The following is a 144,179-nucleotide window of genomic DNA, read 5'->3' on the forward strand; positions in this document are numbered from 1 at the left end:
ACTTCTGCTCATTATTACTATGGCAGCGTGTCTGTGTGTGTGTGTGTGAGTGTGTGTTATTTTTGCGATACACGGCTCATCATTGTTATAGTAATTCACCCAAGGGAGGATCTATGTGTTCTGTCTGGTTAATGAGGCAGTTTCCAGTGACCTCTTCATGGGGATGGATGGCTCACCTCTATCCACATACAGTATGCCTACGTTTTGTTTTTTGTTCCCCTCCCTGCTGTTCTGCCCTTCTTTTTGCTGATTTTTTTTTTTTACAGTTCTTCAAGACATCATTAAGTCACCATTTTTCCATCATGTCATTCTCTTCTCTTCCCCTCTCTCTGCTCTTCTCCTCTATCCATTAATTTGCAGCAGTCTCCATCCTCTCTACATTTTACCCTCTGAGCCAAAGGAACCAGTACAGAGAAATCAGCATTAATAAGGTATGAGGTGGTGTACCATTACCACACAGATAAACACACACACACCACTGACATCCCCGGACTCTTCCATGAGAAGGAGGGTGTAGGGTACAGTGTTCATGTTATCATTGAAATGAGAATGCACCTGCAAAGAAGCCCCGAAAGCCAGTTCAGAGGGTTGGAAGTGAATTCAGCCTGGTTGGAGGTTTTAGGTGAGCTACAGCGACTCTTTAAATAGAGCATACTCTTGGCTTATAATTCATCTTTAAAATCTGGCTTACCTGTGAAATAATTATACAAAAATGAGTCCCACTGAGTGCTGAAAAGCTCAAACCAATATAGGTAATGGACTTTTAAACATGTTTCATAAGGGTGCCATAAAGATTTCCCTTTACTGTAAGTACCTCTGGGTGAGCGTTTCCTCTTCTGTTTCAATATTTTATACTATAGAAGACAACACACTGGGTGTTAATCATAAAATTGTTGCTTTTCAAACAGATAATTTCAGATAATTACACCACTGAATGCCTAGATTCTGATTACCACAAAGCATTCAGTGCATAATGAGGTCGACCACAAAGCAACCAACTCAACTCAATTTGCACTCAGGAAGTGTGATGGCACTGCCATGATAACTTTGCCGGCAGCAAATTATGTTCTCAGAGTTCACAAAGACACACTGTTTGCATCTATTCTCTAACAGTGTAGCACTGAACCAGTGTAGCACTGAACCAGTGTAGCACTGAACCAGTGTAGCACTGAACCAGTGTAGCATGGGGTTTATACCGTACCTGATTCTACTTTGCTTAACTGGCTGTCACACTACTCATAAGGTGCTGGTTGCTGGCAAATAGTGCCAAATCTCTCACATCGGGCTGCCGTGCTGGGTTGTTTGAATTCTTTTTTTTTTTTAAGATGTTGCACCGTCTAATTTACATTTAGGGTTTAGAATAAAATGCATTAACAACTTTCTGTTATAGTGCTGGGTATAAACCTTCATTGTGTATGAAATATATTTATGGCAATTATGCCCAAAAAGTGATGTATCACACAGCATCACACAGTTTCTGCAGATTTGTTGGATGCACATGCATTGTGCAAATCTGTCATTCCATCACATACAGTGTACAGAGTACAGCGAAGTCATTGGTGTGTTTGAGAAGCCAGTTTAAGCCAGCCATCAGAAGATGTGGTTACAATAAAACATGTACACCTTATAAAGTAGCCACTGCGATAGGAACAAATGAACAGATACAGTGCTAGAGGAACTTGATGCCTGGAAAATTTAGCAGTTCCAAAAGTAAGACTGGAGTAATAACTAGTGCATTGGCAGTGTTTGTTGAGAAACTGAAAGCATCGGCTAACAGGCTGCCATGCTTGAGACACAGGATCAGTGCAGGAGTCAGGAGCATCAGTGGTGCCAGCCTTGTTGGCAGCTTGTCAAGCAACAATAGCCAGGAATCTGAGCCCAAGGCAGACAAGCCAAGGGTGATGCCATGTCACTCAGTAGCTTCATTTGCACAGACACAAGGTCTTATTTTCATTGCTCAGGCTACACAAAAGAGTGTGATCGCTCTTCCTTAAAGTACCTCATGGTTAACGACCCATTAACCGGTTCCTTTATTATCTGTGGAGATTTTGACAGATGCACTGTATCTCTGTAAATGATACCTAAATATAAGATGGCAGTTTGTTTTTCACTGACAGCAGAAAATCCGTTTTAAAACCAGGAATCAATTTCCCTCAAAAATGTATTTCTCACTGATTTGGATTAAAATGTACCTGCTGTGATTTATGTGATCAAAACACTGTAGCAACATGTGGAGGGACAGGTTCCATGCTGGTCGTACTTTGACTGATTTTTACAAGGAACAAAGTCATTTCTAGTATTATATGGAAAAAGGACACCAGGTCAACCTAATTTCTATTATTTACATTGTTCTATTTTTGTTTGCACGTGTTCAGATCAGGCTGCAGACTGTACATAAAAGATGAATGCAATCACTGTGACATCACCCGCTGATATTTGAGCCACATGTGACCATATTTAGCCCGGAGGCCAGAGTACTAAGCTATCAGCTATTGTTAGTTGGACATTTTAACATGGAGCCAGCCTCAAGTGGCCACTAGAGGAACTGCAGTTTTTGCCCTTTTCTGCACTGTCTTAATTTTTCAGACGCAGATACTGGTTGCTTGGTTGAGATTCTGTCATGGTCCGGGTGAGCACGGGGTTTTTCCACTCCGCTGGGTTTTTCCACTCCGCTGGGTTCTACCTTCAGGCAGAGACTCCAATCAGCTTCCACACCTGGTTCCAATCAAGTCACCTGCATATAAGACCAGCATTCACAACAGACCTCTGCCAGATCTTCTGCTAACCCATGTCAGTGCTAGGCTGCGAACCCCTTGTGAGAACCCTCAACTACTGCTTTTCCCTCACCGTGTTTTTCTTTGTCATAGGACCCACCTGGCAGTCACGTTTCCCGAACTACTCTCATCTCCGCCTGGACGCTGGTTCTGTCATCTGGTTTCTTCCTCTCCACCATCGGACTACACCTGCCTGCCTCCCTGCCAAGTCCCTCACTCCACGCATATTCTGGATCCTCTCTGGACACTCCTCACCCGGAACCCCCTGGACACCCCTTCCTCGCATGACACTTTAAACCTGCAACGCGTAAGCCCTAACCTCCATAGCCTAATCCTGCAGCTGTGATTCACTGGACTGTCACTGACTACTTGTCTCTTCTCATTATAGTGACTGCGTACCTCCATCCAAGCCGCTGCCCCTTTTTTCCATCCGTGAAATCCAGCACCTAGCCATAGCACTCAGTTTCATGTTCACAGTTTGGCCTCACAGTTCACAGTTCATAGCATTTCATAATTCATAGCATTCATAGTCTCCTGTTGTGTAATTTCACTAGACACTTGTAAATAAAGCACTGTGTTCACGCCCGTTTGCCTCCCTCTGTGTCTGCATTTGAGTCCACACCCACAGCCGGGCCCTCTCGGCCGTAACAGATTCAACACATTGATCCTGGGTTTGACTCCTGTCCACTTCGCACTGCACCTGGTATCACGGTATAATTTGGACAGGGTCGGCAGCAGACCATATTAACTCAAGCTGGAGGCTGGATTTGCATGTGCCTTATAGAGTAAGGAGTTCAGTCTGGTGGGAGCTTGGAGTAGAGTGATTGCTCCTTTGCATCATAAGGAGTCAGGTGAGGTGGTTCAGGCATCGGATTAGGATGCATCCTGGGCTGCTATCTGTGCAGGTTTTCCCATCACGTCCCACTAGGAGGTTACGCCATAGAGAATATATGTCATCCAGTCTTGAAATATTTGAGGATCCCACAGGCGGAGCTTAAAAATGTTGCATTGGAGACAAACTTCTGGCTTAGCCTGCTTCCAGTAAGACCCAACAAAGGATAAGTGTGAAATGGCCAGATGGACTGACACTTCCATCAATGAATTTTTGATTAAAATCCGTATTAATCTCAACACTCCATTTTACAACTCTGTTACAGCTATAAATTATATAATGCCATTAATAACATTTTAAAAGATTTTGTGGGAGATATGACAGGCCAGTAAAATGAAACTTCCATGAAAAATGGAGAGCAAACTGTCAGCCAGTCGAGGAGATTCCACAACCAAATAGACTAACTTGAAGGAATCATCCTCCGAGAGTGTAGAGTTTTACCATCATATCTTCACCACCTGTAGGCATGAAAGGTGCTTTTCAACTGTAGTTTGTTCCTTTGTGCAACTATAGTCAGCATGAAGTCACAGCATTTACAGTGGATTCCAACTGGATTTTGTAAAAAAAAAAAAACAAAACGAAAAAAACAACACAAACTTTTCAAAATACCATGACAGATAATCTATTCTCAACTCTGCTCATAGGTTTTTGGGCCTTTTTTAGGATAGAAAAGCAGGGGAAGACACACAACAAAGGCGTTGGGTCAGAGGTGAGTCCAGGCTGGAGCATTAAGCCTTGTGGCATATGGTTGCCTGCTCGCCCTTTGGGCTAAACTGGCAGCCAGAATATTCCAGACTTTTGTTGATTTGCCAAAAGACTTCTAGAATCCATCCACCATGTACAGCAGAGCTTAACACAGCTATAAAAAATGAACACTAAAGTGTGTCATGTAGTGGACAGAGCTAAATGCAAGACTTGACAAAGGAGGCAGACATACTATCTGGAGCTAATTCAAACTGGCAAATTAAATGTGAAGGCCAAAGAGATGTGGGCATCAGCGCATATGAGAAACTCTTGGGTTGCTTTTGTAGTACGCTCTGGGTCATTATCTGCTGTGACATGCTGTCCGATCAGTTTTGCATCATTTGGCTGAATCTGAGCAGAATGTAGTCCTGTACACTTCAGAATCCATCGTGCTACTTACATCAACAGTCACATTATCAGTAAATAGTACATTGCCTCCACTATATTTGACAGGCGATGTGGTATGCTTTGGATCATGAGCTGTCTCTCTCCTTCTCCATATGTTGCTCTTCCCATCATTCTGGTAAAAGTTAGTTTCATCTGTCCAAATACGTTTGTCAGAACTTAGCAACTCTTTTAGATGTTTTCTGCCTTTTTGTTCTTGAGTGTAACCAGTGGTTTGCACCTTGTTGTAAACTCTGTATTTCCATTCATGAAGGTGTCTTTGGCAATGATGCACCTCCCCATCCACATATTTCTATTCTGTCGACCTTCAGACCAGTGACAGCCTCCCTCACTTCCATCAACATTTCTTTGGAATTGGGAACACCCTCATGAAACTATGTATAAGACAATTGTTCAATTAATTGTGAGCCTCTGAAGGTTGGGGGCTGCAAAAGTGATAATTCCTTATCACTTTTGTTAAATCCATTAAAGACGAAGGGCTACACTTTATTCACAACTTGATTTGATTTAAAACGCACTGAGATATTGTATAAAGACAAAACTGTGTTATTGTCCATAAACTTATAGACCTCACTGTAAATGGTAACTGCTGGGGTGTCTGTGTAAGTTCTTAGTCATCCATGCCATAATAATCTTCACTTCAGAACTGAAGAAGCTTCTCAGATGAGAGGTGAAACATCTTCAAGAAACTTAAAGAAGTCCAGATCCTTACCTTTCCAAGCTCCTTAGACTAACTGTTGGGTTGCATCCATGAGACACGCCAGAGAGGCGACCGTTTTTCAAGTGGTCTTAAGCTTAAGCGGGACTGTTTTAGAAGTGAGGAAAACTGATGCTCAAATGTAAGTGAAGGAGACCGTAACATGGAGTTCTCTACCATATCGAGACTATCTCTCCACTCCGTTACGGAGTATAACCCCCACCCCCACCCGGTCATGGTGTGCAGATATTTCTTTAAGACACTCTGGCTAGCCCGGCCACACCCGAGAGCTTACGTATAAACAGCTGTGCAAACATGACACCGGTGGTAGCTTGATCGGAATGCGTCTCTGAGCGGCCTGAAAGTGGAGAGATAGTCTCTCACTCAGAGAACCAAGGTTACACAGTAACCATACATTTCCCCCCCCAACGACATGGATGTCAGGATTCCCGATTTTTCTTCAGTAGGAAATATGTTTGTGGTCTGATGCATGACTACGATGACCTGGATGACTGAGAACCTTCACAGACATGACGTAACCTGTTACATAGTAAAATGTTTGGATTTTATAAAATAAAAGACTATTTTGTTGTATAAAATTGTTCTGATCCCAACCAACCAACCATGTGATGTATCGTTCCGTACTGGCACAAGATGGCGCTAAACATTTCCTAAAACCTTTTAACTTTAAGCACTTATTTCTTAAATCCAGCTCCACAAAATTGGTGATATCAATAGCAGCTGCACTGAAAATTTTCTTTAAGAGGAAATTTAAATCGCACAAGGATTTTCGCTATTATACGCTTCCTATTTTTTAACTTCATGGATGAACTGCGTTAAATCAACAATGAAGTTAAAAAATGTAATATATAGAGATCAGATCAGTCTATAAAAATGTGAGACTGAACAATAAAATAGGGATACATAATTACAGTATAATACAGTCCATTAAACGGTTTCTGTCGGTCAAAGCCTGATGTCTGCCCTGCAGGCTGCCATGTGGTTAATATGTGGCAGGTAGGGGGCTAATGTGTCAGCTCCTGTCTTATCACGTCACCTGCAAAGAACGGATGGGGCCCTGCAGGGAGAGAGCAGCAGTCACCTCTGTATGCATCTTCACAGTAGCTTTGGCATATCAAAGGACCACACTGTGTGCTCACATGAATGTTATACCACATAATCGTCCCTGCACTGTTAGAGTGAGGAGTTACAACTGTGCCAAGGTAAGCTGCATTATAGGATAAAGATATATGCTTATATGAGCATGTAATATAGACTATTTAAATATATAGAGTGTTTAAATATATAGACTATAAAACCCTCTGCCATTACCAGCCTTTTAAACCTCTATTCTTCTTCTAGCTTAAGCTGCAGATATGACAATGTTGTGCACAGTTTATTCAAGGCAAGAGCTCTCGAGGCTTTGTTAATTTGGGGACAGGAAAAGCCAACAACAAGCGGTTTATCTCAACCTACAATGTGTCTGTCAACCTGGCTGCAACTCTGTTACACTTACTTAATAATTTCAGCAGCCAGAGATAATGAGTGAGTAGTGAAAGGAGTGTGGGCTGAGCGGAAGAAAAAACATTTTGTATCCCACTGTGTCTTCTTGTCCTTTGTTGAATGTTTAATGTTGTTTTTATTCTGCTCTGCGCATCAATGGTTCTCAGCCAATAATGCTCATATTATTATGTTGCTGTCACCAGGAGATTGAGCAGTTAGTCAAGAGTAACATTGTTTCAATTTGTATGGCACTTGTGTAAAAATAAATACATTAAAAAAAAATAGAATGAACACTGTTCATTCTATTTTTTTTTTTTAAATGTATGTATTTAAATGTATTTACAGTGATTCAAGATCACTGGTAACAGGATGAGCAGCTCAGTGCAGCAGTTTCAAGGATGTTTCTCCTTTGTGATTTTGCTCTGATGAAATATAAGTAGTTACAATGGATTTGTTGCATTCCTTTCTAGATCTATATTTTTATTCTTGGACATTTTGGACATCTGTATACGTCCAATTATACTAAATGAAAAGGATTTGGATGAGGTAACTGGGGCGGCCAAAGGAGACCAATGAACTCATTGTTGTGTACATGATACCAGTGTGACAAGGATCATTATCCGTATAGAAGCAGCTACTAAAATGGTACGATGCACATGATCAACAACAATCGGCATTCAAATCATGACTGCTCTGCTGCCACAAGGACAGATACAGCAAATCTTTCTCATCCCTATATTGGGTTGATGTTAGGACTGTGTGCAGGCTACTAACATTCTTCCACTTCACACATGCATGTCTTTATGGACCTTGTGCACTGGTACGCAGTCATGTTGGAAGAGGAAGGGGGGCCATCCCCAAACTGCTCCCACAAATTTAGGAACATAAAATTGCTCAAAATGTCTTTGTATCCTGAAGAATTAAGAGATCCTTTCACTGGAGCTAAGGAGCCGAGCACAACTCCTGAAAAATAACCCCACACCATAATCCCCCCCCCCCCCCCCCCCCCCCCCCCCCCCCCGCCCCAAGTTTACACTTGTCACAGTGCAAGTACAGTTCTCCTGGCAACTGCCAGACCCAGATTTTGCAGGCAGAGAAGATGGACGGCTTTTTGTCTTTTTGTCTTTGTGTTTTACTTTTTTACAACCAACAATAATATTAGTCATATAATATAACACATCATAAATAAAAGTAGTTATTTTTATCATTTATTCTTTAACTAATACTTAGATGTCAAAGTCTAAATGTCTAAACCTTGTTAGCAGTTTGCTGACTTGGATTTGTACCTAAATTCAGGCTCCAAAAGCAGGACGTAGAATGGCTAAAAAGAGTGCAGATAAGAGGAGAAAGGGAACAGAAATCTGGGTGTAAAAGAGAACAGTGGAAGCTTGAGGCGCTGACCTATCTCTGATCCACATTATCTCCTCTATAGTTAGAAGATGCTGAGCAGCTGAGCTCTCTTATTTATGGCTTGCTGTCGCTTGCTGTAAAAACATCATTATTAGCTGATAGGCAAGAGCAGAAAGTGTGTAAATATTCTTTTAATCACTAGCAATAGCAGCAGTCATCATTACAGTTTCAACTGAGAGGCATGAATGGAGCAGTAATCAGAGAGGGGGACAGGCTGACATAACCATAAACATGCTGGCTGTGGACCAGTTTTAGATTCTGCACTTTTGACAGACATGCATACTGCATTTATATTAAAAGTGAAGGAACATTTTTGATTGGTTCTGAATTTGTTCTCCAACTATGAGAGGACCAGCACACAATTTCAATGTTAAAATTTGATCTCTTTAAGGATAGATATTGATTCCACCTGAGAGCTCTTTCGTGGATGCTCTTCAAATGATCAAATTAACTTGAGACACACACTGGAGTTCTCAGTCTGCACATATCATGAAAATATTATACATAACGATACCCCATTTAAGGAATAGCAAATGGATTAAAATGACAAAAGAATGTAGGACTGAGGTGTAAGCTTAAGATGGATTTATTTTCCAGGTCAGAAGCCTTATATTTAATAAACCTGCATTTAATATGCCCAGATCATCGAGTTACAGAAACCTGGGCAGAAATATTTGATGGATCGTGGCAGCTAGCTTTGATCATCAAAGCTAGCCGTCGTTTTTTCCATTCCATCTTCGATTTTTTCAGTAATTAGACAGAACATGCAGGAATGTGTTGAGCAGTTATAAAAGGTGAGCACTGTACCTTACTGAAATAATGATCATCACAAAAACTTAAACAAGCTTTGAAGAATCTGATATTAAATGGAAAATAAAGCCAGAGCCTAGAGTTTTTTTTTTAAAAATAAAAATAACACTATGTTTAATGCGTCTACACACACACACACACACACACACACACACACACACACACACACACACACACACACACACACACACACACACACACACACACACACACACACAACTAACACGGTCCACTCTCTTACAAGGTCCATTCTTCTTCTGCTCTTTCAGCGGCTCTTGTCAGAACCACTTGTATAATTAGATTTGTATAATTTGTATAATTTGTATATATATATATATATATATATACTGAACATCTGTTCCGATATATACTGAACATCTGTTCCGATGTTCAGTCTAGCTTTGGGAAAGATAGATTATGCAGTGTATGCTCGTTGCTTGCTCACCTGTGATTGTGTAGTCATTAGCCAGTGACTGTGCACTTTTGCAGTCAGATACACCTGCCATTTGTCACAGCAGCTGCATCCATCTTTATTATTATTATTATTATTTTTTTTACTGTTTCTAGCTATTGTCAGTGGAGCCTGAACACGATGCAGACCCTGGCTGTAAACCAGTTGTTCAGAACTGGTCAAAACTATGCATGACAACCTGTGACTTTCATAGTTAAAACATTTGGATGTTTTAATTGTATTTGACCTGGACCTGACCTGGGTGAAAATACATTTCTGGTTCTGTGTCAAGAATGCACAGCGGCAATTTGATAAATGCAGTAGCTGTGTCCATTTATAAACTCTGGATAAATGGGCTCACTGTAATAGCATTGAAAATGAAGCTAATGTAAAATTTGATATCATGCTAATGAGGGAGAAAAAATATCCTCATTACCTGCACGGCCTCCTTTTTCCAAAGTGCAGTAGTCTGATTCACATCACAGCTTCAAGGCACCACATCAGGCCTGCAGCTCGCCTCAGCATCTCATAATAGCCCATTTTTTTTGCACTGCACCAGATAATGACCTTCACCATACTGCTCCATGATGATAGCTTTTTATGGATGAGTCATGGTTGACTGGTTGTTTATGTTTGCCGTCTATATCTCTCTGTCTCCTCTGCTTTCTCTGTCTTAAAAATGCATTAACACATTTGGGGTTTTTATGAGCATGTATGGGAGGCATACATTTATTTAATGGAAATCACTGCAAACAGGAACAAGGCTAATATGATTCTGCGGTACACTGCGTGCCTTACACCAGATATAATTTACATCTGAGGTGCATGATAATGACAGTAGCACTCACTTGCACTCTGGAGATCAGAGAAGTAGTCAGTGGACAATATTAGTGATGCGCGGATCGATCGTGAAATATCGATTCCTCCGATACCAATGTTCTAGAATCGATTCTCACATTAAAATATCGATATTTTAGTAATTTAGAGTAAATTTGTAGTTTATCATTAACAGGAACACAGTGGAAAGAAACTATAACATTCGGATTGTCTACATTCAAAGGAACTACTTCCTCTTCCACCTTTCATAGTTACGTGCGAAATACGGCTGCATAAATGTCTCGCAGCCGCTGGCGTGCGCACTCACAACAATGGCTGAGCGTAATTGGAGTCATGTGCGGACTTACTTTACCTCCACAAACAGCTGAGACGTGGTTTGCGATACATGTGGCAAAAAAGTGCTCCAATGCTCCAGTGCTGCAAAAAAACAAAACTGGTGTCAATCAACTATGCCGTGTTTGTGCTGGTTTGTGCTGCTAAAATTGTCATTTGTGCTGCATCTGTTTTAAAGATATTAATGAAAATGTAAAGGTCAAAAGGTCAACCAGCCCCCCCACATTACCCAAATCAAACTAATTTGATGTCAAACATTTGTGCTACGTTTGCGCTGGTTGAAAAAAAATTCATTTGTGCTGCTATCATTTAAAAAATATTAATAAAATAATGTCCTGATGCCTGCTCAATCATCCAGGTAAGTAAATTCCAAAAGGTTGATTCTGTTCATCCGGACATTTTCAGTGGGAGAAACGTTTTGTCACTCATCCAAGTGACTTCTTCATTCTCAGCTGACTGCAGGTTTCCCCAACCTTATAAACAGTACATTTGCATAGTGAAGGAAACTAGCAGCACTGAATGAACAATGGGCTGGGGGGTTAGTTCCATGATTGTTATCGTATGCAAATTCTTATGACCATTGCTCAACGACTACTAATCAAAGACACAGATTCTCGAATGGCCATGAGTACCATTCACAGAGAGTTGGGGAATGGCTGCAATCACAGCATTGTAAGATGGCGAAAGATGTACCCTTGGGCCCCCCTTCTCGATTCAGAGATGGTCAGCATCCTGACAGCTTGATGGAGCTTGATGGACAAAGCTGTCTCTCAGTCTGCGGGTTCTGGCCCGGAGGCTCTTCAATATCCTTCCTGATGGCAGCAAACTGAAGAAGCTGTTGAAGGGATGACTGGAGTCACCTGTAATGGAGAGGACCTTCCGGATGAGGCAGGCGCAGTAGATCTCCTGGGGAGGGAGACAAGAGAGGTCCCCACAATCCTCTCCGCTGCTCTCACTACCCGTTGTCATTTTTTATTTAAAGAGGGGGGTTATTTAAATCTTTTATGTGAGGTAACATTTACATCACAATGGCTAAATCTGGGCTAAAATCTAATGTCCAGTCACTGAATAAACAAAGGAAAAATTACAGTTTACAGGTTTACCAGTTTGACTCGACACCTGTTCAGGATTTGGAAAGAGTAAGTTGAAAAAAAAAACATGAATTTGTATTTCTAAGAATATGTTGCATAGTTTGAATCGAAGCCAAGGATTTGGATCCCCTGGCTGGTGCAGTTAGTTCAGTCTCAAGATGTGGCAGGACACAGGTAGGTGTAGATGCAGCCGGCAGTTTTTACCAATTGAAAAGTTTAAATGTTAATAATTTACAGTAGCTATGCTACCGTAGCAGTTTTTGGTGATCATAAATAGAACTGTGCAGTCGAGAGGAGACAGCTGAGGCTAACAGAAAGGACATTACGTGTTAAAACCACGCTCTGCTAGGAGGGAGGGAAGCAAACTAATTTCATTCAGTAAAGTTGGTAAATAGCTTTATTCACAAGATGAACAGAAATGGCACATTACACTGAGAAGGGGTCTGTGGATACTGCTAAATCAGTGGTTCTTAACCTTGTTGGAGGTACTGAACCCCACCAGTTTCATATGCGCATTCACCGAACCCTTCTTAAGTTAAAAAAATATATATATATATATATTTTTTTTTTCAAATTCAAGACATAGATATGTTTTTTACTGGTGCACAAAATGAGCCGTGCATGAACATCACCTTGTTCAAAGAACAAAACCAACACAATGCATGAACTTACACCAAATTACATACCTGCAAATCAGTGTGACTTCTGCCGTTGCCTTTGAGAGACCAGTTCAGATATGTGTGGCTTCACCTTGGCAAGTGCCAGTCTCATGTCATTTTCACAGAAAATTCTGTTCCTTTTCTTCGTTTTTATGTCCAGCATCGTCGAAAAGGATTGCTCGTGTTAAGGTTCAAAATATTGGGGATGGAGACAAGAGAAAAACCACAATAACAACACTGGTCCGGTCGGGTTGAGTCAAACGATGATTTAATGATCACACACGTGGGAGATGGACACTGATGCAGACAGCCTCAAAATCTCAAAATGGTGGAGCATTGCTCAGACTTTTATAACCTCTGGTGCCTCCACCTTATCATAAAAAGCCTAAACATTCACATGCTCTCTCTCACACAGCGCCTAAGCTACGACCTTGGCTCCCTGTTTATCTGCTCCTGCTGAAATGGGGCAGAAAACTCCAGCACACTCTGTTCTCTTCTACTCAGACAAATTAGACAATAACCTTCTGCGAACAGTATTTCTTATAACTCAGCAATATAATGCATCATAAAACAATATCATTCATTCACAACAAGTCAGCAATTTAATGTAATGCAAATCAGTTTAACTAATGCAATAGTTATCAGCTTCTTCTAATTCAGGAGAATAATGCAAACTAAAACTACATAATAATTCACAATCTTTAATTAGGGGTATAACATGGCATAAAATAATATCATAATTTTACAATTCCCCCTGATGAGGTCATTAGAATAATGACCTCACAAACACCCTGTAGCCCAGTGTGGCCGGGTTCATCTCTTCTCACTCCTGAGGTCCTTTGTCCCCCTGACGGGCGAACCGTATGTAAGATGATCTCTGTGTTTGCGCAAGTCAGGTGCAAGACAAACTATTACTACAAGGATAGCAGGTCCAGATGACACTCCCCTGTTCTCCCACAGCTTTATTTGGTGTTCCCTTATACCATTCAGACGTAGACTAGAACCTCTGTCCGAAGAGCTCTTAACCTTTATTTTATTGCTGCAGCTACCAGTGTCGTCCAGTTGGGTGATCCTCTGCTCTTAATTCTTCAACCTTAGGGGTTAGACAACCCTTCAGTCGTAACACAGATCAGGGGATTATTCTGCTCCGATTTCAAACAACGATCTGTGTATTCTCCAGAAAAAGGAACAGGAAGGTGTCCCCTTTTTGCCCAAAAGCCTCTCGAACTTCGTTGGTCTGGTGTTCCCGGATTTCCGCCAACCCCTTCATGGTTATTGCTGTGTTTATGGGATCCATCCTTTTGTGGTGACTAGCTGGAGCCCAAACGCCATGACCCTTGGACCCAGTTGATGTCTCGGCAGTCACTGTGTCTGACTCTGCTACGGAGGGTCCTCGCATCTCTGTGACCTCGTCTGGTGTCTGTTCCTTTCTCTGTAAGAGACAGAAAACCAAAACACCTCTCTTCCTAACCCTAATAATCTAATGTTCTTATCTACTGACCTTCTAGTGATTCAAAATTGGTCTAAAACATTCAGAATGTCCCAGGGACTTATTCTAATCATATCTTATGTGTGTGTAAGCAGTGTTTGCATTTAGCCCTCTGCACTCAAGGCATTTCCTACACTTTATCAGTCCGGACAGTCACGCCGAACGAAGCTTCTGACCTTCAAAAGGCCGAGTGCCAACTCGTTATAAGCACATTTGCAAGGTGTGTCTGAAAATTATTGAAACCCCTCTTTTTGACAAAAGACAAAAAATTAACAAATCTTCTAAACGCTATTCAGTTCATTTCAATGAGTAATGATTAAACATGAAAGTGATAGTTTATGCTTTTTCACTGATTCTCTAAAAGGTCCGTCTTCTCGGACCGCTATTAGCTTAAGCTTTACCATTCCTAAATTATTAAAGACACAAATGAAGTTATAAAATGTTCAAATAATCCTGGTTTGATGTTAAAGCTCAACCTTCCCCCCCTTTTTTGACACATTCCAATGTGTCAAATCAACGGAGCTAGAACATTCAAAAAAAAAGTTAGGCAGCTACAAAGTTTCCCAGACTCTTAAGGTGATCTGCGTGTAACGTTCTGACTCAGGTATTTAATATTTTAATAAATGTCGTTTAATTAACTGCCACTATTTAAACTAACCTTAAAGACATAATTGAAGAAAAGATCACAAAGAATAACATGATATCAGTGTTTTGTAAGCGCGTGCGGCCTTCTATGCTCGAAGCCTTTCCCCTCAATAGATCAGTCAGACATTCGCGCTGACTGTAGCTTTTAACCCTTATTAACTTGAGCACAACTCTACAATGAGCAACAAGTTGCAATATGTATAAAAATGATCATGGTTACACCTGCAATGAAAAATTATATCATTATCCTAACACCTGTAAATGGAAGATTCATCAGAGGTTATAACAATCACAGGAACACAGATGTTAGTATAAGGTCAAAAGCTTCAATAAATGATCATCGATGCAATGCTTGTTGCATGATTCTCATACAATAATAATGCTGACATTGAAAATAACAGTATAACACCCCCTTTTGTCCCGTTTCACTTGACACCTAAACGTTTATAAATGCCTCTTTAATTCTTGATTTTATTTCCCCCTTTTCTCCCCTTACTGACCACAGCAGGGGGATCTTAGTTTTGAATCAGCCATGAATCCAGCTCACCTGATTCATCAGTGAGCTCCACCATCACTGGCGTCTGACAGGGTGGTGCTGCATACTCTTCCTTTAATGTCACTATTTTCAACCTGTTAATTAGAGTGTTTAAACCTGAAGTCGACTACGTCCACAACAAGTCAATACAGCTGTAAATGTGGCCAATTATCAATCTATTACCAATCAATAACAACAGATAACTTCTATTTTATGCATGCTTTTAATCAACCACTCACCCAGAGGATCTCCAATCCCAGCAAGTTCCTTCTCCTCCTTTAATGAGTCTGTCCTCCTTCCATGCCCTGGTAACCGGTCCATCCAGAGCCATATGATCTCAAATATACATACGACAAGCCAAACCACACCTTGGTCACACCAACCCCTTTCCACCCCCAAGATGTCCAATGCCACCCTAGTATGGACTGTCAAATGTGGCTTTAACGCTGACTGTTCTGACAATCCATTTTATAACGTTCCTGGTCAGATTTGCCAATCTCTGCACCAGAGTTTTAAACGTTTCGCCATTTTCATTAGGTTTTATCTTTTATCTAGTTTCGACTCCAGATTTTCAATTTTTTGCCAGTTGTAATTAGTTTTTACCAATTCTTTGCTAGTTTAGTCTAGTTTTTATTTTCTGAAAATCCTTAGTTTCAATTTAGTTTTATTTGTGTTTTGCAAAAGTTAAGTGTAACAAAATCTCAGTTCCATCATATCCGTCATGCTCTTCTAATTATCCTTGGGTGTTGAGACTAATAACTATTAACTCTTGCCGCACCGAGTGGTCCTAATTTTGGTTAAAGTTAATTGATAACCTTTTGAAGGCGATTGTTTCACACCTTTATTTAGATGTCCCAGTCCTGTTATCTCGGGATACATCACGCTGCCTTATCTGGGGTTAGCTATTTTCTTGGGATGCGAGTTAAGTGGGTGAGCTCTTCAACGAGGGGGAGCGTGCTCCCCCTGATGAGGTCTTCTAGGTAAGCTAGGTTAACCTTCTTGTGTGAGCTTTTCAAGTGCACTTTTAAGGTTTGTGGGATTTTTTGTTTTATAAATGTCCCTCAAGACCCCCTGATGACCCAGTAATTCATTTTTGCGCACTGTAGTACACATTTAGTTTTTTGCTTGTAGCTCTCATACTCTACTTGCCACTCCTCTAAGTCCTGATGTTTCTTAGAGAGGACAACAGAACCTTTAAAATTATATCCCATGTGTGGGGGTGTGGCCTTGCCAATTGTTTTTCCCACCTTTTCAAAATGGCTGGCGTGCCCACAAGCACATTTTATGGAAGAAAGAAAGGTAAGCTTGATATTTACATTTAAAATGTTTTGTTAAACTCAGATTTTTATTTTATTCAAAAAATAAACATCTGGTAAATAATTTCAGGGGTCTTTAAGAATTAGGCTCATTTACTTTCACAGGGAACATGACTAATTTATTAATGTGTGCTCTACACATTGGGACTTTATATTTATATTTATTTCACTTTTTCCTAATACCCAACTTTTGACAAAGGCGGAGAGAATTCTTAACCCAATTATTAAGGGAGATTCAAACATAGATTTTTCAAAATATGAGAGGGTCAGGACCCACTAAAAGCCACAGAGAAGATTATCGAGATGCAGTGGCAGATGTAATAGAGAAAGACACAGGGCCACCTGGAATCTGTCGTCCTATCTGGTGCAAAACCAACATGTAGTAGAATCTGGAATTTTGATTTTGAGTTAAAAATAAAATATGGGTAAAATGCAGAAATGTTTTCCAGTAAAGAAAAAATAAGAGTCGCAATTATAGTTGAATCCATAACACCTAATTGTTTCTACGAGATCACGTCGTTGCTGAGAGTTATCAGTGATCTCAACGTGTGAAAGAACTCACAGTATCTGGGGTTTAAGCTCCTCTTGGCTGAGAAACCTGGGACAAACATGTGAACAAGACCTGAATAATACCAGTAATGAAGACTTCTCTCCAAAGATCAATAAAAGGAAGCCCCAATCTGATGAGAATCTAGCAAAATATGGTTCACTCCACTTGCCCGAAATGGTTAGCAGTCCAAGGCATTTCAGTTGTAGAATGATTGGGTACAACAATGAAACAGATGTGAGATGAGGGAAGTGCCAAATGTTCCTTTGTGTCTCCAAATAAAATCAGTACTTCCTCAGATATCCTAAATAAATTGACTTTTGTGAAATAGAAAGTTCAGTGCCATCACTTATTCCTAAACCAATAGTTTACAGCTAGTGAAGTGTCAGTGACTTCTGGGTTGGTCCCTGATCTTCATCTTATGAGATTGTTATTTTAATAACACTTGATTCATTTAAAAGAAAAAAGAAAAAAAAGAAAAAAGAAAAAACGAAAATATTTTCTCCCTGTTTTTTCTTATTCTCTGGGTCTCAGGAGGACATTACGTCCCTCTCCACTACAAGACTCTTGTTATGTCTACAAAAAAGTCATATTAAAATCATCCTCAATTCTATTCTGGCGCTGTCTCCCGACTTTTCCTGACCTGATTCTGCGCGTGAACGGAGCAGCAACACAGACGACTCGACTAACGTACTACCTTAATTTCACTATAGCAGGGCACGCACACATCAATGCAACCAAACACATTTTGCTATAAATCCAGTTAATTTTAGTTAGTTTTGTGAACATTCAGTACAGTTTTAGTTAGTATTCCTTTTTGTTTTGATTTTATTACCGTTAACGCAAATTCTTTCCACTTCTACTTTTCGTTATTTCATTTGTTGTCTTTAATAATAATAATAATAATCTCCTCTGCACCCTTGAATAAACACCATTAACATGATCAACCTTTTGCTGCTTGTTATTTCACCATGTTATTGAATCAAATACTACATGCTTATGTGGTTTACGACATTATAAATGTTTGAAGAATTTTTGAGGGTCAAATTTTGAGAATTTGACCATAGTGAAAGTTATGGCATTATCACCCCCTTTGGGGATTACCTTTTTCCAGTTTTGATGATATTCCTCCCCGTTCTTTATTTTTTCAAGTACCCCTCTTCGGTGGCGAGAAACTGTTGGTGTGATCAAGCGGGTGCTGTAAAAACAAAAGCTCAGGACAGAACAGTCACCAGTCATGTACTTCATTCAAAATTAACAAATATCAAGCTTCATATTGATCCTCTGAGTGTAATGGTACATTTTAATTTGCACTTCTTAAAAACAATATTTTCTTTATTTTACTCTTGTTCTTGTGCAGCACCACCCCTCAGCACATGCCCCTGTTATTTTATCTTACTTTTAAATTGTTGACTACTTCAAGAGAGCGCCCAAAAGACGGGGACCAGTGTTTATCATTACATATCTCCATTTTGAGTGTGGCTGTCTATCATTCCCCTCTTATTCATAGACCTCGGTGGAGGGTTTTTTTGTTTGTTTGTTTTTTTTCTAAAATTAATTGACTCTCTATAGTGACCCACTATGGTTAATAATAACATGCTCAGTCATGAGTGGGATCAAACCTTTTCTTCACTATAGCATTTAATATTCCCAACAATATAATGTAATACCTTAATTAAAACACAGCTACTAAAACACAATTTCCTTAATGCAAACATCAGTAGCTCAAAATTAGCAACCAAAGGGTTCAGTCTGCAGTTCACACTGCTGTGAAGCTACAGCTCTTTAGTCTCTGTCATTCTTCTGTTCTTGCAGACAAAACAAAACAAAACAAAACATCCACCCTTCTTTTACAGGCTGGGTGAATTGTCTGTGGACATTTAATAATCCTAAAGTCAGCACCGTTTTTGTCTCAGTATCAAGTCAGTTAAACTTTTAGTCGTCAGTCCATGACTTTTAGTCGTCAGTCACATGCATACATCCACACACATTCATACCAAAAGTTGCTGATAATGGAGTCTCACGCGCAGCCTATTCGAGGCTCCATCACCAGCAAGATGACGTCATCATTTTAAAGGAAACAGCTCCTTGTTTGTTTTTCCTTCTTTGGACTGGATTGACTCGCTGCAATCCTTTTAGGCTTCAGGATCAGTGTCCCATATAAGTGAATTTTCTCCCAAGCTCATTATAATCATGGAGAAAAAATACTTTGCGACTGTTTTCAATAAGAATATTTTATAGCGCTTTAAAGTTCAATCTCTCAGGCCTGGATTAAAGAGCTGATTTGTTAAATCAGGAACTCACAAAATACCAAAATATCACCACCGGTGGATCACACCTCTCAGATGTTCTTATCTCAGTGCACTGTAACAAAAGTAAAAACAAACGTAAACAATAAAACACTCATATAATAACAGATACTGGGGCCCATTGCAAACATGTCCAAAGTTCAAACCATCTTTCTCTCTCTTAGAGAAAGAGAACAATCCAAACCTCACTGATAGAATCAACCTAGTGTCAAACAAAACCCAAAGATCAACCAAAACTCCTTTTTGCACCAACAAAACATGTTGGATTTACTTGACTCAATAGTGGACACTAGTTACACACCAACTCTTTACCTTGGCAAAAACGTAAACAACTAAGTTGAATCAACACAACCTTTTCATAATCTCTTCGAAATAAAACTCACACCATTCATTCATCATTTTCGCTCTGTACCACTGCTCCTTGTTAGACTGTGTGAAGCACAGTAAACAATTCAGTGGAGGCTTTGAGCCATAAACAGACATCACGCACAGACATTGTTTTCATTATCAAAGTGCTTCAGACCATGTCCTCTAAATCTACACAAATGCCCTCTGCGTGGCATGAAATACATTTAAGCAATAAATAATCAATCAGTTCTTGCTGTTGTAACCAACTCCGTATTTGGATGTTTGTGTGCAGCATTTGTTAGTAAAGCATTCTTCATTGCATCAGCGTGTGTGTGTGTGGATCACTTCTCAGTTCATTGAATCAACATTTTAATTTGTGTGTGTGTGTGTGTCATTTCTCCCTCAATCAACGAGTGCATATGTTCATATGTATGTTTCTTTTCACTCTGAGTCGGTGCATGTAGATGTGTGTGTTTGTGTGGGTGTTTGTGTTCATCACTTTCCTGTTGTAGTGTTCTGGGTAAACCACGGCCTGAAGCGTGCCCTGGGTCCTGCCCTCCTCCTTTTCAGTCTGTTTGCATCCATTGGTGCTGCTGCTCAGAGTTCTGTCCATACTGGTTCTGGCCCCAATTGAGGCAGTCCTTTTCTCCAGTGTCCAGCATCTTCTCCTTATTTCGCTCCTCCTTTAACTTGACCCTTTTGCTTCGGTCTTCCTTCAGGGTTTTGATACGCAGCTCAATTGTCTGGATGTCCGTTTGTTGCTTGCAGAAGTGCGACTGCTGTCCGTTTGTTTGCAGGTGGAACGGCTGACATCCAGAAGGTGTATAGGAGAGTCTGCAGCTTCCACCTCCCCAGTGGAAGACCTCAATCTTTGTTCTGTTAGTTTAACACAGGCCTCAAGGCTCTCTGGGATCCCTGCTTGCACTCTCAAGCCCACGGCTCAGGTCGTAGTCGTGGTCCCATTCCAGGGGAATGGAGTCCATGGTTGTTTGGGTGTCTCGGCCCGAGCGTTCAGTCCAGAGCTGGGCAGCCCAGGACGCTGAGCGATCGGAGGACGGCAGAGGCGACAGGAAGCCATCCCCCTAACGTTCGCTCCATAGCAGACTGGACAAATCACACTGCTCATCTAGCTCCAGGATGCTCCGGCCTGATTTCAAGTCCAGTGTCTTGGACTCCAAGCCTGATGGGTTCGATTTTCAGCTAGCTCCTCCTGGGCCATGCTCAGTTTCTGCTCTGATGCCTCGAGGTCTTATTGAGGGCAGAAACCTCAGAGTCTTTTCCGTAGAAATCAGATTTAAGTCCATTGATGTTTTCCTTGCTTTGCTCCACGGCCTTTTGCGGCTCTGCTGTTCGGCTCTTCTCAGAGGTCAGCTCCTGGCCGAGCCCCGACACCTGTGCCTTCAGCTTATTTTCTCCTGGTGTTTTGTCCATTCTGAGGTGCCTCCTGACCTCAGTTACTCCTCCTGTCTCTGGCACGCCCTTTTTGCTGCCCGATGGTCATTGTTGGTCCGTCACTGTCCTGCACAGTTTTAATGCAGAGTTGTTAAGGTCAGCATGGTTTTGCTCGGCCTCACTTTTCCTCTGGGCTTAATGGGCGTCTCGTCACAGCTCTGTCAGCTGAAGCTGTCTTTTTCCATATGGCAAGAATGTAAAGAGTGTGTGAGAGGGGTGTGTCCGATCAGGCACAATGCTGGTGGCTTTGCGAGTGCCTCGTTTTCCAAATCCAGATGTTTATTTGTCACGTACACAGCAACAGAGAGAACAGTCTGTTGTTGGGATGGCTGAGCTCCTTCACGATCTTCCTGGTCTTGGTCCAGCACCGCCTGCTATAGATTGAGTGCAGGTCAGGGTGCTCGGAGCGGATGGTGCGCTCAGCTGATTGCACAACCCTCTGTAGTGCTTGTCTGTCCGGCATGGTGCTGTTCCCGAACCAGACAGTGATATAGCTGCTCAGGATGCTCTCAATAATTCCTTTATATAAGGTGGTCAGAATCGGTGGTGGGAGCCGGGCCTTTCTCAGTCTTCTCAGAAAGAAAAGACGCTGACAGAAATCTCCCCGTGTAGTGAAACGGGCCTTGGATTACCGCTCTCCGTCTCTGCTGCATGAGATCATTTTCCTGCAGCACTGTTGACATTTTCAAGTTGTTGTTGCGGGTTCAGCTGCTTTAGCATTTGGTCAGGGTCACATCAAAGATGGTAGAGGAGAGAGCAAAGATGGTAGAGGGGAGAGCAGGAGTCCAGGGTCAGCCTCGGCTTTTCCGGGCCGACAAAGCAGCCTGTAATCAAGCATAAAGAGAAAAAACAAAACAAAACAAAAACAAAAACAAACGAACAGGAAAATCATGTTGTATTGGCTGTGTTACTCAGAGAGGGGAAAAACAACGGGACCAGGCCCTGTGTCAGCCTTCTCTCCCCCTTTTTTTGTTTTTTCTCACCATATAATCCTCTCATAACCCACCAAGCTGACAGGACAACACAGGTACATGTTAAAATTCTTAAGATCATGTTTAAAGCACAAAAATGGAATTTTCTTTCATTCAGTAATCACTTGTATTAATCAATCAGAAGAAAACATGTCACAATTTGACTTTTATTAACCACTAAATTTGTCGTGTTATCACTGGTTGTGATTTTTTTTTGAAGTTAAGTTGTTGTCCTGCAACCCAGAGGGTTTATTTGTTAGTAGTGGATAAACTTTATTGTGTAACGGCGGGTGTATGTTAAGTTTCACTGCTTTAAACTTGCTGGAAAATCTTCACGTGTTCATGGGTGTAAGCTGTTTCTTCATTGCGTGTATGTGCGTTTGTACATGGGCTAATTTAACGTTTTTTCTCAAACGAGGCATTTCTCTAGCACGTGCCTCTCTCTCACATTTCTCTGCTTGTGTGTTTTTGTTTCACCTTCTTGTTGTGATGCTCCAGGCGCCTTCCCAACCTCCACAAGTCTGTTGGCCGCAATTTTATGTGTAAAACTTCTCTTAATTTCTCCTTTAATTCTCTGCTAGCTGCTGTCTTTTCCACAGCTGCTGATTCTTGCTGAGTTTGGTTTCCATTACTATAATTTTGCTTCGGCCGCCGTGCTTGTGGGGGCAGTTGGTCCAGCCCCATAGCCACCTGTATCAACACACTGAGAGATTTATTTAATATCATCTTCATCACTGTTAAATAGACTAGCAGGCAAGACGCCCACCTTTGCACTGCAGACTACATGCCAGTCTCCCAACACACTCCTCTCTGAGTTTCAGCTTTAAACTCCAACCTCATTCACACCCTAGTCATTCAAAACCTTATTTGTAGTATCATAATCAGCAAAATCAGCGTTTTAATTACAGGCATGTATCATTGTTTGCAAATCAAAATTATAAAACTCAAAAACACGCTAAACAGGAAGCAAAGTCCTCTGTGCGCGTCACAGCTCATTTGCATGTTCACACACCGTCTAAAAATAGCTCGCAGCGCTGCAGTGCGCTGTCGTCACACACAGGGTCACACAAAGCTCAGACAAAACTCTTTTATTTTATATTACAAAGACGTCTTATATTCACAATCACTGACAGGCCTGACAGATTCAGCACCTAACAAATTTCGACAAATTTAAAATAACGGGTCTCACCGAAGAAAGTCCAACTTTTTTGTAGTCAATCAAACAGTATCTGTTACTTCTGGGAACAGTTTCTGACCTAACTTCTAAATCCCTAACTCAATTTAACTTTGTCCAAACAAGCACATGACACCATTTAAAACGGTGAGGAGATTCTAACTCCTAGCTTATTTCGGGATGCCCTGTACCCCACAGTTAAAGCCAAACTGAACTACCCCTGTTCGCCGACAGGTCAAGACCGCGCGTCCACGGCCAGGAGGGGGCGTAACCCCCGGGCTATGTGCTTCTTAGCAGACTTCTGGGCTGCCGTCCTATAATAATTTTCACCTAACCGATTTTGAGAAATTTTACCATAACGGGTCTCACCGAAGAAAGATAACTTTTTTACGACCAATTAAACAGTCTCTGTTACTTCTGGGAACAGTTTCTGACCTAATTTGTAAAACTATTAACCAGTCTCTGTTACTTCTGGGAACAGTTTCTGTCCTAATTTCCCTACCAAACTACCTGAGCCTTCAGCTCAATATCCAGGGACTCAAACCCAACATTCTCTGTTACTTCTGGGAACAGTTTCATATTTCTTCAACTTCATTAAATACTCTTAAGCAACTTTAACTGCATACCACACGGTGATTCTCATCAAAATCAAAACAGACACTCTACCAGTAATTTCAGTGAGTAGACTTTAATTTAGTCATATCCAATTTGGCACACTTTGGAAATAATTCAACAGGTAGTGCCTTACCTTTAGATAAGCCGGCTTTTGTCCACTCACATCAGACCACTGGCTCGTGCCTGTCCGTTCGACAACCTCGGACCGTCCAAACTTTTAAATTCCACCCCAATACCACAGGACGAGCCCCCAAAATGTTAAGGTTCAAAATATTGGGGATGGAGACAAGAGAAAAACCACAATAACAACACTGGTCCGGTCGGGTTGAGTCAAACGATGATTTAATGATCACACACGTGGGAGATGGACACTGATGCAGACAGCCTCAAAATCTCAAAATGGTGGAGCATTGCTCAGACTTTTATAACCTCTGGTGCCTCCACCTTATCATAAAAAGCCTAAACATTCACATGCTCTCTCTCACACAGCGCCTAAGCTACGACCTTGGCTCCCTGTTTATCTGCTCCTGCTGAAATGGGGCAGAAAACTCCAGCACACTCTGTTCTCTTCTACTCAGACAAATTAGACAATAACCTTCTGCGAACAGTATTTCTTATAACTCAGCAATATAATGCATCATAAAACAATATCATTCATTCACAACAAGTCAGCAATTTAATGTAATGCAAATCAGTTTAACTAATGCAATAGTTATCAGCTTCTTCTAATTCAGGAGAATAATGCAAACTAAAACTACATAATAATTCACAATCTTTAATTAGGGGTATAACATGGCATAAAATAATATCATAATTTTACACTCGCAAAGATATGTTGTAACAAATGGTATAAAAAAATCCAGGGCTTTCTTAGCAATAATTGGATACTTGTCCATTTGTCAACACCAAAACGTTGAGAGCGTTGTTGTTCTGAAGAGTTGCTGTTGAACCTGGCTCTGCTGAATTTCAATGATTTCGTCAAGGTATTCATCATTGACATCTGCTGTCTCAACAGCAAACGTGAACGGCTGTCTCACCCATGCTGGATATGACTCTCTTGTAGGGAAATATCTGTCGAGAGACTTTGCAAGCTCATCTAAGTGCGTTGCAATTGTTTGCTTCAGTTCCGTGGATACAGAAACATCTCCGATTCCAGACACATCTTCGACCTTACTTACACAGTTGTCCAGAAGGGGGAAGTTTGCAAAGTTGTTGTTCTCTATTCGTCGTTTCCATAACGTTAGCTTTTTTTGAAAAGCCTTCAGGTGTTCTTCCGCTTCTATGATATTGACTCCACCACCCTGCATCTGCTGATTGAGATGATTGAGAGCTGCGAATATATCAGCCATGTACGCTAAAATGAGAATGAACTCGGGATTTTTGAAGCAATCTGCATGACAGTGTTGGTGCTCTTGCAAAAACAGGGCTAATTCTACACGCATGGCAAAAACACGATTCAGCACCTGTCCCCGGGATAACCACCGAACATTAGAATGGTACAGAAGTACCTCGAATTCAGAGCCCATTTCTTTACAGAGCTCACTGAAGATGCGGTGCCTCAGAGCACTATTTCGCACATAGTTCACACATTCCACCACGGTTTTTAATACTTCTGCCATTTTTGGAGGCAAGGTTTTTGTTGCCAATGCACGCCTGTGCAAAATACAATGAGCCACAATGATGTGTGGTGCATCGGCTTTTACTAGCGCACCAAAACCAGAGTTTCTTCCCAGCATGACTGGAGCTCCGTCCGTACAAACTGCAGAAACCATGTCCCATGAAAGATTGTTGTCTCTGAAGAAGTCATCCACAAGCTTCTTCACATCGGCTACCTTAGTTGTTGTTGTAAGAGGCTTACAAAATAAAAAATCTTCTTTTATCATGTCATGTTTCACATAGCGCACAAAAACAGTAAGCTGGCTTAGATTAGCAACATCTGTGCTCTCATCGAGCTGAAGGCTGAATTTTGCCGGGCTTGAAATCAGATCGGCGACTACTTGAGCCAAGATGTCTTTACTCATGTCTTCTATTCTGTCACTGACGGTGTCATTTGAAAGAGGAATTTGTGATAATTTACCTTCGGCCGCTGTTCCGAGTATCAGATTTGCCATCTTTAACGCGGCTGGTTTCACGAGTGTTTCACCAATGGTGTGTGGCTTGCCCTGCTTTGCACCCTGCTAAGCAACTTTGTACGATGCTGTGAGGACTGGTTTGTTAACGGGTAGAAATCCAAGAGCAGGCAGAGTGGGCCTTTCATCGAATCTGACTCTCTTCACCTTGAATTCAGCAAGTGTTGTGTTCTTGTGTTCCCCGTCTCCATGCAGCTTCAAGAAGTGTTCTTTTAGTTTTGCCGGTGCAAGACTAGAGTTGCTCAACTTGGCGTTGCAAATCACAAATTTACACGATAATTCGGGTGTGGCTGGACCTCTGCGACCTCCGCGGTGGAGGCTCTGCCGAACCCCTGAGACCAACTCACCGAACCCCTAGGGTTCGATCGAACCCAGGTTAAGAACCACTGTGCTAAATCAATGAATTAAAAGAGAGCACCTATACTGATGTGGAGAGCATGTGAGCATTTTTCATTCTTCACTCAGAATGATGTGATTTGCTATCTTTCTAAATGCATTTATTATATTATGGGTTTATAACCGCACTGAAATTTGAAGTGATGAAGCCCAACTTTTATCAAATATTGAGCCAGTCAATCCCATAGTTGTCAAGAATTCAGAGATGGGCCAAGAACCCACCCACTGAAGTTCTGTTTATGTTTGGTTTTTTGGCACAAAGTTTATTTTTCTAGAATGTAAGCATTTTTTTACTTACCATAATTCAGAGCTTCCCGGGCCCCACACTTTGGACACTGCAAGCACGGGGCGCCCACACAAACGCAAGCAGGAGGTGAAGCAGCTGAATATGTTTCCAAACCAACTTCATTCAAGCCAAAGACTAGAAAATATGGTGAAGCATAACTTCCCTTTGGTTTTACCTGCACAAGTGCCAGGTAGGTCTCCCCTACAGAATTGGTTTTCCCTGCGTCGGGAGCCGCGCTGGGCTCTTCAAATCACGGGCAAAAAGTATCCCACACAGTGTTGCCAACTTAGCGACTTTGTCGCTATATTTAGCGAGTTTTCAGACCCCTTAGCGACTTTTTCTCTAAAAAAAGTCGCTAAAAAAAGACGTGAAAGCGCATATCGCTTTTACTCTCAAGAAGCACCGGCACCGTTTCAAAAGTACCGGTTTGGCACCGGTATCGGATAAAACCTAAACGATACCCATCCCTAGTGATGGGTAACCCGCGCTGCCTCAGATTTCTCCAGGAAAGCCTTAAGGAGTTGGTCTTGGGTTACAGTGAAAAGTGTGAGTTTTCACGAAACGGTGTGAGCAGCATGGCGAACATTGATGTCTCGCCATGAAGAAACAAATTAGTGTAACTAAAAGAAAGCCAGTCTGATCAGTACCAGACTTTACAGATATGATGACAGACCTGCCCTGAACAGATTGATACGCTCATTGTCAGGAATACGGAGAGCGCCACCTAGTGGGAACAGAAAATGTCATGTCTTTCACTTTGATATACTGATTTTCACAGGTTCATCAGGTCCACCTCAAAAGCAGTGAATATTAACATCAGCCCCTGATGATGCTTCAGTGAGAAAATTGTGAGTTTAAACGGAATGGTGAACCCTGGTGGCATGGCGGTTCACCATGAAAGATGAAGTGGCTGTTGAGGGGCTTGGAAAGTTTAAAAACTCTTGAAATTTGGTCCACACCTCGAATGTGTTGAAGGTTTTCTTGTTATGTGATCATTTTAATGGAATATTGTAAAATGGCTCCACAGCGCCCCCAACAAAATTTCAGCCCCTGCTCTGTGTTTCATCTATGAGTCTGAAACCTGGTAAGCTTATGTAAGATATCAAGATGTACAAAAAAGTCTCTTGGAGCAATATTCCAAAACCAACCGGAAGTCATCCATTTTGAATTGAACATGTAATTTTGGCTTAATTTTTCCGTCTTTTCAGGCCTCGTACCTTGACGAACTCCTCAGAGGGATTTCATCAGAACGACGTGATCTCCAATGCATGGAATCTAAAGACCTCTGTGATGTTAAATTGCAAAGCTTTTTATGTTTAGGGAAACGGGATGGTCAGGGCGGCACGTGGAGTTTCAATCATTCGCCAAAAAGCAGTAATCTGCTGTCACTCAAAAACACAATGTCCAATCTCACCCAAACGACGCAGGCATGAGTCAAGAGTCAAGCTCAGAAATGTTTGATAAGCGATGGTTAGAGCGCCACCTAGTGGGATGACTATAATCATCACTGATTCACATGAAATTTTACCTGGTGGTTCTACACATGAATTCCATCAATGTGACATCAGATCTAACATGCTGGGTGTAGGTGTTGGGCGTGGCTCGATGCAACGGGGTGCGATGGCCCTCATAACACTGCTTGCAGCTTTAATCCTGGTATTGTAAACACTCATCTATCTGACTGTGACCACTTTCTTCATTTTGTTGCCTTTCTTTAGTCCCAGTGTTCTGGTATTTGAACTGCCGTCCTTCAGCAGTACAGTATGAAGGATTTACTATTTATGTCTGAAAGCATTAAGTATGGCATAATCCAGATGGGGCTTAATGAGCTGGACCGAACCGATGTAAAAATAGCAAAATCCAACAGCAGCCAGCACAGTTAGCGGACTGAAAAAAGAAAAAAACTGAGAAAAAAAAAGGAAAAATATTTAATGTAAAAGAGACCGAGTGGTGATGAAGAGAGGATCACACATCTGAATCATTTCTCATTACAGCCATTTATTCAGTGATGAAAGAGGGAGCCATAGAAAATGTCATTAATCTGTGAATTGAATATGCCTGGAATTTTAATTCAGAACGGGTCAAACATAAAACAGCTTCAACTGATATCATCTGTGCATCTCACAATAGCAACATACCAAAAGGGATTTTTTCTGACAGTGAAGCTTAAAATACGTGCTGCTCAAACAGAAAGACCACAGCTCGGTTCCTTCACTAATGGTATTTGATTTTTATAAAATTTTCTTTCAACTTTAGATTCACTATTTGTATTATACAATGTACAAGTTCAGCCAGTTTGCAATAGAAAAAAAATATCTAAATATATTTAGTAATTTTTTATAAATCAAAAAGCTTCCAGGATCTGCTCCAGAAGCTATTTGCTGGCAGCCAGTTTTAATCCCTCGATTAAAAGCTTATCTCACAAAAGCAGATTTCCAAATCAATCACTCGATCTGCTGCTAGCTCTCTGTAATATTAAAACAGAGTGAGGAAACGGGGGATAATTTGTCTCACATTTCCCTTCAATGAGGCGACATTTGGGGAGAAGCTACTGAGTGCAGATGGGAGGCTTCAATGAAAAGCAGTGACAGGCGCCCTGAAGAACAGACGGAGCTACAGCGGTATTGCATATTCTGCAGATGATCAAACCATTTGAGTTAGGGCTGGGCGATATATCAAGTTTTTAAAAAAAAAAAATCTATATATTTTCATACGAGATATAAGATGTGACAATACCGTTTATATCGATATAGTATATGTTACGTTATAATTATACTTGTGGAGCCGCAAGTTTGCCTCTTTCGTCCACTTTTGTCTCTACGCAACGTTACTTGGCCTCGCCTCTCCTTCACTGAACACAACTCCCCCTCACCCATAGCTTCACCTGCAGGCAACGACAAGATGAACACAGCAAATCTCCGTTAACGAGTTACCACAGATCGCTCCGTGCGTGGGGCTGGACGGCGTCAACGTGTTAGCGATCTAACCGCGCTAAAATCCTTTCATTTTCTCAAAAATCGACAGTGCGCCTTATGTATGAATTCTGGTTGTGCTTAATGACCGCGAACCGTTTTTATGTGGTACACGACGCTCAGCAATCTGTCAAAAAAATGTTTTAGTACGACTTTGGTAAGCTACGGAGCAGCACCGCTTATGGATTGTCGGAGCATTACGGCTACCGTAGTCTTTAGCCTCGTGGAGTGATACGTACTGTGCTTCAACGTAATATTACTGTATTGTGTGTGTATAAGGGCCATAAATGGCACCTGTTAAGAGACATGGTTACGAAGAGGATTTCAAACTCAAGGCTGTCAGTCACGCAGTAGTAGAACTTGGGAACAGAGCAGCTGTGAAATCTGTCTGTCTTTGTTATTATGCTCATCGTCTTTTAGTTTACATTTTGACTGCACAATTGTGAGCTTTTTGTTATCCACAAAAACAACATTGTTTTCTTTTATTTATGGAGCATTATTATTTAACACTTAAACCCCCACGGACTGCCATTTGGCTTTTTCTACCTTTAAAACCCGGGAGAGCAGCCAAATGGCTTTTAGCTAAGCTTTAGCTTCAGCCAAGTGGAAGCTAAATTGGCTAGTCATTCATATGTAAATTGGGTTGTTACCTGGGAATTCTGGAGGGAGGGGAGTGGGGGTGTGTGATTGAGGGGTTGGGGGAGCTGCTAAAAGCTGTGAACTTCCTTTTGTGTTTCATCTTGATGCATTCTCAATCATCCAGGGAAATAAATCTCCAAAAGTCACCAACTTGGAGTGTTTCAGTTTGCCATCTTAGGGAGAAATCAACACACATGGGTGTATTTCCTTTGTTGCTGAGATTTATTGATAAAAACAGTACAAAAAAACCAACCATTTGTACACATATTTACAAATAATAATAAAAAGTGAGTGAGTACATTTCAACATTATACCAGTGGTCTGATTGATGCCACAATGGAGCAAATCGAGCAAAGACTGATAAGTTTGCTGCAATTTCCAGTGTGTGGGGATCATTTGTCACCAACTGCATCACGTGCTACAACCCTGGTCTACATATCACCGTTGATGAACAGCTTTTCCCATCAAAGACTCAGTGCTGTTTCCTGCAGAATATTGCAAGTAAACCTGACAAGTTTGGGATCAAGTTTTGGGTGGCTTGCGACCTAAAATCCAAGTACATTTGCAATGTCTTCCCATATCTTGGCAAGGACCCCAATCGTCCCACTGGGGAGAGACTTTCTGAAAATGTAGTAATGAGGCTGATGGAACCATTCCTAGACAAGGGCAGAAATGTTACCACGGACAATTTTTTCACATTGCTTTCACTTGCGCAAAAACTTCTTAGACGGAAAACCACCATCCTCGGCACAGTCAACAAGATTCGCAGGAAAATTCCTCAATCCACTAGACAGACAGATCGCAATGAATTCACCACTCAGGTATGTTGCAGGTCTTTTGTGGTTCTATGTTTATGTGTTTCATTGTGTGTAAAAGGGCTATGGAAATAACAATTTATCTTATTTCTTAGGTGTTTTCAACCTCTGCTGCCACGCTGACGGCGTATGCGGCCAAACGGAAGAAGACAGTCTATATTCTTAGCAGCATGCACAGCGTGGTTCAGACTGATAACACTACCAAAAGGAAGCCAAACACTGTCACCCTTTACAACAAAACAAAGTGTGGCGTGGATGTGATGGACCAGATGGTTCGGGAGTACACTGTCCGCAGAGGAACACGGCGCTGGCAGACCTTTCCAAAGTGTGGGCCCGCCCCCTGGGGGGGGGGGCGCAGAGCCATTGCAGGGGGGGGCACAGGAGATGGAGCATAGCTGAATATAAACATTTTTCTTGTAAAACAAAGGGGGGCCTAGCAAAAAAAGTTTGGGAACCACTGATTTAATAAATGCTGATAATTTATTTTTGAGTAATTTCTTCATGTACATCTACGCTGTATGTTACTAAAAGTGCCTGTGTGACATCTGGGCCACAGCTTTGGCTAACAACTCTCTTTTTGTTCTTACATCATGGCTTTAAAAAAAAAATTATCGAGATATATATCGTATATCACCATCCAGCTAAAAAATATCGAGATATGAATTTTGGGTCATATCGCCCAGCCCTAATTTGAGTCAATCAAATTTAGGACTGCTGGCTCTTTTTTTAACGGGGTACACACAATGACACATCTTCAGGTTTAGTTTTGAATCTGTTTCCTGAATAATAACAATAAAAATGGCTAAAGCAGAGACATGACAACACACTTTATTTTGTAATGAATTAAATGGAGTGAAGCTTGTGAGCTCAGGCTGGTAAGTCATACACACTATCTCTCCTTATGTCATATACCTGCCGAAACCTTAGCGGTCTTCCTTCATTCCCGAATTTCCCATTTCTCCCTCTGACATATTAATGGCTCTGCTGTCCGGGGTCTCTACCTCCATCAACCTGTAGGCTCCAGGGAGGATGTTTAGTCATCACTCCCTAGTTTCTGTGTGAATCATATGTGGTGGGAGTGATGAGCTTGAAGCCTAGACATCAAACTTTAAGTGAAAACAGAACTGTCTTTTGTGGTAGGACTTGGTGAAATAACGCAAATTGCAATATACCTTTAGAAAGTTTCAGAGTGCTTTGTATCAACTCAATCTTACTCTAAGAGCACCACATGCTGACATTTGGTCAGTCTAGAGGGCCCTTTAGCATCTTTACAAAGTGCAGACCAGAATGCAAGAGCACAGGGGTCCATCTCTCCAGCTGACCTAAAAGCAGTTGCACCTTTTAAAAATACTGTATCTGCTGTACAGCCAATACTACAGAACACTAAGACTAACCAACGAAGAATGAAAAGCGTATTATGAAGTGAAAAAGTCAAACATGTTCATGAATTGCTGGGCTCGGGCTGCCAGACAGTGCACTTAGCTCCCAGTGTTTCAGTCCACTTTGTTGCTTTGTTGATCTGTTTGCACACATTTAAATATTTTATTCCACCATGCAAGCCCTGGATGACTCTGCACTGCAAAAACCATTCTAAATCTGTTTTCATTGTGCCTCGGGGCACTTTTCAATCTTAATGACTTTTGTGCTTTAAATTATACAATGCATTTCATTGCTGCAGGCTTCTTTTCTTCCAGAGACTCTTGCTCTCTTTGACGACAGCTAATAGATGCAGTTTGCATCTACTTTATAATCCAGGCTGGCCTGATCAGGTCAGTCACAGATCCCTCTTGAGCTGAAGCTTTTTGTCCCTGATGTGCTGCAGGAGAATTCTTCCTCTCTGCTCCACCATGTGGATGAGAGGCCCGAGACCGCTGGACCCGCCGTGGCTGTCCCAGAATTCCCTGTCTGTGTAAAGGGAGCGTAGCAGAAGACTTTCCAGACAGCCTGAGCGCAGCACAGACACAGCTTTCTCTGGAAATCTGACAAAAGACATAACATTGGTTTTGATATGTTGTAGCTTTAATGGCTGTTTCACAGACTAGAAAACTAAAATATTTGTGTGCAGACTCTAAAGATCGTCATGTTCTTTATTCGTCACAATATAGGAAAAAACAAAGAACCTGCTCATGATTTAGGTTTTAGCAGTGCCAGGGATGAAACAATGGCGACAAGCCTGATTTGTACAGAACACTTTAAAAGAAGAAAATGCTTTACCATGAAAAGTTCAAAAAATTGCCCTGAGCATGCTGCTAGAATAAAGGCTACAAGGCTACTGAAGGCTGACATCTTAGCCTGAGGGTGGCATAAGAAGAAAACTTGTGGATTATCAAAAAAAGGTTCATTCTGCTGGGATGCTCTTCTACTTCAATGTTGAGGTTACACACAAACTGTATATTTTTAATATACGAGTACACTTTTAGACTTGGTGACGGAGCTAGAGGTGGAGTCACTCTGTGCCACAAGAAGAATTCATGTTGATAGTGATTATTACACAGCAGATACTCCCTCAGCCATCATTAGTTTTTGAACCTGGCTGATTCATTAAAAGGAAGCTGACACTTTTCTTCATTACCTCTCAGGGGCGTGGCTTAACAGCCCCATTTCAGCTTCTTCTAAAAAATCAAAAAGCAACAACTACACAGCAATTAAAAAACATGTTGTCCTTCTCTTTGAGTTTGTGTAAATATAAATAAAGTTTTGAAAACTCTACCGCCCTTCATACTGTATGCATCCCACTGCATAACATACCCTTTACTCTGCAAAGGTGAAATTCAACTTAAGGATGTGTAAGAGACTGTTGTTTAATTATTACACAAGATGCATTCTATACAACACAATCTTTTAAAAACTGCATTTTTAAAAGTCACCTCAAGGTTGACTCTTATCCTCGGATGTGCGGTTATATTTTTATGGGCAAGCCATGTTTATGGACATGTGTTCACAAATAAAATCAACAGAACTCACTGTTGATTTTATATATATATATATATATATATATATATACATATATATATATACACACACACATATATATATAAAAAAAAAACACCCAGCACGCCCCTGCGGGCGGTTTATCCTTCAAGCTCGGGTCCTCTACCAGAGGCCTGGGAGCTTGAGGGTCCTGCGCAGTATCTTAGCTGTTCCCAGGACTGCGCTCTTCTGGACAGAGCCTCTCTGATGTTGTTCCCGGGATCTGCTGGAGCCACTCGCCTAGCTTGGGAGTCACCGCACCTAGTGCTCCGATTACCACGGGGACCACCGTTACCTTCACCCTCCACATCCTCTCGAGCTCTTCTCTGAGCCCTTGGTATTTCTCCAGCTTCTCGTGTTCCTTCTTCCTGATATTGCTGTCATTCGGAACCGCTACATCGATCACTACGGCCGTCTTCTTCTGTTTATCTACCACCACTATGTCCGGTTGGTTAGCCACCACCATTTTGTCCGTCTGTATCTGGAAGTCCCACAGGATCTTAGCTCGGTCATTCTCCACCACCCTTGGGGGCATCTCCCATTTTGACCTCGGGACTTCCAGGTTATACTCGGCACAGATGTTCCTGTACACTATGCCGGCCACTTGGTTATGGCGTTCCATGTATGCCTTGCCTGCTAGCATCTTGCACCCTGCTGTTATGTGCTGGATTGTCTCTGGGGCATCTTTACACAGCCTGCACCTGGGGTCTTGCCTGGTGTGATAGACCCCAGCCTCTATATATATATGTATATATATATATATATATATATATATATATATATATATATATATATATATATATATATATATAAATTAGGGGTGCAACAATACTCGTATCGGTATTGAACCGTTCGATACAGTGCTTTCGGTTCGGTACGCAAATGTATCAAACAATTTTCTTCGTCAGAAGAAAAGTTGTGTCAAACTTTTCTTCTGACGATGCTGTCTGTGTTGAGCACTCAGTGGATCTGCGTTCAAATACTCCGCCTAGGCTGCACTGTCGAGCGCAGATCCACTGAGCAAGCTAGCAAGACAGAAGCTAAGCTCGTTGCAACATGGCAACTGCCTCAACGCTAGCCAAAATTAAACCTCCCCCACCCTCATTCAGATCTGGCGTTTGGAACTATTTTGGTTTTCATGTCAAGCATGACCCTGAAGGTAAGCGCATCATGGACAAAAGTAAAACAGTATGTTAGATGTGCCACGCAGTGCGTTAGCGCAGTTAGCTCATCAACGTGTTGACGCCGTCCAGCCCCACGCACGGGGCGATCTGCGGTAACTCGTTAACGGAGATTTGCTGCGTTATGGCGTTAATGTCATTTTAACGAGATTAACGCTGACAGCACTAGTGGGAACACAATGAATATGACTGCACATTTACGCCGACATCATCCTAGTGCAAAGACAAGTGGAAGCAGACAAAAACAACAAGCATGCATGCTACAAACTTTACCCGAGTCATTAGCACATGATTCTCCTTATGGGGACCTGATATGTTTAATATGCTGCTGAGAATATAGCCCAGAAGAAGCGGATAGTATAGCTTTTATTTTGGAAAGAGACATTTCTCTGTAATAAACTCTCTTTTCCAAAGATGAGGGATTTCTCGATCAGATAGATTTTTATTTTTTTTAATTATTTTTTTGTTTCAGTAACATTACATTTAAAAACTGTACTTTTGAGGTAAAATATATATTTAGAACTTTAATAAATGACAAATTAAAAAGGCATGAACATGTTTTTGTATCGAAAGAATATGTCATTTTTTCAATAAAAACCCTGACACTGGCAGACTCACAAAAAGCACTGATTGCTGTTGTATCTTTTGAACTGAATTGAAATAATGGTGTTCTGGACTTTTCTGATTTGTTGTGTTCATGCTTTCACACAGAGTACTATACTCCTGTATAGGAGATGTCGTGCATGTGAGTGTTCATACTACATGTTCGCTTCTTTCTGCTGGAAGGATGGCGTTTAACTTATTGTTTGTAATCTGCTCTTTAATTCAGTTTTGTTGGCTCTTCGGGTTAAACAAAGCCAGATTTCCTGTTGTTGCCTTTAAATATTTGTGCCTTTTGTTCTGTCTGCAGTTTATCTGAAGTTAATTTTGTTTTGTCCATAGTTCTCTGCCTCTGAGTCTCTGCGTGATTTTTCACAAACAGATCAATAATCATACAGGGAGATTTTGTAATGAAGATTTTCACAAACAAGGAAAAGGGAGGCCATACATTATTATTATTACTTTTTTATTTTACAGTGCTGTGCCATACTAGATTTTTGTGATAATGCAGTGCAGACTTCTGTCAGGTTGGAAAGCCATTTGGTGATTCAAGCTTCCTGAATCAATAAGTCATAAGCAAAAAGCTTTAGAGACATCAATATTAGCCATTCTCTAGTGCTGCAAGAGCAGCAAAGCTCAACAAATCACCACACTAAAAAGAAAAAAAGAGAAAGAAAAACACAAAAACAACTTTTGGAACCTAAATCTTTCTAGTAGTTTAGTTTAATGTTTTTTATTCATCAGCCAAGAAATTCAATCTAATTCCAGTAGACCGACACTGCTGCAGCTGTTGTGGACAAAAAAAAAGATGATATGTGTATAAAAGAAGATGTAAGTTTTGAGCTTTGTTTGTATGACTGACCTAGAGGTCAGCTCAAATCCAGCTCTTTATGAGCAAATCTACTCTTTGCTCTTAAAGAGCACTCTGCTAAACGCTCAATCTCTGAAAGTTTTCTTCTACTCTTTGCTCATAAAGAGCAAAGTTTGAAGCCTGAGCTTTGGGCTTAATTTAACTTCAATATTTCACACTATGTTTATTATGAGCATGAACAATTTAACAGTATAGTAATGACATATTTATTGACAAAAACAATTTATTTTATAAATTCAAATTAAACCTTCAACCCAATAAAGTGTACAAAAAAGGAAGAATAACTATCATGTGAAAATGAATGTATATTAAAATGTAATTATATTAATTAAATACAGCAAGCATTAAATACAATAAATACAATAAATAAATACAATAAAATTTGTCCTGTAACACCTCTGAAAACTAACAAGTTTCTCTTTAATCTTCAGTCATGAGAAATAATATGTGACTTTAACATTCTATTTTCATTCAGCTCCAAGTCCAGGCTTAAGATATTTAAGAGAATTTTATGGAAGAGCTTAGTAATCCTAAGTGACAGACAAAGGGGAATTTCTATCAGAGCTGATTCATTCAGTATACTGAATAGCAGGCTAATTGAAAGCACGTTAATCTAATCAGACAGACATTGTAACAAAAATCTAACAAGCTTCCAGTGGACGTTTCTGTGCTGCTGATTTGAAAGCTGTTCAAATCAGAAACGTCACCAGGGAAATATGTTGTTGGATGTGTTTTATTTTTTCCTGGAACATTTCCTTACATCATTGTTTCTACCCGCTGTGAGCTAAAATGAGTTTCTCAATCGGCATGGTGTAATTTGTTGAACCTCACTGCTAGACTGAAGGACACGCACACAAAAAAAAAATCTCATTTGCCTGCTTCTTCTCTGACATAATGTTTTATACTCACTCATCAATGCCCTCAACCAGTTTGAAGTTGAGGTTGTCTGTGGACTGTTGTGGTCTCCCTGCATTATCTATAAACACCAGTGTGGAGGGATCCGTCTTCCTCACCTGAGAATACACACAAACATACACAGTCAACACAGAGCCTACTGTTTGCTCACCAAGAAGGAAGTGTGCACCGATTGGAAGTGAGTAACATTAAACGTAATACAATATTAACAGGAATAAATAAAGCTGATAAACTACAGACGTCACGATCCTGGGTTGTTTGACACAGTGTTTTTTGTTTTCTTATATTTTGATGTTTACGGTTTATATTTAAGTCTCATTTAGTTATCTTAAGCTCATTTCTATTTTGCCTAGGTTCTGTTTATTAGAGTCCCCCTAGTGTCTTCACCCCCTTGTGTTTAATGCGTTTCAGTAATGTTTTTGTCTGCCATCTCCCCCTTGCTTACACGTATTCCCCTTGTGAACCATTCCTTTTCCTCCCAGTTATCATGGTCTGTTTGTGCTTAGTTATTTCCATGTCTCATCTCCAGTTTCCTTCTTCCTCTGTGTCCGTGTGTCTTAGGTCGTGTCCAAATTAATGGGCTGTATTCTCCTGAGGACGCATTTGAAGGCCGATTACATCACAGTGACGCAACGCAGGCTGTTCAAATTCGTAGACTCCTCCGAATGCAGCCGACAAATGTGTCCTCTTTTTCCCCGAATTTGAAGGATGGGTCGGGTGTGTCCTTCGTGGCCCACCATATCCCAGAATTCATAGCGCGGCCCAGCCAGTTCCAGTTTCCAACAATGGTGGCCGCTGCTAAGTTTTTAATATTACTCTTATTACTCTTTCTGGGTCACAAAATAAACATATTTTCAGGCGAGAATGCAGCTGTGTAAACTTCAAATATCTGCTCGGTTTATCAAGATACCACATATTTGCAAAAGTGCTCCGACGTTTTCGGAAACGTCTGTTATCCACCAGCTCGATAGCTAGCTGGGAGCTCGAGGGTCACTAGAGCCGGCGAGAACGTCAAACTCCCGGCGCATCATTTTCAGATCACCGCGGTCTTTCGCTACTCAGGTTAAACGTGATATAAAAGTCACTTACATAACCTAAAAATGTTATTGTTTGGCTTTTTTCAGTGTTTTATTTGTTCGTGAGTAAATCGGTTTGGCTGAGATTAAAATTATTAGATTAGATTAGATAAAATAAAACTAGCTGTGTGGTTTTCACACATCTGAATAAACGTCAAACAGAAAACTGATTAAACAGAAGTGTGAGATGGTCGAGAATTTACACCAGTGTCCTGTTATATTTTAGATAGCAAGGAGCAGACGGCTGAGTTTACTAAACTCCACCGAGACAGCGGTGACGCAAATCTGAAGGCTAGACCGTCCAATTTCACAGCTGTTTACTTCCCGCCTACCTGACCTTCTGAGGACCCGGCCCACGTAGACCGCGAAGGACGGGTCCTCAGGAGGATGCAGCCCATGAATGTGGACACAACCTTAGTCTATCATGTGTGCCATGTCTGCCTCCCATTATGTTTCCTGTTTTATTTTGAAATGCTCTGGTGTTCTGTGCTCAGTGTGTTTAGTTTCACTTCCCCTGTGTCGTCATTATGTTAAGTAAAACCATTGCTTCCCCATGTGTTTCCACTTCACCATATCACCTCCTGTGGCCGTGGCTCAGGGGGTTGGGAATCGCATCTGTAACCGGAAGGTCGCCGGTTCGATCCCAGGGCTCTCTGTCCTGGTCGTTGTGTCCCTGGGCAAGACACTTTACCCTACTGGTCTTGGCCAGAGGGGCCGATGGCGCGATATGGCAGCCTCGCTTCTGTCAGTCTGCCCCAGGGCAGCTGTGGCTACAACCGTAGCTTGCCTCCACCAGTGTATGAATGTGAGAGTGAATGAATAGTGGCATTGTAAAGCGCTTTGGGTGCCTTGAAAAGCGCTATATCAATCCAATCCATTATTATTTAGTCTCTGAGTTTTCATTCATTCCTTGTCCAGTCTGGGGGGATTTCACGTATTCATGTCAAGCCTTCATGGTCCAGGTATTTCATGCCAGGTTTTAATGTTCATGTTCCAGGTTTGTTTTTGTTAGCGTTAGATCATACAGTTTTGGTTATAGTTTAGTTTCACCCTTTTGTTTTGTACTGTTTCAGCACTGTCAGTGTCAGCACTTGGGTCCTCACTCCACACAGTCTGCTTCACCCAGATTGTGACAACAGATTTATATAATTTTGTGCAGTTTCTTTACAAAAATACATTATGTGTGTCCCTAAATAAAAAAGATAAGTGAAACCACAGTTCACCTTTAACAGTTTCTTTAAATAGTGTGTCACCATTACACAGATTGAAAGACACACGACAGTCCACTTGGACCGTGTCAAACTGCATTCTAAGCATTTCAGTATTTCATTCTCACATTAACCCAAGTGGCTTTTTCAGACATGAACTCTTCGCTTCATAAACAAAACATTTAACGACCTCCCCTGTACCCTTAGCAAATTAGTATGGCAGTGAAACAGCCAAACAATGAGAACTGATATTTTCTATTAAGACAGACTCTACTGTTAGAAAATACTAGAAACTGGGTGGGGTCTTGGATGTTGTATCAGCAATCTGGATAAATCAATTCAGTTAAGCTGGGCATACACTGTGCAATTTTTTTCAGTCGCGTTATTCAGCCCCTGCTCGAACTGTACGATTGACTCACAGGGGTTAGAATTTCATAGGTGATGATGCAGGGTCTCACACTATACGGCCCGATACTCTGATGCGACCTGAGTGCTCACACTGTGCGTCCATAACATGAAGGTTATAACAGAAAATCTGTCGCTCGCTCTCCCTTTCTCTCCCTCTCTGTTTTTCACTCACACAGACGCGCCACCATCAACTTTGCTAAATTGCTAATGAAAAACATTGATCAGGCAGCTGTGATTGAGCAGCAATGTCCATCCAATTATTTTCACGGTTGTTGTGGTCATGAAAATTTTGTGAGGCCACATCGAAAAGGCTCAGATGAGCTTGCCAAAGTTCTACAAGTTGTGCCTCCATCGCTTGTGTCCAGATCATACGCTGCACCGCTGTGCTGCTCCGTCTTTTCACTTTCATTTCTGTGTTTGCGTGTGCGCAGTGTGAGAGTCTACGGTGACACCCTCACGACGGCCGACAGGATTTCAAACACGTTTGATTTTCTTACGACCAAGTGATTGATGATCGGGAGCTGGTCGTGAGGTGTTAACCGCTTCTTGTTACCCCACGTATACTACACGATGCATGACACACGATGAAGGCCAAACTCGGGCCGATCACCAAAACGGTCGCACGACTGAAAAATCGGCTCAAAATGAGCAAAAAAAAAAAATCACACAGTGTAATCCCAGCATTACAGAACATTATTTGATGGAATACTTTATAATAATGAAAACCTTTTCTGGATAAATCAATGTGCGACTCAATCAATGTGGTTGTGGAAAAGACAATACATTGTTAATATCCCATCCTGATCCGTCCACATGATAAGGAAATTAGCTACTGTGCCACCTGTGTGGGTTGCTTGTGATTTGCTACATGCCATATAAACTTGCCAGCATTTATCAAAGCCAATATTACACATTGTAACATTCAGATAATAAAATACACTTTAGATTTGTGTGAGTCCCATTAGTAGCTGCATTTTGGCAGATACAGTGGGATGCAAACGTTTGGGCAACCTTGTTAATAGTCATTATTTTCCTGTATAAATCGTTGGTTGTTACAATAAAAAATGTCAGTTAAATATATTTAACTGACATTTTTTATTGTAACAACCAACTCAACCAAATCACAAGCTGATGTAAAACCCCGGCTGGTTCCAGGCCTGGCATAAAAATCAATGCCAAACCAAATATGTCAACTCAATTTTTTGGTTACAAGCAAAATTTTCTGAACATGTAATTGAAGCTAGTATTGTTAACCTCACATGCACATAATTTAGTGACAAAGAAAATTAAAGTTGCCAAAGCTGTTATCTAAACATGCAAATCTTAGTAAAGCTCACAACAACAACAACAGGCAAAAGTTGAGAAAACCCAAAAAGCTACTGAATGATGTTGATTGACATATTTTTAGGTTTGTCATTTTTTCTTCTTTTTTAATAGCGCATCACTCACTGTAAAAACTCGTCTGCCTCACTGTGCTGTTTTGGGAGTCTCCTCTTCCCCCTGATGCTTCAAAGTAAATTAAGTCTGCTTTGTTTATCAAAATACCTCTATCATTAAGGACCAGAAATATGTGGGACAGGGGAACTCATTAAGGAGTTACGGGACAGAGCCAAAACATCATAGCTTTGAGCCATCCAAGGCCGTTGCTTGTCCTCACAACATCTCTGACTTTCAAATAAATGATACAGATGCTGTGGCTGATACACAGCATCTGTATCAGCCACAAGAGCTGCAGAGTAAGATGATTAGTTTGACCGTCAATTCAAATACTCTCCTCCATAAAATGCACATTCCAATAAAGCTAGCCACAGAATAACAGTGTCCATGCATTTCAGTTACAAAATAGAACGTTTGCTTTTCCGTGGCAAAAGAAGGTTTTGGAGTGGTGCAGAATGATCATAATATGGATTTAACTGTAGTCTAGCATCTTTTACTAGGTAATATTATGGTATATTTAGAGTATAGAAATAGTGCTTGAATTTGATGACAACAACACATCTGAAAAAAGCCAGGACAGGGCCACATTCACCACTGTGTAGCTTCCCTCTTCGTCCATAAACATCTGGAAACTGAAAGAGAGCAGCTGCTAAACTTTTTGGAGAAGAATGTTGTTATTTTTGTCTGATATAGGACTCTAGCTCCTCAGCAATCTTGGGTCTTAACTAACTATATTTTTCAGTTCATGATGTGCCAGAAGGTCTAAAGTACAGGCAGGCCAGGACCCAGACTCTCGTACTACAAAGCCATGCTCTTGTTATAGATGCACTGGCTGTGCCTTTCCAGATGACCAGGCTGCAGACACTAATGCACCCCCATATCAGCTTTGGAAATGAGTGCTGATTACAACCTGAATGGTAACTCTCCTTATTAGTTCAGAGGATGCAGCGTCCGTATTTTCCAAAAAGAAATTCAAATTTCAATTTGTCTAGTCACAGAGCGGTTTTTCACTTTGCCTCGGTCCATTTTAGATGAGCTTTGGTCCAGAGGAGACAGCCAGGGTTCTGGATCATGCTCACATACAGCTTCTTTTTTAACCTCCATTTGTGGATGGCACAGCAAAACGTGTTCACAGACAGTTATTTCTGAAACGTTTCTGAGCCCTGCTCTGATTTCCATGCCAGATTCATGTCTGTTTTTCATGCAGAGCCCAAAGATCTCAGGGATCCAATATTAATATTTGGTGTTGTCCTTTGCGCTGAGTCATTGCTCCAGCCTCCCAGGATATTTTGATGATGAAATATCCAAAGTCTTTTTTATGCCCATCACATTACTGACCAGCTGCCTATCTTACTGACTTATGTGCAAAATGTTCCTCCGGCTGATGTGTTCCTTTCATTAAATTCACAATGAGAAAATATTTCAAACATCTGATATATTTTGTATGTTCTATCATTGCATTCTTTCTTTACTGACATTTTATACAGTGTGCCAACTCTTTTGGCACTGGGTTTGCAGACTTCGTGAAAAACATTAATTTTATGATAAACATTCATGTCAGCAGTGTTACTTCAGTATCAGTGAGCCAAATTAAATTTCAACGTCCGCTCAGTGTTTCACAATCAACTTCCACACTCCTGGAGAACGTAGCAGAGGGTCGGACTGTTGACACCGACACTCACGGTGAGTAGCTCACAGCAGCTAACAGGATAATGACAGCATGTGGCAGGATGAGGAAAAAGTCTGGGGCACCTTTCCCAAATATGAATGTAGTGAGTCTTCCTCATCACATTAAGGAAGATCATGAGTGGTTAATATCCAGGATAGCATCACCGGGAATTAAAGAATTTCAGAACAGAGCGTCAAAGTGATTGATCGTGGTGATAGCTCTCATTTAGCTTATGTGTGTGAAATCTCTGCAGTGAACATGATCACTGTCAGGAGCACAGCGCACACCCGAGAAAGCTGAAACACAATCTGCCTTCTCCAGTCACACACATACACATCATCCCCACCTGGACATATGCATTGTGTACACTCTGCAGTCTGGAAATAAAGCCAGTGATGCGCTCACACAGTCATTAATCAGAGTCTTTATGGTTGATCATTGGTGCACGTTTATTGGGGTGGCTGTAGCTCAGGTGGCAGAGCAGGTCAGCCACTAATCAGAAGGTCGGTGGTTCGATCCCAGGCTGCATCCTGGCTGCATGCCAAATATCCTTGGGCAAGATACTAACCCCGTGTTTGCCTACTGGTGGTGGTCAGAGGGCCCGGTGGTGCCTGTGTCCGGCAGCCTCGCCTCTGTCAGTGCGCCCCAGGGCAGCTGTGGCTACAATGTAGCTTGCTATCGCCAGTGTGTGAATGTGTGTGTGAATGGGTGGATGACTGAATGTAGTGTAAAGCGCTTTGGGGTCCTATGGACTAGAAAAGCGCTATACAAATGCAGGCCATTTACATGGAACATCATTTTGGAATTAAGAATCCACTTAATTCCAAAATGATGGGGTTGGGGTGGCTGTAGCTCAGGAGGTAGAGCAGGTCACCAACTGATCGGAAGGTTGGTGGTTTGATCCCTGGCTTCTCCAGCCTGCATGTCAAGTATCCTTGGGCAAGATACTAAACCCAAGTTGCTCTCCGATGCATCCAAGAGAGTATGACTGTGTGTAAATGTCATTAGAAAGCACTCGGATTAGAGAAAGTGCTTGTGAGATTCGGTGTGATTGGGTGAATGTGGCATGTTGTATAGAGCGCTTTGAGTACTCCGGGAGAGTAGAAAAGCGCTATATAAGAATCAGTCCATTTACCATTTCAGCTTTTGTGCTCATGTTGATTTTTTTAGTATTGATCATACACAGGCAGCCTGACCATTCTCCCTCAGACTCCACAGGAAGAACAAGTGCACAATCCTGTGACCTGTAAAGAAAATGACATGCATGCTCCTGGTGTCTTGGCCCCTTTAAATGACGATTCCCTTGTTAGGTCATACCTGCAGATGTAGATTTCATCACCAGCGATTATCCCTGATAATGAAGGTCAAGTTGGCTTGACATAGAAGTTGGTGTTTGAGATGAAAGTGCAGTTGTGCACCTGTAATCTTAAAATATCAACAGTGCTGCCCAAGGGTTCATAAAAAAGGGAGACTGGCCAAATACAAACATGGTATGTTTCACTTTTTTATGTCACAGAACTGTCTGACTGCAACTTGAGAACATGCAGCCCAGAAACCCCTCCACTGTATCAGACGTACAAACAAACAGATGTTAGAAACAGACTGCTGTGTGTCACTCGGAGCGTGCAAAGATGTTCAGCTAACCCAGAGAAAGCACAAAAGCACACAACCCGACTGCTTGTACAAAAACAACACACCTGGACTAACTTGGACTGACGGGCCGTCATGGTGTTTTTATTGTCTTTATATTGTTCAAGAGTCTAAATTTCTGTGAAGTTCCAATGTACCTAACGTTGCTTCTTTTGTGCTGCTAAGATGTGTCAAGACTCTCTCTGCAGAGCTTGTTTCCTGCAGGAAATGCTGTGAGCTTTTATCTATTCTTATAAACAATATGAAGCACATGCAGCATAATCAGCTCCAGCTCGGTAACATCTGCCAGGCTCTGAACTCATTTTCTGTCTGTGAATACACATACATCAACACTCGGAGAGTTTAATATCCACTCCTGCTGTATCATTTAAATATAGAACCATTGTCTTTCCACAGAAGAATGACAGCAACAAATTGTTGTGTAACGAAAACTGGGGAGCCAAGGTGGTTTTTATTCAGTACATTCCCACTGATATAATGAATAATGATCTGGCAACAACAGAAAACCGACACTTAAATATTTTTTTGATTAAATAACAATTTAGAATGGCAAGAGAAAAGCATTGTTTGCTATCACATCCATCAAACAGTGACCAGTGAAGTGGTCTGCTGACTGAAGATAACTGATTAATGTTTGCCTTGTAGTGTCTCGGGACATAAATTACTTTGATAATGGAACAAAGAGGAAACGTAAGGGTCTACTGTCTGCAGCGACTAGACAGGATGAAAAAGCATTAGGGCAGGCTGTGATACGTACCAGGATGTGAACCAGCAGCAGGTCTTTGGTGTTGGCACACTTTCCATAAAGCCGGTTCTCCACGCAGAGTTCTGCGGGATCAGGTATGAATCCACAGCAGTACCTGTCCAGCCGGTCGTTTACCTGCAAAACAAAGAACATGCAATGATAATAATTGACCTAGAGGTTACTAACTGACCTCTGCTGCAGAGCCTTGATCTGTAAATTAGCAGAAAGTTAGCAATGCAAGAATTCTCAAACTGCTGTTATGCGGACATGCATCGGCAGAAAGTTTTCAGGGGCATTTGTTTGCCTTTCTGTTTGTCTGTCAACATGTTTGTGCAAAAGCTACCAGGCTGCACTTTGTGATACTCAGTAGAAAGGTCGAGTGTATGCAAAGGAAGCACGTCTCTAAAATAGTTGCTCCAAGAGTGCCCCTCAGACTTAGTGCTGCAATAATGAAGCTTGGCTAAGACAGAAATACAAACAGTCGCACTAATATAGTTTTTTTAGGATGAAAACTATATAGAATAATATTTAATATTTAAACATATTAAATATTGCAGTGATTCAAGACAAGTGATTTGTAATTCAGGAATTAATACAAGGGCACTGTGTAATACATGCAAATTTCCACTTTGATCTTTTAATTGTAATTTATCAAATAAAATATGATTTAAAACAAATACATATTTATTTATGACACAGTAAATCAACACTGAGTGGAGGCTTTAGCTGTAGAATTATCAATATCAGATTTAATGTAACACAATTGAATGATTATTAATTGATAGTGAATAAAACTCTGCTAACAGTTATTTACTGGTTACAAACAATTGAAATTACAATGTTTACTAATTTGTTAAGAATTATTTTTCAGTTCAATTTAGTTACAGCACCGGTATCGAACAACAGCTTTCTCAGGTCACTTTATACTGTAAGATATAGACCCTATGAGCAACATCTAGCAATGGTAGGGAGGAAGTAACCAGTAATAAAACCAAACCAGTACTAAAATCTTTATTAAAAGCCCAAAGCATTTGGTACCAGTGTTGGTCAAGTTACTTGAAAAAAGTAATCAGTAACTAATTACTGATTACTTCCCCCAAAAAGTAATCCCGTTACTTTACTGATTACTTATTTTCAAAAGTAATTAATTACTTAGTTACTTAGTTACTTTTTAAAAACACGATTTACAACCTGAATAGGTGATAAAGCAATAGATCTTTCAGCCCAATTCTGCTTTTTCTGCATAATCCATCATACAAAATGTAATCAAATGGAAAAGTCTCTTTTTAAAACTTGTTTTATTAGTTTTAATCTTTTAACTTTATGCATCAAGCAAAAATTTAATTATATGCAACATTCTCTGACTGGAAGAAATTTGTTTAATATTCAAACCTATTTTCTGCACATTCCAGCACATAAAATATTTTTTTTGTGTGTTTACACTCACTCTTTCAAATAGATGCAAGTAAAACACAGCAGAAAATAAATAAAATCAAAGACTAGCGGTCCTTTTGCTCTATTTTCACCTGTATAGCAGGAGCAGGGTAGGCGGAGGTTTACCCTGGTGCAGGTGTGCCGCAGCGGTCAGTTGAAGAATCCGCGAGTTTCTCTGTGAATTTCCCATTACGTCGTTGCGCACTCGGTGCTTGTTGGAAGTTTAGGGGGTTTTTTCGCTGTAAAAAGAAGTTTTCTTCCCACGCACCATGCTAATGGACGCTAATGTTTTTGTCACTTTTTATGGAATCAAACTCAAAGTAAGGTCAGTACTTCCACGCTTTAAACGCTGCACGGTCATACTCTCTCCCGCACTCGATATATGATCCATTGTTGATCTGCACACAGCTGTTGTCACATACGTCGCACTCGCTTACGTCACTGTCATGAGACATTCTCGCAAAATAAATCACAGTTTTAGTAACGCAGTAACGCAGCGTTCCTACGGGAAAGTAACGGTAATCTAATTACCGTTTTTGCAATAGTAATCCCTTACTTTACGCGTTACTTGAAAAAAGTAATCAGATTACAGTAACGCGTTACTGCCCATCTCTGTTTGGTACTATGATTACTATGGAGTAGATCTCTAAACAGTATGAGAGCAAAAAAAAAAAGTTCAAATAACGCATATAAAAGAAGAATCTCTGACTTCATTCTGCTCTCCTTATAGTCTGTTATTTTACATCTTACTGTTTTTGGCCAAATGATTTGGAATAAAGATCAATGCTTACAAAGGAAAAGACATGGAGCTTTGGGTTAGTCCTGCTTGCTCATCACCCCAGTCACTTATCTGCTTCTGGCTGCTGGCCTGACAGATAATCTCATGGAGTTAAAAAAAAATAGACTCACATTTAGTATCTGTGTTCAAAACAAGAGAAGTACTGATTAGGGCTAAAAGTGAAATTCATAGCTTTGGTTATGAGACATGAATATTCTACACCGCATACTCAGTGATCGCTGCCAAAAAATATGCAAACACATTTGGTGTTATGAACAACTCAGACTATGCCTGATATTTGGGAAATGTCCAACCTAATGTGACAGCTGTTTAAGTGAATTTAAATTCTACTGACATACCAGGCCAGTGTTTGGTATTATACTTCTGTTGTGTTGACTTCAGACAATGGATTTAACACAACTGAAAAAGAATAGTTGCAGATAACGTCATGTTACATGTATACAGGACAAGACTGCACTCCAAACAAGCACGTCTGTGCACAGTTGTATATAAGATATAGTCATTGAAACCATACATATTGAAAAATGAAAGCATGTACAAGTGCGACTGCAGATGAATTAATAGAACCTTTTAATGTTCTAGTGAAATGAGAGAATGTGGTTTCATATATTTTGAAGTTCATTCTATTTCTATGCAGCAAAGTATTTGAACACAGCTTTTACATTTCAGTGTGAAAAAACGGTGCAACTACTGTGAGAACTGCCTGTGACCTGATATTCTAAGTCCTATATTTAACTCAAATAGCTGAGGTAACTGGGCAATTTACTCAAGTGATCATGGAACTTTCCATGGAACAAAAGGTTCTCTTGGCTATTTTTTACCTGCTGCCAAGTCTCTTTTACTTCCTGTAATCTAAGCCTAGCAAGATCAGGGATGACATCCTTCATGAAATTTTAAATAATGTGGACTTTAACGCCTTTTAATCTTGGCCAGATAAGTGCTTTAGAGTGTGTTTCTCATTTACACATTCAAACACACCAGTGGCTGTGGAGCTCCCTTCCACAGTGGCTGCTATCAGTTGCAACCTTGGGGGATTCAGTGTCTTTACTAAGAACATCTGACCACGCAGAGAGATTAAGGACTGAACCTCCAACCCCACTACATAGTTGTGGTCAGTAGTTTACATCCACTCATCATGGGCATGAATGTTACTGCAATTTTGGGCTTTTATTTCTTTCTTTGAACTTCTCTTTTTCCAGGATGGAATGATTGTACAGTATATATTTTTATTGACTGAATTGGGAGGATAAGTTTGAATATATTATTCTCTAATCCACAGAGGGTCAAAAGTTAGTTTTAAATCTGTTTCATGGCATTAATGTGATATAAAGTACTAGATAAGAGACATATGTACCTAAGGTCTCAATCCCACGGACACAGAGATAAGTCAGGGACCTCCTGGCAACCTCTTGTTGGTAGGGAAAAATGTATTTTCTCCAGTGTGTTGGCAAGTAGCTGCTGGCTGTACACAGGTGAAATCAGTCATAAAGAGGGTGCCACATCTCCTTGTGTTTGCTTCAATTGCTAGCAGATTGCTGTGGTTGCAATTAGTATGGAAGACAATCACTAGCTAACTAAAGGGCAAAAAGTGTGATGAAAAAACCTGAAACAGATATTACTTGCCTACTTGCCTTACCGAATTTCCCAGAGGAACCCACCTGAGGGATTAATAAAGTTTTACCTTATCTTATCTTATCTTTCAGTGTGAAAGTTATGCGTTAGTGCTGAAACCAACTTCTTTCAAAAGGCGCCGCAATAACAAGCAACCACTTGCCAACTGGTAGTGGGGTGGTTACCAGTTGGCAAGTGGTTGCCAACTGGTAGCAACCACTTGCTCCAATGAGCGGTTTAGGCTCCAGGTCATTGGAGCTTAAACCAATCCATGCAGTATCCATGCAATAAATCTACATTTTTCAGATTTCAAAAATGAGAACCTGTAGTCAACTCTCCCATTCTGCAGCTGGTAAAATGATTAACAATATGAGAGAAAGCTCAGTGTAAGAGTGTAATTTACTCCCTGGTGTTGAAGGCAGAGACTGACAGAGTGAGAAACAAACAGATACAACCTTGATGAGATCTGCCTTCAGGTCAACTGCAAGGGTTTGTGTGTATATGTAGTAAGGAAGGTTTGTGTACGTGTTCAAGGGTGTATGACTCACATGACCCTATTGCCCTCAAGTCAACAGTAGGTGAGAATGTGTGAGAGGTGATTGTGTGTTTTGTTGTGTACTAAAGATGCACCTCTGCTGTTTCTTCTCACTTGTGTGCTTCTTTGAGGAGACTTCTCACCCCGTTGCCACATTTCACTCCCACACTGGAATATAGTGATTTTGAGCACAGTCCAGCAGCTTTGTGGAGACTAAGCCAATATTGACTTACACTGCCACTGAACACCAGCAAGCCTCAGAGTGAGACAGCTTTCTGCGGTCAGAGTCAACACAATATTAAAGTGGAACAAATTGTAAAGTGCATCTGGGGAGTATGATTTACTCAAATCTATTTTTCCACTGCGTGTGTCCATTTGGAACAGAGTAATACACTGCATTATCACGTGTTCAGCAACCTATTTAACATGGCAATCAGACCTTATTTTCCATTTATCCCCATTAACACTTTCCTCTGGTGCCATGTCTATCTTTCTTCTTTCAACTTTTCAGCGTTCAGTCTCAGTGTGGGCAGCGTGTATTGCTCCTTACTTTTTTCACTCTAATGAAATCAGACTTTGTGTAGGTGTTGCTCTTTCCTCTGCTTTCAATCCACTTATTATGGTTTCACAACTCCAACTACATATTAATACTAAGCAGACTTCATAATTCTGTGCATATTCTATGCTGTCTTCCTTCCCTCACCTCAGCCGGTCGCAGCAGATGGCCCCGCCCCTCCCTGAGCCTGGTTCTGCCGGAGGTTTCTTCCTGTTAAAAGGGAGTTTTTCCTTCCCACTGTTGCAAAAGTGCTTGCTCATAGGGGGTCATATGGCTGTTGGGTTTTTCTCTGTATGTATTATTGCAGGGTGTACCTTGCAATATAAAGCACCTTGAGGTGACTGTTGTTGTGATTTGGCGCTATATAAATAAAATTGAATTGAATTGGTCGAAACACTAAGAAACCGAATCTCATGGAAGTCCATCTAATAGTTTTTCAGATAGGCTGGATGGCAAAAATATGAATGCTAAATTATCAGGAGAGCGCTTAGCATTTTTTGCACACAATCAAAATGTTTCAAAGCAGAATCCCAGGGAGCAGACTGCTTTTCAAAAATAATTTCAATATATGTATTTCTTCTATGCTATTTACTATTTGGCACCCTGTGGAGATACAATGTACAAGCATAACATTAAAACCACCTTCCTAAGATTGTCTAGGTTCGCCTCATATATAATGAAAAGAGGTCTGTCCAGGAATCACAGCGGTTTTTTAGTGGTCCGTTTGCAGGGTGCAGCCATTGTGGTTGTGTCAAGGCAAGGGTGTTTTCTATTTTTTTGTTGCCATGTTTTTTTTTGGAGTTGACAACGGTGGGTTTCACCAGCTCATCTTCACCCCTGCGGTGGTCATCAGGCTTCCCTGTTAGTGGCTTCTGCTCTTAAGCTCTGTTCAGTGTTAATAGTCTCTCACTTTGTGCTAGCTTGAGTCTAACCAGCTAACCAGCTGTGAGATAAACTCCAGCTCCACAGTTCTTGTACTGCAGCTGTTGACAGCTGGAGGGCCACTCTAACTGGAACCTGCAACAGGTGGAGAACTGTTTCATGCACCATTATGCCAAGATCACAAGTGCTGCAGTCAAGAGGGACTACAGCCAACTGCTGCTCCAGATGGTGGACTTCATCCACAGGCTGAGTCTTACTAGAGAGAAATCTTGATTATATTGCTCAGTAATGTATTTGTAACAAAGTACTTTGCAAATAAAGTATATGCAGAGGAGGAAAATTAGCACTAAGATTATTTTAAAGCCAGCTTTCTGCCTATTACATGCTCAACTGCTATGAAACTTATCGAGCACATTTGCGCAGTGCATTGGGGTCATTGTAGTAAAAAATGGATGAGGAAATCTATGCGCATGAATTACCATATCATTTGTTCTTAAAATGACTGCACAGGTTTATAATTGCTAATTGAAAAAAAGGCTATGCATAATGCTGTTACATGCATCATCAGTCACTCAGAGCAGAGAACAGATTAGACACCATGAAAGTTATATTGGATTGTAAATAACAAATTCAAATGTGATAGAGTGAAGGCCAGGAAATGCATTTTGAATAACTAGTTGTATCTTAAGAATCAAAGGGGAACCTAGTGTGATAAAAGTTGCATCAAGATTTCCAGACTGGGGAATGAGTAGTCTGAAGGTTTGGATTGAAAAAGAAAATGTCTCAAGGTGGGTATTACTTTTTTCTGCATTACTCATCATGGGGTAGGAGTATAAGCAGAGCTACATCCCTCTCCTGGTAGCCCCCAGTAGACGCATAGCCTCTCCAACATGTCCTGGGTCTGTCACAGTTGGTCGACCTGATAAACTTCACCTGGAAGGCATTTGTACCCACCTGTTAAAGAGCTATTGCTGTTATGGCCTAAAAACTAAAAGAGACCATTATTCTTAAATGTGTTCATTATCTCTTGCATGGGGTTATTATGATTTCTTCGTTTACACTTATTAAATACTGTCTATTAGATTTTTGAGGGTGTTGTCAAACCCCCGTTTAGCCCATTTATATCGAATTCTGGTCTTCCCCCCTTGCTGTGATTAATATGTGCGGGTGTGAACACAGTAATTACACTTGGGTGCAGACCAAAACAAACGCACCAAGACCCCTGGGAGGAGGTGCTGCTGTAAGCTCCAAACAAACTCCAGATCGGTTCGTTTCTGTTATGAACATTATCCGACCTCAATTTGAACCAACTACCAGACACATCTGGCCATTGAGCGGACTGAACATATTTTGGTTCGCTCGGAGTTTATGTGAAAACAAACTCTGTGTGAAAACAAGTTACAAACAAGCTGACAAGTTTACAAACTCATCAACTGATTCGGACAAGAGTAAATGAACTACAGGTACCAAAATACCATACGAACGATATACAAATAATATATGTAAGTGTCCTATAACATTATCTGAGTCACACCAATAACACTACAATAAAAACACAGTGAAGTTTATACATCACCAGAGGTGGGAAGTACACATACCTTGAATATTTATTTTTTTTGACTTTTTTCTACACTATCTTTATACTTTCTACTCTTAACAAGTAACCATGGGCGACCGTGGCTCAGGGGGTTGGGAAGCGTATCTGTAACCGGAAGGTCGCTGGTTCGATCCCCGGGCTCTCTGTCCTGGTCGTTGTGTCCTTGGGCAAGACACTTTACCCTACCGCCTACTGGTGATGGCCAGAGGGGTCAATGGCGCGATATGGCAGCCTCGCTTCTGTCAGTCTGCCCCAGGGCAGCTGTGGCTACAACCGTAGCTTGCCTCCACCAGTGTGTGAATGAATAGTGGCATTGTAAAGCACTTTAGGTGCCTTGAAAAGCGCTATATAAATCCAACCCATTATTATAACATTTTCAAAACAGACTTGTTCAGTATATTTAGGGAGAGTTATTATTTCAGAGATGAATAAGATGAAAGCCGCAAAACCATATAATATTTTTTTTAAATTGGCACGACACTGGAATGAGTGCAAATGTTCATAAGTTATGGTAAGTAAGGCTAAGTTAGCATCTAGCTAGCACTACAGAAAAGGAGCAAGCATAAAGGCAGTAACTGAAAATTTAAAGTTTAGATCTAAGTCGTCAATTGGTAAATCAGATATTGGATCTCTATTGCAAAATGTCTCCTTCTGTTGGAGGAAAATAATCTGCAGTTCAGTGCTGGTAAAGAGGTTAGATTGCTGTACTGAGACAAATTTGCATCTCACAATAATTAATAAAAAAGGCTAGAACACACTGGTGTTACTTCACTCGTAAGGTCTTCCATAAGCCACCTCTCTCCTTGAGGTGCATTTACGGAATCAAAGCCCTTTAAAGGTGGTGGAGAGGGGACAACCCCTTTTTTGGAAGTGGTGAAAGCTTACGCTGGTGCTGAAGATTCACACAATTTTCTTTAGTGCCAGCTTGAGGAGAACTCAACATTTCCACAAACTGAATAGACAGACAACCCAAAATTTTAACCTCATGTCATTAAAATCTATGTTCACATTTTAATAAATCTCAGAAAATAAGAAAATCACCAAGCTGTTTATCTTCAGCAAGGACTGCTCTCTGGGTATCAGACTTGAGTGACTGGCTTCAGGCTGGTTTGATCACACTGTGAAACGATTTCAGAATATAATCCGAGCCCATCAGAAACATGCTGAGCGTGCTAAGCTTTGGTCGATTTCTTTCCTTGCAGCTGTAGCACAAACAGCTAGGTAGCAGTCTGAAACAGTGTACCTTTCATTTTTTAAACCTACACTCAAATTGTTACCTTAGCCTCAGTTCCCTTATCCTACCCAGGGTGTTCTTCACTGCCATTGTATGTGTGTGAGAATATGTGTCCTTCACACTATTCTTCCTGCGCCTTTGGTGTTTGGTTCCCTGCTATCAGAGTCAAGGGAGGTGTTAAGGGAGAAGGTAGAAACAAGTGTTCAGAGGCGCCCTCATCGGCTCTCAGCAAATCAATAGGAGGCTATTAGAGCTTGGCCCTATTACAGGGATTGACATCTAGAGGGGGAGAGAGCAGCCTCATGGGTTATTCATATTCCATCCCACACACACACTGTAGATGGGTGTTAGATACACATTCCATCTGAGAGTGTGGACAGAACGAAGCAGGTCCAAATGACTATTGGACGTTGTAAAATTAGCGGCAGGGTGCAGTCGCCACAGTGCAAGCAGCGCATGTCGCGACAAGCCTGACACTGAGAAGGTGACATGAAAAGAACTGAACGTAATTATTCAGTACTGTGTTAAATATTCAGTGTGAAGACGCTCTGTATACAAAGAGTTCATCTATAGCTGGGTTTGACGTGAACGGTCTACCTTTTCTTTCTTTTTCTTCTCTGTCGTGATTCCTTTTTTAAGTGGGAGATTAAAACTGTCACTGTTCTAATTTTCCTTATACGTTGAGTTTCTTGCATCAGGTTGGTGTTATATAAGCTGTAGCTTCAACTTACACCCTCTTGGTTATTTTCTGTTTTTTTCTATTTTTTTTTTTTAATTTCTGCAGATATAAATGTAGGGGTTTGTGGGGCTAGGTTAATTGATTAATCCAAATTGCCCATAGGTGTGAATGCGGGAGTGAATGTGAGTGCGAATGGTTGTCTGTCTCTGTGTGTTGGCCCTATGACAGACTGACAACCTGTGTGGCATCAAATTTGATGCAGAACAGCTGATTGTTCTGTAAATAGTTTGAAATGTTTATTTAAAAAAACCGCCTTTGCTGCATTTTTAGGTAAACAGCTGCAAAAAACTTTGTTTGCATAACATAATTGATTGTATTTTTTTGTATTTGTAACGGTATTTAAAATACAAATTGAAAATTCTAGTAACAATCATAGATCCCACCGCCCTTTGGGAAAAATACCTTTAAAAACACTAACCAGGCAATTTGTTACTTGCGTCGTTAACACAATATCTAAAAAGCCACTCACATGGCAGGAAATCAATCCATTTAGGCATGTAAGTATGGTCAAGACTAAGTATCAGAATGAGGAAGAAAAGTGATTTAGTGACTTTGAATGTGGCATGGGTGTTCTGAGTATATCAGGAACTGCTGGTCCTCCCAGATTTTCCAGTATAATCGTCTCTATGATTTACAGAGAATAGACTGAAAAAGAGATTTTCCAAATCTGCAGCAAGTGTGTGATGCTGTTCAGGTCTGTAAGGACCAAAATCTCTGACGAGTGTTTTCAGCACTTTGTCGAATCTGTGCTATGAAGCATTAAGACGGTTCTCAATGCAAAACTGGGTCCAACCCAGCACTAGCAAGATGCACACTTAACTGGCTAGTGAGTCTGGACAACTGTATTGCTAGCAGATGTCTTCATTAAGTGAACATAAGTAAGGTCAGTGTCAGTATGTGTAGGTGTTTTTGAATGTATGATCCTTAACTCCACCAGTCTAAAAATCTTGGCACACAAACTGCAAATCCAACTCCAGCCTAGAACAATTACCCAGATTTCACATTTATTGTCACCCTGAGCACCATCAAAGCTGTCAAAAGCATGCTTTTTTCCTTTAATTTAGTAGAAACATAATTTTCTCTGGATAATCTCAAGCGTACTTCCAGTGGTGTAAACAGGATTACTGTGGGCAGCTCTAATCTAAGGAGCCAGGCTTTATTTGCAGTCGTTGCTTTGAAGTGTGTGTGTAAACATACCAAGATATGGCCAACTGAATCCCACCTTCTTAATCAAACAGTAAACAAACAGAAATGTAGCCAGTACCTTGTAAATGTATACTGCAAGTCACCAATGCACCAGTACTGTATCTGTAGTCACGAGACATTTTCTTAAGCTCTTAAAGTAAAACATTTCATTTGGTTCTGTGTTGTGAAAAGAGAGCTGAAAATGTCACACATTATCTATATAAACATTTATTGTTAGCCGTTACGAACCATTAATCACATTCTGTAAACCAGTATGGCTAAGATTAGCAAACAGCAATAGCTCTCGTTCCTTGCAGGTTCACAGGTCCACATGCACCTGCAGCACTTAAACATCTAGCTGACTAGCATGCCCTTGACTCAATGAACAAAACACTTTCAATTGAAACAACAGGTACAATACACTGAACCTTTATTTAATGTCTAATGTCACCAGCAGGCAAACTTACTGGCTTATCAAACTGTTTGTTTTAAGAGCCAGATGGCAGTTGAGAATAATGAGGGGGTAAATGTTACATTTATCTTTACTGTCAGTGTTGCAGCCTCATTAAAAAAAGGCCTGTTGAGTTCCAAGACAGCCACTGATAAAAGGCTCCTCTCAACCCAATTGAAATGTGTGTTCAATCCCTGGCACATTCAAAGTGTCCTTGGGCAAGGCACTGAAACCCAAAATGCTCCAGACGCAGCTGTCATAGTGTCTCTGTGCGCGGTAGGTAGAAAATGCTTAAAGGCACAGAATAAAGGACAGTGTGTTTGAGTCAGTCGATTTACCGAGACCGAGTATACCGAGTATACTGTCACCTTATGTTCATTAGGGTTGTGAGAATTAACTGATAGAGCATAGTATTTAATTTTTAGTATTTTAGTATGTTTTGCATGTACCGAAACAGGGACACTAAATATCGAGATAATGTTAGGCGAGCAAACTTACTATAAATCAGCTCAACCAAAAAACCACCTGACACACTTAGCTTGACAAAGTCCCATTTAGCACAAGGGAACTGGAAGCAACTGGGTGCCAGCTGGTTGTCCATCCATCCATCCATTCGCTTCCGCTTCTCCTTTTCAGGGTCGCTGGAGCCTATCCCAGCTGTCATAGGGCGAGAGGCGGGGTACACCCTGGACAGGTCACCAGTCTGTCGCAGGGCCAACACACAGGGACAGACAACCATTCGCCCTCACATTCACTCGCACATTTACACCTAATGGCAATTTGGATTTTCCAATTAACCTATCCCCACAAGTTGCATGTCTTTGGACGGTGGGAGGAAGCCGGAGTACCCGGAGGGAACCCACGCAAACACGGGGAGAACATGCAAACTCCACACAGAAAGACCCCGGCCTGATGTTGGAATTGAACTCGGGATCTTCTTGCTGTGCGGCAACAGTGCTAACCACCGTGCTGCCCTGCTGGTTGTATTCTGGTTATACTCCTAAAGAACAGGAAGGTCACTGAGTGCAAATGTAATAATTAATTGCGAATTTCTGTCTATGGAGATTTTTGACAGTTCATCACAGTTAATTGCTGTATTATCAGAAACAGACTGCACGTAATTGCTAACCTGACCCCATTCAGTCACAAACTGATAACACACTATCTCCAAATTATGGCAGGGTTTAGTAACAGTGTTGGTTACTAAGAAAAACTGAAGTAAGATAACCTAGTATACCTCTGATGCAACATTGTTTTTTGGTTTTGTTGCAAATTTGTGAAGACATCATTGTGATATTCCTCACTATCCAATCTGCAGCAAAATGTATCACAATGAAAGCCAGAAACCAAACAGCGAAAAAAGGATAAAGAACCAAGCAGAAACAGACAGCAGTGAGGACACTTCCACTGCCACCAAAATCACCCAAATCACCAGAGTACAAACATCACAACACAGAGTCCACATGGCCACAGAAACCTGAAGTGACCACAACCAACTGTGGAGACCAAGCAGCAGTAGAGACAGGAAGGATGCAGGAAGGTCTCCCTGTCATATTACAGCTGTGGCACGCAGGATTAGGACCCAAACAAAAGGTCGAACTGAAAAAGACAGCTTTATTTGCTGTGACAAAAACTCGGAATATTACAACAGAGAAAAACAAAACCGACACTGGAAACTAGGAAACTAGAAAAACACAGCACCAGAAGATCTCAGGCAAGACAGAGAAAAACAACAGCAATGAGGGAGTACGACGCGACAACGCACAGAGGAAAACACAGGACTAATCAGACAGGAAGCAAAACTGAATACACCGAACAGAGGACAAGGAACTATCAAAATAAAAAAGGAAACATAAGACTTTTACAAAGACGCAGACTTGACACTGTGACATGGAGACACGATGACTAGGGGAACAGAGGGAACATGAAACATGGAGACAAGAGGAACTAACCGTGGAACACAGGGAAGGCAGAAAACTAGAGACTAGAAACTACGCATATAACACACAGAGACAAATAGGGAAAACATGAATAACACTAAATCAAAGAATATTAATCCAGGACCTGAAACACAAATACTGGGGCACAGACGTGATTTACAGTTGAAAAAAGTATTGTGAGTGAAGTGATAATGTCATGATTCCTACCTCTAATGTTTGTTATCATTCACAGTGACGGTGTGCTGATCACGGGCTGCATTGCCAACTTACCACGAAAGGCATTTGACCAAATCAAGCAAAAAAATATCTCAGCTTTTCTAACTGCATAAATATCCAGATATTTGCAAACATTTGCAAACTGGCACAGGAATTAGTCTTTGAGTTTTGAATTTGGATTTTCTTGCTACTCTAAACTCCCCTAAAAACATAAAGAGAAAAAACTTGGCATGAAACACAACTAATGCCTCTAATGCATAGAGCCACATGTGCAGTGCTGCTGGAGCGCAACATAAAAATGTTTCACCACTTTATTTCTGCAAATGAGGAAATGGCAGATTCACATTCTGCTTAATTTAAGCTAATGGTAACTGTACACTTATGCTTTATGGTAAAATGTAAGAAAAATGAACCTTAAACTTATATGGTGCTGGTTGCCTCAGCAACAGCACAGTAAATTGAAATTCACTAGCTGGGCCGACGTTCTCATTTTAGGTTAGTAGTTAAAGGTGAATGCTTGGACATGAATTGAGCTGCGGTTGGGGAAAGGGCTGGAAGGGGACTGGCGACGGCTCCCAGGCCTGGCAGATCCCCATGTACTAAATAGGAGTGAAGAAGTTAAAGAATTGAGAACAAGGAGAGAGGGAGGGTGGGGCACGTAAACGAGAATGAACAGCTTGCAGAACTGGGTGAACCTATATAGATGACAACCGGAAGGAGGGTGTTTGGAGGCGTGGTCCCACTCCTGAAATTCCCATACATAATCTCCAATAAATGCCTATTTCTAACTGCAAATGTAAAAGCAGTAAAAGATCCTTTTATTTTTGTAGCTGAAACAGTACAATCATGAACATTGTTGCTGTTTTCTTATTCATTCTTATTAACATTGTATTTCTGTTTCTCCTATATGATTTTCAAATCTAAAGCCTTGTCATCGCCTTTTTATGGAAAACTCAAATTACAAGCTAAAAATATAACATAAATTACAAAATTACACATTTCAAATGTATGTTTTTTTTCTTCGTTAATTAAAGAAATTAAGCATCAGATAAAGAGAGGGGGCAACCATCCCACAGGGTAATAGTGGAATAGAGAGAATAGGGCTGTGAGCAAAGCCTCTTCCCACACACTACGGGTAATCAGATAAGTTACGCATGTCTCCAGCATTTTCACTCAGTTCTGAAGGACATTTACTCATCACTCTTCATGATACACAGTTCTGTGAGTCAGTGAGGAAGATGTAGGGAACATTGAGCTCAGACCAGGACTCTCAGACTGCCGTGTTTCCTTCATACTGTCTCTGTTCAAAGTGAGTAATTTCAGGATGCTGGAGACTTGTGGCCAAATTACATGAAAAGATCCTAATCGATCGTGGCCCCCGGACTACCCTCACAGCTCAGTGATGTTCCTGGGGGGATTCATTGCAGCTTACTGCTTTTACTTATTGCATTTGTACCTCTGAATCCTTTAGTGCTTCCATTTGATTTGGTTTCTCATCAGTGCACTAATAAATGTTGTAAATATCCACACTGAATGACTCCCAATCATTAGTGTAGTATTCCCATATACTACAAAGTAACTACCTATCATTGTCAAGTTTCCACTCTCTACTCGCAGGCTGTCGTTTAGCACAGAAACAGCAGCTCTGACAGGATCATTAGCAGCTAACACTTTTTAAACGAGCTCCACTAAAATTGCAAACCCAAAGACACAGACCCTGAGAACCAAAAGTGCACATACACACCGGGAGCTATATTGGATTTTTAATTGAACCGATGGTACTGGATCTATAGTCACAGACACAGGCACACACTTTTTGCACACACAAGCAGAAATCCAAAGAAACACTTCTGGTGTGTAGGTATTGCTCATTAAGTTAATCCATGATGTAAAAAAAAAATCAGCCTGTCAGCTCTGGTATGCTGCAGAACACACTCAAACTAACAAAAGAGTTAAAAGATAGAATGAATGAGACTGAGCAATTAATCACATCATATACTCACAATTATTAATTAAGGGATGATTTAACTCACACATCAGATCTTGAAAGAAATATTAAATTATAACATCTTTACTGGCGTATTAATGCTCAGTGGAAACCAAAACCACCCACCCTGTGAGGGCTGGATTCAAAGTCACACCAAAAATCAGTTGAATCTAGAATTTTAAATAAAATGCGTTATAATGTGTTATCACTGCTGTTGCATTTGTTTCATTTTGTTCATGTTTCCATTTGCAAAGATGTCCGTCATTGTTTTCTCACAGGGGAAGCACTGACGGGTGCTGGAAATGTCTCCAGTGATAAATCCAGGAAAACTGCAGTACTTCTCGTCTCCAGAGCTTAAGCGTACTGGCAGTGACATGCACATAAATCCCATCTGCACAGTTTGCTACTCGTTACTTATACGATGTTCAGCCTGTCGCTAAAAGAGATGCACTGCTTTTATTTATTTATTTTTTTAACCAGAAACACTCAATTTTATTTTAGCTCCTTCATCAAAGTATTAAAAGTAACTCGAGGTGCTTCATACAACATGCCAACAGTCTGGTGATTCTTAACTTGGCAATTACTGCACTGCTACAAATTATAGTGAGTCACTAACACAAAATGTACTTTCAAAAATTACTGTACATATGGTACATTGTATGTAAAATATATTGGCTCCTGTGAATTCTTACTGCAAGCAGTGACATTACACAACAGATTCTTTCTAGCATAATATAAACACCACACATTTGTGAGTTTTCTCTGGGGAAAAACTTGCCAACCTGACTGTGTTATTTGCTGTTAAGAAAAAAAACTGGAATAGATATAAAAGGAAAACATAGTTAAACATCTGCTGCATTAGGAAGAGAAGGAGGCTATTGTGTTTGCGGGAACATGGATGCAGTGCTTGGATCATAAAAAAGCTTAAATGCATCTGCCTCTGATGACCTTGCTGGCAAAGACATGCATGTGTGGTGTTTAAACGCTTGTATGAATTTAATACTAATGCTCAGGTTTCCTCCCACATTTGAAAGACTGTAGTCTTATTAGATCATCTTACTCCACTAAAAAAAGCTCACCGTCTGTTAAATCCAATGCATTAATCCACGTTTTTCTTCTCTGTCAAAACCTACATTACCCAAAATTCAACATGCTACAAGTTATTCGTCATGTTAGTCCAATTTAAAAAAGTGGAGATAAACATCTGCTTTCCACACACTGTCCATATAGAAGCTAATTTCTCTGCTCTCCAACTTCTTAAAGAAAAAAGTCAGAAACATAGTTTTTAAAGTACTGATTGTTTCTTTTAAAATCTAATAAACTCAGTGAGTAGCTGTATGGATTTCAACTCAGTAGTGGTGATGCCTTCCAGAAGATAAAAGAAATGCAGTGGGTGGGAACTTTGTCACAATTTGTCACAGTAGATTACTGAAAAAAAATGAGATGAACAGACATTAAATGCACTTGATCAGCAAAGTGTAAAAACACATTAATCTTCAGGGAGCCCACACTATCCAGTGAGGAAGCTTAAACCACTGAGAATCAATTTAACCTGCGTTGGTGTAGATGAACATGACAAATGGAGCACTGGAAGAGAAATCCCCAAACCGGGGGTTTCCACAGACCAACTAAGTTATCCTCTCCAAAACCCTCTGCTAAATGGATTTTTCTTTAGGTTTGGTTTTTGATAACATCCTGTAACTAGTCCAGCTCCTCCAGGATGACAAATAAAGGAGAAAATAGTACCAACCCCAAGCATAACATGAGGTTTGTGTCCCTGTTAGTCGCACAAGAAACCCAAAACTTTCCTTAAGTGATCAAATAAAAACCTTGGTCAGTTAAAACTAGGATCTCTGAAAATGGCCTGTGATGTCATCTACACATGAAAAAAAAACCCACGCACAAAGAGTACTTGCTGAGAAACAGCAATTTATATTAGATTAGCGAAGGTGCACACAGTGGGTCATAGAACTGAGCGCTATCCCAGGGGCGTAATGGATAAATCCTAATCAGAGTGATGCTCTTCTTATTGTCTGCATAAAGGACTGCTGACAAAAGCTGGAACTAGCCTAGCAATTCCTCTCAGGTGTGAGTCACCACAGTGCACAGCATAACTCAGTGACTTGAACAGAGGAAGGGAGAGGAGAATTAGGCATCACACTTAGAATAAAAAGGGAATGAGAAATAAAGGCAACTATTTCAGGAAATCTCTCATACTCTGTTGGTTACTGTCTGGCTGAGGATGAAACTCTACCCCTGACACACACACACACACACACACACACACACACACACACACACACACACACACACACACACACACACACACACACACACACACACACACACACACACACCAGAACAGAGGCCACTGTGGAGAAAATATAACAGACTTCAGATTGTGTTTTTCTCAAGTAAGTGACTCCAGTTCTTGTAATCATAGGTGCAACATGATCCAACAGTAAGGGAGACAATACAAGCAATTTATCAAACACCTGTTGAACAACCAGAACACACGTTTGCAGAACCTGTGATGTGTGTTTGATTGCTCCCCCGACCCTCAATTCCCTGCACGGCTAAGAACATCCTGGTATATTTTGCTCAAATGTTGTAATAGACAGTGATGTTTGGGACAAGGTTTTGCAATTGCCATCCAGAATTACAATTTGGGACCTCAGCTGTCCCAAATGTAAATGTTATGTAGGCAATGTTATGTTTGAGAATTCAAATGTCGGCAGTATGTAAGTAAGAACGTCTTAGTACAGAAAAAGGTAATACTCCTATGTCTGCTTGGGAACGTTTCAGTGTCTTTTAAAGAAAATGAGGATGTGATCCAGTCTCTGGAAGGGAAAACCATAAAGGTCATGTTTTTCCCGTCCAGGTGGAAAAACCTGGAAATTACATTAATGGAAGCACACATCCTTTTCAGCAGAAATGGTGGAGGCCCTGGAACGTTTGGGGGGTTACTTATAAACTGGATTAAAATGGATATATTCATAATTGTATTTCACCAACAAAATGAACTACTGTGCAAGTGCAGTCTATTTTCTAATTACATTACTGATGTCACAACCCCTCAAACCAAATAAATCAGTCTAGCAGCACGTCTGTAGCACTTTTTGTTCATCTATCTTTCACCCTCTCAGGCTCAAATGAAACTTTTTGTTGCTAATGCACAACCAAGTCCTGCAGTGGTACTTCTGAGTAAAAAAAACCTCATAGAATATGTATGTGGGGTAATCAGGTTGTTAGTTTTTAACTGTTGCAAATTGGCAACGCCTGCCTCGAGAGGGTTAAAATGTGAACAAACAGAAAAAAATACCACTGGTTTAAAATTTCACACCGTAATCTGCAATGTAAACTTTTTTTATAACTGCATTAATTCTCCTAAGTGTGGCTGACAAAAAGCAACATGACAGTGCACTTGGCTCATTAGGCAAGCTAAAGTCTGACAGGAACTGCAGCTCAGGCCAACTACAATTAACTCTTTTTGCCTCCCTCTTCTCATCCAAGGAGCTTACCAGCTTCAGCAGTTGCTACTGCAGCCAAACTGACACTGAAAAGATTTGAGAGCCAGTAACAACAGGTTTAAAGATTTCATTTATGAACTTTAACCCACATATTACATTTGTAGCCACACACAGAGTTATTTAATATACCACTACAGACAAAATTAGAAAAAATATTTGTAGGGAAAGATCATCCCGATCACAGATGGCTGGACATCACTTACAGTGAAAGTACATATTAGCTCGCAGTATCACTGGAATACATAAACCAATCCTTATAGTGATGGCAGTACATATTATAGCTAACGTTGACAGCCCCACATCACACCCCCTCCACTGGACTCCTGGGCTGCGATTGTACTGATGAGAAAATCTCTATGCAGGATGAATGTGATTACCAGGAAAACTGCATAAAACTGGGAATTTGATGAACAGCCAGAAATACAATAAACACGAAATGACCACATCAGTGGACTTTATAATAGCCCATAATATGCTTGGGTGTCACTTTGACTAAATGAATGAAGTTAGAAAGAATACAATTCAAATTCAGTGCAGTCACAATGATAAGTTTTTCCAGATTATTTATCTCCTTGAAGATTGTCTGGTTAGGAAAAACATTAGAAATGGCACAGCCATCAACTTAAGTGCAATCAGACATACAGCAGACTGCCCTGTACTGCTATGCTCCTCTGTTGTATCTGCTATGTCATGTATAAGTCGGGTAAGAGTTCATATTGGCAATAATAAGCTTTTAATACAAAAAAATGCTACAAATTATACTTGTTGAATATATAATAGTCTTCACACGGTATAATTTTCTGTCCAGTGGAAACCTTTTTTTCCCACAGGCATAAAGTGTGCAGAGATTAGTTTTGTACACTATGTACATGAAACATTTATTATAAAAGCTCATTAAATCCAACTCAGCATGAACCAGGTGTTTCAGATTAAAGTTACCCATAACATGACATTATATTATTCTAGTACATCACCACTTCAGCTTTATACTTTACAAGTGATCTGTGGCTTGTAATCCTCTTAGGAAAAATGTTTAGGCGACTTTCTTCTTGGTGGGAACATTACTACAAACAGCTTTGCGTTAGTTACAAGGTGTGACCAGATGGCTTCTTACACATAACGCTGCATCTTTAATTACCTCCTAAATGTAACAGTTTGGCCAGTGTGGGTTTTTGTGTCTGAGAGCAGACATTCATCAATCTCACTCCATAAATGTCTTTTTTTCCCAATCCACGAGCCAATGAAAGCACATGCTTATACAACTATGTGCTTTGTGTAACTTGTGAAGCAAATGTCAGAGTAATAACAACAACAGGTCTTTTTATTGCTTTTATCCAGCAAAGCAGAAATCAATGTCAGAACCATGACTGGGAAAGCTTTAAAAAGAGGAGGAAACCCAGGCTGCACATGACTGACCCTCAGTGTTGGAACCTGGTTGAAACAAATGTTGGCTTTTCAATGTTGTACAAGGAATAAGACATTTCATGCTAGATTCATGTATGAATATTAGCCAGAATTAATGTTTCGATATTAAGGCCGATCAAAAAGCCCATGTTTGTCTACATACAAGATACAAGATGTTCCACCTTTTAAAGCTGAAAGGCATCACTCAGCCTCCTCCATATAATGTAAAATAGCTCATGACTGATCTCATAAAATAACATTTGACTTGTGCATGCAAGTAATTTAAAACTTGGATTCAACTGTATTTAGGTCTGAAATGCATGCCTAAATAAAGCAGCTGACCAACAGCACGTCAGCCTGACACTGGTAACCTTCAAGAGAGCGGAGAATCCAAAGCAGACATTGACACTGGAGTGTTTTGCTTGTTTAAAAAAATAAAACTTTTAACAAACTGATAAACAGAAAAGTCAAGATCTGAGTGTCTGTGATGAACTCTATTAACTTATTGTCTAGTTAGCAATTTAGCTAGCTAGCACGTAATGAAATTTAGGTTGTATCAATGTTAACTAGCTTGGGAAGTTACTACACTACAACCCACAAGGTGAGGGTCACATGACCTAGCTGTTTTTTTCTGGGTTTGTGGGTAGGTTGATGCTTTTAAAAAAACGTGCCTTTCACTCATTGTCATCATGTCATCATTATTATTATTGTTATTATTGTTATTATCAGTAGTAGTAGCAAACTCCATTCATTGTCCTGTGTCTTCTGGATAACTTTAATAGTGCATGTCAGCTTTTTTGATCTAAAGAAATTGTCCTGCTGAACTGTATATACACATCTTGATGCATTCTCAATCATCCAGGAAAGTAAATCTCCAAAAGTTGATTCTGTTCATCTGGACGTAGCGTTTTGTGGGAGAAACGTTTCGTCACTCATCCAAGTGACTTCTTCAGTCTCAGCTGACTGCAGGTTTCCCCAACCTTATAAACAGTACATTTACATTATGACTGAAACCAGCCCACTGAGGGAACAATGGGCTGGGAGGTCAGTTCCTTAATCTTAATTATACAAATTCTCATAACCATTGATCAACAACCACTGATCAAAACCCACTGATCAAAGACCATGAGTACCATTCACAGAGAGTTCGGGAATGGCTGCAATCACAGCATTGTAAGATGGCGAAAGATGTACCCTTAGGCCCCCTCCTCGATTCAGAGATGGTCTTTCCCTTTTCACGTAAATGGCCTCCTATACTCCGCGCTCAAACCAGCGTTCCTCCCTGCAGTCAGCTGAGACTGAAGAAGTCACTTGGATGAGTGACGAAACGTTTCTCCCACAAAACGCTACGTCCAGATGAGCAGAACCAATTTTTGGAGATGTATATAGACAGTTTAATATTACTACAGTAGGAAGCCACAGGAAAATGGACAAAATCACTTCTCTTACCTGCAGCAGGAAGTCAAAAAGAGCTAGGCTTCCCCACTCTGAGTGCTGCACTCCCACGCAGGGGGCTGACCTCAGGTCTGTTTCACTCCCACAGCGAGCTTTTAGCAGTTTCTGGTAGTGAACCCAGCTGAGCTGTATTGAGTTCTGGTCATTGTCTTCATCAGAAAGGTGGTGAATATCTGGGTCCCACCACACTGCAGGTCTGGGGGTGCCATTAATGTACCTGTTGGGCAGCACGTGGCTATGAAAGGTCCTCAGAACTGCGGGGAGACTTCTGTTGAGTCCCAGCACTCTGTCCAGGTGGAAGGCGAACACTTCAATCCAGTCATCAGTGCGCTTGACCAGGGCGCAGCAGCCCTGCTGACAGCGCTCACTGTGGGTAGTTGAACGTCCACGTCCTTCTCCGTGCTGATGTGAGTTTTTCATCACGGATGGCTTCTGTGATGGATGAATACAGTTAGATAATGCTGTTCACTTTACTCTAAGACCATGCACCCATTATGATCCTATAGCCATGTATATTTAATTGTAAGGACTTCATTTACGACAAACTGAATATTTATTCAACTAGCAGATTATGACTTTTTATCCAGTAATTAAAGGATGGGACCTTTTAACATCTTTCATATATAAATGTGCCAAAGGTGGAGCTAGAGTATACATAATAATATTGTTGAATTCTTTCAAATGTAATATATTTTTCTCTCCTTTTCCATAAACAGCAGGAATCCATTATCAGACTCAAAAACCTGCTTGACTTGTGAGCACAACCATCAGCTCTTAGTTGTGTCACACTGTCACTGCATGACAATCCAGATTAATCGATGAAACTGCTGTTACTCTAGATTTTTGGTTTTGGCCACAAATCCCATGAAAAGACTGAAACAACAATATGTTATTCCAACACCTTCATTCTGGAATTAAACTGACAAAACTGACAAGTCAATAACACGACTGGGTATAAAACAAGCAACCCTGAGACAGGTAGTTTCCCCCGAGTGAAGATGGGCAGCTTTGAGTAATACTCAACATATTTGTGAAGGCTTTATTAACACGCTAGACTTGAATATAACTGTTTAATATGGTGGACAATTTATGGTATCTACACTTGTTTGTGAAGCTTTGTGAAATATTCTCTATTGTTTTGTGATAATGTTATTATGTTTGATTGCTCAGCATGTCTTAAATCCTCTACAAACTCAGACTGTGGTCTGGCACATATTTCAGTATTCTGTTTGCATGTGTTCTCTGTCACGTTATGCTTCTGTTTCTTTTCTGTTGTGAAGGCAGCGTCCTGCTGACCTTTCAGTTTTATTTATACTTTCTGCTTTGTAAGGCTGAGGCAGTCACACAAAATACTAAACTAACAACTAGTAATCAACTGAATTAAAATATGAAATAAGTATTTATAAAACCGCTTTCACCACACAAACAATGAATTCGTGTCTTTATCATATTTTTTTGCATGAATGAGCAAAATACTTTTTGTATCACTTACATGGACTTTCTAAATGACAGCACAAACCATTAAATAAATAAATAAATAACTTGTAGTACTTACTGTAATATTTTACAGTTAATCCATCATTTATAAGTATAACAGTGCTGGCATTATTTCCATTATATATGAGCTTATTAATTCAAAATAAACCATGTTTAGAAAGTAGAAAGGTCTTCAAATAAGTATTTACTGATTACTAATGCTTCATAGTGCGTAACTATATTACAAACATTTTATGCAGTAATAGGATTATAAAGTCTAACCAATTCATCCACATTTGGTGCAATAATGAGTTTTTCCAGTGAGATGACTGCGACTGTGAGACTGAGTCAAAATATACCACAGTGTGTGTGTTCAGAGAATGAAGTGCAGCAGCAGGAGTGCTGTTTTAAATAGTTCTAGAGAAGAATAGCTGCTCTTTGGTGCAGAATAACATGCCTCACACAGTATCCGGCTTCGATTACACATGCACAGCGCTAAGATGCATTCACTGTTGGTTTTTGCAGAATTCAGCATCTCATCCTGTCACCCAGGCATGTCGTCACCACTGACCCTGTGTGTCTCAGGAAGTGTGACAAGGATGGCACAATATTCAAGGCCAACACAATACGGGCTGACAATCTCAAGCAGTATTCAGCTTACATTGCCAAATTACACCTTTGGCTTGTTATGGTCATATCAGAGCAGCGCTCTTTCACCTGCTTTCACCTCATCTGTGTCAGTCTGTGAGGCGTCTGCATTATGTGATTGAAAAAGTAGGAAACAGCTTTTTAACATTGAGAAGTGTTTTCAACTTAAAATTACAGTCAGCAATACAACACACCTGCTGGTCTGCTGGAGCATCCAGTGCCACTTGGAGCACCTGTCCGTGTCCCGGCATCCTGGTCTTGCTAACCACCTCGCCCTTAGCGAGGAACTCCATCTTCAGGATGTCTTCCCTGCTGAACCAGGGAAGGCGGTGCAAGTCGGCCCTGATCCTTCTGCGGTCGCTGTCTGGGAAGTCCTGCTCTGTAAAGCTTTGACACCAGTCGATGTCATCTTCCATCACAGCGACCTCTGGTTTGGACAAAGCCTTTCTGTTGGCCAGTGATCCCGGGATCTTTTTCGCATCTGAGGGATCCTCAGAGAGATTACGGTGTTTTATGAAATATCCAGCGGGCTTTTTAACAGCCTGCACATTGTCTGATTTCAGATTGCGTTTTGTTGGTTGTTTGTGTTTTTTTAAACCCAGGTGTTGTTGTGCTATCTTTGCACTTGTATGGCTGCCATGTATCTGTTTGTCTGCATTCCTGTTTGTGTGTCTAAACCAAAATTTGGCTGCCTGTCTATCTGCAGCTCCTGTCTCACTTTCTATGGGATCTGCTGAAGCATTCTTTTCAAGATAAATATATGTTTGTGTAGCTTGCGTTGCCACAGCACTGTGGTTGCTTGGTTTAATTCTGTGCTTTGGCAGCATGTTGTTGTCCTTAAACTCTGGATGGGGACGGTGATGACTGGCTGGCTGGCTGACGCCTGCCAGCTCTTTTCTCTTGGAGGCAATGCCTTTGCTTTTGTGTTTATTTCTTTGTATGTCAGCGCGACGTCTCTCTTTGATGCTGTTTTTGTCATTGCCAGCAGCGTCCCCGAAAGGTTTAAGTGGCACAGAATGTTTAGATGTCTCTCTTCTACTGCTGCTTCTCAAGCTCCTGCTGTACATGTGAGTGAGTGGCTGCTGGAAGCCAGCAGCTGGAAGGGTCTCCACAATCCTGTTCCTGGACCTGAACTCCCCCGTAGAACTCAGGGCCCGGGACGACCTCCAGGCGATGTGAGCGGGTGGTGAAGGGAGTGGCAGGGTGACTGTCATCACAAAGATCATGAGGAAGAGAAGGAAAAGAGGGGTAAGAAGTAGGATCCATTTGTGACCACACCAGAGTTTGGACCACACTCGCCAGGCCTGTGGTTAAAAAACAAAACCAAACACAAAAACAGATAAAAAGAAACAGAAGTTAGAGGGAGAGTGAGAGACCAATGATTATAATGGAGAGGGAACATAAAAATCAAAGATAGCATCTGCAATAAACAGACTGGAGTGCTCAGTGCTCCTGCGGGGTCTTTCTCCTGGCATGTAGAAAACAAACTCTACAAGGGAAAGCTGAAAAACAATCTGATGTGGGCACACAGCTCGGGTCGGTTGCATGAGATCAGAATAGTGACCTCTGAGTCATCAGTTTACGTGAGAGGAATAATCTGGAATTTTGTAGCACAGAGCCATCAGCACTGAAACGTCCTGTGCATGCTGCACAAACATGAATGTGTGAGGAGCAGAATATAAAGAATATAAAGCTCGTGTCAGGCGGCTGCATTTTTCCAGTAGCTTACAATTGCATTGGACCTATCCAGCTGAGACCAATACAGCTGTGGCATGCCCATTGCCTGTGCCCAGCAAGGATGGAAAAGCCGTATTCCTCACAATGTGCTCTCACTGCCCCAGTACGACTTGTGGTGTTCTTGCTGAAGGCTCTGTCAAAGTGATTTTGTCGCAGAGGTGCTAGCCCTTTATTTACTGTAGACTGCACTCCTTCTATTTGCTTTTAAACAGCAAAACTATAACTCCATGACGCTGACATTCAAATAATAGAGCTGGAATTGGCCCTTCCAATGATTTATCGTCCAATTTTTCAAGGGGTTGTGTTGCAAGAAGTCTCTGTAGCAGCATTTGTTTTATTTGACAGATCTGAGCTGAAACTCGAAATAAAATTGTTTGAGAACAGGATGGTAGCTCCTCTGCAGACAGGGTGGCCTACCAGTGGAAATATTAAGAAGCTAAGTGGCAGAGGATGCATACAGCACTTTTCCCATCACCAAAACTTCCTGCAACTGTTGGATTAACCACACAGCTCCATCCGAATACCACACTTTCCCCCCACCTGTAAGTAAAGCCATATGTGAATGCTGCCAGGTTGACCCAGATAACTGCTCTGTCCCTGCCTGCTCTCTCGCTCGCTCCCTCCCTTTGCATCACCTTCATTTTTTTCTGCATTCAGGTGAAGGAATGTTTCAGACCCTTGAGATCTCTTCCTCATCTCAAAGCCTCTTAACAACATGCCCAGATTCCTCCACCTGTGAAAGGGTTCCATTATTCTTGTCCTGGACTGGACGGCCTGAATCAGGCTGCCTGTGCTGACAGAGCCTGTACAAACTACCCAACAGTACCAGTGTGAGACTTGGAGCGTCAGACTTATATAGATATATTCATCTACCGCTCAAAGACAATTTTTAATGCTGTAGTTAACAGTGTTAAAGAGACTACAGTATATTATAGTAGCCACACATTCAGTCCAGAATTGATCAAATGTGCTACATGGAGAAATTGAATGTCACTGAATCATTAGTGTGAGACTCTGCTGAATTACTTTAAATAAATGAGATCATTACTGAGCAGACTGGCAGCGTTTACTGACCTCTTAATGCCTTTTTATATTTCACGCTAATGGATTGGATTTCACAGCAAATCTGCAGCTCGCCTGCCTCAGACACTTTCGAGCAGGACTGCTCTGACTGAAAACTCACCTTAACCTTCGTTGTAAAGAGGTTTAAATAGTTACTCCAAGTCAATAATACAGATCCTTTATCCATCCATTTATTATCTGAAATGTTTATTTAACCAATCAGATGCTACTGCTATTTGCAGTCCCACTAACACTTTAATCTTTAACTGGTTGGTCAATTGTTAGATAGCTTAAAAATATCAAAAAATATTAAGAAATTCACAATCATAATATTTTAACTATTAATACAAATCCTCAAGTAATACAGAAATAGCTTATCTGAAATGTTCAAATTCATTCAACTCCAATGTTCTATGATGTTTTTAAATACACAATACAGATGTATGACATACCAAGATGGTGCATTATATTATTTTTAACTTACACAGAACTGGTTGAAATCTTTGGCGTCTATAAGCTGTAAAAACTTGAGATTTTAAGATATATTCATGTAGTCTGTGATTTTGCGAATCTTTATGGCATCATTGTGATGTTGTCGGGTGACAGATTGCACAGCACTTTAATACGTTACTCAATATGGTTTCTTGAAATTCTTTTCAAGGTCAACTTTGACCTTAGGGCAGTACCAATGAAGGTCAAGGTCAAATGTTTAGCCAACCTAGGTACCTAGGTATGTCCCTCGCGGCCTAGTCTATTTTTAAGTTTGAAGATGATCAATAAAATATTATGGGTAATATATAGTTTTTAACCTATCCCCACTGTCCAAAGACATGCAGTTGGTGGGGATTTGTTAATTGGAAACTCTAAATGGTTGTGAGTGCAAAGGGTTGTCTGTGTCTATATGTTTGCCCTGCGACAGACTGGCGGCCTGTTCAGGGTGTACCTGGCCACTCGCTCTAAGACAGCTGGGAGGACTCCAACCCCGCGCGACCGTGAAAAAGGATAAGCAGAAGCAAATGAATGGATGGATAAAGTTTTTATTGATTTTCAAATTTGGTGGGACCTTGGCCGGATTTTCATCTTAGTTCAACCTATCACTGGTATCTACATCACATAAAATGTGAACATACCTTCACAACTGTGGCCGTTAACCTGCTAACAAACAAAACTTTTTTTTGGTCAAAAGACGAGAGCGCATCCAGAAGACAACTGCATTCTGCTGCTACAACAACTCTTTGCAAGCACCTACACAGAGTGATGATAAAACTGAGTGTCTGCTGACCCCAGCAGCAACCAGACCCTGAACTTAAACAGGTAACCAAAGCAACGACTGTTTCTAACTGTACATTTTTCTCAAGTAAAATCACTTTACTTTAAAGTCTCTTTGTGCTCGTTTTCATCTTTGATTTGTGCTGTCGGCTTTGTGTTCTTACCCTAAATACTAAAGAGAAAGATCACACGTGACCTCATTAGGATAAGGATTTGTAATGGTGTGTGTAACTGTAGCCTATCGGTTTATATTGTCAAATGGTAATTATGAGACAGTGTGTTTCAGGTTTCAGTAAAGTACGACATAATTTTTTAGGAAAGTGTTCTGTGTAATACATTCGTTTTTTTGAGTAACAACCCCAACACTGACCACAACAAATAGGTGAAATACTCCCAACATTAGACATTACATTCATGCAGATTTATTACATGCCGTGTTGTCATTGATGTGCTGCTTAGTGATGGTGGTGACTCTCAAGTGGAGCCAGTGACAATCCATTGAGAATCAAATTAATAAGTGACGTTCCCAGTTCCCATCCCCACTCCTGTATACAATTTATGAAGCTAAACTGCACAAAGTCAGTTTTTCAGCTAATGACTGAATTTGATTATAATACTGAACTATTAAATCTAACATGATACCTTCATAGTACCATATAAATGAACTTTATTCAAGTTCAACATTGATTTTTAATTTAGTTCCACCTTGGTCTTCTTCCGCTACTGAAGAAAGTATGTGGCTCTTTTTCCTTCCTAATTCTTCAGCCTGTCTGCTGTGCTGAGCAGGTAGTGTACTGTACCGTGGCCGTTTGAAGCTTTTTCACAGAAAAAAGTTGCCTGCTGCTTTGAGAAATTAAGTCTGTGAAAAAGTGCTCAGTGTGATACCGACAGTAGACTTCAGACTATAAAAAACCAAACCGGGAACTGAGAGAGATAATCATTTGCAGTGAGTGTGCCACTAAGTGAAAATACTCTTACTGTTTCTAGTCATGTAAGCCATTACTAATCTTTTAATGCACTTCACACATAATACAAACACAATACATTTTGGTCAGTTTAAAATTGTACTTTCTTCTTATGCACATAGTGTTTCCTAATAATAATAATTTCTAATGTGTTTTCATTGTAGTCCAATGAAATATCCCACCAACAGCCTGCATTAACTCATCAGTGACAACTCCCCCACCAAGGAAAAGCAGTATAGTAGTCACAAGTGCCATCCTGTTATTGTGGCAGGTCAAGCTGAAAAATGTCTTTATCATTGAATTTCATTTTAGCCACTGTAAGACTCACACGACACTGCCACCATCAAGACAAATTTTTAACTGCTAACAGTTTACAGGATTCTTATTTAATACAATCAACCTGGCTCTGCAGTGACTTTAAACTTTGTGTTTCAAATTATAGCTCAAATTATGACCTTGCATTGAAGACACAAGGTGATAGCATTCCATATGCAATACTACAGCCCCACACAACACACACACACACACACTCCTCTGCGTTAGCAGTTACTTTGGCTGAGATTTGCTAATTAGTGTCCATTCGTGTGCAGCCTAGCATAGCTTGATGTGAATATGCCAACAGTGGAGTGTGCTGTTGCCTTCAGCACCTCTCTATAGCATCCAAAGATGCCAGGCTTTTTAAATGTTTAGAATGAGAGGGGAGGGAAAACTCACTGCATGAGTCACGTGATGTGGTTGGCTGTACTTTTGACTGTGCTATCATGCACTTTGACCCACAGAATAAATACTTTGAAAGAAAGAACTGGAAAAACACAATGAATAAATATACAGAGTGGTGAGAAGCCGCGCACACACACACACACACTCACATGCGTATGTAAGCCTTTTCTGCCGCGATAAGAATCACAAACCCCTAAAGACCTGAGGTTATAGAGTCTAACTCAATGTAGCGTTTTGTTTGTGCTTTCAAAGAGAAAAATGACACTATTACTGCCAAGCTAAAGATATTTTACACTTGTTATCTTCCCAGTTTTCTTTTTTCTCTGACAGGTTATTTGTGTCTGCAGTCCTGCCTCTTTGTCTGGCTCCACTCTTCTTCCTCCGCTGCTTTGACAGCAGCCCTAGGGCCAGCAGTTTCTCTCTCCACTACAAATGAAATGAAACCGGTGTCCACGGTTACCAGAGTTCAGGTACGCATAGCTCCCGTAGATTCAAAACAGGTCACCAGGTGCAGGCACAAAGCAGCATGCAATGTGGATTTAATGCATTAAAGCATGGTGGGAAGCAGTGAAAGCAGTTTAGAGATATTTCAGTCTAATGAGGAAACTTCAAATTTTCCTTTGTGATGACGTTTTAAATTACCCTGAACCATTCCTTAGGTATGCTGCTATCGGCTCAGGCTTTTGTTTTTCAAAACTTCAACATCATCTGATAAAGAATAGACCCTTTCAAAATATGGAAACAACAAACATGTTCGACACCCTGTCAAGTCAAACCAGGCTATGAAGGAGGAGATGCTAGCCTCTGGTGATGTGCGGCACAGATGTAAAGAAATGACTCTAACAAGCATTGCTAGCTATTCTCGTAAATGCACTTCTTAGAACAGGAAAAGTAAACAGTGGATGAAAATGACTGATTTCCATCCAATTAAAATATTTTTGAGTGACGATATTTGTGAAGCTCCTGAAATGAGATACAAGTTTAGTTTACTTCACTTCAAATTAAGTGTTAAGCAGATATTTTATACTTGTATGCAAAAAACTGCCTGCACAGCTTTTGTCCATATAGTTGACTTATGCTGTGTCATTACTATTGCACTGCAATACTGCTGTGGCACCTTGTGTCAATAGATTATCATTTCATATCATTGTGTCATCACTGAAAGTCGGTCATTGGAAAAGACTGGCCCTTTATTTATTTACACTTATAAATGCAGTTGCCTGCAAGCATCAATAAAACGTTCAGATGATATAATGAAGATATGCTGCCCAATAGGGCAGGGCAATATGGCCAAAAATATTTATCACGATATATATTTGAAGATTTGCGAAACGATATGACTGACACTATAATTGACGCAAGACAAAATGCTTTACAACTCCACAACTTTGTTAGTGCAAAAAAAACCAAGCAGCTATTTATATTAGTTTAGTTCATTAGTTAGTTCCCCCCAGCATTTGCTGCTTTTGTCATAAGGCGTGCAGCTATTTAAAGTACGCCGATTGTTTGTTGAGTCCGCTTCTTTGGTCTCACCACCTCGCTAGTTGAAGCGGACGCCTTTTCACATGCTTTAGCAGCTTTGTTGTACTCCAACAAGTGCTTCTGCTTCAAATGATGAAATAGGCTTGCGGTGTTTCCTCCCTTCGCTACGACGGCCTGCTTGCTTGTTCTACAAAAAATTGTGCTTTGGTGGGTATCTGACGGAAGAAAACCAAACCACTTCACACCACTGAAGTTGCACAATTTTTACAAACCAGTTCTGGTTCATCTGTTTCATTCAACGATCCGCTTTCGCCCTTTTCTCTGTCGCTGCCATGCTTTTTCTGAGATGTGTGTACGAAAGGTACTGCGCATGCGCATTTTACCCATATTCTGTTGCGATATTTCATTTTCTTATCATTGCCTAACATTGTACCGGAATTACCGTGAAAGGTATAATATGGCCTACCCCTACTGCCCAATCCTATCAACCTGTCTGCAATATATCCAAATGAAACTAAATAATTTTGTGGTTTTCACCTACTAGAGGACAGCAATACAAAGGGAGTCATCTTTTAGCACAACGCACAAAGGGGGGAATTTAGAGAACAGCGAATTCATCATGTTTCATCTCTCTTATCTGCTAAGAGTTTATCGCTAATGTAAACTGGAGTCATCTGTATTAAAGCACTACAAAGTGTTCTGCATCTGCATGTGTGTTTGCAGAATGATATCATGGTTTAGCGGACATATTATGCTTTTGATTTTTCTGTTATATCCTGCAACACTGGTGGATGTTCATATGAAACATGGCCAGAGTTTCAAATAAAGTCCAAGTAATCCCTGTGAGCCAAAAGCTCAGGATTTGGACTTCTCCTAAAACTCTGTTTCAGACAGCTATTTTTGTTCTTGGCTCTATGTGATGTAATACAGAGAGGATGTCGCTGTTATGGTCATCTCAGGCACTGAGCACAGAAAACCTATAAAACCTGATGTTCAAACTTTGTGTTTGTGAGAGGCAGCCAATCAGATTATAACTGGGGACGGGAAAGGAAACTCAAAAAAGCTTATTACAAAGGATGAACTAAGAAGATGAATCATTTTGAAGTCTTAATCATGAAAAGCTGGTCTAGTAAAGTCCAGGAATAAAGACTGTGGCAAAGTTGTTGTTGTTGTTGTTGTTGTTGTTGTTGTTGTTGTTGTTGTTGATGATGATGATGATGATGATGATGATGATGATGATGATGAAGAATAATTAGTCCCCTCTAAGTAGATTTGTGACTAAAAGATGATATGTTGTTTATTTAATATCTGGCAGCTTCATATCTAACCCTCCACATGTATGTATACCTCTTACCTGCTCTGACAGGCCAGGTGTGCCACTATCTGACAGCTCCTGGCTCATTTCCCCTTTCTTTTCTTTTTAATATCACTTCTTTTCTTCTCTTCCTGCTCAAAGCTGACGGCGAGGTATGCAGCATTAGGTCAAGACACGCAACAGGTGCTGCAGCCAGCCAGCCTCAGGAGAGAATGGAGAAGAAAGGAGGTGAGAATGTCTGGACCCAGAAACCTGTCTCATTTCACCGTCTTCTCTATGGCACCTTTTATCAGTGTGTTTAAAGAGACAGGGCAAGACACAACAGAATAAAAGTCTTGACAGAGCAGTGTGCTGGCAGAAGTGGATGTGCTGTTTCCAAAAGTGTGTTTAACTGTGAGACAAAGTCAGCAGAACAGTGCAATTACAGGTAAACTCTAACATACCAGATGGATGTCCTCACATTAACAAACGGAAACTGGCCATCAGGTTGGAAGAGCATTAGCTAACCATCTGTGCTGTAGTTAGTGTGACATGGCTCAAAACAAATACACTTTGTGATTTACTAACAGAAGGGTAGACTCAGTACACTTCTGTTACACCTAATGAGGGTAAGGAGGGGTATATTTGGACTTAGTGCTATAAAAGGGAAAAATTAGCCAGAAATGACCACCTTACTGGACATACACCAGTCAAATCATACCCAAAGCAGGAAGGTCCTCTTGTGTTACCGTCCACATGTTTGATCAGTATCACAGTTTTAATAGAACTCTTTCAGTTACATCATTCAGTTACTAGTTTATTTATTCTTCACAGAGGATTTTCTTAAACTTAAAATATTATTCAAATGAAAAATACAAAAAACAGTTTGGAGTTGACTGCTAAGTCAGTCATGCACAAGCCTTCACTGCAAGATTTCTGCAGACAGGGACGAAGAGAGCCCCCCCAGCAACAGCAGACTAGCACAGTACCTTGGGGCAAGCAACAAAGTCTCAAAGTCAAGAGTCAAAAGCACAAACTGTTCATAATCCTTTCACACGCTCACCTTGTGAGTCTGGGCTAAGCTCTCTTTCATTCATTTTTACTCAGACTGCACCAAACAGCTCCTAGCTTCAGCTTTTAAGAAGGGGAAACACAGCAATGCTGTGAAGGCAATGGTTGTGCTTATTATGAAACAGATAAAACGAGTGCTTCACAGTAAAAAGGGACAGATTTAGAATTAACTTAAAACTCTATTACATTAGAATTAGAATCACTGCTGAACCTGAAAAATTAAGTGAAAAATGAAAAACAAAAAACGGTTTGGAGTTGACTGTTAAGTTAGTCATGCAGTCAAATGAACCAGTGAGGGTTGCTGCAAACGGATCCAAAAGTGAATCGGTTTGCACACATAGGTGTTGCCACATAACTGTGCAAACTACAGGTGACTGCAGCCCTCTGTAGTAAACAAAGCAAGGCAACCAATGCTAGTCCTGTTTGATTGACCGTTTGGCTAGCACTAGTATAAAATAACTGACGGAAATCAAGATCAAAAATTACAAATGCTACAAATTAGGGAAAGTAAATGTGGCTCGAGGCCGTAATTAACTAAGGCTCTGAAATCCTCATTGGGGACTTTATTATTAGTTATTAAGCTCTTGACTTTGAACTACAAACGGCAACACCATGGCGAAAAAGAGGTATAAGGAGGTATAAGGATTCATCCTCAAAGATTTCATGTCTTGAACAAATGGCATTTCAGTCCCTGCAGAGTAAGGTGGGATCAAAGGTCGGGAGAGATGCAAAGCACAATTTTTATATACGTATATATATATCTAAACAACCAAAAAAGAATAAAAGTCAACATCTATAAAACATATCTACCAATATACATCCAAGTTATTTGATAATTGTTATCCCAGCTGTTTAAGCTGCATGAGTACTTGAAATTTTTTACTGCTACTATCTTCATTCCATTCTGTTGAGCTGTTTTATTCCAAATGTGGTGCTTCAAGGTCAAACGGAGTGTGGAATTAAGTAAAGCTGAGTGCACTTTGATTTAAATGTACAACAGAGCTGAAGTCTTCATTAATCATTAGTGTTATAGTCTAGCAATTAAACATTTATATAGAGAAGTACAGAAAGAAGCAACTCTATGATGTTGTTGTATAATGAAGTGATACTAACGGGAAAAGAAGGTTTAACAGCGTATGAATGATAAGAAGCTGGCATCAGGGCTTTAGAGAGTTTGAATGAGCCAGCATCTGAGATTGGTTTAATAGAGCTATCAAAGCTGGAATTATGTTTGAAATTTATGAGGTCAGAAGGTCTCTGTCTGTGCCAGCTTCAATTATAAGAAAGAAAAGAAAAGAAAAACCAAAAACACACACGAATACACACATCATCCCCTCATAAACACACACACACACACACACAAACACACACACACACACACACACAAGCAAAGAATAACTCCCCGTCTGGATCAAAGTGGATGGAGAGACTAAAAAAAATAACGAGTTAATTCAATCTGGATTAATTCAATCAGAGAGACATCAAATCTTCAGAGACACAGATATATCGCGCGTGTTTATGTGCAACATCAACTAACTAACAGCCAAGCGTCAACACAAAAGATACAGCTTGCCACTTCATAACACCCGGTTTGGACTGGTATCCTTTAATATCAGTGTTAAATTAATTGGATGTGCGTTCAGAGGCCAATTACATTTGTGCAATGCTCTTACAAAGAGTTCACCTTTACAAGCAAATACACATCACTGGCTGATTCCCAACAAGAACACGATTATCTGTACAGGTTGCTGCTGCAGGATAAACAGTGAGGATAAAATTAATTTATAAAATACCTAAGTTTAGTTTCACAGATAGGATATTAGAAAGCCTGAGTGATCTCTGCTACGAAAGACATGAAACAGCCTCAATTCACCAACAATCAAAAACAGAGACCTGCATTTATCACTAGCCATTTCAAAGCTTAATTCAGTATGCGTTCAGCCACAGCAGTCAGGGTTCTTCAACTTTGCTGTCTGCTGACAAATTCTAAGGTGTTGCCAAACATTGTTTAACAATTCTCATTCTATCTGTAGCTGGTTTTGAACTTTGTGTCATCCTTTCCAAACGGTTGCCTGAATAAATCCATGACTAAACTCATACCTGACTTGGACGAAGCATCAAAGAATTTTGTATTTTGGCTCACAAAACACAAATGTTACCTCAAAGTTAGTGTTGATTACCTCTGCAAAAATACAAACAGCCTGAATGAGTCAGAAGAACTAAAACAGGATTTAAAAGAAGTTAATTTAAAAAATGTAAGCAGTATCATAACCAATGTTGGGACACAGTTTACTTTGTTTGACTGATGATCACTAATCACGGAAGCCCAAATCATTACAGCTCTCACCTACATAGCTACTCTGACTTCGCCAAACAAGGTGAGTGGACAGTGGTCCAAGAACGCCCTAAGACCATTAGATTTAACATTAGATATTTTCAGAAGAAACACAGTTTTCAATTCTGTGCAGGTTGGGAGAATTAAAGCTACGAGTACTAGCTTTTTTTAAATGGATGAGATAAATGATAACGAATTAATGAATAAAATGAATGACAATAAATAAATGAAAAGAAATGTTATAATTTGAATAATTAACCTTTATTTAACCGGGAATGTCTTATTGTGTTACTGGTAAGGTAGGTTAAATTAGCCTACAACATGCAATACCACATCGAAGGCTGCTGGCCTCTACCTGTGCTCCTGTACTGCTGTGCTGCTGTACTACTGTATGACCTTAGACTCTAATGATAAAAAGAAGTTCAGATTGTAGATCTTACAGAGAAAAGAATTGGATTTGGCTCAGCTTTACTTTATTCAATAATGATCCATTAAAATATGGCTGGATAAGTGTTGATTTCAACTTATGACTGACTCAGGACATCTCATATAAAAACCCTGCCCAAGTGGTGATGAAGAACAGCATGCCGTGACAGACTATATGTAGTTTAAAACCAGCTGAGACTTTGAATGTTTTTAGCATGTCCAGTCTGCTGTTTTTGTTTAGAGGAAAACCCCAGAGTCATTTACTGAGTCGAAAACAACTGAAAAATGACAGCCGAACAACTGAAAAGGAAAGGTGCAAAAAAGCAAAGAGAAGAAAAGGAGGACAAAAGCGCATCTGAGGAATTCTATAGGAGAGATGAAGTGTGTGTGTGTGTGTGTGTGTGTGTGTGTGTCTCTCAGCTGTCGACAGCAGACCTTAATGAAAGTGGTCAGATCCTCTTTTTCTCTGACATGCACATGAATAAGGAAGAGCGTGTGAGAAAGGATGGCAGGAAGATGAAAGAAATGCAAAAGCAATGCAACAAAAGCAAAGTGATGTACCAAGGCACAAAATGCATTCAGCAACTGCTCGCTTCACTTTCTGATGCATCTGAGTCTGAGGATGATGACAACACATGAAAGATGAAAAATAAATGACTTTTGAGATTACAGCCTGATATCAGTGTATTTTTCTACCCAGAAAATAATGGGAACAAAGCAACTATAGAAAGAGGAGATGAGGGAGAAAGAGTTCAGATTATTTAAATATTGGTTATTTTCAATTTCATTTTTGAAACAGAGGATAAAAACATTTTTTCTACTGTGGCTGCACTTAGTGTTACACAGATAATTTCAATAACATTTAACATGTGTGTTTATCACATTTATTCAGTCGCAAATAATGTCATCAGACCTAAAATTTGCCAATTTAATTATCAAGCATACCAATACTAAACCCTGCCATAAATGTTTCAAAATGATGGAGTCAGTCTGCTTGACTGGGGTCAAGTTGGAAATGTCATGCAATCATTTCTGATGGTACAGCAATTAAAATGATGGCAACATATTCATAAATTAGAGAATAATCTTTTCAAGAGTGATTATAGTCAGTCCAAGTCAGAATGTATCTGTCTTATTGGACAATCTGTGCAATTGCCTCACAGTCAAAAGTGGCTGTGAGTGTGCAACCTCAACTATGGACACTGAAACGCACTGAAAGTTGCAATTGGTCACAGAAGGTGGAAAAAATTAAATGCAGTCGCCATTGATTTTTTTTTTTTTAGTAGATGCTAGATGGTTGTTGTCCTATTTTTACTCCTTTTACAGAGCCATTAGCTTGCTCTGAATTCAGAGGTAGCTTTGCCAAGCTCAGTGTGCCCAGCATTGGTTGGTTTTTCAGTTAAGCCGATTTAATGTAAGTTTGCTCGGTTAACTTTATCTCAGGATGCTGGGGCATGAGCTTGCTTTTTATTTTATTAGAATATTGCTACTTGGTGTCCCTGTATCAATACAATGCAAAATATTGCAATAATATTATTAATATTAATAATTATTTCTGCCCCACCCAAAGGTATCAATATCATCTTAGAGCTGGAAATAGTTTGATAGGTCCATCCCTGTAGCATCAAAGCTGAACAAAGAGTAGTGTGAAGCCAAGCAACGCACAGTAAGGTGAAAAAGCTCTACTTGATGCAACTACCAGTCAGTCAGAAACAGCTACTCCAGTCTGTAACACTGCATCTCCAACTAGACTGGTCATTGGGCCAGAGACACAGTTTTAGTCAGCTCAAGTCATCAGCTTGCCTTGTGCTGAGTCTTTGGCATAGAGCTGGGATTTTGCTGCACCATCCTATCCAGTGATGCACAATACAGCATAATGAATTCCACAGTTCGCCCACAACAGTAGGGCTCAAAATGATACTTTAGAAATGGTCGTATATAGCACAGAAAGAAATGGTTGATACCATATGACATACAGTGCACAGAAATGGAAGTAAGCAATAATATTGGTATATGTAACACCTCAGCTCAAGGGCACACAAGCCTGAGGCATTGGATACATCAGTGGGCTATGGAATTGCTGATGTAATGCAAACTGATGTTTTTGGTATCTTGATATGAGCTTGCACAGTCAGAGGGATGAATGTTCACACAGCAGGAACTAATCCATGAAGGCAGCTACACACGTGCACAAGAAAATGCATTTGTGCGTTCATAAAGTATGAACTCCACCCTGCATGTGCTCCCATATCTTTCCGAAGCTAGAGCACAGTGAATAACGCACTTCAGTTCAGGCCTTTGAATAAGCATAAATCTAAATATTCCCACAGAGATCCTCTTTCGAGAAGAAAACTAACCCCTGCTTTTCCTGGAGTTTGAAATATGAGTACTGTTCTATCCTGCTCTCCTGTCAGCAACTTTTTCTTCCGGAAAGCAGGCGTTGGATCCAATTGACAAACGGTGAAACCTGAAGTGTATTTAATCATCCTGGAAAATCCTTTTGCCTTTTTAAAGGATGGTTAGCTGTTTCTAATGAAGAGCAACGTCTGGAGGACAAGTAATTACCAAGGTTAGACTATCAGCCAAGCAAAACAGGCAAGAGCCCAGGAACAGCACTTTAAATCAGGTGCCAGGTCCACTCCATATCATTTTTATGAAGTATAACATCACCTATGACGGGTATCCCCCCCCCCATTATTTGGTCTTAAAGAGAGTGTCTATTTTCAAATATGATTTTAGAAAAGATTTACACACACAGAAACACACATAGACACTAAAAATAAATGTTTCTATAGTGGATATTTGTGTAAGGTTGACTCCATAAAACTGCTTCGATATTTTCCATCTGTGAAGTAATAAACAACCAAATCTCTACTCTACACTTTTCAAAGTTAATGGGATGGCTGATGAAACAACATATCAATCTACTGAAAATCCGTTTTCCTCTTTTCAGACATGAAATACTTAAAACAACTGGCCTCAGTTTTCTTAAAGTCACCGTATTCTGTCAAACGCCTGTCAGACATAAGCCATATAGCATAAAGCTTCATTCAAACATTTCCAGGAAATTGCAAACTTGGCTATTTGCTTACAGCTCAGATATACAGTAATGCATGCAGGTCAAGTGATTGTGGCCTGGGAGCGACAGTCATAGTTATTTGTAAATAGATCAGACAAATACAGAGTAAAAGGTGGAGACCTGTGGTCAGGTGGTCATTTTTTCCATGTTATTATTTCACATTAACAAATGAAATGTTGTGTTAGCAAAAGTGACGATCACCATGCTGGAGGAACTAAGTAAAACAAAGACAGAGGCATCAGAGAATGAAATCATAAAAGACCCATCTGTGTTAAATTCAAATGTATGGAATTATTTTTGATTTGTTAATAAGGATGAGATGAAAAAGATGAATGTGACATATGTGATTTGCTAGGAGTGTCCTTAAATGTAGTCAGCCAATGATGGCAAAGCTAGCTTAAAACAAACTGTTCCAATTCAAAGTGAGCTAAGAAAAAAAAAGCACAAACCATCACCCACTTCATGTGCAAAGGCCTCCACTGATGCAGTGCTGTGGAAAACCAGGACTTTTGTTACATGCTGTGGAAAATGAAGTATGATGAGGGGTTATGAGGAATTAACTGTACAACTTATGAACGTCATGGGCTATAGAGTCCTATGTGACTAAAACAGCTCATTATCTTAATACTACAGTTCACACGTCTGCATTCAGTTAATTTGAACTAGATCGTAACACAAAGAGTTCAGTTTGTAAAGTTTAGATAACATTTATGGTCTGTGGTGATGGCTAGGTGAGAGCAAGCGACCAATAATTTCTCAAATCAAATTAAATGCCTAAAACAGACAAAGCTTACGTTTGGTGGCATTATTCACAATATTATTATAATAAAACACAAATACCATATCACTAAATGTTTGAAATCACACTAATGTCTATATTGTGAGTTAATTATCATGATAATATGGTATCACTGGGTCTCTGGTGATTCCCACTTCTAGTTTTACATATTATAATATATAATAATCATAAATGTCGATTAATTAATGCATAAAACATTTAAATGTTGTAGCTGGAGATGGCTTTAATTTTTCAACATAGCAATAAATCACATTATATTACATGACTGAAAAATAAGTAATACAACATTAAAAACCTGTTTCAAACGCTTAGTGTTCTTCCAGTAGCTCCCTATGAGGCCTGCCACAGCAGATCATCTGCCTCCACCTCACCCTGTCCCGTCACAACAACCCTCCACATATTTTCCTTCACTATATGCATGAATCTTCTCTACTGTCTTCCTCTTTTCCTCCTGCCTGGCAGCTCCATCTTCAATATCCGTTATCCTTTACATGTATCCATGCTCCCTCCTCTGCAGATGTCCAAACCATCTCAGCCTCGCCTCGCCAAACCACTCACTCTGAGCTGCCCCTGCGATATACTCATTTCCTCTTTAGAGCCCGTCTGGATTAGACTGTATCTGGATCCAAAACTCTTTCTGTATTCTCTACACTTCTCCATCAACACTCTCAAAGCAAACATTTCATCTGGAGTTCTCTTTCATGGCATGAAGCTGCTCACACCTCTAGTCTTGGCCTCACTTCAACAACTCCTTCCCATATCTTCATGGTATGACTCATCATCTTTATCCCTCTGTAGTTACTACAGCTCTGCACATCACCCTTGTTCATGAAAATTGGTTCAAGTACACATCTTCTTCATTCCTCAGACATCCTCTCACTCTCAGAGACTGTGTTAAACCAATGTGGTTAAAAAGTCCACTGCTTTCTCTCCTAGACATCTCCATACCTCTACATGTATGTCATCTGGACCAACCACCTTTCCCCTCTTCATCCTCTTCATAGGTGCCCTGCCTTTCTCATTACCAATCCTCGGCACTTCCTGATTCGCTAACTGTCCTCCACCCAGCCTCCTCTCATTTTCCACATTAGTCAGCTTCTCAAAGCAGGCCTACTCCTTCCATCTTCTCAAAACACAGTGTCATTAACACATTTCCATGTCTGTCCTTGATCACCCTAACCTGCTGCAAATCCTTTTTAAACATTAAGAGTACTATGTTTGCTAGATGATTAAAAAGTAAGTACTGTCATTTCCTGAGCAGCTTTTTGTTCCAACACCAGTATTTTTAAATGTAGAGCAATATTTCTGTAATGGAATAGTATTACTACATGTACACAGATAACTGCAATCTGCACCTGATGTACTGTGTTTGCTGTCCTATAACAGGAAATGTAGACTCAGCTGATGCAGTTTTATAGTTGTGTATATCCCGTAACATACCTCACAGATGGTGAGCAGGAAAAACCCAGAAATGTCTTTTTGTGCTCTGTTTGCTTTGTGTGGAACCTGCTGTCATCCATTGTGATGTGACTGTGTGGTCTCTTTGCATGGTGACCTGTCTGCCATCGTACTATGTGTCAGCTGAGTAGGTGGAGCGTGACAGCAGGCAATCTGGCAATCTTCTCGCTGACAAGACCTTCAGATGGCCAAGTGCTGTGTGACTGTGTGTGGCCTCGTGCACGTTTTTGCATATCCTTTAATTTGCATACCTCTAAAGTGCACATAGGCTGTGTTTGTGTGTGTGAGGAACAGCGATTCAGTCATTCTTTTGAGCTGTACACTGCCGGACCACGTACTGGTTGTCCTGGAAACAGCCCTGTCGTCATAACTGGGATTAATATAAATTGCTCATAATTTATAATACTGAAATTCCTGTGTTTAAAAATGTTCCAGATGTCATGCCTTGTTCCATATGTGCACACTGAAAACAACAGTGATGTTTTTAATTTGATGTTAGAGAAAGCAATAGTTTTCTTTAACATGTACACCTCAAGATGTGAAATGGGGATCACTGTTAAATATAGAAGAGAATTGCACTGCCTTTTCTTTATTTACATATTAATTTTCTCTAAACGACAGACAAAGCTCATCTCAAGACTATTTGATCAATTAAATTATTATATTAATACTTCAATCAAAAAAGTGGCTTTTACTTACTATGCCACACACAAGAGAAACTGTGATAAGGATGATAAGCTAACAGCGATGCAGGTGGATGCTTCTCTGGTGTCCTGGATTGTTGATTACCTGACAGGAAGACCACAATATGTGCGCCTTCCACATTGTGTGTCTGACAAGGTAATCAGCAATACATGGGCACCACAAGAGACCGTCCTCCACCCCTTCCTCTTCACCCTCTACACCACAGACTTCAGCCACCGCACAGAGATCTGCCATCCTCAGAAGTTTTCTGATGACTCTGTGGTGGTTAGATGTATCAGCAGGGGTGATGAGTCAGGGCTGTGGTCGACTCCTTTGTCACGTGGTGCAAGCAGAATCATCTGCAGCTCAACGTGGCAAAGACTAAGGAACTGATTGTGGACTTTAGGAAGACCAGGAAAACCTTGACCTGTGTTTTAATGTAGGGGGTCAACGTGGGCATTGTGGAGGACTATAAAAACCTTGGAGTACACATAGACAATAAACTGGACTGGGTTAAAAACACCACTGCACTTTAACGGAAGGGCCAGAGTCGTCTCTATTCTATCAACATCTGTCAGACAATGCTCAGGATTTTCTATGAGTCTGTTGTGGCACGTGCTATTCTCTATGCTGTTGCATGCTGGGGGAACAGGTTGAGGCCCCTAGACACCAACAGACTCAATAAACTGATCTACAAGGCCAGCAATGTTGTGGGGATGGAGTTGGACTCCCTTAAGGTGGTGTCGGAGAGGCGGATGTTGTCCAAAATAAAGGCAATGTTGGATAATACCTTCCATCCAGTCCATGACTTTCTGGCTAGCCACAGGAGCATGTTCAGTGAGAGACTGAGATTACCAAAAAGCACCAGGAAATCATTCCTGCCTGTGGCCATCTCCCTGTATAACTCCTCCATCTAATACACTGTAAACACTGCAATAGTTACACCCTTTTTGCACACACTCTTTTCTACTCAGTAATGTTGCTGTCAATATTCTAGATACTTATATATAATCACCTCTGTCAATCCTTGATATTTATTATTTAGTGATTTGTATATATTGTGCAGTTTCTTAAATCTGTAACAGATTTTATTGTTAAATAGTACAGTCTGTTTCTGTTAATGTTACTGTACTGGAGCAACTGTAACCCACATAACTTCCTTAGGGATTAATAAAGTATTCTGATTCTGATTAGGTGAATAAAGTTGATCCTCTCTTTACAGTGCAACTGTCTTCTAGGAAACCCTGGGTCCTAGTGTTTTAGTCTGTTCTCAGCCCATTTCTCAAAACTGCTGACAACGTATCTTTTGGTGCCTGTGCACTGAATCCCCTGGGCTATGACATTAGATGCATCTGTCACTCCCTCACTACCAACTGAAAAGAAAAAAATCATCAAGTGAAAAATAAAAATAAAAGAAAGCGCAAAAGAACTGATTACTTTAAAGGGTCTCTGAAACCAGATTCAAGACAATGACAAACAGCTCAGTAACAACAGAGGAATCAAATAGGCCCCTGGTCTGTTTACTTATATCCCTTGTATTATTGCCATCTTGTGGCCACAGTTGGCTATTGTCTCTGGAAGCAGAATTAGCGCTGCTAAATTAGCTGAAATGTGTATGGGGTAGGTGTTCTCATGTCTGTGTCTATGTCTCATTAACGAGAAACCAGTAACTTTTTTCTGGTTGTCTACACATGCGCATTAAACCTTTGGTCTTTGTCGGAAGACTGATGGGAGACCAGCATGCTAGACAAGCTGCTGCTGGCTCTGCTTTCACTGCTCTGAGAAGTTCTCATCTGGGCATTTGTTGAAACAGAGCTAGCGTTAGAAAGGAAACAATCACTTCAATTTATTCTCATTTTAATGAAAGCCTTGATTATGAGGAGGGGAACTCCTGCCATGTCCAGTTTAATAAAATGAGTAAGTTGAACAGATGCAAGTTTCAAAAGAGTGAAGCAACTGTGCAACCTGCCCATTGATTATAACAATCAATAAGGACAAGTCAACTCCTTAAAACCACAAGTTTTTCTGACATGTTAAAAGCAAACACTCAATGAGTGCTGACTTTTAGGGATTTATGTGCTGATTAATTTAAGTTTTTTTTAAGCTTCAAGAAAACCCCATCTGCCTTTGAAAGTTGCTCATTTTCTAAAAGCTACCTCCTAATAAGATATATACTACAGGCACTGAGAAAACGTCTCTTTTTGTTCAGATTCCCAAACCAATCTCACTTTGTTAAAAAGCTTTATGTGAGTGCACAGACCTGATTTTTCTCCCTTTTGGCAAAGGAATAAAGAATACATTTCTTCATATTCTTCATCTCCGTGTGTAGAATGAAGCCCAAACATCAGATCACAGCTCTGAAAGTAATTACTCTATGGCACAAAAATCCTTCCTCCATATGGCTGCAAAGAGATCTGAGTGCATACGTGGTCGAGTCTGTTCCACAACGCACATTCCATTCTCCTAAGTGGAAGGGGCTGCATAAGAGCAAATTTTGCAGAAAGATGTGGTAGCAAGAAGAAAATGAAGGCTGACTTTTCAGGATCATTTACTGGCTCGCAAGAAACAGACTACATTTGGGCTGCAGCCAAATTACATCAACTTAAGCCAAAATTAAACTAAAGCAGAAATAGTGATTCTTGTTTAAAGGACAAAAATGTTGTCTCAATTGACTGAACACAGCAACCCTGCCATGGTCACATAGCTTGAGTGATGGTAGATGACTTCCTCTATATTTCTTAGTGTCACCATGCATTTAATCTAATGCTTCAGTAGACCAACTGGTTACAAATGGAAACCATCCCTGGCTGCTTATTTGTACTTGTGAAATGTAAGTACATTAACCTAAGCCCTGTATAGTTTTGAGGTATTTGAGTCATTAAAAAGCCCTTTACTTTCATTAGCCACTGAATGTGACTAGTGAAGGATCAGGTTTGTCTAGAAAGCTTTATTCCTTAATAGATGAACTCATTATTTAAAAAATGTATACCGTATTTTTTGGACCATGAGGCGCACCGGATTATAACGCGCACTGTCGATGAAAAGGTCTGTTTTCATACATAAGGTGCACCGGATTATAAGGCTCATTAAGTGAAACAAAACAGTCAGATAAGTCAAACTTTACTCAACTCATTCTTCTTGGTTTTTCCACTTACGTACCATTGATTCATTAATGTTGAATTCTCTTGCAGCTGCTCTATTCCCGTGTTGTTGCTGTATATTAATGACTAACCTCGTATTGTGGATGAATTATCTCAGTTGTTCTCCTGACTGAAGTTTAGTCTGTTTACAGCATCCTGCCATTGCATTTGTCCCTAACCATCGGGAACTCTTGCATTGAAGGTGGAGAATGAATCTAACTTTTATCGAATGTAAAAAAGTTAGCATTCATCCTCCACCTTCACTGTGTTTATGTTATGCTAACATAGCTGTGTCGCTAGCGATCACGTAGCACATCGATATATATCCGGTCCAACTTCAGTAACCCTAAAAAAGTCACTGCTGTTTAGTTTTCTGTCTTCATTTGTGTTGGAAGTGATAGCAGAGCTGTACATTTTAATTTTTTCAGAAATCTCTCAGTCAGAACGTGGTATGTCATGTTTAGGTGGAAACTAGTGAGCTAACTTCCTGCTAACATTTAACTCTGTTAAATTTAATAAATTCTGTTTTCATGGATGTTAAACTTAATTGTTACACCTGGTAAAGCAGCAACACTGATCATTTTATTAAAGATAAAAGAATGTAGACAGTTTTTAACTCTCAGTAATGCCGCAGTGTTCGTTTGACTTTGGGACCTGAAGCGGACGGAATTTTGGACCCAGATTCCTCCACGAGGCTCCCGCCTACGGTAGCCTTAATGCAATCTATCAAGCAGTGCGGCTTCGTAGCTTATCAAAGTCATACTAAAACATTTTTTGACGAATCGGTTTTATGATTTCCAAGCTTGACAAAAATATAGTAAGAAATCAGGAGGGAGGAAAATACTTTTTCATAGCACTGTATGCTGTCATAAAGGGAGATTCTAATATTAAACATGACCAAAGGTTCCAAATATGTGTAGATGCACCCAGTATCTCAAGAGCTTAAAAACTTTGCTTTGAAGCTCTTTTTCTACTCCTGGCTCTGTGTGTTGTCGATCCCTAAATGGGCTGTCTCAAATACACAGGTCTGGCTGTGAAAACCGCTTTGATTCAGATAATGCATCCCCTGTGGGCTGCAAAAAGTACCACTATAAGATAAATAAGGAGTATTCATAATTGAATTATTCAAAGGTCATATATACTTATATTAAACACAAATTATAAAAAAGTAATGTCACTACTAAGGCTGAATACATTATCTTGATACTCCAGTATCAAGTATCCTTGGGTCTTTGCTTTTTTTAACGGACACATCAAATGCAATTACATTTGATGTCAGTTTTTAGATTAGTTAGGATTTACAAAAACGTACCTGTCCCAGATCACATGCGAAGATACCTAAATGTGCATTTCAATCCCAATGGGTTCTCCATGCATATTTCCCTGAATTGCCATGTGTGTTAAAACCAAGCAGAGATGAAACATGTTGTTCTCTGCACCGTTAACAGAAACATTTTTCTTGCACATGTTGTAATTTGTTGAAGTAGATCCTTTTTTAGGCCCTATCGGAAACTGAAATGCCGCTCTTGGTCTCAGAGATGCCTGAGCTCGTCTTGTTATTTGCACTAGGGAACATAAACTGCCTTGCTATAGCAATGATACTGTGATAAAACACTTTCATATGACATAAAACTTCATACCAATGATGGCACAGTCCTAATACCAAGCAGCAATCCCCACGGCTGATAAGAAAAGTGGATGTGGAAGTGCAGTTCTTGGGTTTGCCACTTGAGACTGGATTCAAAATTAATCCAATCTCAAGTAATCCTCATCGACAGCTTTGGTAAAACAGCCAAGCTAAAAGGCATTAAAAGGCCAGTTTGTGTGTGTGTGTGTGTGTGTGTGTGTGTGTGTGTGTGTGTGTGTGTGTGTGTGTGTGTGTACTCATTTCACTAGAAATGCAGCTGTAATAGTCATCCCTGCCTGTTTAGGACACATCCACAGTTCTGTAAAGAGGAGATTTTCACAGGCTTCAGAAAGTATAGAATTGTCTTTACCTTTACAGCCTTGTGCTTTTAATTTGCTAAACTGGCAGCAGCTCATTATATAAACCATTATGTTGCATAAATCTCTGAAACCTTGTGAGTTTGTCCTTGGAGAAGTGTATGTGTGGCTGAAAGATTTTAATAGCTGTCTGGCCAGCAGCATTACATACTTCTTATTTACAAATATATATGTGACCTGACACTGACACCAGCTGCTCACCGATCACCACCTCCGCTGGGCAATTTTCTGGTGGAAAGTCTGCAATGTGGCAAATTGTGTCAGGAAAAACTGCTCTGTTTGATCGATAGATGCCCAGATGGAAGACGTGGGCTTCACAAACGGACTGGCTGACAGACGGACGAACAAACATTGGCAACCACAGGCCAGACTACGTGCAAGCCACATTTGCCAAATTACTTAAGATAATGACTACATATAGATATTTTCTCCGTTGTATCTCTTTCTGTTATTTGCAATTTCTGTTAATTTCTTCGTGTTAATCTTTAAGTCTTTAAAGACTTTAAAGATATTTAACAAAGACCCTCGCAGGTGTCCGTTTTAATGGCTAGACATCCCAGCCAAGTGTTTCATTTTTACAATAAACTGTAGAAAATTAGAGCAAGAAAGAAAATGAGTGGCATTCTCTCTCCTTGTTCTGTGACGAGACAGAAGCACAGCTGATGCAAATCCATCAGGTATCATAGACCAAATGGTTATTAGCACTGGCCTAATATAACACATCCACCATAAACAGAGGTTATAAACTCTATCGACTTCTACAACTATTATAGCTTTTCATCTGTCACTACTTCCTAACACCCCACTCTCTACCATCTCCTTACATCAGCCTGTCTTTCCCTTTCACCACCCACTACTTGGTTTACCCAACAAGTCACAATGCATATCATTATGAGTTTTGAGCGATACACCAGCCACCTCCACACAAACACGAAGAGCAGATGGCTGTGTGGACAGCGTCCCTCTTGGAGTTGTACTCGCGACAGATTGAGTGGGAGGCAAGGCGCCTCTGAAGTCACTTTCACTGCACTTTCTTCTGTTTCCTGTCCAGTTTCATTACGCTGCAAAGCCAAAGCAACCAAAACCAATGTACTGCAGAAACTCATATCATCTATGCAAGCACACAAATGCAAGAGTTAGTAAGACTGCATGAGATTACATCATCATCACTGCTGCTCACTTTCTTCAACATGGTGCAAATAAGTCAAACTAGTCTACAGCCATAATTAGGGTTTTCTATCAGAAAGGCTGCTTGACAGACAGGGTGAGGGCCAATTTAATGTTGCATTCAACTGATGCAGGGTTATAATGCTGCTTTAACCTTCTAGGACCTGGCGTCCACATGTGTGGACATCACATTTCGGGTTGTCTAGACCAAAATACTAAATTGTGCTCTACAAGTACCTGATATCCACTTATGAGGACATTATCCTGCCACTGTTCTATCGAAATTTAAAGCGAATGTCCTCATATGTGGAAACAAAAATCAGGTAAAAAAATAAATAAATAAAAAAATCTGGTAATTCTTTGTTTTTACATTCATCATGTCCCAATCAGCCCAAATAGCAAAGAGAAATTAAAAATGCAATACTAACTATGAGAACAGCAGCGATGGGCTGGCCTCTGCTATGATGACCAGATTCCAAGACACTAATGTTGGGTAAAGTTTCTGCAGACGTGGAACATATTACTAAAGATAAGATTTCTTTGTGTCAGTGTAAAAACAAAGCACTGGTATAATTAGTAACTTGAAATATAATTGTACTCCTTTAAAGTAAGTCAGTGTTAAAGATCTGACATTATTAATTCTGAGCACCTGATAATCCTGTCTAGAGGAACTGTTTAGTTACCACAAATTACGATTTCCAAACTCTGAACAGAACCACTGCTCACTGATAATTAGCATCAATTAGCATAAAAGCACTACCAGCACCACAGATATTTTCTTTTTGCACAGTAGTAGTAACATCTTTAATTCATGGGTTGTGCTGATCCAGGGCAGTGTCACTGGTTTTAGCTTCTTTACTAATTAATAATCACTTAATAAATTATTATTATTATGATTAAGATTAAATTTATGTTGGATTTAATCCTACTGGCTTAGTTTCATGTAGGCATCCCGGTTTATAACCAGCACTTGCAACACAGATGTGTGGGCACACACCAGTGCCCAAAACACAAAGTTAAAGCTTGCACTCCTGCCCTCTACACTGCTACACTGATCCATCACCACTGCAATGAAAAAACTGAAGGTGATATTTCTGTCTGCTTTTTCAGTTTTAAAACTCAATGTAAGTGTGTGTTTGTTGGTGAAACACTGTGGAGAGGGCATGGTGGAGTGTGGAGGAGAGATACAGTCAAGTCCATAATTTTTTCTAATTTTGTCTCTGTGCACCATTACAGTGGGTATATATAAATAAAACAATCAAGACGTCACTGAAGTGTAGACTTTCATCTTTAATTCAAAGTACTGTATTAACTGTGACTATTTAGGAATTACAGTTTTTACAGAGACACATTTTCAGAGGCTCTAACAAACTAACATAATTTAAAATATAAAGATTTGAAGGAAACTTGTTTGCAGTCAGTGTGCTGCCTGAAGTCTAGAAACCATGGATATGACCACATGCCGTTTCCTCCCTTGGAATGCTCTCCTTGGCTTTTGCTGCAGCCACCTTCATTTGCAGATTGTTTGTATGTCTCTCCCTTTTGTTTTGTCATCAGTAACTAAAAGCATGCTGTAGTGGATTGAGATCACTTGAGTGATTTAGCCATTGAATAATATCCCAGTTTGAGAAACTCTAGGGTTGCTTTTGCACTATGAGCTGTCTGATGTGTTTTTCATACCAAACGGCTGGCCAGTGCATTTCTGCTTTTTAAAAATGTGCAATATTGTTGATTTACTACTTCTAAAGGTTTTCGTGTCCCTCTTATTATTTATTTACATCTTATTTAGTTTTTTCAGTCCCTCACTTCTACTGACATCTCTTTAGACCTCAAACAGAGAGTTCCAATGAACAGTAACTGGGTGAAGGTCCCAGTGGTCCCAGTGGTAATTGGAACACTAGGTGCAGTGACTCCCAAGCTAGGCGAATGGCTCTAGGAGGTCCCGGGAACAATATCAGAGATCTATGTCCAGAAGAGCGCAGTCCTAGGAACAGCCAAGTTACTGCACAGGACCCTCAAGCTCCCAGGCCTCTTGTAGAGGACCCAAGCTTGAGGGATAGATGCCCGCAGGGGCGAGCGGGGAATTTTTTTTAAATTTTTATGTATGTGCACTTTCTAGACATCTTACTATCATTCAGTTGTCTAATACTAACAGTACTTATTAGCACCTTAAAGGAGCTCAAAAGAGTTAGAACTATAAAGTGTAAAGTATAGAAGAAATAAACTTTTTAAACAGCATTTGATTAACTGATGGCCATCCACTGATCCAATACTCACTAATTATGCTAGGCTAAATTATTCATCACTGTAGGCAAACAAGGTTAACTATTATTTGCTGCTCCCATGCTAGTATATCCAGCTGCTGGAAGTGGAAAAATATTCTCATGTCCCTCTCCTTTCATCACAAACAGTGTATCTGCACAGAAATGGCAGGAAGTGCTGGCAGTGCTACGCAACTCCATTGTTCCATCTGTTTGTTCCACCTGACATGCAACACAGTAGGAGGATGCTTAGTGCAAGAGAAGAATCCAAGTCTCCTCATTAACCTTTTGTTTGGTTGCCCTCTAGCCATTTGCACATTTACAGGGGACATACACTGAGATTTTCTGGGTCATATATACTCCAACAGAGAAACCAATGTGAATAATAAATGTGAGCAAGTGTGAGAGTAGTTCATGTTTGTAATTAGGGTCAGTATACTCCCACATGGAGAATCATTAATTATGGTCTGAATCCTGAGTTTGTCATTACACTGCTAATTACTTTATTTACTAAAATTAATTCAGGTATGTTTACTGTTAGGTAAAGCTAAAACGTTTTTGGCAATTTGAGCTACAGTGGCTTGTGTACTGGATCAGAATACATGGACCCGCCTTCACTCCCGCTGTGCATCAATGATCCTTGGCCTCCAATGAGGTAACCACTGTTCCTTCTATGGACCACTGACCTCTCTCCACAAACTCTCCACGAGAGCTGCAGTGTTGAAGATCATCACAATTTGGCCCTTGCTTGCCCATTTCTCCAGTTTCTAATACATCAACTTTGATGTCAAAATGTTCACTTCCTCCCTAATATATCCCACCCACTAACAGGTGCCCCAACGAAGAGATAATCATTATTTACTTCACCTGTCATTGGTCAGGGTGTTATGCCTTATCAGTGTATATGTGTGTTTGGTGTAGCAGCCATTTAGGAATATGGTTCTCCATAAAATTAAGTTCCAGGTCCAGTGACAGTACAGTAATTGTAGAATAGTAATGGGTAATTTGGTGCAAGTGTAAATCTCTGAGTTACAGTGCTGTCTAACTTTGAAATGGTTGTAGCGTGCATGACAAAATTATAACTGGTGCTTTAACCACACTTCTGTTACAGTATATTTAGTAGGGATGCACTCCACTGATACACTGCAATCAGCAAAGGCGTGTCTACCTGCTTTTCTTTCTGTCTCTCACACAGATGCAGACATGGAGTAACACACAGCTGAGAACACTGCAGAGGGCTGCGTTGTTGTTCTGTCTGTATTTAGGTAGGTCTGTCACCTTCACTGAATCCAATCTGCTGCAAAAACCTAGTTATATAATTTACATTACGAGAAGAGAAGAGAAGAGAAGAGAAGAGAAGACCTTTAACACACCTTTATTATATTATCAGTTATATCAATTCTTCAACTTACAACCATAACTGAAAATGAATGCCAAATCAACATATGAACAACCATCAACCCCACCCAAATACAATAAACACAAAAATGAAAACAAAAACAGAAGACACTCCATTCTGTTTTTTTCAAAAATTCAGAACTAAATTATCATCGGTTATTTTACACAAAACTCCATTAATACCCCAAATAGAGACAAACTCTTCAATGTTGGACACCATCTTGTAATAAACAAACTCTACTTTCAAACGTGCACCTACTAACCCTTTAAACATAATTCCTAAATTAACAGATCCTGTTCCCTTCATTTTGTTCCTCCTTGTGAGCCATATACTCATCTTAGCCTGACCTATTAAAAAATAATCAAGCAAACCTTCCTACGCTGCAGTGCAGAGTACCTTGGACCCAGGATAAAGAGACCCTCCTCTAAAACACTCCTAAGGCCAGCAAGCCACTGCCGCAGCAATGAAAAAAGGCCAGCTAGCCTGGGACAGCCAAGCCACAGGTGCTGCAGTGTTTCCTCAGTTAGAAAAGACAGTGGTTCCCTGTTCGTGGATCCATATGTGCCACATGCCTGTTCGCAGCCATGGCTCCATGCACTATTCTCCACTGGAGATCCGGACTGTGTTTCTCTATGGGAGGTTTGTACAGGGACCTCCAGCTGCCCCTTGGAGATGACCCCAGAGCCAACACACCTGACCACCTCGACTCCAGAACACCAGCCAACAATCTGTTCAGCAGCTTTACAGCCACCTCATATATAGCCTTCTGTGAAATCTTTGACAGGTCACCCAGAACAGGTGTTCGAAAGGAAAGTAGAGAGCCTCCCTCCTCATCCTGCTCCCCAACTGCGGCACAAACAGGCAACGACAGAAAGTCAGCTGAACTCGGTTGACCACCTGCAGAGTCCCCAGCGCAGCCCTTACAAGTCCAGGAAGACCACCCATGACTTCTTCCACCAGCTTGTCCAGAAAGCGCAGAGATCTGATTCCAGTCTCCTGAGCCAGCTTGGCAGCCGTTTTCCACTGCCCTGCCATCCTGAGGCCCGCCAGCTTAGTTAGACCAGCATTTACGAGGAACCTCTGCACACTAGTAGTGCTGATCATCCTACTTGGCATCAGGGGATTGTAAAAAAAAAAAAAGAGGCTCTTCACCAACATCACCATAAAATTGAGAACAGTCTCTCTGTACTTTAAAAACAGTCTTCCAAGCAGTCAAAACAGACTGGTAAAAAACAGAGGTCTGCGAAAGGTCTATGCCAGTTACGTCAATAAGAAACTGGTGCTTGTCATATGCAAGGTCCTTTATTCAGTGAAGCAGCATAGATGCAGTCTTGAACCAGAGTGGTTATTGCTTTCGATAAAGATACTGCTATGCTGTCTGAAGACGGAACGCTGTGATGCAGCTGCGAAGGTCAATCAAACCCTGACCCGGACACGGTGACCTGCATAGATGGCACAAACAGTGGCGAAACAGCCACAAACAAATCATCCAAAATGATCCCCCTTTCAACTAACAGGTGAACCAAGCGCTCCTCACGGAGAAAGGCAACCACAGCCTTGTTCATCCAAGCGCCATAAGTTATGTTCTCATGGCCCACCTGTTCACCAACAGCTAGCAAAACCTGCTCCACGGTGTACTGTTGGGGTGCCACCACCCTGGCCCCATGTCTAACAGACAGGGGAGGCGAACCCTCACTAGGGAGGGACGCCATGACTCAAGGTAAAACTGGCCAATTAACTAAAATTCTTCACTTCACAACACAATGAAATAAACGTGCCTTACCTGTTAACCACCCATAAAGCCCAAAGTTTTCTGGAAAAAAACAGTCCAAATCTCCCAAACTCACTCAGCAGCTCCACGCACTCACCAAACACCTTCACACACCCATTCACTCACACTCCCAGCATGCAGTGCAGGAAGAAGAGAAGAGAAGAGAAGAGAAGAGAAGAGAAGAGAAGAGAAGAGAAGAGAAGAGAAGAGAAGAGAAGAGAAGAGGTTTGTGGTTTCCATGTGGCAATTTAAACCCAGGCGCCTGCTCTGCACATGGAACCAATTTGAAATGTGAAACTATAGGGACTCCTTGAAAGAAGGATGACTGCCAATCAGATGATAGAAAAACATGTATGTAAATGCCAACCAAGCTCTTTTCAAATTTTGTATCAAAATATATCAGGTTACACTGTGTTTTCTGGTCCTGTATATCTCGTCTCAGAGAGTTTCAGGCTGTGTGCATCTTTTTTCCTTTCAAAGGTTACATTTGCTGTGACTGTAACTTACAGGAGAGATTAATGGCAGTTATATGGTTGGATTATCTGTCTGTTAAGAAGCTTAATCAAAAACTTATTGATAGATTTCCATCAAAATTTTACCAGAGGTGGGCCAAACTGACACAGGAGCTGGATCTAAGAATCTAAGGATTCTTACCCGCTGTGAGATACGGCAAAAACAAACATACCAAACTAATATAAGTACAAGAAGCACAAACCACCATTAAGGCAGCTCACTCTCTGGGCAGTATTTACTTTTAAGGGTATAGTATTGTATTTTATATATATTCATTTTTTTTCACATAAATATACTTTTAGAAGTTTACCGTGAAGTGAAAACAAGTGTTTTATTCTGTTAAAACCTATTTTAATATACCTGACAATTTTGCCCATATTTTTTTTTTTTATTTATTTATGTGTATATGGCACATGTGTAGCATTCATTTTACTGTTAGGTAAAATCTGTTCACATGTTTAGTAATAAATATCAAATGAAAAACATTTCCTCACCACAAGTTTATTTTTATTTTTAAAATACATTTTTATGTATGGCGAATTCCCTGTCTTTTGCTTTGCTCTACAGTATCTTTTACAGAATACAATTTTATAAAATACAACTTGAGATTAAAGAAATGTGAAAGTTTGTAAAAACTAGGCTCACTTCTAATGACTACAACATACATTTTGACAAAAGATTAAAGGTAGGTTGTTGCTTCCAGCTGTTCTGAGAAGTCTTCTCTTAATTTATTGAAAACCTGCTGCGTCACAAAGGCAGAATCCATCCAAAAAGTAGCACATCAGTAGTAAGTGATGATAAATTAACCCCAATGTGGGGACAAGATCAATAAGGAGCTAATGACATTGTAAACTTTATGTTTGAGAAGTAAGCTGTCACGCAAAGTCACAGTTTATTACCTCAGTAGTTAATTTGTATACATGAATTCTCTCTAATTATCTAAGTAGCTGCACAAATATAGCTGCCTTGTTAAGAGCATTCAAAGAGACTGCACTTCTCAGTGGTCATGACTTACGGTCAATGAGAAATGCACGTGTGCAAGGCCAACAGCACCATCTGCACCAGGTTTCCTCCATTAGTCACCCAGAAATTTAAAACAGCTTGTGCTGAGAGAAAAACATAGCAGAAGAGAGAGACCACAAAAGAAAGCAGAAGAAAGAGCACTCTTGAAGAGTCACCCAACAATGTCCTTGTTTTCGGTTTTAAAATAAATAAATAAAACGCAGATGCATTTCAGTTAAAACACCATAGTGTAACAATTTCAGTTGTGCATATAATTTATCTATATGCTGGTGTGTACTCATTTCCAAATTCCTTTTTATCAGCGCAAAACTGCAGTTTTAGATGGTTTCACACTGAACCAAGACCATGCACAAAATATAAACTGGCAATTAAATGAAAGAAAAAACATCTGCAGCTGAAACCAACACACAGCAGAGTGTGTTTAAGGCAGAATTACAACAACTGGGGCTGAGAAAGGAAGGGAGCAGCCGACAGCAGTAATCACACACATGCATGAGGACCTGCTTAGCTGTCTGTTGTGTATGTGGTCTTTAAATATGCACACTTCCATTACACTACTTTTACATGGCAGTGTCCTTATTATTTATACTTATTATTTATAGAGTGGGGAGCTCTGCTCACTAAGATTCCATTTTACAATGGAGACTGGTGCTCTGCAATGTACAAACAGTCCACATTTAGGACCTACAACTATATTTTTTCCACTACTAGCTATAAACTCATTTTACATATGAAATATGTGGTCGACTGTACTATGCACTCTCTGAAACAGACTCGTGGATCTGCCTACTCAGCACTTGGCTGAAAACTTTCAAAGTGTTCCGTCTTGTCTCAGACTGCAAGGCTGAAGGGAAAACTGCAGGAAGACAAAAGAAGACTCTCACCATGGTGCGTGTCGCTGGTCGAGCGCATTACCCTTATCTCATTTATCACACAGACATCCCCTTTGACTGGAGGTTGCTGAATCTCCACACAAGCATGAGACAGCCGGTGGTCCTGAAGTTGCAACGGCCACGGGCCAGTCGGACAACGAAATTTCTAGTCTGAAAACTGCTTGCTTTGCTAACTAAAAACTGTGTTTGCTTCTAATATGTCATTTTCCAGAAGTTACATAACCAGGTCCTTAATTTTGTATCTGCAAAGTTCAAAAAACTGAGTCTACGGGGTGTCGCGAGCGCCGTTCTCTCTCCCAGGGGAACGCGCAGCTGCTACGCGAGCGTCTGGGAAATGACTTTTCAAAGTAAAAGCCGTACTGTTTAAGGAGGGGCTGCCTGCTCAGTGTGAAATTTGAGATGATTTCTCCCTGAAAACATAACAACGCGTCTCCGAACCGGCAGACAGCTTAAGGCAGATATAGGAACAAGAAAGGAAGAAGGCAGACTACAATCCCCTGTAACTGCAACAAGAACTGTGACCAGGAACTTGACTGTTACAAAACAAAGCAAGCATGATAACGGCTATGGCTCAATAGGGTTGAGTAAAAGAGTAAAAAACGCTATATAAATACCACTCCATTTACCATTTCTATAGTTTTTCTTTAAAATTATTAATATTTTAATCTCTAGACATGAAAATTATGAACAGTCTTACATGCTGGTGATCCTCTTTGTGTGCCACTAACGCAACGCCAGCTCGTGAGATCTAAAGTCTGTATTACAAAGCAAGACTGCTATCCCTGTGTAGCAGAGAGTACCAGAGCCACAAATTAATGTTCCTGGTACTGTTCAAGGTGTACCCTGCCTCTCTTATAGTAGCACCTTTGATAGGCTTCAGCCCCCTTGAATTGGATACATGGTTAAGAGGATGCATGATTGTAGGTATTGATGAATTAATGGATAGATGTTCCTTGCCTGCAACACTTTTTAAGTAGGTGGCAAATTATCGACCATGTGAATAGTGAATACAGGGTTTCCCAAACGTGTATTGCCAAGATAATCATACTCCTTCCACCAGTTTGCCGTCTTTGTGTATGCTGGTGCACACATCACATACACATGTACCCAGCAGTAACGCAGTAAATATAGAATCAGAATCAGAATACTTTATTGATCCCTGGGGGAAATTATGTTTTTGTTCCAGTGCTCCATTATAAACCAACAATAGTACAATATATATATATATATATATATATATATATATATATATATATATATATATATATATATATATATATATATATATATATATATATATATATATATATAGCCTGCTTCCCCCAGCATGCAACAGCATAGAGGATCGCACTGGCCACCACAGACTCATAGAAAATCCTCAGCATTTTCTGGCAGATGTTGAAGGACCTCAGTCGCCTCAAAAAATAGAGACGACTCTGGCCCTTCCTGTAAAGTGCTGTGGTGTTTTTAGCCCAGTCCAGTTTCTTGTCAATGTGTACTCCAAGGTATTTATAGTCCTCCACAATGTCAACACTGACCCCCTGGATTGAAACAGGGGTCAAGTGTTTCCTGGTCTTCCTGAAGTCCACGATCAGTTCCTTGGTCTTTGCCACGTTGAGCTGCAGATGATTCTGCTCACACCACGTGACAAAGGAGTCGACCACAGCCCGGTACTCTGTCTCATCATCCCTGCTGATGCATCCAACCACCGCAGAGTCATCAGAAAACTTCTGAAGATGGCATGTCTCTGTGCAGTGGCTGAAGTCTGTGGTGTAGAGGGTGAAGAGGAAGGGGGAGAGGACAGTCCCCTGTGGTGCCCCTGTGTTGCTGATTACCTTGTCAGACACACTGTGGGAGACGTACATATTGTGGTCTTCCTGTCAGGTAATCAACAATCCAGGACACCAGAGACGCATCCACCTGCATCGCTGCTAACTTATCACCCAGTGAAAGCACTAGAAAAGTAAAAAAACATGACCCTCACAGTGCTCGCCGGCTGGTCCAGATGGGTGTAGACACGATTGAGCAGGTAGATGATGGCGTCCTCAGTTCCGAGACGAGGCTGATAAGCGAACTGAAGGGGATCCAGATGTGGTCTTACTATGGGTCGCAGCTGGTCCAGGATGAGCCTTTCCAGGGTCTTCATGATGTGGCAGGTCAGTGCCACAGGCCTGTAATCCTGGGGGCCACTGGGACGTGGCGTCTTTGGTACAGGGACGAGGCATGATGTCTTCCACATCACTGGGACCCTCTGCAGACTCAGACTCAGCAGGCTATAGGCTATAGCAAGATCCCTTACTCCCCATCATGTCTGTAATGGACTGAGTAGGTTTGTTGTTTTATGTTTCAAAGTGCTATGTGTTACTCTTTGTTAATATTTAAAATGTTTATAGTTTTTTTTTTTTAGCTATTAGTAAGGTATTACAAAATGTTGACGAGTGGTGTAAAGGATAGGTGTTTGTGAAGGTACTGATACTGAAAAATGATCAATAACTTTGTGACTGCATATTTGAGGAATGAGAGGGCACAAAGTTTAACCTTGAAAGAGTTTCTATCAGGGGGCAGGGGTGTAATTTCGAGGGGGGGGGGGGGGGGGGGGGGGATTATGACCCAAGATATCTTGCTATTCCAAAAAAGACTTCAACTGAATATAATGAACAATCTTTTGGAAAAGTAACGACAGCTTAGTGATAGGCCTAAAATTAGCTAACACAGTTTGATCAAGATCAGATCTCTTAATTGAACGTTGCACAACTGCAGTTTCTAAGTTTCCAGGGACTACACCAGAAGACTGACTACTATTAATGATGGCAAAAACTGACTGCCCTATACTGGGAAAAACCTCTTTAAAAATTAAGGAGGAACAGCATCATGCAGAGGACCTGAGGGCTTAATGTGATGAACCACATCCTCTAAGAACACAGAGACACAGGCTCAAACTGGTTAAAAACAGCAGAACAAGGGACCGAGGCTTAGAGGTCAAAAACAGGGGTTGAAATGAGAGCCCTGGTGGTGACAACCTTATCAATAACAAAAGGGAGGTTTCAAAATAAAGGCATTAAGAATGTAGTCAATAGTTTTAAACAGCAGGCGAGAGTTATAACAGTTGGCTGCAGTCATCTTTGTCTCATCTTTTAGCCTGTTTAAAGGTATTTAATACAGACGCCAACAATCTTGATTTGAAAGGACACCTGCAGCTTGTCCTTCTTCTGCCTTCGTTCAGCTCTTTGGCACTCCCGTCATTGAACCAGGTTTATCAGATCTAGCTTTTGGTTGTTTAATTTTTAGTGGCACCACAGAGTCTAAGATGGTTTTGCAGGAGGAAGTGAACCAGGCACTAAGCTCCTCTGGATTCACAGAGTCACCACAGAATAGATCAAAAACAACAGAGAACTGATCAGCAGTGAAAGGGTTGAACATCCGACAGCGCCGAACACGGGTTTGTAAGTATAGCACAAGACAACCCAACCTCATATGATACAGACATATGATCAGAGAACATAGTGTCACAAATCTCTAGGTTTGACACGGGCATACCAAACTGTATGAGAGGACAAGATCCAGTGTGTTTATGAGCAGGACCAAACACAGACTGCACCAAATTTAAAGACTCAACATTTTAAAAGTTCTGCACAAATGATTTATCAAGACAACATTATAAAATCTTCAGTAACAAGGCCACAATCATAAGAACAGTCAGCTACAAAAAAACAAACAAATACAAAACACTGCTTATATTTATGGGCAGTGTACTTTTCACTTTTAAATCACAAGCAGATTTAAATGAAAAATTTGAAAGCAGAACTTTCTGATGGAGATTTTTCCAGTTATACAAAAAGATGGATTATTCTGGCTCTTACTACAGCCAAACGGGTCCTGCTAAGACATTGGCGGAAAAAGAATCCCCCCTCCCTATGAAGAGTGGTTAAAGACAATGGCTAAGTTGGCGTCTTACGAAAAAGTGACTTATGGTTTATTAGACAAATTGCATCAATATGATTGTATTTGGTCCCCCTTTACAAGCTTTCTGTAACTTGAAGAACAGAGGAGTAATGACAGAGTGGTGGTGTGGGGATTGGTGTGCGAAGAAAGAATAGGATAACTTCCTTTGTTTTGGTTTTTTGTTGTTGTTGTGTTTTGTTGTTGTGTTTTGTTTGTTTTTGTTTTTTTGTTTTTTAAACTATTTATTTGTGTAGTTATCCTTAAGTTCTGTTGTTGAAGTTTAAAATGAAATAAATAAAAATTGTTGATGACAAAAAAAAATTGAAAGCATTAATTTGTCATGATAAGATAAATGTTAAAATTAGATTAGTTTTTACAGCTTAATGCATAGCTTTTCAGAAGAGTATCTCTTTTTACAGTAATCTGATGAACATTTATTCAAGTAGATCTAGATGCTGTGAGATCTGACAGGCCAAGATGATGGTCCAGTTCGTCAGCAGGCGCAGATAATTACGGCTTCTGTTAGAAGCCAGGGCCAGGGCTGTGGCTGATGTACTGTGTTAATCTTGAGGAAGGTTGAGGATGACATCTTGTGTTCAATGAGGGTTTTTGTCTTACTTGTGTTGGGTTGAAGAAGCCTGGAAATGAAAGTTTGTCAAGAAGAAGAAGAAGAAGAAGAAGAAGAAGAAGAAGAAGAAGAAATGTCTTACTTCACTTGTTTAGGGTTAAAGTGTTTTTTACATTCATTCAAAAAATTAAACATAATTCAACAAAATTTTCCATAAGCATGTTATTTTTCTTTGTAGATTTTTCTTTAAACAACACTGAACATTTCAGTATTAAAAAGATATTTCCATTATGTGATTGATCACTTGAAACAACCATTTATAGATACCATGTTCTAATAATACACAGTTTTAATCAGTGGTCCTATTAATGGTTACAACATTATTTACTAGTAATGAGTTGTAAGGCAGTATAGGGACAGGGATTTCCAGACTGTTGAACATTATTCTTGGTTTTTAGACATACAGAGCAGCTTATTTGTGCATGTTATCATTTACAACTGCAGTTCTGATGGCTTGCAAAAATAAAATTTTGAATGTTTGATTCCTCAGAGAAGGTAAACAAGGACGCATAGGTATCAGATAGGCTGATTGTTTGTCTGACTATCAGAAGGTTGTGCAAAAAATGACCAAGGCACACTTAAACACGGTGGAGAGCTGGGAAAAGGAAAAAGTATTTATACATTGATGCACAATAACTGGCCTTAGTGCAGGATCTACTCTGTGGGCCCTTCTAGTTTCCATTTGAAATTAAATAAGCAGGTGTGTGGGAAAATGATCCTTAACCTTCCTCTCGTGTTAGCTTTCTGTTATCATCTCTTATGTTAGCGGGTCGGTTTTGACCCGTGAATTAAATCAGCTATAAAATATACTAAAAACAATAAGTTATCATCCAATTTGTTTCTCATCTCTTGGTTACCTTGTTAGGCTTCCTTATCCATGAAAATGTTGGTTTTAATACTTTTGGTGTGGGCCTCTGGGTCTTTTTTTGTCACTATACCCCTCGATTTCAATTAAAAAAAAATTGTAAAATTAACCTCAAGAGAATCATATTAATAAATAAAAGGTTTCTGTGTTACCTGAGTATTACTGAGGGGTATAGGACACATCTCTTAAATAAATCTGTTTTATTGATTTTTTTCATTTTAAGATTAATAACTAAAATGACATCGATGGTGTTACGGGTCAATTTCGACCCATAGACATTTACATCAAGAAAAGACAAAAAAAGTTTGTTTTTTTTCAGCAGTAGACCTTTAATATAAACTGAAAAAAAGAAAAAGTCCTCTCCTCCTTTGTTTTGGTTATAGCCGTGGGTAATTGTGGGCTTTTTATCACTTCCCAATGATACAGCTTCACCTCAGTTTCCTTTGTGAAGTTCTTGTCCAAGGTCATATCTGGTAAAAAAATAAAATAAAATAAAATATCACAGCTGATATTGTGATCCTGCAGTCCAGTGGTCATATGGAGGACCACACATTTTCATTGTTTCTTCTCAGGGATGCCACTCGCAGCTTTGACTGTGAAAATCTGTACATTCCAGGCATAGTTGGTTTTTGCATCACAGGCTTCCCAGATTTTTCTGCCGTTTTTCCCTTGCTTACTGGGTATATATTGCCGGAAGGGGCATTTTCCTCAAAAAGTGGACAAGACATTCATCCACTGTCACTGGCCCTGGGATGAACATCAGTGGAAGAAGCTGCACCCATCTCTCCCAGACATCCCTGATGGGAGCAAGTTTGTCAGACCTCGGTCTGGTCTCTCTGTTGTCAAATCTGAGGACTCTTGAATCAAAATGATATCAAATGTGTGAAGTGACATCGTTGCCCAGAAAATGTTTCTGCCTGTCGATGCATCCCATAGACGATCAGTGGCCTCATTGCAGCATCTGTACACTCCAGCAAGAACAATGAAAGCATCCAGGTATTCCTCATCATGTCGCCATTGACTTTTTTTCCTTCAAGGTTTATCATAGTAATGATGATTCTTTCTAGTGACAATGGCATAAATATCTCAAAACATCTCTTGATGTCACTGACTTTGGTCAGAGCAAACCTTGTGATTCCAGGGGTCATTTTGATGACATTTGCAGCAGCTGCCCTGCCATGTACATCATGAGGTACTGAGCTCCAAAAGATCTTACCATTTTTGGACTTGAATCTTTCAGCAGGAGTAGCTTCAGCACCAGCGACCTCCACCTCTGATCAGATGTGTCTGTGTCTTCTGGATGATAGTCCACATTGTCTTCCTCCTTAGAAACCTGCCCATCTGAATCGCTATGCTGCTCTGTGTCCTCTCCTTCATTTTCACCAAAAATATGATCCAGAACTTAGCTCACTGTGAATCTTCTTCTCATTTTTTGTATGCTGCAAATTGTAAATGTGCACTCTGGAAGTCAAATGGCCACTCAAATAGTGAATTCACCTCACATGCCCGTGTTTATTTTGTTTTGTTTTTGTGCAGGTATACTGCAAAAAACATGCAAAATAAGAATCCCCTAAAGCTCATATGATTAGGAGAGGCGCTTGCTGTAAGTGTTTTAGCTGACAGTGCACTTATGATTTCAGTTTTGGCTTTAATTATTGCTTTATACTCATAATATTATACCTGGGTCGAAACCGACCCTAACAACACAAAGGTCATAATTTCAACTAGGGCATTTTATAATTTAGTGAAAATAATTTTTTTTATTTTATTTTGTAGAAATAGAGGTTCCTGACAAAGTCAAAAAGCCTTGATACAATAAACAAATGTATGTGATTTTTTTATGCATTTGAAATTTAAAATGGGTCGGTGCCGACCCTAACACGAGAGGAGGGTTAAGTTGTCCAAGAGATCCAAAAAATTATATTCTCTTAGAAAAATAAAAGCCTGTACTTGTATGGGTGTCACCCTCATCCCGCTCTCAGATGTGCTGACATACAACAGCCTGTAGATGGTGACACTGTTGTGTTTTGAAACTCTTAAGCTTAAACTGGTAAAATGATGTGATTGTTTTATTGTTAATGCTCCCTGAGATTTTAGTAAATAAATGAACTGTTTGTACTCTGAAAACATTTAACATTTATGAGCAGAATAGCTTGGACAGTAAAAAGTAAAAAGAAAGAGAAATCATAACTTAAATGTTATCAGTTTTATTAAGCATAACTTTTAGCTTCTTTTATAGAAATTCTACTTGTACTGCATGTACAAATTTCCTTCTCTAGACAACACCTTAACTCACCTCAAAAAATCAAAAACTAAAACTTTTTTTAATGTATTTATTTATTTTTAATCTATCCAAGCGTGAGTGCAATGATCCACAAAAAGAAAAGAAGAGCGATATGGAGAGTGTGTGTGAGCGACAGTGTGATAGCAGAAAGCTAGGCTGATGGTTCTCATCTGCTCTCTGACCTTTCTCGCTGCCTGGCAACCCACTCACTCAGCACTGGTGTTCAGTACTGTCCCATTATACAATCAGCTGCTTCATCTGACTCTACTGGCCTCTGACCCTTCCCTCTGAACCTCCCGGCCACACGACCCCTACAGCTCACGCTTCATGACATTTGAGCTGAATAAAAGATCTGTTAAACAGGGAGCTCAGTGTGCACAGAAAACAAAGGCAGGTTTTTTGTGCAACTGAGTGCACACCCAGTTAACTGTATGCATTTACAGGGCATATGTGAACCATCTTCTACTGTATTAATCCTTTCTTTTAGGCTGCCATGGCATTTAGATTATTTCCAAACCACAGGGAGCCTCATAGATGTTTCCCTGCCACACAGCGAGAGCTTTGTTCCACGATGAGATTCCTTTAACTTTACATTACTGAACATTATTAGCAGTAATCTATATAATCATTTAAGCTGCAGAGATGTATCCCCCGTTGTACTTGGAGAATTGTTATTTCAGCTAAAGAAAGATGATGTATTTCCTGATAGGTTTTTGTAAAATCTATAGCTTAGAGGTAAAAATGTGATGTCTAAGAGAGTCTCACAGCTCCTGGCTGTTCGTTCAGATTGTGTGAAAAACCCAGACGTCTTAAACCTATGAGAAACACATCAAACACCTCTTTGTCAACACAGCAGTGGTTATATAACTGTCTCGTTTCAGGATCCACAGCCGGCCAGGGCCAGTTTCATTAAAATCTGCAGAAACTCCCAAAGCATGCCCTCAGAGACAGCCACCATAAACCTACAAGATTATGACTCACAGTCAGAGATAACAAACGGAGCCTTGTTTCGCAAATGTGTATTTGAAACCATATCAGATAAGTTGTCTTGTATGTTCAGTCAGCAGTGGTAAAGATCTGATAGGTATGGGGAAAACCCAGCTAAAGACTTTATACACATCAAAGTTTGTTTCACACTCTTTAAGTTACATTTTTTCTCACTACGCTGCCAACTTTACATATTCTGCATGAATGTCTGTGGATATTTTTCAAAGCGATAGCTAAATGATTTAAATATGGTCAAAATAATCAATAAACACTTCAGACTGTAGGAGACAAAATCCTCTGTTGCGGTTGCGTCACGAATGGCATTCACCAAATTAAGCATGCAGAGCTTCCTGCTGTGGGGACCCGTTTTAACAAGGGAGCAGCTGAAAGTGTTTTTTATAACCAGATGTTTAAATTACATCTAACAAGTAAGTGGTTTTAAATGTATGAATTTATACTTAAAACAGCTAAAAATAAAAAAAATGAAAGGACAATAAATATATGACATAATGTAGTTATAATTAAGCCGTGAACAGGGACACAAGCCAGTGCACTTCTAGTCCGGTCCCAAGCTCAGGTAAATGCAGTTGTGTCAGGTAGGGCATTCAGGGCATAAAACTTTGCCAAATGAAACTTGTGGATCATTGTTCCGGCCCTAGCTGGGCCTCCTGAAACTGCCCTTGTGTGGGTGTGGTGTTTTCTCTCCGCCTCTTCCTCTCTTGCTCCACCCCTCTGTCCCTCTCTTGGTCTTCTCTCTCCCCAGGACACAGCTGCTGTTCATTGGCCTCATTTACCACCTGGGCCCAGTCAGCAATCACCTGTCTGAGGTCATATAAGCTGGGGATGGGCTGGATGTGGGAGGGTGGCGTTCTCTGGTTTGAGAGCTAGGTGTGTGATTGTCCTGCCTACAGTGTGGAGTGGTAGGAGCAGTGGGAGAGGCTTCTGGTGGTTTTCCTCTGTGCTGGTCAGTGTGTGATACTGGTCTAGGTGTGGAAAAGGCCTGCTGTGTGTGACCAGCCCCACCCTGCGTGGCTCTTTGTGCGTAGCTCTTAACTGAGCAGTGCTTTTCCTTAAGTGTCGGTGGCCTCCATTATTTTGTTTGGCCTGCCTAGTTATTGCTAATAGCAGCGTTGCTGTCTTTTTCTGTTGAAGCCTTATAGTTGTTTTCTTTGTTGAAGTGGTCACCATCTCTTTGGGTTGGCTTGTCTGATTTATCATTAATGCAGCGTTGCTGTCTCGTTTTGTTGTTACTGTTTATATGAATATTGAGTTAATTGATGATAAAGATATTTTGTGTTAAATACCTCTGCCTGGCGTTTTTTCATTTTAACCCGGATCCAACTGTTACTGTCCCCCACCCTCTTCAACTAGCTTTCATGTGAGGACATAGCAGTCATAAAGCCTGGGATTTACTGACCTTGGTTGAGGCCCAGGTTAAAAATGACCACCTCCGGTGCCGTTGGCCAACAGGGCTACGTGAAACTGTGCTATTGTTGGCTAAAGACAAATGACGAGGAGAGGAGGAAGGCACGAGAAGGCAGTGAGAGAGAAGGAGAGGCCTTGAAATGCAGGGACTATGGTGAAAGAGAGATCTGACTGATAGGACTAGAGTAGAAATCAAGGCATTGTAGATGGATTCAAGCTGTATGGAAGTGAAATGAAGTAGGAGTAATCCCGAAGGAAGAGTATGGGAATAGTATTATAGAGGTGAAAACTGAGGTTTTACTGCAGGTAGGTCTGTTAAAAGAGAAGAATTCTTGGATACACTGGATGAAGTAGTAGAGTGTGTCTCCACTCTCTAGAGACTGGCGATTGGTACAGACTTCAACGGACGTGTAAGTGAGGGGAACAGAGGTGGCGAGGAGTTGTTGGCTAGGTGTGGTGGCGAGGAGAGAAATGATCATAGTGGATTTTGCAAAAAAGATCAAAAAATGGCTGCAGTGACCATGCACTTCAAGAAGAGGCAGGAACACAGGAAGGTGCACGCATCTTATGCAGAAGGTGAAATGTGAAAAAGATCGGAGACTACAAGGTGTTGTCAGGAACGACTCTGGATCTTAAGGATTGGATGGTATTCTGTAGGATGACTTTAGAAACCAAGAAGAAGCTAGTGAAAGCAAAGGCGAGGATTAAATGCTGGAAGTTGAAGAAGGATAAACGTTCAACAGAGTTCAGGAAAGAACTGTGATAGACTCTTGGTGGTAAGGAAGAGTTGCCTGATGACTGGGGAAGTACAGCTGAAGCGTCTCTGTGCCTCTACACATCTCAGGGTGAAAAAGGAGAGACATGCAATGAATGAAGAAAATGATGGAGAGAGAGAAGGATGGATGGAGGACAGTTAATGAATCAGGAAGTGCAGAGGATTAGTAAGGAGGAAGTGAGGACACCTATGAAGAGTGTAAAAAAGAGCAGTGGATTTTTTACCTAGATTGTTTAACACAATCCTGGAGAGTGAGACTATGCGTGGAACAAGGGTGATGTGCAGACCTGTAGTAAATGTAGAGGCGGGAGTAGCATTATTTAACACAAGTAATGAAAAACATACTTTAAAAACTTCAATTAAATGAAGTTAAAAGATAGCAACTTTTACTTACATGGGCACAAATGATCCTTGAATTGCACCCAGAAATATTTTTTTTTAATTTTCAGTACAGCTACAATAGTAGTCATCTGTTTACATCCATGATCATTATGTTCCCAGCTAATCCGATGATTTTAACCAGCCTTATTTTGTCTTTCTGCCATCTCATCCCAACAACAGACTGACTAATGCAGTCTGTTGTTGAAGTGAAAACATCTGATGCCTCCGCTGCATGTTTTTTTTAAAAGGTGATTCAGGGGCATGAAATGCAAGTATTTTGGGTGGATCTTTATAATGTTAAGGAACAGTTATGTTTTTAACTGGCCCAGAATAGCCCTCATAGTATATGTTGATGCTGTTAAGGGTAGTTGATTAACATTGTGCATACATACAGCACTTTGTTGAAATTATTTAGGTATTTTGGTTCTAATTTTGTGTCTGTGATGTGAAGCACACGCCTGTCTCACTGTTACTGAATATTCAGTAACATCACCACTAAATTATAGGAACCACACACCCAAAATATGTCCACTGTAAACAGGAGCATCACATCATAGCTACAAAGAAATAATGACAACACTCAGCATGGCCTCTGGTCCACTAGTAGTGATGTCATTAGTTTTAACAATTGTCAGCTACAAACTCTCTTCCACTGAGGACAAAAAACAGGATGAGCCGTGTGTGTGTGTGAGAGAGAGAGCTAAAGAGAGATTCCCTCCACTGCAATGAAAGCCAGATTTCAGTATTTGGATAGGATTTACCACAGTTGTTTTTAGCATTATCCAAACAAAGGGAGTAGGTGGGACACTGAAACTCAGGAACTGTGTGATCATCAGTGCTTTCACACATACAGTAAAGGCACAGAGCCTAACATTTGTGGCTTGACAAAACAAGGATTTTCAGTTGATCAATTAATAAGATTGGCAACAGCGTTGATGTATTGTGACTTATCAGTGATCGGTGCCTGTGATAAGATAAGATAAAACTTTATTAATCCCTCGGGTGGGTTCCTTTGGGAAATTCGGTTTCCAAAAGCACAGCACCGACAGAAGTTACAGTTACAGAATATTATACATATACACACATAAATACAGAGACATATATAAATAAAATATATGAAGTGGATAAATAGAATAAATAGGAATAAAAATACAAGTGAATTGCACATTTCAAGTATTGAGGTCTATTGCACCATTGACTATTAACAAAAGTATTGCACAAAAGGTATTACACAGTGAGGTGAAGAGGCACTACAGCTTAGTTGTTCCCCCCTCCTTTGTCCTCCTGTTTCCCCTCCCTCTCCCCTCCAGAGAGGAGTTAAACAGTTTGATGGCGTGTGGGACAAAGGAGTTTTTAAGTCTGTTGGTTCTTGTCTTTGTGAGAAGCAACCTGTCACTGAACAGACTCTTCTGGTTGTTTATGGCCGTGTGCAGAGGATGCCTGGCATTGTCCATAATGTCCAGCAGTTTTTTTTAGTGTCCTTTTCTCTGCCACTGTCACCAGAGTGTCCAGCTTCATGCCGACCACAGAGCTAGCCCTCCTGATCAGTTTCTCCAGCCTGGATGAGTCCTTCTTTGCTGTGCTGCTCCCCCAGCACACCACAGCATAGAAAAGTACTCCAGCAACCACCGACTGGTAAAACATCCTCAGGAGCTTCCTGCAGACGTTAAAAGACCTCAGCCTCCTGAGGAAGTACAGTCGGCTTTGGGCTTTTTTTATACAGGTGCTCTGTGTTGCATGACCAGTCCAGTTTATTGTCCACCCACAGCCCAAGGTACTTGTACTTGTTGACCACCTCCACCTCCTCCCCCTCTATCTGAACCGGCAGTGGACCTTCTCTGGACCTCCCGAAGTCCACAACCAGTTCCTTAGTCTTTGACGTGTTGAGTTGCAGGTGGTTTGTGTGACTCCATGCGACAAAGTTCCTCACCAGACTTCTGTACTCCTCTTCCTGATCATCCCAGATACACCCCATGATGGCCGTGTCATCTGCAAACTTCTGAATGTGGCATAATTCAGAGTTGTAGCAGAAGTCAGAGGTGTACAGGGTGAAGAGAAGAGGGGACAGCACAGTTCCCTGTTATATCATACACTGAACAAAAATATAAACGCAACACCTTTGTTACTGCTCCCATTCCCCATGGGATGGACGTAGAGACCTAAAATTCATTCCAGATACACAATATAACCATCCCTCCCAAACAGTGGTCACAAATCAGTCCAAATGTGTGGTAGTGGGCACATCTGCTATATTGAAATAATCCATCCCACCTCACAGGTGTGCCACATCAGGATGCTGATCTGACATCATGAGTAGTGCACAGGTGTACCTCAGACTGCCCACAACAAAAGGCCACCCTGGAATGTGCAGTTTTGTCTCACAGCAAAATGCCACAGATGCCACAAGCAATGAGGGAGCGTGCAATTGGCATGCTGACAGCAGGAATGTCAACCAGATCTGTCGCCCGTGCATTGAATGTTCATTTCTCAACCATAAGCCGTCTCCACAGGCGTTTCAGAGAATATGGCAGCACATCCAACCGGCCTCACAACCGCAGACCTCGTGTAACCACACCAGCCCAGGACCTCCACATCCAGCAGGTTCACCTCCAAGATCGTCTGAGACCAGCCACCCAGACAGCTGCTGGAACAATTGGTTTGCACAACCAAACAATTTCTGCACAAACTGTCAGAAACCGTCTCAGGGATGCTCAACTGCATGCCCGTCGTCCTCATCGGGGTCTTGACCTGACTCCAGCTCGTCGCCGTAACAGACTTGTGTGGGCAAATGCTCACATTCGATGGCGTCTGGCACGTTGGAGAGGTGTGCGCTTCACGGATGAATCATGGTTCACATTGTTCAGGGCAGATGGCAGCTGAGAATGTCCCAGTTCTTGCATGGCCAGCATACTCACCGGACATGTCACCCATTGAGCATGTTCGGAATGTGCTTGACCGGCGTATACGACAGCGTGTACCAGTTCCCACGAATATCCAACAACCTCGCACAGCCATTGAAGTGGAGTGGACCAACATTCCACAGGCCACAATTGACAATCTGATAGACTCCATGCGACGATGTGCATGAGGCAAATGGTGGTCACACCAGATACTGACCGGTTCTGGGTCCCCAGACCCCCAATAGCGCAAAAAACTGCACATTCCAGGGTGGCCTTTTGTTGTGGGCAGTCTGAGGTACACCTGTGCACTACTCATGATGTCAGATCAGCATCCTGATGTGGCACACCTGTGAGGTGGGATGGATTATCTCAATATAGCAGATGTGCCCACTACCACACATTTGGACTGATTTGTGACCACTGTTTGGGAGGGATGGTTATATTGTGTATCTGGAATGAATTTTAGGTCTCTACGTCCATCCCATGGGGAATGGGAGCAAAAACAAAAGTGTTGCGTTTATATTTTTGTTCAGTGTATATAGCAGCAAAGCAGCTAAGGAAATCATCTAAAAGGTGCTTGGATAAATATAAATAAATAAAGGAAAATAATTTGAAGTTAAAGACAGCAAACATACGTGAGACTCCCTAGTGAAGGTTAAAATGGAATTAACCATGCATCGCGTCTATCTGAACTGAGAGCACGTCAGCTCCCCCACCTCTGCTTTCAGTGCAAGAGGTGGGAAGGGGGCTTAGTGAAAGTTAAAGTGAATCCCCATAGAATCCCAACTTTATGGCATTAAAAAGCTTTTTTTTCCCTCCATGGACACACACAGACACACAAATATATAAATATATATATATATATAAATATATATATATATATATATATATATATATATATATATTGTCTTGATGCTACTGGATAGTTCAACATTTGCATTAATGAGCAGTTGAACAGGTACAACTAATGGAATGGCTGGTGTGTGTATATTCAATATAGTGTGTGCTTATATGCTATATGCCTATAAAATATGAAAGAAACAGAAACAGCTAAAATGGGACATACATAAGCCACAAAAGATCAGCAAAAACTAAACCAGAAGGAAAAAAAACACCACAAAAAGACAAAATGTTTGCAGTCAGGGTTTTCCTCCTTGAGCAAATGGTGAGGTGATTGAGCAGCATCATAGGATTTTGTCTCGTGACCTCTGGATTTCCTAGTTCCTCATACATCAGTTACATCTTCCTGCTGCCTAACTGCCATTCTCTTAGGTGCATTATCTAATAGAGCAGAAATGAGTTTGGAAAACACTTTAAATGTCTATGGAAGACCTACCACAGTAGAGCCCCACTGCTAGAGCCCGGCGAGGGCTGTGGAACAACAATGATCTCAGTGTTGGTCTGGTCCGGGGTGGAGGCTTCGCTTGCTCTCTGGCAAACAGATGCTGCTCTGCACAGCAGGTTCATTTAAGGCCTCTAGAAGCTTTAACCGGTAGAGAATAATGCTGAAATAATAAGTTATCTCCCTCATTACATCCCCGTGAATGTTTTCTTCCTTGTCGACTTTTGGTTTCTATTTACATTTGTTTGTCTGCTGTGAGGAAAAAGAGGAATCTGCAGCATGAATCTGCCCGGCCTCTGTACTCGTCGCTACATTCTGGAATAGTTTGCCCTGCCCCATGTGCATCTTAAAAGATAATTAAAGCTGGAGCGCTGGACTTGCTTTCCCAGATAGATGTACTTTCCTCTGCCATGTCTGGAGAGTGTTTTAGATCGAGTCTCTTTTTCTCTCTTTGGCTTCCTCTCTCATTCTCTCACTCCTCTTCCTTTCCACTCTTTCTCTCCAGACTTGTTCACAAGCCCAGACGTTGGTTTGAGAGTCCAGATTGGTCACCATGTGAACAGCCCTAACAACAGAAGTAAACAGACGTGTGAGCAGGGTAATGACGAAGTACATGGGGGACTGGAGGATAGCAGAGGTGAAAGGGCATATGGTTAGGCCTGAGGGGCAACAGGGTCGGGGGGTTGGGGGAGGGTGTTCTGAAATCAACTGTCCCAGAATGAAAGAGCAACATAGATTAGTCCAGTGGGCTACTTGTCAGAACAATGACATCGTTAGAGACAGAACCAATAAAAAGGGAAGCGTGTTTAGTTGCATGAAAAAGGCTGATGTTGAACTGCCTTTTCTATTCTTAACAAGGAAAAAACTGAATCTGTAGAAATAGCTATCTAAAGGGTCTGCAGGGTACAAAATTAGCATGCTTACAATGTTTTGTATTATAGTGATGCCTTCAACGAACCATAAACAATGCAACAAAACACTGATTTCTCCACATTCATCAGTACAGCCCCTGAACAGAAGTCTGCAGTGTCGCTCCAACTATTTCATTCAAAGAAGCTGTCAATCTCAGCTGTCACTGATTATGATTTTATAGCATCAAATAAATTTAGTTTAGGTACATTACCTCTAACGCTGAGAGCCTATATTGCAGCGAGCCATCAGAGAATGATCCCTTTATTTTGGAATCCTTGCAAGGAGCTGTCAGGCTGCCCATCTTCATATACAGCATATGGAGTGTAACACAAGTGTATCATATTAGTGCCACTCCCTGAACGATGAGCAAACCTGGAAATAAGTAATGCATCGGTACGAAGCCTTGAATTGTGAGCTGTGCGTGCACTGAAAGGGTTCTGGTCGGAGATACACTTGAAGCACAGAGTGATGACAAAGGCAGTGAGTAAAGCCACAGTTTATTCTACAGTCTATACAACAGCTGTGTTGGCTTAAAGAATGAGGCACGTAGGACTAATGCAGCCAAGCCATGTGGGCGTACGTTGCCATGTGGGTTTGCTGACTGTGGTCATTAGTTACTAATCTGAACTAGGACGCCCACAGACTCAAGCCTGTAAAAGTTAAAACAACAAGTGTGACGTATGAGTCTGATTAAGAACACCCATCTTTAGTGCTCATTACTACCAAGTCTATCAATATTATACGGATTAAAATACTTTTATACTTATATAAATACCTCTGATCTCTTTCACCCACTCAGGGACTCTGTATTCTGAGAAAACCTGAGAATTTAAATCATCTCTTGGAATAAAGCATTGGTCCTCCAGGAATTCTTTTCCCTGGAATCAGTGTGTGTGAATGTGCTTTTTTTTTTTTTTTTTTTTGCATTGTAATCATTAATCGTAGGCACATTTGGTAATAATTTAATCTGCACAAGCACACTTGATCTCTTTGAGAGTCTCTGTTTTATGTATTCCTCAATGACAGAAGTGGCACAGACATCGTATTGGAGAGCGCTGACTGTGGAGGTAGCTTACGAGTTGATCTATGTTGGCCACAAGGATTGATGGATGGGTGGATGAACAGTAGTAATATTAACTGGAGGTCTGCTGTGTGGGTTGCAGATTAGAGGAATGTATTGTATCTACCCATGCTTGGGAGTTTGGATTCCCGAGCTGAATTTGCCAAGACAACAAGGCTTGTCCCTACCCTCTAATGAATCATGACTCACAGTGGATGTATATTGCACTTTGTAAAATTCTGACAGAGCAATTCTGAAGAACTCTTCTCTTTCATCATTACAGTACTGCAATATGTTTATAGGCATAGTTCAACACTTCAGACAGCTACAAAAACATGCTCCGCAATGAGGGTTTTAAATGAAAAGCATGGAACTCACTCAGTCAGGTCAGAGTTGATAAGGTGGACTATTTGATTCTTGCTTACTTTATATATTCTTTCTAAAAGATGGGTACTGCGCTTAATATATGAATCAATCAATCAGTTGATTAATGAATTTGAGTAAAACTGGTCAAATATGTGTTAACCTATTTGATACAGGCCTCTGAAGTTATATATGTCCTCTGACTCTCCTCTAATTTTGTGAATGTTCAAGATTTGTACCTTCAAGACAAAATTGCAGAAAATATGTACTCATTACAGCTGTTAGAGGTCTCCTACAATTAAATGAGCGGTGTTGTTTAGTAGTTCACTACCTGTGATTAAACTAGGAGTTCAGTTATATTTTGCAATATTTTGTTGGTACACTTAAGAGGAACCTTTTTTCATCATCTTTTAATGAAAGGGGTCTCCCCCTTACCATCATTTTAGTATAATTTAAAAACATTGAGGGGGAAAAGTTCTTGTTGGCTGGTATGAATCTAAATATGAGACAAGCATTTAAGTCTAACTGGGTGACTTTCTTTTTCCAATTATATTTTACTTGTGTGAGTGACTTTACTCTTTTTGTTACTATTTAGGTTAGGCCTTGGCCTTTAGGAAATATGTGGTTATTTTTAGGCAACAAAGCTGAGTCCTGAAATTTTGGGATTTGGGTTATTTGGTTTCAAATATACCCTTTTACAACTCTAAACACATACCAGAAGGTAAACATCTCCCACCTACCAGTTTATGTGCCCAGTAACTCTTTCTCTCATCTATTTCAGATGTTGAGAGAAATGCTTGTTGGAAAAAGTTATGCTGAAATTGTAATCCAGTATAATATGTACTAAACAAAAGACAACAAACCAAAAACACATAGCAACATATGAAGTGTGTTATGCTTATCGTGAGTCACAACTATTTTTTTGTCAAATGGTGCATAAATAATATGCATCATTCCTCAGGGTCGGTTGGTGCATTGTCCTTTTTGCCAGTTCTTAACCATGGCATACAGTACCACCCACCCCACCCAACTGGATCCATGGAAAGACATCCAACGTCTGTCTCCATGTCTGCGTCCAGATGCCTCTGCCCAGTCCCAGAGTGATGATGATGAATTCGCTGATCATTCATTCAATTAAAATTTAAATTTAAATGAAGTATCCCGCCTATTATTGTTCAGTTACATCACACGGTACTCATGGCTGACCACCCAGCCACTAATTAATAAATCATGGTGTGATCATGACATGAAGGGACAATTTCACAGTGTTTTGCACAGCAGGAAACACACTTTCATCTTGTTTTGTTTCCTGCTATTTTTCCCTAGCATTCTGTGTTGAGAAAAAAATGCATTGGTTTGGGAAGTTTTCAACATAACACAGAGTCTCTGTTGCAGTGACTAAGTTTTACCATCCAAAGAACACTGGAATTCATTAGTGTGTGGCAAACACAGCTCAAACATGGAACAGATTAGGAGTATTTAGACAATATAAAATATCTATGTGTCCTGTGTAAATGAAAAAAAAAGTATATTTACATTACACAAGAGTTACAGTACAGTATGAGTGCACTGTATCTCAAAGGGAGAGGAACCCTTGTCTTAAAAAAAAAGCATCCAGTGTGAGTGCCAACAGAAACTCAGGACAGTACAACAGCAGTCCTCAGACGAACTGCTGCCAAATTTGTGGAAATGAATACTGGGAATCTCCATGTTAATGGTATCATGCTCATGACTGAAGTAAAAATAAAAGATAACAAAACAACAACATTCACAGTCAGTGAATTTTAAACCGTTAGCAAAAAATGATCAGGAAGAGGAAGTGGAAGTAAACACAACTAACCAACAACTCAACATAAAATGATGACAAAAATAATATAAAATTACAATAATTATCCTGCCTTTTTCGCCCTCTTCAGCTGATGCAGAAAAAATTAGCTAATTTGAACTTTTCTACTTTTACATTAATTTATTAAAATCTGTTTCATGTTTTGTTGTAGCCAGCGGTGATTGATTCAGTCCTTCACAGTTACTGCTCTGTTCTTCTTTATCTTAGAATAAGTTCATTTTTAACTTTTCTATGCTTCAACATTAACCAAATGACTTAGTTACATTAAATATTGTGGTATTTCTTGCACCCTTTGTTTTTTTAGTAGGCTCTAAAATAAGTTTACTAAAATAATCAAAAATATTTTATGATAACTTCATTTTAAATACTCTGAAATCCAACTTATAATTGGTAAAGTTGAATTTCTAGAATTGTGACATAGGAGGGAGCGAAAGTGCCTCAGCTGGTGGACAATACAGTTTAAATGGTCTATGCTGGGAGCTGAAATTGCTCCCACATTTCCAACACAGGGCGATCAGGTTGATTAGCCCCAGCAATCCCACATTTCCCACTGATCCATTCAGCCTCTACTACAGGGAGTGCAGAATTATTAGGCAAATGAGTATTTTGTCCACATCATCCTCTTCATGCATGTTGTCTTACTCCAAGCTGTATAGGCTCGAAAGCCTACTACCAATTAAGCATATTAGGTGATGTGCATCTCTGTAATGAGAGGGGGTGTGGTCTAATGACATCAACACCCTATATCAGGTGTGCATAATTATTAGGCAACGTCCTTTCCTTTGGCAAAATGGGTCAAAAGAAGGACTTGACAGGCTCAGAAAAGTCAAAAATAGTGAGATATCTTGCAGAGGGATGCAGCAGTCTCAAAATTGCAAAGCTTCTGAAGCGTGATCATCGAACAATCAAGCGTTTCATTCAAAACAGTCAACAGGGTCGCAAGAAGCGTGTGGAAAAACCAAGGCGCCAAATAACTGCCCATGAACTGAGAAAAGTCAAGCGTGCAGCTGCCAAGATGCCACTTGCCACCAGTTTGGCCATATTTCAGAGCTGCAACATCACTGGAGTGCCCAAAAGCACAAGGTGTGCAATACTCAGAGACATGGCCAAGGTAAGAAAGGCTGAAAGACGACCACCACTGAACAAGACACACAAGCTGAAACGTCAAGACTGGGCCAAGAAATATCTCAAGACTGGTTTTTCTAAGGTTTTATGGACTGATGAAATGAGAGTGAGTCTTGATGGGCCAGATGGATGGGCCCGTGGCTGGATTGGTAAAGGGCAGAGAGCTCCAGTCCGACTCAGACGCCAGCAAGGTGGAGGTGGAGTACTGGTTTGGGCTGGAATCATCAAAGATGAGCTTGTGGGGCCTTTTCGGGTTGAGGATGGAGTCAAGCTCAACTCCCAGTCCTACTGCCAGTTTCTGGAAGACACCTTCTTCAAGCAGTGGTATAGGAAGAAGTCTGCATCCTTCAAGAAAAACATGATTTTCATGCAGGACAATGCTCCATCACACGTGTCCAAGTACTCCACAGCGTGGCTGGCAAGAAAGGGTATAAAAGAAGAAAAACTAATGACATGGCCACCTTGTTCACCTGATCTGGACCCCATTGAGAACCTGTGGTCCATCATCAAATGTGAGATTTACAAGGAGGGAAAACAGTACACCTCTCTGAACAGTGTCTGGGAGGCTGTGGTTGCTGCTGCACGCAATGTTGATGGTGAACAGATCAAAACACTGACAGAATCCATGGATGGCAGGCTTTTGAGTGTCCTTGCAAAGAAAGGTGGCTATATTGGTCGCTGATTTGTTTTTGTTTTGTTTTTGAATGTCAGAAATGTATATTTGTGAATGTGGAGATGTTATATTGGTTTCACTGGTAAAAATAAATAATTGAAATGGGTATATATTTGTTTTTTGTTAAGTTGCCTAATAATTATGCACAGTAATAGTCACCTGCACACACAGATATCCCCCTAAAATAGCTAAAACTAAAAACAAACTAAAAACTACTTCCAAAAACATTCAGCTTTGATATTAATGAGTTTTTTGATTTCATTGAGAACATGGTTGTTGTTCAATAATAAAATTATTCCTCAAAAATACAACTTGCCTAATAATTCTGCACTCCCTGTATAATAACAACATAGTGGCTGCTCCATAGACCAAAAAAAGCCAACTTATTAGTTCAAATGTGAACAAGGCATTAGCAAGAAGTTTTACATTTCCAAAATATAATTAAAACAGTAGAATAACTTAATTTGACTTGGTGAAAATTGCCATTTAATTATGTCCCTTAATAATTTTTTATATTTTTACATAAAACTAATATATAAAATACATTTTTTATATAGTTTTCTATTACAAACACAGACTAAATACCTCAGAGGCTTGGTTCATGAACAGCTGGCTTTAAGTCAAACGTTACGGTAACTTGACAATGTTGTTGTAGTGCTTCTGGTTAGAGAAGCTGCAGGAGGAAGAGATAGCACAAGTGGTTTAGGGAATGGAGCCAGGGAGCGGATGTGATTGACACAGGTGTATTGTGTTGCCTTTAAGTATTACTCTCACCCTGTTTTTGTACAGTAGCGTGCTGGATCTCATGCCCTGGGGGAAGACACATCAGCACAAAGAACAGAACCAATTTAGGCGAGCCATTCATCTTCCCTTTACTCCCATTATAGAGAAATTGTCAGCAATTCAGCCAGGGGCACAGCAGAAGGTGCTAAAAAGTCCTCAATCTACAGGATTCAGTGGTGTCCGAATCATTTCCAATAGCTTTCAGGCAAAACAAAATGAAACAAAGCAAAAATAAATAAATAAATTCTCATTTCATTTTCATTTCATTTCACACACAGTATTGATAATATGTCCATTTTAAAATAAAACACTAATGTCCTTCTTTTTCCTTTTTTGTTATACTATCTAAACAATACTGCTACTGCATGCTGATCGGTCAGTTGAGGGCTTACGATGCAGTGCGAGCGCGAAGTGCTCTAACAACACCCTATTAGAGCACTTCGCTCTCACACTGCAGGCCTACTTGTTGTTGGTAGAGTATTTAAAAGTAGAATGGGAGGCAGAGCCTTCAGTTTTCAGGCCCCTCTTCTATGGAACCAGCTTCCAGTTTGGATTCAGGAGACAGACACTGTTTCTGCTTTTAAGATTAAGCTTCAAACTTTCCTTTTTGCTAAAACATATAGTTAGGACTGGATCAGGTAACCCTGAATCCTCCCTTAGTTATGCTGCAATAGAGGTAGGCTGCTGGGAGATTCCTATGATGCATTGAGTTTTTCTTTTTCAGTCACCTTTTCTCACTCACTGTGTGTTAATAGACCTCTCTGCACTGCATGCTACTTGTTATTAACCTCTGTCTCTCTTCCACAGCATGTCTTTATCCTGTCTTCCTTCTCTCACCCCAACCGGTCGCAGCAGATGGCCCCGCCCCTCCCTGAGCCTGGTTCTGCTGGAGGTTTCTTCCTGTTAAAAGGGAGTTTTTCCTTCCTACTGTCGCCAAAGTGCTTGTTCATAGGGGGTCATATGATTGTTGGGTTTTTCTTTGTATATATTATTGTAGGGTCTGCCTGACAATATAAAACACTTTGAGGCGACTGATGTTGTGATTTGGCGCTCTATGAATAAAATTTAATTGGATGATACGTAATACATTGCAAAACAATGGAATCTGTTTCCAGATTATAACTAAAGTTGAAAGTTAAACCACAACAAAAGCTTCCATGTCTGTAGAAGAAGCAGCTGGTTGCAGTGGTTTAGAGGAGACTGCTGCTAGAAATTTAGAGTCTTGTTGCGGCAAAAAATCCATAAAATAAACAGGAAAGTATTTTCCTATAATCAACGCCCTTAATAATAAACAAATTGAACAATATTATCTCACCCCTCTTTGCTTACCTCAAGAAATGTGCATTTGTGGGCTCCATGAAGCCTCAGTCATTGTGGTTTTTACAAGCATCGTCTATGAAACTGGATATGAAGAGTTCTCAAGAGTATCTCTGTTTTGATATTTATAACTAATTAAAACCTCTGTGTACCTAAAACAGCTGGGCAGTGACAGGAGCACGTGGCTTTGTTTTGTTAGCAAAACAAATTGTACTGATCTGTTTGCCAACTTTTTATAACACAAAAAATCTTTCAGGCAATCAATCAGATCTATTTCACAGTATCCCCAATTTACAACAATGAGAAGAGAAGACTTAGTCTCACCTCTCTTCCTCTGCTCAGAGTGCCCTGTGCCGTGATTGGAGTCAGCTGATGGTTATGTACACGCAGCTAATTGAGCTTTGGTTTGTCTTTTCATGTTAAAGCGAGTGTTTGATCTCCATTAATCCTTTGACCACTGTCACAGCTCACTGCCAAATAGGATAGAGGCTCTGGGTCAGATGAACCTGAGGTGATGCCTAAGCTGAGCTTATAGGCATGATTAATTTACATATATAGAGAGAAGAATTAAAATAGTGTTAATTGTTGTTTTTTGGGGGGGGTTGTTTTTAGAATAGTAACTGTGCTGCTTGTGTTTGTGTAAGACTGAAGATATTTAGAGCTGCAGATTGGCTGTAGCACTATACAAAGATTAACTAAGTATAATACGTCTATAATATAAGTAATATAAGGGCCAGCTCTGTTCTAGGATGCCCTCTGGACCCAGTGGAGGTGGTGAGTGACAGGAGAACGGCGGCTAAGCTGTCATCCCTGATGGACAACATCTCCCACCCCATGCAGCAGACTGTGACAGCACTGAGCAGCTCCTTCAGTGGGAGACTGCGGCACCCACGGTGTGGGACGGAGAGATTTCGCAGGTCTTTCCTCCCCACTGCTGTCAGACTCCACAACAAAGACTTTAACTGATCAAGCACACACATCCACACATATGCAATAATACTAAGTGCAATAATCCTTTCTGTCATCGTTGTATTTTTACTCAGTTGTATATAGTATTTGTATTTGTATTCTATTTTTATCTTATTGTATATTTATTTTATTTTATTCTACTGTATATAGTATTTTATTTTTATTCTATTCTGTACAGTTGTGTACTGTATTTATTCTTATTGTATTCTAATTTTTGCCTCATAACTTTTGCACTGTCCACTTCCTGCTGTGACAAAACAAATTTCCCACGTGTGGGACTAATAAAGGTTATCTTATCTTATCTTATCTTATCTTCTTATTATATCCATTAACAAATAATAGAGTGCAGTAAAGACAAAAAATGAATCTACATTTGCCTTTAAACTGTACCTGGCCTCCTTGGTTACTCCTTGGCAGGTTGAGTTCTCCAATATGAATCTAAACCTCTAATGTTCCTAATCCATATGCACAGTATGACATATTTAGGTAAAGATACAGAAGAACAAGACAAAGACAGACATGTATATGCATGGTACTTGATTTTCTCTGGTCACTACACAGTAGGATTACTGCTGCACTACAGCTGCTTAGCTCATATTATTGGCTGAACAGATCATCATCACAGGATCATCTTCAAATGGGAGATTCAATTATTTAATATCAGGAAAAGCTTTAGCTTTTTTTAGGCCCTCTTATGGACCTTTTTGATAAGATTCTGTATCACATATTGAATTATACTCCCCACGGTCGAAAGACTTAAGTATAAAATGCAGAAAACATTCTGACTGTGGCTCATCAATGATTGTTGGATCATCATGGTACTGAAAGTGTTCCTTACTTGAAGATCTGTTCAGATTTTATTCTCAGGATGCTTCTTTGGACCTGTGCTTGTCCTGCTGTTTTAATGTGACGCCACTGTTATAGAGTTCCATAATCACGGTGGACCAGTTGAGTCTGTGTGATAAATTTTGTCATCATAGACTGACCGATCAGCTGCTTGTCTCTTTAAAAAAGCAGAGGATACTCAGGGGGTCCTTTTGTCCCTGTTTGGGGGGATACACCCACGGGGTTTAAATCTGGGACTCTCCACCATTTTGACCCTAGAACTGAAGAAGCTTCTCGGATGAGAGGTGAAACGTCTTCAAGCAACTTAAAGAAGTCCAGATGCTTTTCTTTCCAAGCTCCTTAGACCATCCTCCAGGTTGACTCCCAATGGAGTTGAAAAACAATGAGCCAATTCAGGCAGGCCAGGAAGATATACTTAGCAACAATCCTGGAAGAGATGATCTCATTTCCGGCTCAAATTATCTAATGACTCAGTTAATATCCTTCTTCAAATCCAATTGACAAATATCACATAAACCATATTATTCAAGCTCCTTTAGCCTGCCCCTAACTGTTGCAAAGCTGCAAAGCTACAAGCTGTTTTATATCCAGCTCCACCTCAGCTCTTCCTTTCATGTTCCGTTTGACTTGCTCCCTGTTATACCTGTTTTCACTGATGCCTGCTTTCTTCTGTACATTGGTCATGCTGCTATGCTGCCTGGCTTTTCAATTCTGTGTAGGCAAGTAAAAAGAAGAGGAGGTCCAAGACAGAGCCATACCACCAAGTCAAAAAGAAACAACTACTTGTCTGTGATGTCCACAGCTGTCCACAAACAGCGCTATAAACAAGTATTTGCCCCATTTTTGCATATTTCTCACACTTACATGTTTCACATCATCAAACAAATGTTCATATTAAACAAAATAACAAGATTAAATACAAAATATAACATGGTTATCCAAACCTTCTTGGCAAGTAAAAGCTGAGTTAAATTTCAGTATCCACAAACAGACCTGATTACTGCCAGAGCTTCTGAATCATGAAAAAGTTTCAGAGCAGCCATATTCAAAATCCAGACTTAGATCAGATTGAGATATGTTGGCATGACCTTAAAAGGCTGCTCATGCTTGAAAACCCTCTATGTCTCTGCATTTTGCATTGACTCGGGTCAGCTTTGTATAATACTGAAATGTGCTTGATGCCATAATATATAAGTCATGAAAAAGCCTCTGGTTCTTATATAGCACTTTTGTATTCTACTTGAGGTTTCAAAGCGCTTCATTCACCCAAGCACTTTTTTCTACACCGGTAGTGTAGTGAGAGTGCTTTCTGTCTAACTTTGACACACATTCATATTCATGTGGTTCAGCACCTCGCCAAAGGATCAAATCACCACATTTCTGATTAAGCAGTCACTTGCTAACCTACAGTCATCCTGTAGCTGTAGGTGTAGTGTGACAAATATGCAAAACCAAAATCACAAATCAGGAAGGGGGCAAATATTTCTTCATAACACTGTACATGTCAACATATCCACAATATAATCAAGGTCTGAAACTCCTCTAATTGTAATGAAAGCCAGTTGCAAAGAACACTGGTTTTAACCTCCTATTAAACACCTTTGAAATGAGCCAGTTCTTACCCAGCAATAGTGTTGGCTCTCACTGCAGCTCTTGTTATTGTTTAGGGGGAAATCCTGGCAACCACTTATACACATCTGGTGGAAAGGCAAGAACCAGTTAAGACTATTATACCAGGAAGTTTGTAGTGAGAAAACTTACTTATTCCTGCTTAGCATTTCAATCACCAGCATCTCCTGTCATTGCATCAAAGGGTTTATGGACAAGGCCTGAACTGTAAGCTGAATGGTAAGCAAGTGTTGGAGTGTGATTAGTGATCAGATGATACTACTATCACTTCTGACAATTTTTGGAATGCCATGACATCTGTGTGTCTTTCATATGTTGGCTCACATCCTTTGATTTTTATGTGTTATTTGTACTGTCAGACCAAAAAGCACAGCTTGTACCAAATGTGTTTATTTTCTCTCTTTTGCAGAACATGTGATTAACAAGTACATTTGTTCATAATTATGACCACGTTCATTTCTGTGAAATGCGTGTTCGCACTGTCTAGACCACAGACTACAAAACACATTAGCCGTGCAGGATAAATGATACTGAGGCAACTTTCCGTAAGTCCACTCCCATCGTCATTCTGAAGAATTATGCCCATGTGTGCTCACTGTCTCAGTCTTTCTTTCGAGCTCGCAGACACTCCAGTGACTGCATTGGCAGACAATTTGCAACACATGTCAATTCCATAAAACACTTGACCAAAAGTGACATATAACTGCCCCAGAAAAGATACACACAAACACACGCACATATAAAGGGGCTGCACAATGAAACGCACATGCCGTTTGTTCCGCAGCAACTACAGTCGCTCACAGAGGGAGGATGGGAATAAAATCTTGAGCACTGATTGGAAGAACATGTAGAAGTATGTGGAGAAAAGGGTATTTCGTGAGGACTAATATGCACACGAACTCCCAGCAAGGCGTGATATTGGACAGAATATACTAAGAGAAACCTAGCAGCTGAATTATTTTCCATTTCCTTACAATACAGTCTTGCATGCTTGTCATTACGAGCGTGTAAAGGAAACAAACAAATCTAACATAGCAGGTGATTGTTAGATCACTCGCTGTGTTAGATTTGGGTCAAACTGCAAAAAGTAGTCCTTGTTCCAGTGATTTAATAGCACCATTTCCTTTTTTGGTATTTTTAAGGAAATCCACCCAAACGGATCATTGCTGACACCACCTCTGCCTCTCTGTGGATTTCCAGCCTGCTGAGTTTCATTAGGAAGAGATGATCCACCCAACACAAATACTGCCCAAAGCCACTCACTACCCTCACTGGTCAGCCAGGGAAATACATTTATTCTTTCCTGTAGGGAGGGCCCTTCTGTAACAGAATGTAGCAACTGTGCCACAGAGAGACAAGAGGACTGACAATAACCTGCCCTACTCTGTCAGCATTTCTTTATTGTCTCGTGTTGCACACAGGCTTCGTGGAGTGTTCATTAACCACAAAAACCTCTATCAGTACCCATGATGACAAGACTGAAGTACTTCCTCTAATTGCTCCTTTACTGTAAAAACCAATTCCGTAAAGAAACAGAAAATGTCCTGGTATTGTTTTTTGCCAGTACATTTTCTGTTTTATTTATGGAAGTTGACAGACTTTTCCATAAGCAGTAAAATTCTGTAGATTTACAGTATATTCTCTGTACTATTTACAGATATTCACGGTATAGTTTCTGTATCATTAGTGGATATTTTCCATTAATAGAAAAACTGAAAATTCTGTTTCTATTCTTATTTACTGTCACTTCTTTTAACTTTAACCCATTAAATATACTTTTTTATATCCTTAACCACACATTTCTATGCATTTACAAGCTTACACACTATTTGCTTCTAAATGAAAACTTCTTAAAATGATCTGTGCACAAGTAGTACACAAGCACATTGGTGCATTTAATGTTAAATATTCTTTTATTGCCTCAACTCAAAAACTATACTAAAATATAAAGACAGCATAACTCACAAACTTTACAATTTGAGCATTTTTATTTTTCTTGAAGTCAGTTTGTCCTCATGTAATTGTGTTCCTATACATTCAAGTGGCTTCAAAGTGTTTTCTCCAAACAGGACACCTGACAAACAAAGAATGTAGCTAGAATCACTGCTGCGGTTGTTTTGGCTCAGCCAAACCGTTAAGGTGTGGTTTACATCCATGTCTGTCCACTCATGATATACTATAGTGAGTTATGGCCAAAAACTCACCTTTGATTACTGACTTGCATTCACTTCATCAATGAATCAGAGTGAACATTTGACTTTGGTTAACACAGTAGGGTCTTTACCTTACAATATGACCCAAGACAAGATTTGTTGACTGTTAACTGGTGCTATATGAATAAAACTGAACAGATCTAAAGGTGTTCCTGAAATTCGGGTTTATTAGAACAGGACCACAGCCTGTTCCCCATATAATAAATAAAACACAAAATATATTAAGACAGATTACTAAACCAAACGTCAAGATAAAAATGCATTTACTGGATTTGTTTTATCAGCTCTTGCTTTTCAAAGACAGTGAGGAGCAAAGTACAATTAGAAGTGCTTGTTCTGATGAAGACTTTGAAACTGTAAACAGCAGCTCAGTGAAAAAGGATCTGTGTACACGAATCCTCAGCAGTGACAACAGACCATAGTTCAAAATCCTCAGTGCAACCCGTTGTCTATACTGTGCTCAAAATGCTGTTAGCTGTTAAAGTAAAGGAGAAAAACATTTTTCACAAGCATTAAATGTTAGAAAAGCCTCTGATAAAGAGGTCACGGTTACTTCCCGAGCAAAAACCTCTGCAACAAATAAGACAATTACAACACAAGTGACTACAAAGTGACACCAGAGGTTGGTGAAGAGCAAGCATGAAGTGAGACACTGTGTGTACACTTTCTAGTGGTACCACTCTTCATATACCATTGTGATAAAGTCCTGAATGCAGCATAGTAATCCATCAAATTCCAGATGAGGTCTAAAGAAGATACACTCAGCTTTTCCTTGGATTTTCAGAGTTGTTCAGTTCATACAGGAACTTCTGCAGTCACAGTTAACGTGTCGCTGTTTTGCGACAGAACTTGAAATCGGAGGGTTTTTTGTTCAAGTTTTGTCAGCTAATACAAAAGAAGCATGGCTTTGTTGAACTTAAACCTTATAATATGCCCCTCAGGGAGATTTAAAGTTATATTGTTTCTGTTTTTAAGACAGATAACACACATTAATTAACATGCTCGAATAAACTGTTATTCACGAAGTCAAAGTTTTATTATTCACTCAAATACATTTTTTCTATCTTTAAGATATGAGTTCATCCAGTGAATTGTGAGAAACTGAACTCTGATAACTTGGTAACAAAACCCTTATTATTAACAGGGTTTCTTTAAATCAGTGAAGAAGCCTTGAACACATCTTCCTTATTCAGTTTAGCTGCAGTTTGTTCTCAAAGATGATACAACAGATACTATAATTGTGTGATCACCAAATGGAAATAAAATCCATTCCTGGCTTGTCACGGTTCACTGAGGACACGCGGGAATCTCCAACAGACAGTGCAGGGAAGAGTGCTTCATACCAAGGTGACAGGGGTATGGGCTCCAGGGAATCCAAGGTGGGGAGGACAGGAGAAAACAGTTGCTCCTCTTCGGTCACTCACTGCTCGCTGCCAGCCACTCTCCAATCACTCACGACAAGGAATCCTCTCAGGGAACACAGCGACGGGTGCAGGGAATCTATAAACAGGACATGCACGAAGGCAAAGAAGTAACAAGAGCTATACAGAAATCTTTGAGAGCTTGGCTACACTGACGCTAGTCACACAACAATCCAGCGATGAGTAGCTGCCATCCCTCGGCTTAAATGCTGACAGCAATAATGAGGCCCAGGTGTTTCCACTTCACAGGTGCGTAGGTCGAGGGCGTGAACCCACAATGAGTTCCACCCTGGCGAGAGAGAGCAAGAGAAAGAGAGAGCGAGAGAGAAACTGTAATGCTACTGATCAGCTACCTGCTGATCCTCCGGGCTGCGACATGGTTAGATGACAAGTACGAACTTTCCATCTAGTCCTCCCTCCCTGCAGTGAAGCATGGTGGTGGCAGCATCATGCTTCATGCTTTGTGAGTGCTTCTCAGCAACAGAAAAAGAGACAGGTCAGAAATGAAGGCAGGATGAGTGCAGCTAAAAGCAAAAAAGGTCCTAAAAGAAAACATTTTACAGCACAGCAAACTAAGACTGGGTCCATGATTCAGCCACAACACAGCACTGGAAGAATACAGCCAAAACAGCACTTAGGAAATCTCAGCAAAAGTCTCTGACTGTCTTTGAGGGGCTCAGTCAAAGCCCAGCCTTAAGCCCCACAGGATATCTGTGGAGAGACCTGTTCACATACGCTTTCCATCTAGTCTGACAGCACTGGATGGGATCTGCCAGAAAGAATGGAATAAATTGCTCAAATCCAGATGTGGACACTTGTAGAGACTTGAAACTGTAACTTCTATAAAGTCTATGTTTCATAAAGTATTAAAGTGTGTAATAAGACACTTCAGGTTTTGACGTTTTCACTTTGTGTTTGCTATGGAGTACTGACTGAAGAGAAAACATTTAGTTTCATCCATTCAAAACAAATCGACAACTAAATGACATGTATTGAAAGTAAACGGGTCTGAATGCATTCTGAAATGTGCAGATGTTAACTTTGCTGTTGAAAACTTTGAGTCACGCAGTTATTCATCTGTAAATCTGCTGCTCTTGGACTTTGTAGTGATATATGACATATCAGTGTTTCAAAGAGAGCCAAAACTCGTGTTTGCTCTACAACAGCAGAGTAAACAGAATGGAACATCACTCAGTGGATCAAAAATAAGTCTGTCTGTGTTTAATGTTGTGCATTGTAACTGCTAGCGGATGTGGCTTGTAGTGTGTCACACACACAAGACACAATATGTTTAGCAGTTGTGACCTGTGTTTGGCACAATGTGTAATAAAGTAAAACATTAAAATACTCAGATTACTCGTTAGTAATATGTTTAGCATGTTTAGCATAGCCAACACTGGTTCCCACCTCCCTACTTGAGCTGAGATGCGAAGGTGGGAGAGCTGACAAAGAAGGCCCAGCAAAAGAGTCCTCAGCATCTCTAAAAAAAAGCTGGTGTCCTTCTATAGATGCTCTATTAAGAGCATCCTTTTTTCTAGTACCTCTGTGTGTGGTTATCATGCTGCACAGCAGCACAGAGGAAAACACTCCAGAGAATCATTAAGACTTCCCATCAGCTATCCTCTACCCTCTTTTGAAGAACTCCATAGATCCTGCTGCCTTAGGAAAGCCAAGAACATTTTAAAAGACTCCTCACACCCTGGCCCCAAGATTAACTTCTGTCCGCTAGCCATTACTGTAAAAGATGTGCAATAATGCCACACATGTGATGGTGTTCTCATGCAATAGTGCCACGTGTTAAGTGCAATGTGTATTGTGTGCATGACTGTCACCATAAGGAAGCCACCTCCATATATTTCTTCAAGTATTTACAATGACAATAACGATAAAAAAGAAAGAAAGAAGAAGAAGACGTTTTTCAGCAATAATGTATGTGTAATCTGAAAAAAATTAAGCTTGGGCCTAACCTAGCATAGTTAGTGTGGTCTTTTCAGACAACTCATCTTGTAAAGTTCCTTAAATCTTACACAAGTCAATTTCCTGTACTGCAACTATGGCAACTATAATTCAGGTGTGACGATAACGGAAAACAAGGCGATGATAGGATGGTTCTACGGCATTATTTATATAAGAAATACATGATTCTTCTTCATTAATAGAATATCAAAGAGATGCACTGAAGCCTTTTGTTGGTAGGAAGTCGTCCTTGAAAGAATTTCCAAGGTTAACTTCCCATATGGCTCTGTCTTAGAAATCATTTGCATTTTAGGTTAGCAAGTAAATTTTCAGAAGGAATAAAGTCAATGTATGCCTGTCACTTTCCATTATTATTATATTTCCCTATAACCTTTATAGTGATGTGACTGTTGTGTGCAGATGTTGCAGAAAGAAAGAATTTCAACAATGTACTCTGTAATTTGGGGTTTTGCAGAAACATCTAATGTGACTATTCTTTGTCTGGCAACAGAATTATTTCAAAGGATTTGTAAACAACAAGAAAAATAGAGAGAAACTTCAGCTTTATCCTTTCATATGCAGTTTGTCTAAAAGATCAACATGGTATGTTATTTTTTCTTCACTCCAACCTCAAAAGAAGAAAGAAATGCAGACACTCTTTAATTATAGTAATACCAATAAAAATAGGAACACACATTGTGAACAGAAGACTGTCACGAATAATTTAAGCAAAGAAAATGTGAAAAAAACAAACAAACCATCAATTATCTGTTTTGTCTTTCATGGGGACTCTTCTCTTTTGAAGAAAATAAGCATCTCTCTTTTAGCGTGACTCCTTCTGTCCTATAATAATTGCCAATTAAATGTTGCTTGTGAAGGCATGTTAATGGACTGCCTGAGCAGATGATCTGTTACAAGTTTTACTACTTTCTCTGATCCGCTGTAGCAAAATCCTTCAAGAAAATCCAACCAAGAATAATAGTAATTAAAAACAAACTGAAACGTTGTACATTTTAGGAAAATAAAATCCAAATTATATAAAGCTGAAGACAGGAGAACACTCCCCTGCTCCCCACCCATCTCCAGGGTTTTGTTCTGGCTGCAGAAAAAGAAATGGAGAGGTTAGGAAGCAGATTAACAACAGCAGTGGGGAAATCACAAGGCGACACTGCGAACATATCATGTTCTGCTGACTGATGAGCCCCTGCTTTCCTGCAGCTCCTCCAGTCACTCCCAACTGCATGAAAGCAACATGTGGCATGTGCTTCTTTCTGTGTAGAGTATGACACTTTGGAACCTTGTTACTGTGTTCCTTGTTATGCTCTACCCTCATTTTTGGACTCTTAAATCTCCGTCTTAATCCTTCTTTCTTCAGATCTTCACTTAAAAAGTCTGAATTTCATGCTCTCCTCCAGTAGTATTTCTCTCAGATCAAAACATCTTTCTTGATTTTCACTTACCACCATGATGGGGGTGAATGTTTCAGCAGATGTGTGTGTGTGTGTGTGTTTGTGCGCGTGTGTGTGTGTGTCAGAGAGAGAGAGAGAGAGATGGCTTTGCCAGAGGAGCACAGTGAACTCCCGTTCTGCCATCTTGAGTGATGAGACGAAGCATTTTACAAGTTGTGTGGTTGTACTTCCATTACCTGACTCATGCTGTACATTTCAGCTTCCTTTATTGAATGAAACAACATTCTTTAGTTTTTAGATTGGATCTTTAATAATTTAATGGTCAGTGTTTAACCAACCATTATAGAAGGAAAAGGAAAGCAGCATCTCCATAAAACTTGTCTGCAGATTGATCAACAAACTGCTATCCTGACTTTGGACTTCGTAAAACACAATGCCCTCTCTGCTCTTCCACCTAGGACCACGATTACCAAATGAAATGCAAAATTTACTTTCATCTGAAAAGAGGACTTTGAACCATCAAGTGAGAATCTGAGTCCAGTTTTTTTCATCCTTAGCTCAGGTAAGATGTTTCAGCTGTTTCTGGTTCAGGAACGGTTTGATTTTACGAAATCCAAAAGCCTGTAGCCCCGAAGACATCTGTGCACGATGGGCCATGTTGTACTCTCACTATCCTAAATCCACTCCTTGTGAAGGTCTCACGAGTTCTTGAGCAAACTTGCCTTGACAATCTTCTCAGGCTGTGGTCATTCCTCCTGCATCTGCACCTTACCACACTTCGCTTCCAGTCAAGTTTTCTTTAACGGGCTTTGATACAGCACTGTGTGAACAGCGACCACCTTCTGTGACTTACCTTGCTTGTGGAGAATGTCAACAGTTGTCATCTGGTCAACTGTGAGTGCAATGGGCTTCTCTTTAATTGTGATTACATGCACTGAATGTGTCACGGTTCTGAGTCCGTTGGACCCAGTATTTTGAGTTTATTATGTTTTGGTGTAATTTTGCATCATGGATTGTTTTCTTGTTTTCTTGTGGTTGTGATGATGATTATTATTAGAGTTTCATGTTTCTGTTATCCATGTTTTAGGAATTGTGGTATCATGTATAGTTCAGTTCCATGTGTCATTTTCTGTCTCTGTGTTGAGTCCGTGTCTCTGAGTTGTGATTCATGTTTCCTGTTTTATTGTGAAAGTCTGTCTTATGTTAGTGTGTGCAGCTTTGTTCCCCCTGTCTCGTTAGCCCTGATCTCTCCCAGCTGTGTCTCCCTCCTGTTGCCGATTCCCCCGTTACTACCCTGTGTATATAAGCCCTGTGTTTTCCCATGCTTGGTGTTGAGTTGTACCCTTAGATTATGCCTGTGTGTTCCTGTTCGCCGGTTTCAGTGGTCACTTCATGTTTTGTTTTCTTGCCAGCAATAAAGCTGAGGTTTTTGAGTTTCACGTTAGTGTCTGAGTCCTGCGTTTGGATCCTCCTCTCCGCCTGCCCGCACACAGAGCCCTGACAGAATGAGACCAAGAGCTACCTGCTTTTGCAATATTATTTATTCAAACTTGAAATTAAATATTCTAATGATTTAGGGCTTGATTCCATCCTTCCACTTCTATTAATTATCTGTCATAATAGCTTCAGAATAGCTTTGGCATTTTCAGAATATCATATGTAGTTTTCCAATCATTTGTGCATGTCAGACAAATGAGTCCTTTTCTTCCTTTTTAGAGTTATATATGTTTATACTGTCTTATCACATTAGCTGTAAATTCTCAGTGAGTCCCCACAGTGACCACTAATCACAGTCATGTGTTTGTGGTTATTGCACAGTGCACTCCACTCCACTGCTTTGTGGTTGAGTGCTGATGGACAGTTTAGGAATCTCTGGAATTTTTGTAACAGATTTAAAACTAAAGTGGTTCTGAATATGAACAAACAATTAAAAAAAACTTTTGTAAGATGTGATGCTGCTGTGTTCTAGATGTGACCACATCAGCTTATGGGAACTAGTTACATGTTGGTATTTCATGGCACGCAATAATGTTTTGTTTCTTCTTTTTCCTAAATCATAAAAGAAAGAATTGTACACAAACTTCCCTTTTGGTAGAAAGTCCAATGATCACGGAAGACATCCAGCAGAAGGTTCCAGGTTGCGTTTCCATTGTCCACAATACCTTTATTTTGAAAGTATTTTTCAAACAAGACTTGATGTCCATAAAAGAAAGTCATGTGATGGTCATTCAGCATCACAATGTTTGCTGGGTGTTTTATTGCAGTAGTATTTATATGATCTTAAAGAATAATGAATAACTTTGAATTTTCTTCATCAATCATAGCTTCAGCTACTTCTTCATCTACAGATGTACTGGTTCTCATGCTTCAAACCTCCAGTATTAAAAGAAAACACTACAACCAACAACAACCTTTAACCAACAATAACAAAGACTTTGCTGTGTCATTGCATCAATTTTAATATGCCTGTATTTAAACTTGCTATTTTAAGAGCACTCACATTGAGGAATATGGCTCCAGTGCACCATGAGAACCCAGATGATGTACTAACTACACTGTGCACACTTCTCACCAATAATGCTGGGCCTCTTGGCTCTTGGCCATTTTCGACAACCTTTTGTCAGACTGTTGTTGTCCTTAATGGTATTTGTGCTATAATATCCTGTTTTTGTTAATTAAAATGTAATCATTTTTATCAATAAATACTTAAAGGTTGGTACAGTTAAATAAGGGTCTAATAAGTCAGGCTTTTACAGGAAAGTAGGTGATACATAACTAATTTTAAGTAGTGCTGTAAATTCCAGGTATTTTACAGGAAAGGAGACACAAATTATACTGTAAGTAATTTTGGGCACTCCATAATAAGTGCTGCGCTTTTAAAAGATTTCTTGGTCATTTTCTGGAAAAACAATATTTCTCCATCTTACATTGTAAGTATGCTGTATTTTTGGGGTTGTGGGTCATATTATGGAGTGGCTTAACCTTGCCTAACCTCTGGGTACTTTCTGTACACTCCTCTTGAAAGTTTGGTCTTAACAGTAATTGTGAAAGAAAAAGTAAAGTTAAGTTAAACCTGGCTTCATCATTATAGGGTCGCATAGGGATGGAAATATTAATAGTATAGAATAGTTTATTGTAAGTTGCTCAGGGAGAACAATCTCTATCACATATATTCAGGACAACTCCATAATACAGCCACACATTGAAAAGTACAGTGTATTCATGATGGGGAAATATTGCTTGTTTCATTTTTTTTTTGCAAAATTCCTTTACTCTGTTACTTATTTGGAAAGTAACTGATTAAGTAATTACTCACTAGATACATAGGTAATTGGTACTTAATTAAGTAATTAAATGTCCTTACACTATATTTATTTTTGTTTCCTTTAAAAAAACCTGACTTGTTATCCTCTTATTCTAGTGTCCCAATGTGTCTGTAGGTGCATTTAATTTTCTAGTAATTTCAGATGAATCTGTTTGAAATTCCATGTAATTACAGGGGAATTGTGTCCTCTGTCAAAAGTCATATGATAATTGTGTTATCAGTATTGTTATCAGTATTAACAGTTATCATAATCCAAATATTTAATGTGCCCAAAACGTTCACACAGTGCTGTACACGTCTGCCAGTTGGATTCTCCATAATTTCCCTGCCTGTATAAACCACAAGCAGTGGAGCTGGGACCAGGCTGGTCACAGATGTTTTGTGGTCTGTGTATGTGTCAGCCTACATGTATGTGCAGGCACATTCATTGTGTGTGTGTGTGTGTGTGTGTGTGTGTGTGTGTGTGTGTGTGTGTGTGTGTGTGTGTGTGTGTGTGTGTGTGTGTGTGTGTGTGTGTGTGTGTGTGTGTGTGTGTGTGTGACTGAGTGAACTATATCCTGAATGCAGCCCATTATGACATGCACTTCCCCCCTTCACGAGTGAAAGCCTGAAGACTCCAAATCGCAGAGGTGAAAGGTCAAACATCTAAAAGCTAAGATGAGCTGTGACATCTGATGTCTGAGGTACACCACAGACACACAGCCTTCTGCTGAGGAGAAAGAAAAGGCAGGAAGACTCAGACAGAGGTTGAATGTGCAGCTATGCTGAATCTAAATCATCACTGCAGTCTTATAGTAATCAGATAATCATTTTTGAATAGTATCAGGACTCATTAATGTGGCCTTTTACTTTTATAAATGAACCTTCAGAGACTTTGCCATGTTCAGAGACTGTATACACACATTCCAACAAGATTAAGAAAACTAGATTTGCTGAGCTAACATATCAAAAACAAATGCAACAAAGAGAATCACAACTGTGATCAACAGCATATGATACATGCAACAAAATGCATGTCCTATGAGGTTACACAGTTATGACCAGGATGATCATCATGGTTGTGTTGTTCAGTATTGAGATCACAAATATTCATTGATTTTGATGACAGAAAATGTTTTCATTGCTGTTATCTAAACGGAACACTGTTTTGTTTTTTTTGCATTAAAATAAAACTAGTTCTCTTTATTTACCTACATTCAGTGCATCCCTTAGAAAAAAATAAAAACTGTACCAAAACCTAACATAAAGTTAAATCAACAGGGCACAGTTCTCACACTTACATTGTGGTACATTCATATTGCGCTAATCAGTAGAAATATCTTATAAACCTCTGCAGAGAGAAATATAAAATTCCACTGAGTTCATTCATATAACTACTCAACTCGAAGCTGGCAAATTAGTCCTCAACAGTTGAAATTTGAAGTGTAATGCCACCATGACAAGAAGCCAAATGCACAGGCTTCATGTTAACGCTCTACATGGGCTCTGCACACCAGAAAGAGAATATATTTAAATGTTTATGACTCAATGCTTTTCAAAAAAGGAGTGAAAATGAAACTTGAGGGAGAGTCAACACCAGTTTTCCAGGTCCACAGTCTGGTATTTTTTCCCTTTGACTTGAGGTGACTGTTGCTGTGGTCACCTCAAGTCAATGTTATATAAATAACATTGAATTGAATCTGCAAATTAAAAAATTTCAAGCTGAATATAAACTGGATTCCTTAAAAATACTCTCCGCACAGAGGATTCTGTCATAACATAAGCCCCAAACTATCCAACAGTTCAAAACTTTCAGTCTGCACCAAAGAGTCAAACGGTTAACCAACATAGACTGCCACTGGGAAGATATTTGCTGCACATATGACTTATAGCCTATGCGCTTTCCTTTGCTTTCCTTTGCTTTCCTTTGCTTTCCTTTCCTTTGCTTTCCTTTCCTCCCTCTTTGTTGTTGGTGATATAGTCTTAATGCTCTAAACTTTCTGTATCCCCAAAAGCCCTCCACAGCACGCAGTCTTTCCCAACAAATCCACGCCCTGTGTTGCTGATGTCTCTCTTTCCTGCATCCGTGCCCGGAAAGCCCAGATAAGTGATTAATTAGAAGGGGAAATGCAGGAAGAAAAAGATTATGTCAAATGGCTTTTTACATTAGAACAACACAAATAGAAGGATACTTCTTTTTCAGGAGGAGTTTCTATTTTACTTCTCTTTTACTCTTCAACACTATCGAACACAAACAGTCTTGTGTAATCACTTTCTCTTTTTAGGATACTTTTAAAACACATAATCAGTGTGTTCCTGTGGTGTGAATGAGACACGGCGGGTCCAGGGATCATAGGTTTGAACCATTTTATTCAATACTCGTCACAACACAACACACCCCAACCCCTGAGTCCCCGTGTTTTTAACTAGGCGGGCGTGATTAAGGATGCCGTGCAGGTGCGTCCGCCCTCCCTGCACGGCACCGGAGACCACGCCCCACCACGCCCGATTGAGGCCGGGGAGTCATTCAGCTGAACCTACTCCCCCACCGCGAGCTCGCCAGCTCCAATCGAGCACGGGGGACCTCCGGCTCCTTACGTGGCCCCTCCGTCATTGCCGTCGCTCCCCGCTGGAGCAGCCCGTTGCGCAACTCCTCCGTCACTACTGCTACCACCGCCGCCGCTCCCGGCTCGAGCAGCCCCTCGCCCCTGTACTTCCTGATTCTACCATCAGATCTCCCCAGGTCCTCTTTCCTCCTTCCAGAGGATGCACCAAACAGCTTCTTTGCAGTTTCCTTCACCAATTCAGCTGTACCTACCCTGTCATGTTGTAACATTTGCCTACCTCGCAGTTTGTTTCAATTCCTCTATAACCTATGTAAAACATTTTTCCTTCTTCAACTTCCAACATTTAATCATGCCCTCTGCTTTCACTCAACACCTCTTTTTGAGTTCCAAAGTTATCTTACAGACTACCATCCAACACTTTCTAGCTACAGTCTCTCCTGCCACCATGTTGCAGTCTATAATCTCCTTCAGATAGCACCATCTGCATAAGATGTAGCCCAATCTCTCCAGTGTGTCCTGGGTCTGCCCCAGGGCCTCTTCCTGGTGGGACATGCTCAGATCACTTCAGAATGCGCCCAGGAGGCATCCTTGTCAGATGCTTGAACCACCTCAACTAGCTCTTTTCGATGTGGAGGAGTAGCAGCTCTATTATGAGCCCCTCCCAGATAGCTGAACTCCACACTAAGGGTGAGGCCAGCCACCCTTCAGAGAAAGTTAATTTCCGCAATTGTATCCATGATCTCGTTCTTTTGGTCACTATACAAAGCTCGTGATCAAAGGTGAGGGTTGGCACATAAATCAACGGGTAGAGAGCTTCACTTTTAACTCTCAGCCGACCTCTAGAGTGTCCGATTCACTGCAGCCCCAGCACCAATGCGTCTGTTGAACTTCCGCTCCCCTCACTTGTAAACAAGACCCTGAGATACTTAATAATCCACTAGGTGCAGTAACTCGTTCTGAGCCTGAGTGGGCACTCCACCCTTTTCCAGCTGAGGACCATAGCCTCAGACTTGGAGATACTAATTCTCATTCATACCACTTTACACTTGGCTGCGAACTGCTCTAGTGTGAGCTCGAGGATACCACCTGATGAAGCCACTTGACCAGGGGTGCCCAATCCCGGTCCTCGAGAGCTACCGTCCTGCAGCTTTTAGATGCATCCTTGTTCCCACACACCCGAATCAAATGAATGGCTTGTTATCAGGCCTTTGCCAAACATGATGGCATGCTGAAGAGGTAATCAAACCATTTGATTCAGCTGTGTTGGAGTAGGGATGCATCTAAAAGCTGCAGGATAGTAGCTCTCGAGGACTGGGATTGGGCAGCCCTGCACTTGACTAAGCCCAGAAATTCTGTCCATAAAAAATGATTAACAGAATCAGTAACAAAGGGCAGCCCTGGCGGAGTCCAAGGCCCACTGGGAATAAGTCCAATTTATTGCTGGCTATACAGACCAAGCTTTTGCAAGAGTTGTACAAGAATTGAAGGAGCCAGAAACTCCATGCTCCCAAAGCACCTCCCATAGAACATCCCGAGGGACACGGTTGAATGCCTTTTCCAAGTTCACAAAACATATGTGTTCCACGACTTGGACAAAAACAGCATTGTTTGTTTCTCCTGAATTCGAGGTTCTACTAACACACAGACTCTCCTTTCCAGCACCCTGGCATAGACTTTCCTAGGGAGGCTGAGCACACCCTCACCATTGTGATCACCACACAATGTTGTAGAGGTACGTCAACCAAGACAGCTCTACAGCATCCAGAGCCTTCAGGAACTTAGAGCAAACCTCATCCACCCCAGCGGCCCTTGCCACCAAGGAGTTGTTTAACTGCCTCAGTGACCTCACCCCATTGTTGGGAAGGTTACTTTTAAAATGTATTCCACTACAGATTACAGAATACATGCCCCCAAATGTATTTTGTTACGTATTCTGTTACGTTACTCAATGAGTGTAACGTATTCTGAATACTTTGGATTACTTAATACATTATCAAGCTTTTTACAACTACATGAATGTACTATTGCTGTGTGATTTATTACTATTACTGA

At 40.4% G+C, this 144,179-nt stretch overlaps 1 protein-coding gene across 6 annotated transcripts; it reads right to left on the reverse strand.

Moving 5' to 3' along the window:
• Positions 1–32,056: 32,056 nt before the first annotated feature.
• On the reverse strand, positions 32,057–102,525 carry gask1a (golgi associated kinase 1A). 6 transcript variants are annotated; one of them, XM_080897224.1, is made up of 7 exons: positions 102,197–102,525; positions 101,305–101,395; positions 69,848–70,860; positions 67,524–67,961; positions 45,987–46,109; positions 37,776–37,879; positions 32,057–33,223 (listed from the first exon to the last, which is right to left on the reverse strand). In XM_080897224.1, exons 2-7 carry the CDS (start codon positions 101,363–101,365, stop codon positions 33,019–33,021), a joined length of 1,944 nt encoding a protein of 647 aa, XP_080753350.1. In that variant the 5' UTR covers positions 101,366–101,395; positions 102,197–102,525; the 3' UTR covers positions 32,057–33,018. The 6 variants fall into 6 exon arrangements, with proteins under 6 accessions (XP_080753350.1, XP_080753351.1, XP_080753349.1 ...); XM_080897225.1 differs by lacking the exon at positions 101,305–101,395; XM_080897223.1 differs by lacking the exon at positions 101,305–101,395 and having other exon boundaries at positions 69,848–70,957.
• Positions 102,526–144,179: the final 41,654 nt, after the last annotated feature.

The sequence above is a fragment of the Rhamphochromis sp. 'chilingali' genome, assembly GCF_963969265.1.
Source record: "Rhamphochromis sp. 'chilingali' genome assembly, chromosome: 11".
Lineage (NCBI taxonomy): Eukaryota > Metazoa > Chordata > Actinopteri > Cichliformes > Cichlidae > Rhamphochromis > Rhamphochromis sp. 'chilingali'.

Coding starts and splice junctions, on each gene's coding strand:
- gask1a (XM_080897223.1), bottom strand. Junction 46,110..67,523: donor TTTTTGACTTCCTGCTGCAG/GTAAGAGAAGTG, acceptor TTTGTTTTGCAG/GTAAACGACCGGCTGGACAG. Junction 33,224..37,775: donor CTGGTTGAGGGCATTGATGA/GTGAGTATAAAA, acceptor GTCTTTTGTCAG/ATTTCCAGAGAAAGCTGTGT.